Source organism: Thunnus maccoyii, chromosome 20, assembly GCF_910596095.1.
Source record: "Thunnus maccoyii chromosome 20, fThuMac1.1, whole genome shotgun sequence".
In the NCBI taxonomy this organism is placed as follows: Eukaryota; Metazoa; Chordata; class Actinopteri; order Scombriformes; family Scombridae; genus Thunnus; species Thunnus maccoyii.
The window spans coordinates 12,888,200-12,991,690 of record NC_056552.1 but is presented as its reverse complement, the minus strand read 5'-3'; the positions used below and the strand labels follow the sequence as shown (position 1 = coordinate 12,991,690).

At 39.5% G+C, this 103,491-nt stretch overlaps 7 protein-coding genes and 1 long non-coding RNA gene across 13 annotated transcripts; 2 read left to right on the top strand and 6 right to left on the bottom strand.

The window, feature by feature from the left end:
- Positions 1-11,400: 11,400 nt before the first annotated feature.
- Positions 11,401-22,803, bottom strand: med1 (mediator complex subunit 1). Its single transcript, XM_042397843.1, has 16 exons — positions 22,640-22,803; positions 20,337-20,443; positions 19,921-19,999; positions 19,691-19,745; positions 19,172-19,304; positions 18,981-19,009; positions 18,779-18,850; positions 18,428-18,502; positions 18,055-18,218; positions 17,802-17,913; positions 17,406-17,530; positions 17,020-17,147; positions 16,536-16,737; positions 16,318-16,413; positions 16,069-16,174; positions 11,401-15,980 (listed from the first exon to the last, which is right to left on the bottom strand). Exons 1-16 carry the CDS (start codon positions 22,758-22,760, stop codon positions 12,101-12,103), a joined length of 5,484 nt encoding a protein of 1,827 aa, XP_042253777.1. The 5' UTR covers positions 22,761-22,803; the 3' UTR covers positions 11,401-12,100.
- Positions 22,804-44,933: 22,130 nt separating this feature from the next.
- LOC121887218 (neurogenic differentiation factor 2-like) lies at positions 44,934-48,557 on the bottom strand. 3 transcript variants are annotated; one of them, XM_042397866.1, is made up of 2 exons: positions 48,481-48,557; positions 44,934-46,360 (listed from the first exon to the last, which is right to left on the bottom strand). In XM_042397866.1, exon 2 carries the CDS (start codon positions 46,345-46,347, stop codon positions 45,274-45,276), a length of 1,074 nt encoding a protein of 357 aa, XP_042253800.1. In that variant the 5' UTR covers positions 46,348-46,360; positions 48,481-48,557; the 3' UTR covers positions 44,934-45,273. The 3 variants fall into 3 exon arrangements, with proteins under 3 accessions (XP_042253800.1, XP_042253801.1, XP_042253802.1); XM_042397867.1 differs by lacking the exon at positions 48,481-48,557 and adding an exon at positions 47,000-47,033; XM_042397868.1 differs by lacking the exon at positions 48,481-48,557 and adding an exon at positions 46,682-46,731.
- A 2,680-nt stretch (positions 48,558-51,237) lies between these two features.
- LOC121887239 lies at positions 51,238-53,776 on the bottom strand. The gene is made up of 3 exons (XR_006092946.1): positions 53,691-53,776; positions 51,731-51,820; positions 51,238-51,620 (listed from the first exon to the last, which is right to left on the bottom strand). It is a non-coding gene; the product is annotated as an uncharacterized LOC121887239 (long non-coding RNA).
- Positions 53,777-53,780: 4 nt separating this feature from the next.
- On the top strand, positions 53,781-64,791 carry LOC121887238 (protein phosphatase 1 regulatory subunit 1B-like). Its single transcript, XM_042397908.1, has 5 exons — positions 53,781-53,909; positions 60,843-60,926; positions 61,941-62,016; positions 63,301-63,429; positions 63,559-64,791. Exons 1-5 carry the CDS (start codon positions 53,781-53,783, stop codon positions 63,669-63,671), a joined length of 531 nt encoding a protein of 176 aa, XP_042253842.1. The 3' UTR covers positions 63,672-64,791.
- A 3,155-nt stretch (positions 64,792-67,946) lies between these two features.
- LOC121887507 (phenylethanolamine N-methyltransferase) lies at positions 67,947-70,154 on the bottom strand. Its single transcript, XM_042398305.1, has 3 exons — positions 69,983-70,154; positions 68,758-68,968; positions 67,947-68,385 (listed from the first exon to the last, which is right to left on the bottom strand). The coding sequence occupies exons 1-3, from the start codon at positions 70,152-70,154 to the stop codon at positions 67,947-67,949; spliced, it is 822 nt and encodes a 273-aa protein (XP_042254239.1).
- Positions 70,155-76,952: 6,798 nt separating this feature from the next.
- aldh18a1 (aldehyde dehydrogenase 18 family, member A1) lies at positions 76,953-92,792 on the top strand. Of its 4 annotated transcripts, XM_042397241.1 has the most exons (19): positions 76,953-77,321; positions 77,742-77,851; positions 79,278-79,429; positions 80,504-80,653; positions 83,183-83,287; positions 83,429-83,587; positions 84,511-84,601; positions 85,037-85,161; positions 85,711-85,855; positions 85,976-86,049; positions 86,312-86,411; positions 86,949-87,169; positions 87,478-87,615; positions 87,776-87,971; positions 88,083-88,204; positions 88,401-88,587; positions 89,516-89,552; positions 90,262-90,357; positions 90,491-90,582. In XM_042397241.1, exons 2-18 carry the CDS (start codon positions 77,761-77,763, stop codon positions 90,335-90,337), a joined length of 2,169 nt encoding a protein of 722 aa, XP_042253175.1. In that variant the 5' UTR covers positions 76,953-77,321; positions 77,742-77,760; the 3' UTR covers positions 90,338-90,357; positions 90,491-90,582. The 4 variants fall into 4 exon arrangements, with proteins under 4 accessions (XP_042253175.1, XP_042253176.1, XP_042253174.1 ...); XM_042397240.1 differs by lacking the exon at positions 89,516-89,552 and having other exon boundaries at positions 76,955-77,321; positions 83,429-83,581; positions 90,491-92,792; XM_042397239.1 differs by lacking the exon at positions 89,516-89,552 and having other exon boundaries at positions 76,955-77,321; positions 90,491-92,792.
- Positions 92,793-94,322: 1,530 nt separating this feature from the next.
- On the bottom strand, positions 94,323-96,252 carry crygmx (crystallin, gamma MX). Its single transcript, XM_042397243.1, has 3 exons — positions 96,176-96,252; positions 95,178-95,420; positions 94,323-94,819 (listed from the first exon to the last, which is right to left on the bottom strand). Exons 1-3 carry the CDS (start codon positions 96,182-96,184, stop codon positions 94,544-94,546), a joined length of 528 nt encoding a protein of 175 aa, XP_042253177.1. The 5' UTR covers positions 96,185-96,252; the 3' UTR covers positions 94,323-94,543.
- Positions 96,253-96,763: 511 nt separating this feature from the next.
- crygmxl2 (crystallin, gamma MX, like 2) lies at positions 96,764-98,334 on the bottom strand. The gene is made up of 3 exons (XM_042398095.1): positions 98,289-98,334; positions 97,513-97,787; positions 96,764-97,039 (listed from the first exon to the last, which is right to left on the bottom strand). Exons 1-3 carry the CDS (start codon positions 98,332-98,334, stop codon positions 96,764-96,766), a joined length of 597 nt encoding a protein of 198 aa, XP_042254029.1.
- Positions 98,335-103,491: the final 5,157 nt, after the last annotated feature.

The window sequence follows — 103,491 nt, the reverse complement described above, 5'->3', positions numbered from 1 at the left end:
AACAGCCTTGTTTTTTATTTATCACTTTGAAGAGTTTTTCCACCGTAAGCCAGCTCCGCGTGGAATACATGGCCCACTTCTTTCTGCATGAGTTTGCTGTGTACTGTATGTTTGTGGTGGATCTATGATGTTTTTTTTTATGATCTAGACGTTCATGTGTGCGTTCATGTGTTTCTCTATTTCATGACAAGAGAGAATCTAATGACGTGAAAACCAAGTCCCCACTGTACAGCTGATGTAAGACCCTTTCCACTAGGTTAGCTGTGAATTATGAGGTGAGCTATCACGAAAAGAACTGCACAAGCAAGACGTTCAGGATGTCAGGAAAATAGTTTGGTGTAAGAGAAACAAGAGCAAAGAAAGAGAAAGAAAGAGCAAGCAGACATTTTGAGAAATCGAAAGTCTGTAAGATATCAAGCAGTGAAATCCTTGATACCAATAAAATTTATCACATTTTAGAGCCGACATTTAAACTTTATGAGTTAATGCGTTTTTCTAAATCAGCTGAAACCCCCAAACTGCAACAACCATATATGGAAAGCGACATCAGACTTGATTATAAACACTATGTTATGTAATATTTATACAGCAGAATTGGCATCCTAAGACCCGTGAAACAACTTACAGAATTCTGTGAACACACAGAAATGGAGGAGAAGGTGTGCGTGTTACATTTAGACAGTCACTGGAGGTTTCTGAGTGCAAGATAAGCAAAAGATTCAATATTATATTGTATTTGTGTTACAGAGAAGCCAACAGTGAGATATAGTGACTGATGGAGCAAACAAAGCCCAGGCTTTAAAGTCATTACGACCAAATAAAATGATTATAACTTAATAATACCAAGAAATGAAATTATCTGACCTTAATCTGATTATATGAAAATGATTCTGACCTGATTACAGTAAGAAAACATATTATGTGCTGCCTCACATGCTAAATAACATGGATCATTACACACTCAGTGAGCAGCCCGAGAAAGATGAATATACTGTAATTACTGGTTACAAGACCATTTGGTCACTTAATGATATGGCACTGAGATTCAGATTCACTTTCCCCGAGATGAAGAAATATTAATGTACATAAAATATGTTTGAAATTAGTCAAGCGGCTGGTTCTATCTGGAGAATCCATGTAATGCTGCTTTATTCCAGTTTAGCAATGCAAGTAACACTAAATGTTGTTCATCTTTTTTAACAGAAAAACACTCGTGAGGTGTATCTTAAAAAGAGGCAATTAACCGAAGCAGACGATGCCAGTATATTATGAACACGTGGAAAATACAGCAAGGATTTTTACTGTATGGAAAGTAAATGTTTGATATTTTGGGACATTCACTTATTATTTTATAGGGCCTGCGATTTTATACCAATTTCCTGGAAAGCTTTATGGTAATTTGCAGATATTTAACAGTTAATTTTACAGAAAGGGTGATGCAATTTGATACAAATTATATGAAAAATGGAAAAAGGTGTTAAGTTAGTGAGTTCTCATTCTATTTGGGTTCATACGTAGTTGTTAAGTGTTCAGAGATTTGTGTGTAAAACTTTATATTAACATATTAGATTATGTCTTAAAAACTCTATTATGAGCACATTTCCTGTATACTACCACATTATGTGACCCTTTCAGAGAAATGTCCTGAGAATTAACAGTTACACAGCAGCTACTATTCAGAAATTATTGAAAAAAAATTCCTGAAAATTACTGTAGTAGGAAAGTAAGGGATCCGTAAAATAAAACGTTTTTAAGAAACAACCTAATATTCTAATATTTCTGTCTGTTAAAGACATGAACCCAAATATAATGAGTGGGAATTTACCACCTAAACCAACTTAACATTTTCTTTAATAGTTTTTCTTATAAATTGTACCAAATTCCACCAACCTTTCTGTAAAATGTCCTGTAAATTTCAATGAAATTAGTATAACATTAAAGGACCTATAAAATAAAGCATTACTGAAGTCTGATACAACTTTTATGTTTGTACTGTAAGTTTGAAGCTACCACCAGCTACGAGTTAGCTTAGCTCAGCACAAAGACTGGAAACAGCTAGTCTAGCTCTGTCCTAAGGTAACAAAATCCACCTACCACCACCTCCAAAGCTAACTGATTAACACATTATATCTTGTTTGTTTAATCTGTAAAAAAAAAAAGTGTAAAAACAACACGTTACAGTGTTATGGGCGGTTATGTACTTTCTAGTCTGGGAGCAGAAACTTCCTGGATTCTTTTTTACAGTGCGTTGTTGCCAGGCAACCAGCAGATAGTTTTTATTTAACTCTGAGAATTTCGTTCCCAAAATGTCAAACTATTCCTTCAGGTACAGTTTTGGAGTACTTGTACTATACTTTACTTTTACTACCTCACAGAGAGAAATATAGTTTTTATTATTGCAGATTTTGATGCAAATGAGACAGAGAGCCAGATTTAGTAGCAGAGCCAGAGTCAAAATAATTTGCTCAGTAAATGTGAAGACTATATTTAGCTCCAGAGGCAGATCTACTGTGTCAAGTGGTGTCTACTCTGCTCACAGACTGTCAGTGTGTGACGACGCGTGGTGTTTGTCATATTTTTACTAAAACTGTGAGCTGGAGCTCTACTGCTTGCCAGTGAATACAGATGTGATGCTGTTTTTCTCTCCTTGTGAGAACTAGTTTGCGATTTAGTCCTGTAGAGGGTGGATTTGGTCGTCATTGCTTTAAGGGTTTAGGATCAGGGCCTGGGTTTAGGGTCAAGGTAATGGAATCAATGTAGTCATGAGAGGAAGCCTTTTGTGTGTGTGTGTGTCCATCCAAAATATCATCTATTCATAATATCCAACTGCACATGTGTATTTATATATTGACTACATCCACATTTACAACCTCTTTCTCTATAATGTTGGATGATACAATAGCAAACTCCATTTATAATCTGAACAGGTATCAGCAGTGAGTCATTTAGCCACAGAGGCATTCTCACACTTTGCTCCTATAGGCCTACAGTATGTATCTATATCCTGCTTCACATCAACGTCTGTGCATATGTGACAAGACTTGTGATTTGCACAGAAAAAAAAGGCTTTTATGTGTATGAGTGAGACCTCGTGTGGATTCACATTTGTTGGCAAGTGAGAAGCAGCTTGAGAAAGAAAGGACCAGATGTTACAAGACAAGCTGCGGCAACATCTTATGTATTTCCATCTTATTCCAACTGAGAAACAGAGTTTTTGTCATTATTTCTAAAGTTGATAACAGCACCAACCTGATTATTTTTTCTCACTTCCACGTACAAAACACGAGTCTTGTGGGAAGGAAATGTGTTTGCTTTGTTTATGTTCATTTGAATTTTTTCATTCAATGAAACAGTCTTAGAAGGTTTTGGAGAGTTGTATTTAAAATGAAATAACAACTAAGTCTTAAAGATTTAAGAGGTTTTATTTTCTTACTTTCATAATGCCAAGATCATTCCACCTATTACATGGTTTTGTAGCCTTAAGAATATTTACTATTACTAAGAATTGCATACATTTTACATTGCTGCCAAATTTTTTTTCAAAGTATACCATATGTTTTTTTTTACTATTTCACCATAATTTCTGGCTTTTTTAAAAAATACTTTATTGAGACATTATTTCAGTTCACCGACAATGTTCATACTGGGTTAACAGCCCCAGTTGAATCATGTTTTAAGTGTCCTGTGTGAAATAGAGATAACTAATCATCAAAAATGTTACAGAGTTTCATGAAGGAAAAAAGTAAATAAATAAATAACAATAATAATAATAGAATTTTTCAGCTAGTTTAACACTTCAACACAGCAACAAGGGACAACAAATCTCCGCTAGTTGCCTGGTAACCTCATGGTGACAACAAGAGTTCAGGAACCGACCAAGAAATAATCCGACAAAAAACTCCAATATGTCATTTTTACACTTAAGTTTTTGTATGAATATAACATGTTAATTAGTGAGCTGTAGAGATGCTGGTAGGCAGATTTTGTTACCTTTGGACAAACCCAGGCTAGTTGTTTCCCCCTGTTTACAGCCTTTATGCTAAACTACACTGACCGAATGCTGGCTGTAGCGTCATATGTAATGTACAGACACAAAAGTGGTATCAATATTCCCCTCTCACCCTCAGCAAGAATAGAAATATTTCCCAAAATGTCCCTCAAGAGGCTAAAATTCCTCTAACATATTGTAATTTAAAGCATTAACACCTAACAGAGGACTTTTTGAATTGAGAGATTATTTTGATACCAATCAAATCCAAGAAATGGGCTTAATTCACATTATGAAAAAGACCTAGATTTATAAATCAGTTTTACTTTTACCTTAATTGATTTTTAAGGTATAATACAAGTGTCAAAGCAAAACTAAAATCCTCTTAGGAGAAATATAACAGTATTTTACGAGATTTAATCCCATAAAGAACAATAAATCTCTGCAAGTGGAGCAGCACACTCACAGCACATCCCCATAAGTGTCTACAGGGGTAATAAAGTGATATTTTTTCAGAGAGACACTTGAAAAAGATGGATTACCAGCAGCAGTGATTCTGTGTGTGTGAGAGAGAGAGAGAGAAAGAGAGATTGAAAGAGAGAATGACAGAAAGAGAGAAGGATCGGCAGAGAGGATGGGAAGGTGGCCAGAATGACATTGGGGTTTGTGTTTGGCATGCCAAAAGGGGTTGGCACTGCCATTCGCTGACTCACACCCTGGCCCCACAGGGATTATAGGGACAATAGACTTCCATTTCTTTTTAATGAGCGCTACAGATTATATGCCTTACAGACATGTCATCGTGCAGAAATACAGCTACCGACAGGAGCAACGGGTGGAGGACACAGGCCAAATGGCCTTCTCTCGACAAGATAGCCCTCAGTTTGTACTACTGCCCACAAATACTTGGGAAGGTTTATGTAATGGAAGGAAACACTTTATACAGCTGAAGAAATATATCTTGTGACTTGACATGACGTGCTATGTTACTTTGGACATGAAGTCATTGTAATTTAGGTTCTGCTCTATGACTCTATGAGGTGAAAAAATGGTTTTCATTCTTAGAAATCAGTGAATTACTAAACCGACAAAACACAACAGTTTTTCCTCATGCCAATCATTTTAAGCAAGCTCTATTCACTGAAGAAAACCACAAGATGTGTCTGAAAGCTCTGGAAAAACCAAACGGACCTTGAGATTAGAATTTTTTGTCAAACTGCTGTTTCCAAGCTCAAGAATGATCCTCAAACTCATTGTTTTCTATTGGTTTATTTTATTTTTTTAATTTATTGTGAGCAACAATCTTGCATTATACAAGAAAAATGTTATAATGAATATGACTACTTAAGAGAGAAAGTTTGTCTAAATTAATTTTTATCTGGCATTTCCATATATTTTATGTGCTACTGTCATACTGTAGTAGATTAAGATAGTTGTGGTGCTGAAACCTCGCCACGGTCCTGCAAAGTAGAAGAAAAAGAATAAATTTACACCATTTTACTGTTTTATCAATAAAATATCATAACATCATAAGCAATGCATCAAAGTGTTCATCCATATTACATGTTTTGGATCTATTTTCCATTTTGGCCCAAACTTGCAGTGGCTTTATTCCAAAATATAAAATATAAGTGGGAAAGTAAATCTTTATTGTTGACACACCACAGCCATGAACTTAGATGTACCTTCTCTTCCTTCAGTTTTGCTGATATTTCACAAGCAGTACAGTTTTACAGCCACTTCCTTCAGTTTACCTCAGCATAACTCCAAAGCTTGATTCAGTTAGTAAAACTTGCCTCAGCACAGCATTTTAAAAGGATTTGCAAAGACAAACAATGCACGTAAGGCCGTGAGGAAAAAACGTGATTCCGCTTTTCTGTTTTTTTTTCCAGTTCAAACTAGAATGATTTTAATACTGTAATATCAGAATGAAAATGCAAACTGCTGATTAACTTAACAATTTCACTTAATAAATTCATACTTTTTTCATGGTATGTTGCAGGAACTTTTAAATGAAAAAGAGGGTTAAATCAAATTACAGCTGTTTCTTGTCAGAGCAATGAATATTCAGTGGTTGATGCTGATCTACATGACCACTTACACAAAAATACAAATTATTGGCACAGTGACACCATTGGATTTCTATTATTGTTGAGTCAAACCAAGAAAATATTATTAAATTTAAAACTCAATTTGCTCAGACTTCGAGATAGGACTGATAAAATGTTCCGCTGCTTTCGTGCTGTAAGCTGGTGTCTTTCTCCAGAGAGTATAAGCTGGAGTTTGTCTGTGGCTCTCTTGCTATAATAATATCCTTAGTTAAGGATGCAGCACTCTCAGGCTGAAAATACATCTACACTCTCTTTTCCTCCCTCCTTCCTTTGCCTTTATTCTTACTATCTCCTCTTTCCCCCACTCCTCCTTTGCCTCCCAAAGCTGACTGTGTGCAGCTATAAAGCTTAACTAACTGGCAAATGACTGCCTCCTCTTGCTTGCTTATCTACAGGATAAGCTGGGAGGTTATTTCCATGCTATACAGCTCATCAACAGTCATGAACTGCAGCCCTTCCTTATGTGCTGAAGGGGAGACGACAGTTTTGCTGAACTCAACTCGCCGCCCGCATATTTTGTGTCAAACATGCCTGAAATGTAATAAATCCGAACACCATAAATGCTTAATGATTGGTGAAAAGGCCAGATAGACTGTAACACACACACACACACACACTATCAAGTGAAACAGACGAGCAAGGCTGCAGCTCATGTTGCTGACTTGTACCTTTACCTCCTTCACACAAGTTAAAGGCAAAAAAAAAAGATTTCAGAACAAACCTGTGGGGCAAAACTGGACTCTGGAACCGCCAATGGAGAAAGTCAATGATATAGCTGAGCTAGAAGAAGAAGAAAAGAAACCAGAAAAGGAGGTACTGGCAGTTAGAGAAACTGGAACAGAACAATGATGGAATAAGAATTGAAATTGAATCTAACATTAGAAGATTGGAGTAATAAGAATCAGCAGGAAATGACATTTGTCAGCATATTTTGTCCGCTGCCATAGACATTTACAACAGAGGAGAGTTAACTAAAGACAACTGTGACAACTGACCAGCTAACTGCAATGATAAACCTTGGCAGGTTGTGGCTGGTTTTAATGTCAACCAATGAGTTAAAAATGGCAAAACAAAGGAAGTAACAAGCCACGCCAGCTGCTCAGTGAGGTTGGACTCAGGCACGGCGAGCTAAATGCTAACATCAACATGCTAACATGCTCTCAATGACAAAATGCTAAACACAAAGTACAGCTGGGGCTAATGGGAATTTCATTTGTTTTCCAAGTATCTGGTCATAAATCAAAGTAATGGGCAAACTGAAATTTTGATATGATGATAGAGCTAGATGAAAAGTCATTGGATTAGAGTTTAACCTCTAAGGAAAGTGAATATCTGTAGTTAATTTCAAAGCAATCCATCAGATAGTTGTTGAGACATCTCATTTGCAAAAATGTCAACCTGCTAGTGGCGCTATAGGAAAGGTCACAAGGTCACTTTTCAAAATTTCATGGTAATCCATCTGATAGTTGATATTTCAGTCTGCACTTAAGTCCAACTACAGACTGACATTGCCATCAATAATGCTATGCTAGAAAAAGCTAATTGAAAATGGGCTCAGTTACACATTTTTTATTTGTTGATTAATGAGCACTGTCTTTATCAAATAAATAAATGAAAATATATTAAAGAACTGATTGAAACTGCAAAATAAACACTGAAAGTAGAAATTTTGTATGCAGAGTACTCTGCGATGAAACCTGAAAATATTAGGACTTATTTTTGTCTACGGCACATTCAAGAAAGTGGTTACCCGTGCTGAAAATACCAGCGCTTAAAATAGAGGAAATTATTAGGAAGTTTTTTTAAAGCAGTTTTCACGTCGACCAACCACATCTGAAACTTCTCAGAAACATCACAGAGACCTGCAGTCGGCCTCAGGCTTGTGTTTGAGAAGCGATGAAAGAGTACGCACAGGATGAAAGGATGAGAATAATGTGTGAAAATGTGACTGCGAAAAAAAAAGGGAATAATGTGGATATATTCCAAGCAGTAAGATTGAGTGTAAAGCCAAGCAGAAAGTTTGAGTGGCAGGGTCGACAATAGAGAAATTAGTTGTGCTGGAGAAAAGAGCAGATCAGCAGTTTGAAAAGGTTGACAGGGAGTAGAGAGTCAAGGAGCTACAGGAGGGAGAAACGACGAGAGGAGCTTGCAGTCTCAGGCTTTCTTTTATTTTCTTGGCATTTGACAAATTGGTTGGAAGGGCCTGACAGAAATTAGTACACTGGTTGTAAATGAAGTGCATGCTTTAGTATATGAGTATGTGTAAGAGCCTAAGAGCTAAATAACCAAGTAAGGAAATGTTAGTTCATTTAAAGAAGACTTGTTATATCTTCCTTAAAAATTAAAAAAATCCATACATTATTAATAATTACAGGATCTTCAATGACAAAAGGCTACTTCCTGCTTTCATTTTAATGAATGGTAGTTGAATCAGTTTTTTCCTGTTTGTTGGTTTTTTAGCAGACTTTACATTGGTAGCAAATTGATTGAGAAATGTTGGAATCACTCTTGGATGCCGAGCACATCTACTGTATCTGTCCTTGTATACTTTTCCCTCAAGGCACATTCATCTAACATTATTCTACTGATGTGGCTGAATGAAGCTGACAAATTCAAACCCTCATGTGAATTATTGATTCTGTTTGGAATTAAGATTTGACAGTGAGTTGCTGAGTTGCATTGTTGTGGTGCATAATTTTAGGATCGGGTTTGCACACCAGCTGGAAAACTGACAAATGCTGTCCTGTGGAGAGCTTTCTGATTTTTAAAATGTATGTGAAAAAAACTAGTGATTGACAACAGGAGAAACTGCAGATGTGCAGATATGGTGGTAGGTGAAATACAGAGACTCACTGTTCAAAATTCAGCTGAACCTATTGGATTAATGTTCTGTTTGAGGTCCTGGAGACTCTGGGCCTTCTTTAACAGCTCAAACAAAACACAAAACATAATTAACATTGTTTTATCACCTCCATACTCTGACTATATATATGAGAATTGTTTATAACTGTGATTTTAAACTGATGACATGTTTCAGATAAAATGAAATATTAGCTCTGTTTGAGGTCTCACAGGATCAAGCTGTAAAACGTTCTTAAGTACAATGGATTTTTGTTGTTGACAGTATTTTTATGAACCCCCAAATAAGTAGATTTGGATTTTTGCTGTTTCTTGCAGTTTTCCATAAGAGTTAACAGGGAGTTCGACTTCTCTGCAATCTAACTGACCCAAAATGTAACATCACACTGTAGTATGATGAAAAAATGTACATTTCTTTGTTTGTAAATGACTATTTGGTAAACAAAGGATATGCCATTTTTCATCAAACTTTAAATATGTTCTTATTTGGTGTATTAACTTTTCTTCGAGGTCATTTGCATATATTGTCACCTTCAAAAGCGCAGGCCCAGAAAGTTGAAGGAAAGTTATCGCTTCAATACTTTTCTACGTTTTGGGATTTAATAAGGTCAAAAAAAGGGGAAAAAATGGTTAATTTTGCAGTTATTATTATTCCTTTTACTTATACAGCAGTGGAGTTTGTGAGACTTCAAACAATAAAGAAGTAAAGCCTATGTCAACGAAACACGAGATGAATTCATACCAATCACAAAGAAAAAGATATAAAGTAAAAATCAAATATCTTTTGTTTTAAAGCAGAGAGAGACCACAAACATTTTCCTCATGCAGTGTGTATGTGACATATTTTTACAAGGACAGATATTACTCAGTGGCAGTGATGACATTCAGGCAACCTCCTGCAGTGTTGTTGAATAGTATTTAGCTGAATATGACACTTTTCTGCATGCATCCTTACAGCGAGTTAGTACATATACAGTACAAAGAGTTAGATGACCTCCCTCGGGGGCCCTTCAACCGGGCCCTTTGGGATACTGTCAGGAAATGGGAAACCAACCAACTACTAAGCAGTCGCCCATAGCAAGCTGCTGCCTGTTAAAAGCACACTGTTGATGATACGCTTGTGCCATTTGAGCTGAGAGTCACGTTTCTTCAAAGCAGCCGACTACATCATAAGAGATTTTTTATTATTATAAAGAGACTCCATTCATTTGTGTCAGCTAAGCAATTTATTTAGCAGGGCTTGTGGGACAAAACAGTCCTGTCAGCAGAGCTGGAGAAAAGCGAGGCGATGGGTCAGAAGATCAGCTGACTGTGAGCCTCAAAGCCACGTTTGGTTTCATATGTTGTCACTTGGGACAAAAAAGGGGGCAAAGGTTAGAATGTTTTTCTTTTTTCTGTACACAGCCATATATGCTATTGATTTCCTACTATATGCTGGCATCTTATCTCTACTACAAGGCATATGTGTTTTTGTTTGCATGAAAAGGAACGGTCATTACCCTCCAAACAATATATTCTCTACTTATTCTTCTAGTTCTTTACAAGGTCAAGACAAAATATCAATCAATGATTCACTCAAATCACCATTGCTGTCTTCTACAAAGGTGTCACATTAGGTTGCTTACCACTCATCAATCCATTATACACTGTGTACATCCATCATATCTCTTGGTTAGACTCAAGTTGTGACCACAGCTACTCTGCTTCAATGCATTTTGTCTCTCTAGCATTTGCTGTCATGATTTTCCAGACGCCCATTGACAGGTCAAATAATTTTGCTGTTTTTGAAATCTTGGAAAAGATGACTTGGCTTTTGCAGCCTGTTAGTCATCTCATGTTGCTTTGAAAACTTACATATCAAAGTGCAGATTGACACACCTCTTTAATAACTAATACTGCTTACTAGCATTGGCAGCATATTTGGAACAGTGTTTGTACCTGTGCTTTAGTTACTTTTAAGTTCTTTTCAGTGAGGAAATTACTTCATCCACCCTATTATATCTTAATTTCAGAGAAGTCCTCTGGATGGTGCATTGAGATGAATGAGATTGTTAATAATTCATTTTTTCATTTTCACTGATGACATTCCTTGTAACTATCCTGACTTGTTTTGTGCAGCTTTGGCTGTTTAGTTTTTAAGTCCTTCTGCTTTGACCTCCTAGTTGCATCATAATTTCACAAATGTTTTTGTATACTACCTGTGAATAAAAGGTGTGAAAATTCATTTAACCTCTATGCATTGCCTCTGAGAGTGTGTGACTCGACACTGATGGTGACATGGTTCTGAGTACCATGTAATTTTGCCCCCGGTGATGGAGCAGCCTGATACTCTGCTGCCACCTAGTGTAGCTTTATAGCTGTGTCCAACTGCAATACAGATATAAAAACACTTGAAACTCTACACAAGTTCTCAAAAAATACAGAAAATTGACAGAATTTTTTTTCCAGAAGTGAAATGTTTATTTCAGGCTTCCAAAACTTCTACAGTTAAAAAAGTTACCAGTATGTCTCTTTTCCTCCATCATCATCATCATCATCATCAGCAGCGCCTTTTTTACCTATACTAATTTACACAATTTAAAATGTATCAAAATCTACAAATTCCCAGTTGTATCTGAAAAACAAGGCAACTGAACACTGTACCCTTCTTGCTTTACAATACTTTTTTAAACATACTTATTTTGACAACATATAGGATGGTGGCATTCTGGTGTGTTTAGCAATGATATATAAACAGTAGGACATGAAATAAGCAGCATTTCAGCAACATTTACTGACAGCAAAGAACTTCTGACATCACCAGAAAGATAAAAAATAACGTCAATTTCTGTGAAAAATATACTGTTTAAAACCAATTCCTCAATGAAGATCAAGGAAGTTGGTATTCTGAAGATGGATTTTGATGAATGTGTAATATCAGCTTTCATATAAAACTGACATCCCAATCCCCAATTATACACTGATACTCAAACAGTAAAATATGACATTAAAATACAGCTTTGACAGGTCAATGGTCACTCAGGGAGCCACAATATTCTTATATCCACTTCTAATTTGTGGCTTGAGTTAAATAAATTAAATTGTTTTCTTAAAAGGCATGTATTAAAAAGGTGTGCCAGTAAAATAATGTGGGTAAATAAAATTAAAGGTTGCCAGTGAGAGCTGAGTCCATGAGGTCATCATCTTCATTTCTCATATACATAGGGCTTGGCCGGGATGGACGCTCTGAACCCAGCATGGACAAAGATGACTCTGAGGCTGAGATGGGTGACCGTGACCAGCTGTCCGCTTTTATTGGGTGCGAGGACGGCCCAATGGACATGGATGACTTCTTTTTCTCTTTCTCCCTGTCCCGTTCTCGGTCTCTGTCTCTCTCCCGTTCCCTCTCTTTCTGCTTCTTCTTCTCCTTCTTGTGTTTCTTGTGCTTCTCGCCTGAGCTGAGGGGGATGGAGCTCATGTAGTCCTGGGGGGGAAGAGGGCGCATGGTCTGGTCGTCGTCTGAACTTGGACTGTTTTGGTGGGACTTCTCTGCCACTGAGCTGCTGCCCGACTCGCTCTCACTGTCGTGGTTGAGTGGGGTGTATCCTGGTGAGCGGCTGTGGCTCGGTGAGGAGCGGTCATGCTTGGGAGTTGAGCCACTGAAGAGGGGGGAAGCTTTGAGGCTAGAAATCTGAGGACGCATAGACTCACCAGATCCTTCCCCTGCTTTCTGAAGAGTCACTTTGGCCTTGATGCTAGGTGAGCCTCCATCAGGTTTGCTAATGATGATTTTGGCCAGACCGGTCGTGCCCACCCCTCCTGTTTTTGGGTCCATCAGCTTTTTATCCCCACTGTTTCCCACTGAAACAGACACTTTTGCTTTTCCCTCTTTATCAGACTTTTCCCGCTTATACTCCCCACTTTGGGAGGATGTGGCATGCTTGGAAGGACCCATGTTTGAAGGTCCACTGCTGGGAACACTTCCAGGAGCTGATCCAGAACCAGTTCCCCCTCCTGGTGGACCAACCTCACAACCATCCTCTCCCACTCCTCCACCACCTACGCTCTTAAGTTTGTCTATGACTGCTGTAAGAGAGGGTTTCTTGTTTCGACTGGGAGACTTCCCTTTGGCGTTGGGGTTGTTGGCATTATTTTGACCACCCCCTCCACCTCCTCCGCCTCCACCCCCTCCTCCTCCACCACTACCTCCACTTCCACTCCCTCCTCCTGCCCCCCCTCCTCCTCCACTTCCACCTCCACCACCCACATACTGAGACTGGGAGCCTCCAGAGAAGTTCATGGAACCAGATGAAGAGGAGGAGCTGGAGGATGATGAGGAAGATGTAGAACCAGAGGAGGAGCTTCCACCCATTGGTTTCTGGGAGCTGATACCTCCACCAGAAGAAGACTTTGATCCTCCAGAACTGCCACCTCCTGAGCCCATTGGCGATTTAGCCTTAGAAGAAGGAGGTGTTCCTGGAACCTGGGACTGCTGCATTTTCATCGGGGAGGACAATTTGTCACCAGAGCTACTGGAGCGGGAGTGAGAAGGGGAGATGTTGGGCTTTATGCTGGGATTCATAAGAGACCCAGAAGGCTTGCCCCCCTGAGGCTTCATTTTATTACTACTTCCAATACCACTTCCACTACCTCCTGGCCCAGACATCCCATGTTTGGTGATTGGGGATGATCCTGGTTTTCCAACACCCATTCCCTGAGAAGAGCCTTTAGACTGGGATGGCCCACCTCCAACCCCTACTCCAACACTCCCTGGCTTGGAGCTGTTGCCTTGTGTCATGGAGCCTTCCTTGGACTTGATCTTCCCAGAGGAAGAAGAGTGAGAATGGTGGCTTTTGCTGCTGCTGGTTCCACCTGCTCCTCCTGTGCTGCCTGTGGTTGAGCTGCTAGAGGTGTATCCACTATGGGATGAAGTTTTCCCCCCAGTTATGGTGCCTTTTGGAATCTGAATTGTGATTTTGGGAATTGGAGGGGTGGCACCACCAGGAGGCGTTTGCGAGCGTCCTGAACTACCAGGAGACTTGGAGCCTCCTCCACTTATGCTTCCCCCAGAGCCAGAGCCACCACTAGGAGGCGTGTATGGCCGTCCGCCTGAGCTGTGAGAGGGAGACTTCCCATCAGGGTCCAGCTTTTTGCGTTTGGGTGGCTTATCTTTAGACTTTCCTTCACTAGATGGAGTCCTGCTACGTTTGACCTGTTTGCCCTCTGTTGAAATGCTACCCATCCCAGAGCTGCTCCCTCCGCTTCCCCCATTCTCATCCTTTGGCCGCATGAGTCCTTGCTGCTGTTTCACTTTGGGTTCTGCACTTTTAAAGTCACCACATGCTGGTCCCAGGCCTATCATGAGGGGGCTCTGGGAGCCCCCACCATGTGTGTCTCCCAAATCGGGAGCTTGCCCCAGAAGTGGTTTACCACCACCGCTGTTGCCTCCAAAAACAATCCCCATATCAAAAGGGTCCTTCAATGAGGGCTCTGGGGTGCTCTGTCCATGTGGAGTGGGATTCTGAGGTGTACCTGAAGGAGTGTTCTGCTGGCTACTTCCACCAAAACCCTTGACTAGGTCCATGTCTCCATCTGCACTTGGAGAACTGTCATCAAAGTAGTTCTGAGAGAAGCCATGACCTGGAGTCAGGAGGTCAGAGTTGAAGTCAGCAGCATCAGGGAAGAAGTTAGTGGAAGAGGAATCGCTGGTGGGCGTGGCTGCAGTTGCAGCTGCCTCAGCAATCAGTTCAGCAGCATCTGTAAAAGGATTCTCATTGCTGTTGGTATTGAAAATGTCAGCCGTGTCAAACACTGCGCTGCCTTGACCTGAGCTGGAGGAGTCCCGAATAGGGGTACCTAAGGGGCCACCATCCTCCCCACCACTGCCCATGGGATGCTGACCATGGCTCCCACTGCTGCCTTTGCCTGTTTGCTCAGGCAAATCTGACAAGATTTCTGTGATATCTGGCACGATGCTATCAGAGCTAGAAAGGCGTACCATACGAGTTTGTACAGCACCTGGTGGTTGCTGTTGCTGAGACTGGACATGAGACTGTGAATAAGGCATGCTGGGGCCAGAGGGTGGGGTTCCACATTGGCTAGGAGCAGGAGTGATGCTGTGGGGAGTGTCTAAGCCATCACCAGTCAGGTTAACATCAAAGATAGAATTTTGAGATGCATCCACATCCATTGAGAGGAGCTCACGGTGGAAATCATCCTCATGTGTGACTGGATGGTGCTGGTGGTGCTGTGACATGGAAGATGGCTGTTGTGATTTCATGCCTAAGGCACCACCTCCACCACCAGCAGCAGTTCCAGGCAACACGCCACCCTTTTCTGTCCCCCGTGGACGCTTCTTCTTCCCTTTTGTGCTACTTCCAGGGCACGTTCCTCCCATGCTGTCTGTTCGTGGTGAGCCAGATGAGGAATTCTGTCTCTCTAATGGACTAGAACCATACAGTGTAGCAAAATCTTGTGTGGGGTTGTCTTTCAACAAGTTCATAAGCATAGGGTGATTCTTGGTGTTGCTGGCAGGGGATGAGGTTGGGGGTGGAGTTTGGTGCGGTTGTGGTGCATTCTGGGAGCTGGGACTAGAACCCACACTTCCAGTTATCTGTAGCAGACTAGTCAGTATTGGATTCTGGGTGACTTTGCTGTAGTCATCTGAATGGCCTTGACCCTGCTGTTGTTGCTGATGTTGTTGCTGCACCTGTTGCTGCCCAGCCACCCCACCTTGGGCTAGACACTCCCCTTGCCTCTCTGTCTGGGAAACCCCAAACAGGGAAGTGATTGGACCTGGAAAATTAGGTCCCCCTGGGGGACCACCACCAGTAGGTGTGCTTCCCCCTGTCAGCCCAGGCAGTCCCATAGGGTTATTTACATCGCCTGCTGCTATGTTGTAAGTGGGACAACCAGAAGGTGGCAGGTTATTCTTCACCATGATCTCCACTGTCTGTGCTATCAACGAGAGGGCAGGAGTGTCTGCCTGGATGGTCTCTGCTTTCCTTCGGATGGCCCGCATTGTTACAGGGATGGACATGCATCTATGAGGGGGAGGAAATAATTACCTACATTACTACTAAAAATGAAAATGCTCACATTTATGCATTAAGGAGGAAATAACAGTCTCACCTCTGGACCACTTTGGTGATGAATTCATCAGTGCAGATCAGAGCATCTGACAGTCCTTTATATAGCTTGCAGGATACCTGTCTGGAGTCAATCACCTCCATTACAACTAGAGGAAGATGTCAGGTGGGAAAGAAGACTCAGATTAGCAACAGAATGACACTGCAACTGATCACAAGTACGCAAAAAATTCTGTTCAAGTAATATCTACATATACTTGATTATTGGGATCTTTTAGAAGCAGGAACTCACCACAGACTAATGATTCATTGACAGGATGCTGGAAAGAGACACTGAAACTTGAATCGGTAAGAGGGCATACTTCGAACTGCAGCAGGCCTGCGCTGTCTGAGGGTACAAAAGCAAAGATGCAACACTTGTCAAAAGTAATTTAATATATCAGACATAAAAATCATCAAGTCCATGTCACTGACTGATCAAATATCGTAAGTCAGAAATGAGATACATACCTTCTCTGATGGAAGTTCGTTTAACACAGCTGCCAATTAAGGTGTTATAGGCCGCCTGGTGCCGTATGATATCCAGCAGGAGTGGCACCTGTGCCGGGTGGCGGAAGGGGATCTTTGTCACCAATGCTCCTTGAAGAGAATGACCATCCTGCACTGGGGCATCACCATTCAGGAAGTAACAGTGCTGCTGATCTGGCAACACCTGTAAAAGCAAGAAGATAGTGGTTTTCTTATATAAAAGCGATTTGTGCAGTTTATCAATCTGAAATTTGGTGTTTGTGTTCCATGTGTGTATCTTTTCCTTTTACTTATTCAATGTTTTCTCTTTCCCTGAATGTAACTGTTTGTCATGAAGGAAGGAAAGTGCTGAAATCTAAAACCATGAATGTCATTTTAAAAACTTTAAAAACTACCAAAAATAATTTGTTTGTTTGCAGTTCCAGTAAAAGATGTATGTGTGAAAGTGTTGTGTTTGTCTGCTCACAGAATAGAAGTGCATGTTGTGTGATGGCAACGGTGTGGTGCTGCCCTCCTCCAGGAGCTGGAGCTGGCTCTGGACAACTAACTGGTAGAGAGGAGAAAGGCTGGGAGAACTCTCAAACACTGGGATCGCTGGGGGAAGAAATGGAGAAAGGTTGAATTCCAACTAACTCAAACAAATAAAAGTCAAATGACCATTTTCACCAAAGGTGAACTTTTGTGAAATGAATGGAAAATAGGTAGAAGGTTGGAGATTAATGTATGCTATGCTTTGGAAAATGTCAGCTGTTACATTTATATGTATTTATTTTTTAAAAATAGTGTTTATGTTATGAGAAAATATAAACCATTTGAAATCATTAAATTATTTCTGAAGTCCTTGAAACTCACAAGTAGCATTGCCAAGCCTCTGAATGAAGGAAAGTGAGAAAGGCATGGGGCGGTTCATCTTGAGGAAAAAACAAGCTGGCAGGTCCACACAGTTGGAGTTGGTCACAGTAGAAAAGGAAGGTGTCCTGAAACAAACAAAATATACACTCATCAGCCACCTGTCTCTGTCTTTATCTACCTATACTCTATACTGACACTGAGACAACCCTCAGATGATTGCCTGAATATGTCAAAGCATGGCTGTGCAAGAGCACATTTGTGGTTAAAATAAGTAATATTATTGGTGCATTTATACATGTTTGATAAATCTTTAGCACTCTGGTAGTTCTTTTACACAAATTTAGAGGTTGCTGTATACAGGATTTTATAAGATCCTATATAAAGAGAGGTACTTACCCCTTGTTGTCTACTGGGTGTGATCCAGTGATGAGAGGAGCAATTGGGAGCTTGTAGACGGCAGAGGTTCCCTCAATTGTGACAGAAACACTGACACCGAGTGAGTGTGGCACTGCAAAGAAAATCAAAGTGTCCACACAGATATAAGTGACAAAGGTCACACATGAGTCAAGTCATATGCCAAATGGCTGAATCTCATCCTTATCCTTCTAATAGTCTTTTATCAGTTTGTCCACTTCCCCCATGAACTTACCATTGGTGTCTGTTAAGTTGAGGTGTGAGCCTGTTCCCTCCTCAAATATGTCGTAAGGGGACACGTAACACTGAAGAGAAACAAGATGGCCACCACTCCTGGCTGTCAGCAGGCCCACACTGCCATGAAGAATAGTCTCTACAGTATTGGCATTGGTTGCCAACCTAAAAAACACATCAATAAAAAAGTTTATAAAAGAATTACAAAGAAGGATGCTCAAATCAGGCTTCTTATTCCAACTTATTAATTGACATTACTAATAAAAGCGTATTTTACCAGGAGCAGTGACTCCTTACATCTGTTAATTCTGTTAAAATTACTCACTCTAGAAGAGAGATGGAGAAGGTGACAAAAAGATTATATGTGAACTTACCTAAACATGTGCATCATCTTGGTGAGATCAAGTTCTAGAGACTGCAGTGCTATATACATCTTGGTTTTCAATTTACTAGAGGACAGAAATAAAGTGAGATCATTAGATACAACTGACACAAAAACAATAGCAATCTAAAAGAAATGCAGCATTGTCTCTTTATCAGGGCTTCTGGGATTCACCATTAGTGTCCCTTCCAGGCAATTGATTGTATTTATAGCCTTATAATGAAGTACTAATTAAGATTTGACATTTTAATCATGTATTATTTTTCTAGAAATTCTCAGATTTTTGCATTTTACACACATTTTAGGCTAGTTTCAACCAGACACAACCATAGTTACTACTTACTTGTCTCCAGGGAGCTTGTATAGGTCAACCAGTCCTTTCAGATGTTTAGAAAACTCTTCAAAGTTCTTCTCCCTAATGATGAGCAGGAGAAAATGTGGTTTGGGCAGCTGGATCAGTCCACAAAACCGAAATAAGAAAACCTAAACTATACAGTCTATGCTGCTTATGATACTGTAGAGTGGAGTGTGCAGTTTCTACTCACCTTAGATGCTGAATCAGCTCAGGGCAGCTCTGTGACCAACAAATTAAGAAAAGAATGATGTAATACATTTTGATAACAAACTTGCATCATTACCAATGTGCATGAATGGACATAAATCAAAGGAGTGAAAAATAGTTTGCTGATTTTGTCTCAGCTTGAGCTGAGTAGTGCCGTATCAAAGTTATACTGACCGTAGGGTTTTCTCCCTGATGAGCCACTTTGACGTCCACTAAGAGCCCACCACTGTCCAGCTGCACCTCCACATAAAACATGTCTGATGTGATGTAGCACTCAGTCCCTGATGGGCTAAGGTGGGAACCCAACCTGTATAGACAAGAAAAAAAATCTCATTCATTTTCATTGTGGTTGTTATGTGGTTTAATACCAGCTGACGAGTGACCTCATTTTCATTTTATCACTTTTAAAATGGTTTCTGCACAAATTGTCAGCATATGGAATTGGCAAACGTTGCATTCTGACTCCGCTCTGGATAATTAATAAGAAATCATAAGATTTCTTATTAAAAAAAGCAGAAAGGTGTGTTTTATCCCGAATCATAGTTCAATTTAGAAAAAAAAAAAAAATCTGAACACCTTTCATCCTCCATTCTACTCTATTTCCTGTGCTCAGGGTTAACTTCTGAATCAGTTATAGTTGAGAGAGACCCAGTGAGATGATGAAAAAACCAGAACAAAAGGGTGAAAACTCACATGTTTTGTCGAGCGATGGATTCTAGACGATCTGTCATGGAGGGCAGAGATGAGACTGAAAGAGAAGGAGAACAAAACATTTAAAAATCATATAATGTGACTAGGTGCATGCATAACTCTCAAAGCAAATACAGTCAAGTTTCCCCGAAATTATCCAATGATGGAAAGAAACATGCTCTAAAAAGTGTTGCCCTTCTCTCCTTCACCTTTCTGTGATTTGACAGTCTCACCTTTCAACGCTCTCTGCAGGGTCTCTAGGCAGGTGAGCAGGAGCTGGTGACCTGCAGCATTCATCATACCGCGTTTCTCCTGGAACACAGTGTGAGGAAAAACAGAAAGTAAGAAAACTGCTAAGAAGAGAGAAAGGTGCTTTATCATCAAGATTTGATAATGTTTTTACTGGCTTAGTCAGCACGATAGGTCAGATATTTAAATGTCATTACTGTAGTTTCACTGGCCCAGCGGGTAAGTTTTGAACATACCTACTTGTCTGTGCAATTAAGTGATTAATTGCTAGATATGTAGAGTATATTGAACATGGTGGTAGTGTCTCTTTTGGGTTAATAGACAGGGAATAGAGTTTAGGATTACAGCAATGCTTTGTGCATTAAAAGTAATCATTTCTGTCACATAAAAGATGTCTCACCATCGCCTGACGCACAACTTTGCTGGTCTCCTGCCATGGCCGTGAAGCGTTGTGTTTGGCATGAAGCCTCTCCAGCAAAGCAGCCATGCGACTCTGCCTCTCTGCTTCTGAAAAGAGATGCAACAGTGTTTTTTTGAAAATATCTTATTTGTATTTAGTTATTTTTCTTAATGTTACAGATATTTACAGCCTTGCCACATCTCTACACTGATTTGTTCTCCTCTCAGTCCTTTTCGGGAAAGTCATTTAACTAAATATGGACAACATTTAAAGGAAAATACAACCCCAACAACATGTCATGAAAAGTATTAATCTCTGCATTTGCCATGCAAAAGTTTCAAACATCTTTCGAATAGAGCTGCAACAATTAACCAATTAATTGATTGACAGAAAAAATGAATGAAGAACTATTTCGCTGATCCAATTCAGTCATTTTTTTGAAACAAAAATGTTGAACATATGCTGGTTTCAGCTGCTCAAATGTGACGATTTAATGATTTTCTTTGATATACAACCAGTTATCAAAACGAGACATATGAAGACATCAACTTTGACTCTGGGAAATTATAAGAGGCATTTTTCACTTTTTTATGACATTTTAATTGATTGATTAAGAAAATAATCAGTTGATTAATCAATATAATGGTTAGTTGCAGCCCCACTTCCAAACATCTCTACATGAAAGCTAACTGGGCATGCCATTCTTTCATCATTATCAAAATATATAAAAAATGATAGTTTTGGGGCATCATTAGGACTTGCCATGATGACAATCAGCAAAAACAAAGAACTTAACCAACTGCATCACATGACATCCCCGAAACAAATTTGCAAATCAGGACTACATGTGACCGTGTCAGTCTGATCAAAAACACCTATTGTGTTTATGTTTTGTGCTCATAACATCACCACCTATTGCATGTACATATATCACTTTTTTACCTATTCAATAATTATTTCAGCACTCCTGGCACCCTTCACACCTTTGCACTATTTGTATCCAGTTTACAGAAAAGGTTTCACTTGTATAGACCTTGCTATATATTGTATAGATCCACCTGTTGTTTCTGTATTTATATATCTATTTGTCCTCCCATTTGCTTGTACATAATAGTGACATGTTTATGTTTAATTATTATAAATATGTGTGTGCATAAACATACTTGGCCAATAAAGGTCAGAATCAGAATCACCTTGAGTGGCTCTCAGCGTCCTTACAAAAAATAACAACACAATAATCTTCAGAAAGGTGGACAAGGAATGTCTATCAACAGGTGAAACCGTTTCTGACTGTAACTGTAAACAGGAGACAAATAGTGCAAAGAAGAGAGGAGTGCAAATAGTGCTGAGAAGAAAAAAAGAAGTAAAAATTGACGTTACTTTACATACATATAGTAGGTGGTTATGTACAGTATATACAGCCTGTTTACATATACAGAAATGAGTGAAATGTACTGCACATTTGGTGTTTTAGACTAAAATAAATATATGTAATTTGTAGGTCTAAGCAGATATTATGGTGTTTCAGGGTTATTACACAGTGACTGAGTTAACTGTTTATAAGTGTGACAGCTGTGTCTGGTAGCTGATACTACTGTATGTATATAAAGTAACTTATCACTTTTTTTTACCCATGCAATATTTATTCCAGCACTCTTTGCACTCTTATACACCTTCACACTATTTGTATACTTTTTACAGTTAACAGAAAAGTTTTCACCAGTACATAGACATTGTATGTTGTTGTCCGCTTGTTGTTTCTACATTTACGTATCTATTTTTGTATGCATGAACATACTTGGCCAATAAAGCTGATCCAGATTCTGATAATCTGTCACTTTGGCGTTACTACAAGTGCTATTCCATATTGGGTAGGTGGGTATCTTGTCAAACTTCCGGTCAAAACGAGCTAAAAGTGGAGATGTGGTGCAAATAGATCCCTTTTCGAAACTTTGTCACTTTTGCAGCTTATTCAGTGTTAGTGTTCATACAAAGTTGATGTTAGCCCATTGCTCGCTATAAGGAGCTAACTTAGCTATTACTTCACCACAACAACACACTGCCTACTGACACTGACTTGCCTTTACACGAGTGAAGGTCATTGAGTTCTTAAATAGCACAATGAAGTGTAAATTCTATAACTCTTGCCCCACAAAAAAAACAAAAAAACAAAACAGAAATAAGAAGCAATCGTTGACGCTAGACAGTCGGCTAACTAAATGTTAACTAACTGTTAGCCGACGTTAGCCTGAGCTGCCTTGTTCAGCAAACCAAAACAAAATAAATACGGGTCATGTTTTTACCTGTGACCTCTTCGGTTTTGGCTCGATCTACATGAGTTTGGTTCCCGGTTTGTTGAACAGAGAGAGTTAGTTCTCTCGCAGGACTACCGCCCTGCATAGTAGCACCAGGCCCGGCCGCCATTGTCCCCGCTCCCTGTTTCGGTTTCCCAGCTTCCCCCTCACAGGCTTCCGTACTGCATCGTACGCTTTTTTTCCCTCTTCTTTTTTAAATTGCAAACCTGAACAATAATAAACACCAATAAACATATATGCCAAGGGTTAAGAAATATAAAGAAATAAGGATTAAGAATTAAGAAAAAAGAGAATTAAAAGGAGCAGTTCAGACAATTATACAATTTACACATATTATGAGTTTTTAAAGGACCAGTGTGTAAGATTTAGTGGCATCTAGCGGTGAGGTTGCAGATTGCAACCAACTGAATACCCCCAAGCCCCTGGCTTTGAAGCCAATTTGACATAGGCCAAACCGTGTAATTACAACATCACTTGATGTTATTGGACCCAAAAGACTTTTTCCCATATATTTATATTGTGAAAGAGACGTCTGTAAATCAGCCGATAATTTTTTTTGAGCATCACAGCCCCTGCGAAATGACTCGTCTCACTATCAGAATTTGATCCGTTCGGTCCGATCACATTTCAAAAATCTAGAATAGCTGGACGATTGAATTGTTTTATCCCCTTTCAAGTTAGCTGGAGGGCTAGACCAGGAGTAGTGCATTAGTAGAGCGTTTGCTTTATGGGCCCCACAGATACAGAAGTAATGTGGACAACTTTTTTTTTTCACCACTTAGCAACTTTCACAGGAATGAACAGGGTCAGGCCTCCGACACTGTATCCAGTTCTCTTTATATATCTATGAATAGTTCTCCCCTCTCCCTCCCCATCCAAACATGTGGGAAAACGCCCTTTCTAGAGCCATCTGGTTTGTCCGTTGTGGGCTACTGTAGAAAGACAGCTGCCTCCGTGGAAGAGGACCTGCTCCCTATGTAGATAAAGGGCTCATTCTAAGGTAACACAACAATTCTTATTTTCAGATGATTATACACTAATAAAAACATACTTATGAATATTATATTCCATCTCTGCCAAGTCCGCTCTGCTCGATGCCACTAAATTCTAACATTGGGGTTTGTAGAGTGCTGAATGTATGTATTGTTGCATTTATATAAAAAAATCAAATGAACATTTTCTGTTACATTTACTTTTGTGACTGTGAAATTTTCATAAGATAATAAAATCATAACAAATTTTTCAAACAGCACATCTTTGTATAGTAAATTAATGAAAATATCACAACGAAAATATTAAGCAAATTCTTTCCAAAAAATTACAATGTAAGGACAGCTCCAAAACAAATGTATGGTTGTTTCACTCCCAAGTCCACAGAAAGAGCAATTAGTATCAATGTCGGTGTCAATATGTTCTTATTTTTTGCAAATAATGTTTTGCTGGATCACATCTATGGAGAAGTTTGAAACAGACATCTTAAGGTTTGTTTGTGATCAAGTATCTTGAAGATAAGGTCCAAACTTTTTTCCACCAGAAATTTGGGACAAACCTTCACCGGTGATGGATTACATATGTGATGGTGATGATGTTCCTGTTCCAGGTTGAAGGGCTGGATAAAAAACCTTTTTCCTACGATGTTGTCATTCAAATTTCAAGGAATGGCATCCATTACAATAACAAATTATTTTAGTGTGACAGGGATATTATAAATAGACAAAAATTCAGAATAACCCATCAGAAGACCTCCTCAGTTCAATAACTGTTTTACAAATAGAATATTATTGTTAAACCAGTTTGGGAAAATATAGATTTGTTTTTTAATAGTATGTCACGGTTATTCCAAATGAGATATTTATGCAGAGAGAAACAGAAAAATAAGAGGCCTAGGTAAAAGCATTTGTTTGTGGAAACTAGCTAATCTAAATGGTATTTTTCAATATTGTAGTTGGACCAAAGCAAAAAAGAAAGACCATCTAATTTAGAAAATATGTAATTTGGAATAAAGTTCTAAATGAATTCAGGGTTACAGAGAATCTTTTTGATCCAGTTGATTTTAAAGGTGTAGTTTTTGATATAATGGGCTTTGTTTTTCCAAACCAATTTAAATAGCATCTTGTCAATTGATTGACAAACAGAGGAAACAACATTTAAAGCAAGAGCAGCATATTAAGTCCATATTATATATAACTATATACAGTCAATGGTATATACCTTCAGCTCTTGTTAATAGAGTTCTACCTCTTAAAGTCAAATCTTGGATATACCATTGACTGTATATAGATATATTGTATATATCTATATATATATTATATATATCTATATACAGTATATATCTATATACAGTCAATGGTATATACCTTCAACTCTTGTTAATAGAGTTCTACCTCTTAAAGTCAAATCTCTTCGGAGCCACAGATTGAATCTTTTCTGAGTTTTATTGATAATGAGGCATAAGTTCAAATTGCATCATCCATTTTCAGTTTTAGTTAAATATAAATATGCTTCCTGGGATTTCACAGGAACATCATATAAATATGTATGCTTACACTGTGTAATGGGCAATAACTCACATTTATTCACATTTAAACAGACCCGATGCAGCAGAAAATATTTTAATGTCTAAAATTGCAACTGGAATTTGGTCTGAGTCTTTCAAAAAAATATAAGTGTTGTGTTATCAGCCACCTGCTGACTCTATCTACCAGCAAGAGAAATACCTTGAATATTACTTTCAAGAATGAATGTGGGGAGGAGCTGGGCAGCAAGTAAAAATAAATAAGGAAGGACCAGGCGGCCTTGATGAACACCCTGAGATAACTGAAAACAGGGTTAAGTACTGCACCTTACCCCCTGAAAAGGGGGTGACACCAGGTGATACCCACTGTTGTTGTTTTTGATTATTTCCAGGTTTGGATATGGTTCACTCTATCTTTTGTAGCTGCAGAATAATGTATTTTGTTGGTATTTAAGTATGTCACACATTTTAAAGACTTGACAGTTGCAGAAAACAAAAATGGGGCTACTAGACAGGTTATGGTTGCAATTTGCACAATTATTCCTGATTATTTATCAACATAATTGAATGAGAAACACGTCTTTTATTCCTTCAAAATCCAAATCCAAATCACTTGACTTGGCGTTGATGGGAATAAAAAACAATGGACTGATAAATACTCCAGATGGCGTAAGATCTCCGCAAGTAAATGATTCATGTATTGCCAAGAGCAACTAAGCGCCAAAATCCAAAAGAAGGTTGAAATAATCATGTGAATTGACTTCAAAAGCTGAAAATCCAGCGTCTATGTGTCTAAATGTATACTTTCAGTTATATAGCAGTCATATGAAGCAATAGGGAGGTAATTAAGCACTAAATAAAAATGAAAATAAAAATGTAAACAGCAAAAGCAGCCATGCGCCTGCATGGGCAACCACACACACACACACACACTCACACACACACACACACACACACACACACACACACACACACACACACACACACACACACACATGTTCATACTGCATACACACACCTGAGCCTTTGTACAGCTGAGCCTGCGGCAATGAGTGCTCTCTGGGGAGGATTTTCCCACCAACCATTATGACCTGCCTTAGAGAGGGAGCAGGAGTGTGTGCATGAATACATGTCATGTGCATTTGTGCATATGCAAAGATATATTTGGGAACATGGTTTATAACACACATTCACACACCACACACATACATACACAGGAGATAGCTTTAGACAGCAGTGGAGATGGAGAGCGACCAGATTGGCATCGTCTGAGACAGTAGACAGACCCACAGATAGAAATGAGAAAAGAGGGGAGGTGCCGCTATGTAATTGATGTGCCCACTAGGAGCTTTAGCTGGCTGCCTGGCATGGAAGAGTAGGTGGGCACTGCTGCCAAGACAGCAGTAGGAGAAAGGAAAGGGAGGCACGGGCCTTAGGGAGCACAGTAGCGGGCTGAAACCATGCCCATCAATCAGAGGCTAGTTCACCTTGCCATGCCAAGCGGGACCCCCCTCTGTGCCGAGGGAAGGGGTGGCACAGGGAGTGAGGCTGGCACAGTTGCTAAACCTTCCCTAATCCTCCTGGTGGGTGTATCAGTGCCACGTCCGAATGGCAGTACAGTGGGCAGAGCCAGACATGAGCCAAAGAAAAGAAAGTTCAGCCCCTGCACTGAAATAGGTGTCACTGCGTGTTTTGTTTTTTTGTTTTTTTACATTTTGATGTTATTTAGGGACTCAAAAATGCCACAGCTCAAAAAAATGTAGGAATTGTCACACCGAGCAGAAAGGCTTTTCCACTCTACATCTGTAGCTACATCTTTACAATTCTGTTTTCTTTAGCTTTGGAAAAGACTTGGTCATGTCAACAAATTTAGACAGATCTGTCCTTTAAATTTTGCCCCATGCACTGTAGGAGTTCTGTGATTAGGTTGATGTTTCTTTGCATGACAGGATTTTCATTTCATTTTATAAATTTATGCCTGATAAAAGAAGAAACATAACTTGTAGATGGTAGATACCACAAAACTAGAGGCCCATTAATAAGGAAGTATTGCATAATATACACATATGCAAACATATATAAATAGTCGTATATTTGCATCGTCATATACATGTGTGCATACATGTAAACATGCACCTGTAAACACACCTAAATATAAACAGTATATGGTTGATAGTGTACATACTATGCACATTATATATATAAATAGACCTTCCTTACATTTTCAAAACGTTATGGTGTTGAAGGAGATGACTGTGTTACATCCCTATAAACACACATTTGATTTCCTCTGCATGCTTCCAGTTTTAACACAGGGGATGAAGATGTGTGAACAGCTTGGCAGCCATACTGAGCGCTTTGAAGTACACAACCTCCTTTTTCACCATCTCTCTTGGTGAACTCATATTTTACCTGCTGCGAGTAAAGGTAGCCTATTTGATGCATACATGCCTCCTCTACAATTCATGGCTACAAGATAAATTAACCAGACAATGCAAACAACAGATTTGCTATATGCTATGGCGATTGGTTTACAAGCAGTTTTTATTTAAGCTGACTCTTGTACAAATGTGCCAGACAAAAGGAAGAGACTGCAGCCGTTTGCTTTTCACCTATCGCACAAGTTTGAGATGAGTGAGCCTGAAGGCTGGATGCGGTCCAGAAAACAGTGCAGCATTATCAGGACACAGTTTCTGCTTCTTTGGCACTGAGTGCCTTGAAGTGCAAGGGCAGCTGGGAAGACTAGCTGGGAGGGTGGCAGAGGGAGGGAAGAGCAAGAGACAGAGGGAGAGGGAGAGAGAAAGGAGGGGTCGGCCCTATAGGACCATTTGTGATGAGGCTCATTTGCACAACGGCACTTAATTGGCTACAACAATTAATTAATGTGTTGGAAAGTTGGCACGAAAAGTTCATTTAAAAGGGTTTTAATAAGCAATTAGGGAGAAGTAACCAGTGAGGTAGAAGCAAGCACAAAAAAATACTGAAAACTCTGAAAGTATAAACTCTAGTGAGGACTTTTTGGGAATAATGTGCCATATCTGGAAACCAGGATGTGGTTTGCCATTATGGGTAGTTACTGCGCATCCCATTGTGAACACTGATGACATTAAAATACATTATTTTTACCCCATCCTTTTACAACCCCAACTGTTCATGGCACCCACTTTCCAAAAACAGCATTGTCTCTTCTCCCCTTCACTCTCCCTCCCACTGTCTGCCTCCCTCTCTCTTTCTCACTCTGTGTATGAAATATCGCATGACTAATGAGTGGAGCAGGTTGAAATCCTGGGGAAGATGTCCTTGGAAGACGAATGCATTTTCAGCAGAATAATTAACTTAATTAACAAATTCACATGCATATTCATCAGCCTATTAATGTCTCCTCTGCGCGGCTTGATGAGCAGTGGGGTAATAACCATCTCATTTGCATAGCCTGTTCACACGACTCCCCTTTTAAAGACAAAATAAGGGAAGGAAGAGCACAGGAGGAAGAAGGAAGAGAGAAATTGGAAAAGGAGACAACAAATAGAAAACAAGGGAGAGGCTCAGCGGGGGGAATGTGCAGAGGTGAGGAAGTGACGTGGGCTGGTTGGGAATAGTTTATCTGATGGATGGGTGACACGGGGAGGGACGGCAAACATGAGCCCCAACAGATTGACTCAATCTCCCTCTTTCTCTTTCTCATCCTTCCAGTCAACCTTGTAAACCATCTTCTCCCCCCTGCTGTTCCATCATCACCGTTTCCTTGCTTCTATGCCATAATATTCTCTTTTCCTCAAAGCTAGAGTAAATCCCCTTTTGACTTTTAATGGCCCTCTTGGTGTTATATCCAAGTCAGAGTGCAGTAATATCACCCATTAGATGTTTATCTTGGTAAATTGTTTTTATATCATTCAGTGGAAAACACATGATGATATCAGTGTGTCTCTCCCTCTCTGTCTGTCTGCCTCTTTCTCTCCTTCCTACAGTCTCTCAGGGGGAATCTTCTTGGCATTGCTCCACTCCTTTCTTCTCCACTGCCAGGCTGCTGCTGCCGTCTCTACTCTGTTACCACTGTCTGCACACAACCTGGTGCTCCTAGCAACGCCACCTCTCTCACATACACTCCACATGGTGGTCTGAATAGCACACTGTGTGTGTGTGTGTGTGTGTGTGTGTGTGTGTGTGTGTGTGTGTGTGTGTGTGTGTGTGTGTGTGTGTGTTTACACTAAATACACACACCTCATGTTTACTGTAGGTTTATTGCCATTCTTGTATTTGTGTCAGTGCTAACATAAATCCTTGGTCTACATCATAAAAGCTGAATGTTTATTCAACCACTTCAAAAGGAAACAAAAGAAAAAATGTCAAATTCAATAACCATCTATTCTCCCATTTGGAATAATTGAGTCTCAATAAATAAACCTAGTTTTTTATTTTAACCACGTCAGCCAGAACAATATTATTTACTAGATTAATTCAGACAATTATATCACCTTTATTCCCTTTATTACTCTATAATCACAACAGTTTTACCTCTTTCATCCCAAAATGCACTACACGTCTGCTGAATATCGGTTTATAAATAAAACAGGCGACAGATGCATTTGAAATGCCTTTTCCTCAGTTCTTTTTAGGTCTTTATTTTGGCTTTATGTGCCATATTTTCATTTTATTCCCATTTCCAATCTTCTATTTGGACTGTGCTGAGTGTATCTATGGCCTTTCTCCAAGTGGTGTCGTAGTAGGTTGTTTCATGCACAGGTTGGTATATTTGCCAGGGAAATGTGTTTTGCCATTTTCTCTCTGTTCATCTTGGTATTTTCTGAAAATTACTTCTTTGCAAAGTGTTCAAAATGCTCCTCACAGCACCTGGCATCTGTGTACAGTACCACAGAGGACTGACAGTCTGCAGGTTCAATCTAACCAAAAACTTCAGCAGTATATTTCGCACATTAACATAGATAAATGCCCTTTTTTTTTTAGATTAAGACAATGAGAAACACACACCACAAGACATTCTACATGCCCTGCTGTAGACTCGGACACAATGTGTTGTTCCTCCAGCATATTTCGGGACTTTTTCAGCCAAGTCATGATCTGATGCTTCTCTTGGAGGCGTACAATGCTTTGGGATTTTTTCTGTCATTAGCATTCATTTGTCATGAAATTCAACATGTCATGGAAGATGCAAGAATGTGCAAGAACATAAATTGCAACAGTGTTCAGTGTCATTACAGATTGCCTTGATACACTTCAAGTTTCTCCTTCTGTTGAAATTGTGAAAGACCTCCCTGTGTGTGATGAAGGAATCTCTCAGCCATGCTATTTCCCTTTGCATATACAGAGTATATTCTTCTGTTATATTTGTTTATTCCCACACAAACCAAAAATGTTTCTATCTGTTTCTATCTTTGTTTAGACATGTCCTCTCTAAAATGAGTGAGTTTTTTGGATTTTCTAGCATTTAAACTTCAGTTTCAGAAGTGAGAAATAGAAGTTGGATCTATGGCCTCCTGTCAGAGTGAGGTGAGGTTTTGATTGGTGTGATGTTGTCCAGCAGGAGTATCATGTCCAGCAGGGATACTGTACACATAACTGCACATGGGCCCATCCAATCACAAGAATTTAACACATGTAGGGTCAAAACATGATCATCCGATAATAAATAACTTGTATGAACACTGTAAACTGTGGTGCATGTATACTATTATAGATATAGATATAGATGTTGATGGATTTCAGAGAGTTAAAAGCTAATATGGTTTTACACTGATGTTTATATGATGACCATGAAACCCAAAGATCTTTCTTAGTTTGGCCTTAGTTTTATTTTATGCCAAACTGAGAATTCCTACACATTTCTTTTCCTTACACATTTAACTAATTTAGAGTACCACCAACCTACGCCCTTAATGTTTTCATCAGTCATAACACACTGATGTGGCTTTGACACGATTTTGTTATGATGTCTGTAGATAATACAGTTATTTTGTGGTATGTTGTTTCCCCATTATTGTCCTTACTGTGACTCAATTCTTTACAACATAATCCTTCACTGAGGCAAAAGGCTATACTATAAGCATTTCCCTGAACATTAATTAACGCAAGAGTTCAATTCTGAGTTTAGTTCAGGTGATATCCTTCATTTCCTGTTCGCAGAATACAATTTTGGAATTATGTGTGAAATCATGATTTTACCGATTTTTAAAAAAATTCTTACTTTAAGACGTGTGTGATCTCTAACTCCTCTTAGGTCAGCTTAGACCGTGCTTATTGGCTGAGCGCAGGCTGAGTGCGGGATGTTGTGTAGCAGTCGCCAGAGGAAGAGCCAAAGGCGATTGAGATACAGAGCATTAGCCGGTGTCAGGAGGAAATTAAAGGCCAGATCGCTTTCTTAATCAGAGCACAAGCACTGCGTTAAGAAGGAATTAGGTCGACAGCTGCTGTGTCGCAGCTTACCTTGCTCTCTCTCTTGCTTGCTGCTTTCTCTCTCTTCCTTTCTCATAATACACAAATGTTCTTCACACAGTCTCATTGTCATTCTCCCTTTTGTGTCACTCCCGCAACCTCTAGCAGCTAAAACTTTTTCCTTTCGGTTGTACTGTCTTTCTCGTTCCCCTGGGTCATCACTCTTTGTTTCCTTGTCTCCTACTATCTCCTTGGCTCTCATCCAATAACCAATCTTTTTTTCCCCCCACATATCAGACCTGAGCTTTGGCCACTTTACAGCAGAAGCCAAACACACACACACACACACACACAAAATAAGATTAGGAACCAGATCTGTGTTTTTGACAGAGGAGAGGAGAGGAGAAGAGAAGAGAAGAGAAGAGAAGAGAAGAGAAGAGAAGAGAAGAGAAGAGAAGAGAAGAGAAGAGAAGAGAAGAGAAGAGAAGAGAAGAGAAGAGAAGAGATGCATGATGGATAGGGAATGATTTTGGTTCTGTTCCAGGAGGCTCAGTAGTACCCCTGTGGCTGATGGATGAGCTGTCATTGTTGAGCTCTTCCATGTACACCTGAGATGAATGGACAAACAGCAGTGGCCCTTTCACTGTCTATCCATCTTCCTCTGTTTAGATACATTCTGCTGTCCACATTTGTCCCACAATCACACACACAAGGGGCTCGTCAGATATGAGTTTTTGAAGACCATTATTTTTAGACTGAAGTTACCGGTTGTAAATAAAATCGGCTCAATGCCAAAGCAATATATCAGTCTAAATTTTACACACGTGCACACAATCAGTCACATTTGAATATTTGGGAATCACTGATCTTGCAAACAAAATATCGCAGTCCATATCGCCAGCTCCCATGTGTCAAAACTAGGGACGACTGGTCACTAAGGTCAAGAGTCACTCCACTTTTTAATTTGGCAAATGCGGCGTAGAAATTTTAATTTGTTGCTTTAATCAGTTGAACCAACTGGAATGACCCTGAGCCTGATTGCCAGCGTCTTTCCAGAGACGTCAGTTTTTCTGGCATATTGTTCAGGTCATGACTCTGGGGAAATTGACAGGTTTCAATATTGAGGAATGCCTCTCTGTTTTTTTTTTTTTTTGAAGTTCAACTGTGGTGGATTAGCTGCTAAAATCCTGTAAAAGTTGATGATTTTCTTTGAGTTGCAGTCTCATGTTACTTCTGTTAAGGGCAATGAATCTACTATGAAGTGATATTGTGATATAACAAATTATGAAAAAGTTTGCTCATTCAAGTTCAAGTTCATTTATTTAACATTTTGTGTTTATTTTGTGTTTTCTACATTCGTTTAAACAAAAGTACCAAAAGCTAGGCTATTATTTTTTTGTTGTAAAATGAGAATTTTAGAGTTGCATTGTCCTACAGTTTTTGATGCTTCATCCTGCAAAGAAAAAATGGAAATAGTTTATTTTGCTTCTGGTTTAAAAATGGAAAACTGCTGATAAATAGCATGTTTTGTGCATGCTGCATTAAATAAACCACTGAGGGAGTTATCAAATGGTATACACACTTACTGTGTACTGTGTACCATACACAGGCACACAAGAATACCACAAACAGCCTTTATGAAGTTGTTTAGATACATACAGTCCATATTAACCTGCCTCTCTGTGGCACAGACGCACTTTGGGGTAAAACTACTCTGTGTCCTCTCCAAGGGGAAAGGTTTAAAAACATTTAATTAGGCTTTTGGCATGGCTTCACTTTTAGCCTGGAGGTGTTGGAGGAGGTTTTACAGACTTCATCCCTATTAGAGCCTCGCAGATTAAACATTCATGAGAGCAATCAGCAGACCCTATGTGTTCTCTCCTGCTGTACAACTTCATCTGTAGTTTGCACTGCAGTGTGTGGTGTCACTTTGGTGTAGGTTTATGTTGTTGAACGATGCACTCAAGTGGTATGCACACGGTATTCTACTGTCGCTTGATGCAATAGTTAAGCGTTTGCATGTGAATCATAGTACATTGAGGTTTTATTTAAATATGCGTCATTTCATTACAATTGTAGTGTGTGTTTGTGTGTATGTGTGTGTGTTTACGTGTCTCATCCTGTTTGGTGGTGCCCAGAGTCAGCCTAAAGAGGTGTTCGTATGGGTAGGATTGCGCAGAAAGGCGGAGGAGATTTGGGGGAGAAGGGTGGGATGGTGTTGGGGGGGGGGGGGGGGGGGGGGGGGCAACAGATGGTACGCCACGCTGCGAGGGACGTCGGCTGCCACGGGTTGGGGGGGTGGAGGGGTGGGTGGAGTGGGGGCAGATAAATGGGGGTGGGAGGGGGTACTTTTCCCCAAAGTGCCAGCAGGGATGACGAGGAGGGGGACTGGATGTGTGTGTGTGTGTGTGTATGTATGTGTGTGTGTGTGTGTGTGTGTGTTTGTATGAACATGCCTACATCTCTGTGTGTGCTTGCATGTGTGAAGGAAGAGCCGTACACTCAGACTTCAGTTTCTCATCGAGTGAGGTGAGAAGCCTTTGCCTCAAAGCTTCATGCCCACTCAATGTCTGTCTGTGGACGTTGGAGAACAAGGATGACTCCCCACGCACCACTACACAGCTAGTTCAAAAGCATCAAGACTATATGAAGATGATGCTGAAATTACTCGTAACCCAGTTGTTGTGATGAACTACAAATTGTGATCCTCACGTCAGATGCCATAAATCAGCCTCCAGCAAAATGGCCATATGTGAAGGGAATTTAATAGCTCTCATTTGATTTTTTTTTTTTTTTTTTGTGCTTTTTTGACCAAGGCTGTATTTCATACACTGAAAGCTGCTGAGCCAAGGGTAGCAAAATTGAAACTTACCCTCAATATCCAGCATCCCACCCCATCATCACTCCCCCTCCCCTCCTCGTCTCCCCTCTATTACAACACCTATGCATGCACAGACGGCACACATGCTCGCACACGCACACACACCAACCCCCAATTACAGTGGCTGCCTGTAAACACACCAGCTTCAGTAGTATATATGGTGCTGCCTATTGAACAGATGTTGTGGAATTTAAGATGCAAAAGCACCCCCTCACCCCCACCCCCTTATCCAACACACATCCACACACATGCACAAACACACACACAAACCCCTCACTGTCTCCCTCCCCCCCAGCTGGCCCTGCCATGAACGTGCCATGTGGCGCTCCATTCCCCCTGGCACTCCGACTCTGGTTGTGCCAACTCTGCCGCGTCTGGCCGCCGCCAACTGGAAAGACCAAGAAAACAGCAGACTCAAAGTGGACTGTTTCTTTGTGTGTCTGGAAGTGTGCATGTACCTGCACAAGACTGCAAAACTTGAGTTGTCAGTCATTGTAACTGTGCAGGTGTACGGTGTAGGCACGTATCAGTGCAAACATGTCACACTGTTAGTCCGTACATGCAGGTTGTGAATCCACTAGGGAATGGCTGTGGGATTCCTGTTACCATGGAGATGTCCAAGCTCATTGGTAATAAAATTTCAACTTGAGAGAGATTAATTCAGGGGAAAGTGTTGATTTATTCATCCTGGTGGATATTGATGCACTTCCTCATTCGCTCTGATGTTTGACTGTGATGGCTGCCCATTCGCTCACTGGTTTTGACTTTTCATACCGTGTCACTGTTGAAACATGGCTGCTGCTGTGCTTTTTATATCTTCAGCAATGTTAAGGTTAAAGGAGAAGTCTGGTGATATTTTATATTTTTCTTATAGTCAACAAATACCATGAAAAGACCAAAACCAACAATGAATTGACCCTATTAACAAGTATTATCTGTGTATCCAAACCCTGATATATATCTTATTCTTCTGTGCCGTTGTTGTCCAAAAACTGTTAAAAACACATCAGTGAGCCACACCGTTGTACTGGGTGACATGTTCCTTCATAGCAAAGAACAGGGGCACTGTAGTTTATTTTGAGTTGCTTCCATATACACCGTCCTGCTGCCGAAAATACTGCCTAGCGTCAAATGTGTATTCATCCGCAGCTGAAAATAGTCTGTCACAAAAACACTAATAACTCCTCTTTGGATAATGTTCGCCAGGAACTACAGTGTCCAGCTATTTTAAACAATTGTTTAGACTTAAAAAAAATGAAAGTATACATTTGTGGCCCGTTTTTGTGGTGCTCAGCACAGATGCAATGTATTTATTGCCTCCTTTTGAGTTAACCTTTTTTAGTTAAGGTCAGTTCCTGAAGTTAAAATACATATAGTAATGATGTGACTCTCACATCAATTTATCCTATGTCAACATATATTACAGAACATGGATAAACATGTATTTTCATTAAGTTGATATATCACTCATAACTGAAGTGGTACCAATCCTGCGCTAGTGTTTATGTTCGTATACACATAAATGCATTCATGAGTGCATATGCATGAGCATGTGTTCAATACCAGCATGTCTCTATGTGACCCTCAAGTCTCCCTTTAATTCATTGGATGACCCCCTCCTCCCCACCCTCTCCTTCCTCCCATGAGGTGATGGGAAGTGAGAGCTCCTCTCCTCGTTCCTCTCCTGATAATCTCTTTTAATCTGAGAAAGCAGGCGTGGGCTGCTATGTCAATAATTCGTCTCAAGGCTGCCACCGGGACACACACTCCATTTTGTTTACTTCCTCTCAGCATCCAAGGAGGGGTCGAGGGAGACTGAGTGGCAGACAAAAAGAGGACGAGAGAGCGAGACGGAGCATAAGGTGGAGAGGGAGATGCAAAAGCAGAGGAGAGAGTAGAGAAAGTGGGCGCTGACACATGGGAAATGGTTGCAAGAATGAGAAAAACAGTGACATATAGGTCTGACCTCTGATAAACAGCATGGCAGTTGGGATTATGATAATAAAGGTCAACAGTAGCAACTAATTATCAGAACATGATTACCAGTTGTTAGCCAGTTGCTGCTTTACATGACTGGGTACAATACAGCTCGTTTTTATCAAGCTTTAGCAAATTCATCATAACGCACGATAACAGTCACATTACCATCAGAAGGCTCTTTATCTGTCTACACTCAGGATAACTGAGAGGCATGATAGATATGATAGAGAAGGTTGTAATTACCAAAAGTAAAAACACAAAAAACAGTGTAAATCACAAATTCAGTGCTTATTCAACTCAACATATATTCCCAGTCAGGTACTTTTTATGATATAAACAAGATAACTGCTGCAATACTTCACAAAAGTGGGATGTTGTTTGGGAGCCTGCCAGTCTTTTCCTGAGAAGAAGATGCAGAACATTAGATATATAAATTCTGACAATGCAGTGTATATATAGCTGTCTTAATAAAGTAATACATTATGTACACTTAACATGTATTTTGCTATGAAAGAGAATTTTCAGGTGTAAGTTTAGAACAGCAACTACAATAGCTAATAGTTTCATGTATTTAAGGGTCAACAAGGAGAACAAAGAGGTACAGTATGTGTGTCCTGCCATTTCATACACACACTTTTGTCTTGAGGGAACGTTAATCCACATACTGTTGTGAGCTGTGAGCTTGTAAACTTCTTGTTTATTGTTATCTTGATAGCCTAAAATATTTTACGAAAGTTCATTGCTTTACTTACTTTCTTTGTGGTAAGTAATATAGTAATTTTATGGTGTGATGTTGTTATGTCTATTTTTGAGCACAATATTTGACTTGAAAATAATTTTTCATTGTGCTTTGCACTTTAAATTGTTATTAAATTTGAGTAAAGTTGTGCAGTGATTAAATACATGTAACTATTAGACCAAAAAGTGCTCAGGTTTTTAGAAATCTCATATGAATCATGTTGTAACAGGACATCATCGCAACTAAAAATCTAGATTGATTGTAATGGGGAAAAAGAGTAGCAAATGTAGTAAATATATATAAAATATTAAATTTGCTGCAAAATAAATACAAGAGATGCAACATTTTGAACATTTTTGTTATGATGGGAGACCATATTAAGCCGGCAGACAAGTGTTACATATGCACACTAAGCTAAATACACACATGGTCAAATGCACACTTAGAGGTCAGACCCACACAAAGTCGAAACCTGTGGGTGGCTGCTAAGTCAAGGCCAGTGACTAAAGAGATGTGTGTGTGTGTGTGTGTGTGTGTGTGTGCGTGTGCGTGTGTGTGTGTGTGTGTGTGTGTGTGTGTGTCTGTGTGTCTGTGTGTGTGTGTGTCTGTGTGTGTTGTGAGCATCTGCATGTGTGAGGGACACTGGTAGTCTCTGTATGTGTGTGAGAGTGTTTAAATTCAGTGACAGCTGTTCATTAGTCCATTACAACCCCACACTGCTGATTCCTCAAAGCAGCAGACACCAGCAGAAAGAGACACTGGTGAAGGCATCAACTCTGCAGGAAGGACACGATACATTTCATAGATGCAGAAAAACAGTTTGTTTTGTTTTGTTAGTCTTTATTTTGATGGTTTTTAGTTTTATTCATAAATACCACAATTCATTCTATAATATCTTATGTTGGAAAAGGGCTGCAACCTAAAATTTACTGGCCAAATGGTAACATGCAAGATCTTGATTTTTTTGTTGTTGTTGATTTTTTTTATTGCACCACATTTTAAAATAGCAGATCATGTAGATCTAGTAAAACTATTGTTTTGATTTGGTGTTAATCAGAATGCTTTATATGGCTCCAGATTCATGTTGGTGTTTAAGTGTCTTTATGCACCTTTACACCTCAGCTTAAAAGCTGTAATTTATTATGTAGAAGATGCAGGAGGGTAAAAAAAAAAAAGCTCTTTGTTGCTAGTCAATGCATTAGGATTCCACTTCAACATATTTTTCTGGCTTGGCAGAAGATGTAAAGCCGTAGTCACTACAGAAGGTCACTTTTGTTATTTGTGCTATCACGTATCTGTGTTTCACTTAAAGCTCCGTGAAAATACTATTCTATCATTCTATCATCCATGTTCTGATTACACCACAGTTACACCATGACAGCCTGTAAATCTACAGTACAAATATAGCAAATATTTCGTATCAGTACATCAGAGAAAGAAAGGAGGATCGCTGCATCATAACATCCGTGCTAAAAAATCTCATCCTCTCCCTCCTCCAGAGTGAAGTAGCCCACTTTTTTTTAATCTGATGTCCTCTCAGTTACAATCAATCCCTGTTATTACATATTAAACATCTAAATGATAAAATTTGATCAGCTGTACCTCTAAGTTGACGTGCATCAGTATCTGGCAAGAAGTCTCTACTGTATCGTGCCGGGATAAAAAGAAGAAGAAGAATGTTTTTGGACTGAAGGGTGTCTTGGTGAATGATCAATCAAAGCTTTTACTTTAAGATGACAGACACAAAATGAGGCACAATTGCAGGGGTGGAAACTGTTCTGTGTGTCTTTGGAAAAAACCGACTGGATGAGGTGTGTTTATGTGTGTGTGGAGAGAGAGAGAGAGAGAGAGAGAGTGTGTGTGTGTGTGTGTGTGTGTGTGTGTGTGTGAGCATGTGGGTGACCGGCGATGGAGGAGCTAGGCGAGGGTGTGATGTACTTGAAGAAGTTGAACGTGTTAGATAGAAGTGACCATGTGCCATGAAGTGAGAAGAGAAGAAAGTAAAAGCGAAGAGAAAGGTGAGGAAAAAAAGTGATATGCTAGGAGGGGAAAGAGCTGTGAGTATGGAAAAAAAAATAAGTGATGAGTGTTGAGGGAGAGTTATTGTAAGTTTTCTTTTTGTGTGGGATGAAGTAGAGATAAGATGTGTTGAAAGGGCAGAGGGAGAGGAGGGGAACAAAAAGAAGCGAACATGCCAGAGAAGGAGAGGAGACAGAGGGAAAGAGAGGAGAAAGGAGCAGAGGAGCGAGGGCAATGAGCTGGATTGAATACCATCTGACAGGTCCAGCTGGGAGTTTGCCCACCCCGCAGCACCGCAAAACCCCTCAATATGGAGGCCAATTACTGCTGCCCGCGTGACCGTGGCATGGCAGCATCAGAGACGCAACCCTCCTCCTCGCCTCTCCATTCCCTTTTCCTCTGCACCCCCCCCCCCCTCAACCCTCCTACCCTCCCCTCATTTCCTCACCCCCCCCCCCCCCCCCCCAAAAAAAAATAAATAAAAAACACTCCCACCATCTGTGCAGAGTGACAACAACCTCTATACCCTACCATGCACAACACAGACTGTACACTGCACACACACACTTTGGGCAAACACACACATCAAACATGACAAATCCTCACTGATGGGCTCTGTGTGCTTTTCATACTCGACAGCAAGTCTGTGAGTGGTTTGGTTTGGTTGCGTATGAGCGTGTGTGTGTCTTTTTTGACCCAAAAAACACCACAATGGGGTCTTTCACACCTTTTTTTTCCGCTTGCAACACACAAAGACAGTTAGACACAAGCAAGGATGGGTATTCGGGGAGTATACAAACACACACACGCACACCGTTTTTCCACATGATGCAGTGGAATTTCGGCCTATGCCAGCTTCATTTCTTTTCACAGAGCTGGGCGTGTCGCTCAGGCTGGCAGGGTGGTGGTGGTGGTGGTGGTGGTGATGATGATGATGGTGGGAGGGTGCAGGCAGGGTGGGTGAGCGTGATGCAGTGGCACCCAACGCCCACTGCAGTGGAGGTGACTCCCAAATTTAGCTCCCCCTGTGCGGCCTTCTCTCTTTGTGCCCTCTCTTCAACTGGTGTGTGGGAAAAAAAGGGGAGTAAGTGACAAATAAAACATGTTGCATATACATCATAGAGCTATCTCCCACCCTCACACACACACACACACACACACACACAGTCTCACATGGGTGCCTTACAGTCAGACTTTGTCACTCATATTTTAATATCTAAATTGTTGTTTTGAGGTTGCTTTATTTCTATTGTAACTGTCCTCTGCCGCACAACCAAACTCTCTATTTTGATGATTAGTCCCGTGAAAATTAGAGATTAATCTCAAAATAATTAATCCGATAAATGTTTATCTAATCTGATAAATGGGAGTAAAACTCTCCAGATGGAGATTTATGTGCTACTTTGTGTCGTGTTTGCGGTGCTCTGCTGCGATTTTTAAAGCAGCTACACTGAGCTCTGTGCTGGATTATTTCATTACGGTAATTGCATGGTATTTATGGTATTTTATGAACAGTAATTTGAACAATTACGCTTGAATAGAATCCCAATTAATTGATTTTATGGACTTTAGTTACGTCAGTTAAGCCCTATGTTTAGGATCAGCATTATATAACAGCCCACTGTTTTTGGAAGGTGACATGCACTTCTTAAAAAAAAAAAAAAAAAAAAAGATAGATAGATAAAAAAAAACCCTAATAAGGAATTAATGAGATAATTCGTTTACCCCGAGATCCATGTGTACTTGATTTTTTTTAGGGGTTAACAAGGGTTAGTTCACCTCAATAGACGTCTTATTTTGTAAATAATAATAATAATAATAACAATAATAATAATAATAGCGTAATAATACTGGTATTTTGTAATAAATTCAGACCATTTAGGCTGTTGGATGAAACTTAAGGATCTAAATGAGGCCCACAGGTGAGTTTACCGGGTTAAAAGTCATACCTATACTTTTTAAAAGTCTGCTGCAGAAGCCAATAAGTGAAGATTTAATAAACACTTCTTTGACCCTTCAGAAATGTTTGATCACATGCATACGTCGGGCTCACCGCAAAAGTGCGTCACCACAAAAAAAAAAGGTCTCTTTTTGTCCGGGACCGCGTGTGGACATTCAGCCTCCTTTAACGGAGAATAATGAACAGATGCTGAGTGAATTAGGAAAGAAATACTGGGTCCCTCCCACAAGGGCCACTTTGGCAGGGGCCGCCTGGCTGCCACGTGGCGCAGCTGGCACCGGGGTTGGTGATGGTGGGCTTTACTGGTCTCTGGCTTTACTGGTGCTCAGACATTTAGCGACTTGGCACCGCACTCCGCCATCAAATCCTCTGCCAGCCGCCGCTCCTCCTCACTAAAAAAAAAAAAAAAAAAAATACCCCACCGTCTAACTGAGAGGTTCGGACAGAAAATACAATCACTCACCTTGCCATCAGAGGCCTGCCCTTCACCTGGGACAGGAAACTAAACCCTGACGCAGGAGGATACTGGAAATATCCCAGCACTACTCATTTCAGAATTACAGCGTTATATGATGATCTAACTCTGCCACACAGGCCTACAAAATACCTCAATATTAAAATGAGAATACTGGTTATAAGGCATCCTACCACTCATACAAGTGTCTCCAGGAACGAACGCTTTTTCTTTGCAATTACTGAATCAAACCGCAGTCAGTTTGGTGGATAATCTATTTTTTTTTAAAAAGAGGAAAATTCTGTCAATCTGAGAATGAGGAATATCAGCTTTAGCTAATTTTAAAGGCTCATATTTTACTAATCAAATGTCTATATGATGCCGTGGCCTCGATAGTCAAAATGAACATTAACCCAAAACCTCAAACCTTCTACCAGGATAAATAGATTCTTAATTGTCTCTAAATTATTCATCATTCATTATATCTAACATACTACAATATCTACAATTTCTGTGAGATGAATCCATCTAGATTAATTTACTCTTTGCATTTGACCTAATTTATTTTTTAGATAAATGGATGGAAATGCTATGAATCTGTAATATCAGTTAACTGATGTAACATATGCTATCAGGGTAATCTTGAAGAAAACCAAAAGTTTTATTTGAGAACAGTGTTTGAGATTTTAAAAATGTTTTTTAAAAAATCAAAAATATATCTTATAAATATATAAAAGCTTCACTGTTCTACCAGTCTTTTCAATTACTATATGAGACTTTCAGTTGTTTTTATTTATCTTTTGGTAGTAGTAATGAGCAGTATAACCATTTGGACTGTGTGTAAGAGGAGTGTGTGTGTGTGTGTGTGTGTGTGTGTGTGTGTGTGTGTGTGTGTGTGTGTGTGTGTGTGTGTCCATTATGCCATCCGTGGTCTTCTTCATTTGAAACCAACGGGCCATTGATTCACCTGATTTTGCACCTGCCCAACTCTTTCACTGTAATCAAGGTTCTCAGGATGAATAGATGGTGTAATTTGTGATTTTGGTCTTTATAAATAAAACTGACTTGACTTAATGTCAGATGGGCCTTTTCAGTGTAACTTAAAATCTAATTAAAAGTATAAAAAATAAATACTCTAAATGTAATAAAAGTACATTTTTGCAGTCATGTTGAATTTGCTTACACCTCTCTCAGTTCTTTTTTGCCTGGGTCAGTGTTGGACGGGCCAGTTTCCACCCTGCGGTGCTCGGTGCTGATTTCCCCTGGACATCCGCAACAACATATGGGACCAAAGGCAATGATCCAGTATGGTGCCTGCTCCCACTATTGATTTGAGAAATAACCAATAATGTGATCTGGCCACATGAACTCAAAATGTCAAACATTCAATTTGAATGTGAGAATAACAGAAATGTGACTGTCTTTAAATTATTAAACAGCTTTTTTATAATGATATTCTCAGAGCTGTTAAGCAGGATTTTTATTTTATTTTATTTTTTGTAGCTGAACAACAAGACAAGATTTATCAAGCAGTTTAGCTGTTTAGTCATTTTTTGGTTAATGCTTATATTCTAGTTTGGAAATATATGTGTTAAGACTTGTTACCAAGATAATTGTTTAACTAGCTGGACAGATAAACTCTCCTGAGAAGCCTAAAAAGTGTCTGCTGCTGGAAATCAAACTGAGCACTAAAATGGACCCCGAGCTGTACAGAATATGTCAAGTGTAGCTCTGAATGAGGCCTTTAGTAGCTCAAATGTTCAGTCTTCACTGATCCATTGCATTATTGAGTGTACTGTATGCGAAGGACTAATGTAAGGATATGGTGTACAATATAATTTGTACAAAACAAGTGAGAATGTGAAGTGTCTTTTAGGTTTTAAGTATTTGTTGGTTTCACATTCGGTCTGAAGGAGGCAGTTATTTGTTGCCATAAATGCATCAGAGTTGTGAATGTGTGACTTTCACATTTTTTTGGTTGCTGCAACATAACATCTGTTGTTTTGTTAAATGTATCAGTGCACCTTGCCTCAAACATTCATTCATACAAATGATTTCTGTTGAAATAAAAAAACATTTAGTATCTTAAATAGTTGCACCAACAGGTCTGGGATTTTAAATGACTTTATATAACTGAAGTTTACAGGTTGCTAGAAGACATGTTGATTCATTCATATACTTCAGTGTTGCTGCATGTGCATAACCCTTCTCTCAGGTGCAGTTATATAATATGTATGATAATGTGTAAAATACATCTGTGTGTTACAAAAGGTGATCCCCAAGGAAACATGCTGTATGCATTTTTGGAGGGATACACCTTATGAATAAATCCAATTAAAGCCAATTCTTTCTTTCCATTTGCCCTCAAAACCTCCTTATATTATTCGCTGTCATGTGCAAACTGGAATGACTCTGACAATAAAATAAAAAGTCTAAATTTCTTTCTTTTTAAAGGTGCAATCTGGTTATTTTTGTAACAACTTTTCAAAACACTTTTGGTGTGTACTGTGATCCTTAAAAAAACAATCAATCAATCTCTCATTTGACTTGCTTGATTAGGTTTCATGCCTTACATGTCCAATATGCAGCATTTCTATTTTCACTATTTAGACACTGTATTCACTATTTCATTGATTTATAACCAATTAATTGTTCATTATGTTAGCCTAAACCATTTAAGATTCAAGAATTGTTTAGTAGTCGTTTTGTGGCCTGTTCTTCAGATATTTTGTAGGTGATGTAAGCCAGTGATGTCACAGATCAAGTCTTATAACAGAAATTCCTTAAAAAATAGATGTAGTTCTGTAAAGGGCCTCCTATCGTTCAAGATCTTTTATTTGACAACTAAACTGGTTTTTTACCATGTTTTATTTTCTGTTTTGTGGTAAATTCCCAAACCAAAATTAAGGTCAATCTCAGAGCTTGTAATATTCATGCACTATCCACTGTGAAATTTAAATATATATGTTTTATAACATAAAAACAAGCTAAGCAAAATTGTTTTAAAATACATGTATATACTACATGTTTATATAGCCTAATTTATTGTCAATATTTGGGCTATGTGGTCACCAAAGTTAAGATTTAAGACACTATCTAAGAAATGCCTTTCTAATGTTTAAAAATTACAATTTTCAATGTATAAAGTTCAGAAATAACTTGAAATGTTTTAATTTTGAGACAAATTCACTTAAAACAAGGCAGAATATGCAGCCAAACATTTAAGATGATATTATTTCAGATGAGCATTTTTTAATTTTCCAAATTTTATTTATAGGATAATGGAATAAAAACGACAGAGCCACTGACTTCTGCCTACATACCCTCACAGTCCCAGAGTGAATGCTCCCCTGGTATTCAGAAGATTTGTTCGATCATATCAGACAATTATAAAACATTTTTTTTTATTTCTGTTGCTCGTGTCATAACATGTTTCTTGTAGGCCTATACATCGTTTATGTCATTTGCTCTCATTCTGCATACAGGATAATACTGGACACACTGTGATTGAATGTACAACAGTAGGGATGACATCAGTAAGAATACAGAAGGTTATCAGTGGACTCTTCCTGTCACTTTTATCTCCCATCCTTTCTGAAGCCCCTCTTGCTTACCAAAACAATATTACACGTTATAGGATTGTCATTATAAGGTCAATAAGCCTGATTGGACCGATGCAGGGGCTCAGTTGTGGAAAAAAGCATTGAGGTCCTCATACGGGGGCGCCCTGTCATGGTGCAAGTGCACGTCGTGGAAGGGTGGAATGTTTTCCGAGTGCGCACCACCGCTGCGCGCACCCGAGGGGCCAAAGGGTAGGCTGTGGCTGGGTCGAGACGTGGTCAGTCCGGAGTAATGCATAGAGTAATGATAGTTCCTGTCTGTCTCAGAGGACTCTTGCTGCCTCCCGGACAGCCCGCCGTTCAGGCAAACGGGCGGGCTCTGCTGGCCCTCGTAGTCCGGGCTGTTGTAGTCAGGGGACGTCCCGCCCGGCGGGTACACGCCCTCGTACCCAGAGCCGTATGAGTGGCCCCGCAAATTGATCCCACCGGTGCCGGGCTGGTAATGAGGACTGGCGATGCGAGAACACCGGTAGGAGTAAGGGTGGACGGAGAAAGGAGAACTGGGCATGTGGAACCGAGATCCGTCTGAACATGGTTCAGTCAGGAAGTTCCTGGTGTTGAGCTGCAGGCAGCCTGCCACCAGGTTAGTAGTGGGCTGGGACAGGCCTTTACACAACATCTGCACGTAGGCCACCACATCTGGACGTTTCCCGTTGCGTAAAATCTCTCCAAGCGCTAATATGTAGTTCTTGGCCAGTCTCAGAGTCTCTATCTTGGACAGTTTCTGGGTTTTGGAGTAGCACGGCACCACTTTGCGCAGATTGTCCAGCGCAGAATTCAAGTCATGCATGCGCGTGCGCTCCCGCGCGTTGGCCTTCATTCGACGGACTTTAGAGCGCTCCGCGCGCGCTGGAGTCATCTTGCGTTTCTTCGGGCCGCGCTTCTTGGGTTTGTCTCCACTGTTCTCATCCCCGCAATCCTCTTCCTCGGCCTCATCATCTTCATCATCATCGCCTGCCATTTCAGACTCTGCTCGACTGCTGCCTTCCTGCGGCTCGTCCAGGTCGTCCTCGTCGAGGTGACAGTTCTCGTGATCTCCGTCCTTGTTCTTGCAGTCCTCGCTCTCATTGTCCTTCACCCAGTCTGCCGCGAGCCTCTGGACGTCCGGCAGCACCTCGCTGAATAGACGGCTCAACATTGTAGCAAGCAACCTGCAAGAGAGACAGTCAACACTTGAGCTGGAATGTTCTGCCTGCTGCTGTTTACGCAGCCTCAGGTGAACCTGCCTCACTCAGCTCTCATTAGGTGATGTGAGGTATATGTTCCTTAAAGGGAAAAGCTGACTACAATAACTTATTCTGTAAATGTTTCACAAACTGTTTGTGGTATTCATCAGTGTGGTTGTCCACGTAATGGAAGGCCTGTACTTTTTTATCCCGTATTTTATCTCTTTATCATAGCCTGCGTAGCCCAGCTTTTCGATGATATGTTATATCCCCGTTTAATATCTCTAGTGAAGTTGCACAAGACACCTATAAGCGAACTTTCTCTCAGCTTTAGGGAAAGGCAGGTCCAATAGGCCCAAAACCCGACTCGAAAGACTAAAAACGGCTACAGACTAAAATGTCTGAAATATGTCCACAGGATATATTGAATATCGGTTAAAGGAAAAATGTTGCCACCTTAACATTGAAACCTTAGCGTGAAATAAATCCACATAAGTAATAATAAGCTAAATTGAACAATCTATATTGTATTGGTTGTGGTTTTTAGGCGTTTTTTAGCCGAAATTACATAAAGTAAAATGGCTGAGCATTCTTTAAAAATTTCGATAAAACTGATTATTTTACGGCCAAAAAGCAACAGCCTGGGCCACCCCATCGGTCTCCACATGTGCCTCGGTCTGTCCCCTCAAGCAGTCCGGCACAGGGAGCGGTGCTGGCCTGCTTCAGCAGGTCCCCAAGGGACGCATTAGGGTGCGGGTCGCCTCTCCCTCTTCTGTCCAATAAATTATCAATCTGGAGGAATTCCAGCACACTCAGGCCTCACACTGGACCACAAGATCCCAAACATTTTCATGTGTTTGAATATACAGGTTTTTATACAACCTCATTTAAAACTGAGGAGATTTATGTTATGAATAGATCCACATAATTGCAGAAAGGATTTTTCAGAAAGTGAAATAATAATAAAGACATTGAAATACATTTTCCCCCCATGAGACCACCTGCAGCGTCCTCAAGGACCCCTGTGCGGATCCATGAACCCCATTTTGGAACATACCGGCACAGCAAAATCATTATCTGACATTTAATTCTCTGAACATAAGTCTGTGGTTTTTGTCGGCTCTTAATTCAGGGGCCTACGTGTAAGAAAGCAGCAGAGTGTGTTTTAGATATTGATATTTTTTCCCTTCATTTAGATGGTTTATAGATTAATCAAAGCTGTTAGTGTAAAGGAGCAGGATTTAACGACAAAAGATTACTAATTAAATATTTGAACATCATAATTTGGCTATTAGTTTCTGGTCATAATTAGTAAGGCCATTAAAGTATCTCCCCCTCCTTAATGTATTGGTAATATATTCACCAATAAACAGAGCTACATTTAGGCTCGTTGTGTAAAGTGAACATTTAAATCAATAGCTACAAAAGCTATAATCTCTCATAAATCTATGTAGATTTCCCGAGTATCCTGAGATCAGCTGTGCTTGTGGAGTCCAAGGACGTATTTTTTTTCCTAATCTTGTAAGCACAATGTAATTAATGCCAACCAATACCTTGTCAATTAGCCTGCGTATCTCTATGGAGAATACTACCCCCACAGTGCTCTGAGGCGCGTCGTGCAGGAACACACACACACACACACACACACACACACACACACACACACACACACACACACACACACACACACACACAACCTCTTTAGGTATTCTACTAAAATATATTTCTGTTTTTTTTACTTTACACACTCAAATGCTCCTTTTATAAATTAATACAATGCAATTTATGAATACAAAAGTAGGATCTCTTGGGCATCAATGTTGATTTGTAGATTCACTGAAATAAAATCTATCATTTAAACGCAAGTGGATCAATACCCTCGATTAGACTAGCGATAAAGAGACTGAAGAAGAGATTTAAATCCTGTCAGATCACGTCGCATGTGAGAAAAAGATTTTTTTTTTAAAAGGGGGGACCGGAGAGAGACAGGTGTGATAAATAAAATAATCTGTGACAGTCTAATTCCTCCCTCCTCTCACACTACAACAGGCGTTAAAACAAAGACAGAAATAAATCTGATAGTCTAACATTGATTGGAAACCTACCTCCGCGGTGGAGCTCAGTGATGGGCAAAGCGGGTTTGTTTACACCATCTCTCTCCGGGTGGGTATCGCATCCACACGCCCTGCACGGATGCTTCTGCAGGCGAGGCGCTGTGTTCTGCTCTCACACCTCCTCTCTCTCTCTCTCTCTCTCTCTCTCTCTCTCTCTCTCTCCTCTCCTGCCACCCTGCTCTATCTTTCTCTCTCTTTCTGTCTGTCTGCTTCTGCTTCTGCTTCTGCTTTTGCTGCTGCTGCTGCTGCTGCTGCTATCCCCAGCCCAAACGCGTGGAGGGAGCCGTGTGGCACCTCAGAGGCAGGACTGGGTGGGTTACATACCAGCTCTGATGCCAGGCCCATATGGCTGGCACGTCATTGGCAAGAGCCATCACATGAGAGCCGGTGATTGACATGCGGCCGCATTCACAGAGACTGGCTTCCCCTGGGGGAGAGGGACTCGCCATCTGTCACTGAGCTGAAAGAGAAAATGGAATAAGGAGTGAATGGCACAAAAAAAAAAAAAAAAACCGCACTGGATTCAAACCGCTTCTGTTAGTCTCCATCTTTGGGAAAAAACGGGGTTAATCTCTTATAGGAGGTTTAGAAAAACAATCCCCTTACGAGAAATAATTATAGTAATCCTATAATGATAAATTTCAGAATGATATCATTCAAACATTGAAGGAGAGCACCTCAATAGGATTGTTATGGGATTACTTATAGGTTAATGATTTATAAGAATAAGCTGATGAATATAAATAATAAGCCCTATGGGAACATTTTAGTGGCACAATTAGAAAAAAGAAAAAAACAACAACATAAACACAGAAATAGGAGTAACTATAATAGAAAATTTTGCAAGGCAAGGCCAAGTTTCCAAAAAAGGAAATTCACAAGACAGATAACGTTCACACAAAGGCCTGAGATAAATAAAGCACCCGCCATAAAGATCAGAGTCAGGGTGCAATTGCCTAAACGAGTCAATTGAACTGAGCTAAGCAGAGCGTCTTGGTTTGGGTTGCCAGGCTTGGCACAGGTACTGGTGGGCAGGCTGATGCCAAAGGTGGCAGAGGCACAGATTGCAGAGAGAGGATGGGACAAGACAAGAGCGAGAGACAGAGAGAAATAAGAATGTAAAATATAGAAGAGGCAGGCTGCTCATCATCATAATGGTGGTGGGCTGCAGTTTATTGGTCACTGTTCACATTCTCCATTAAGTGGAAGGACGAATATGTTTGAATGACGACTATAGATCTCAGTATTTCATGGCTGTCCAGTCCTCTCTTCTGCTGATGAGGACCTATAGCTGAGGTCACACCCCAACATGGTGCCTCTGTGTTATTATCCTGTTGGCACAAATGTAAAGACTGCAACAAGATAACCTCACATTCAGTCCTTAGGTAAAAAAAATAAAAAAGTATATTATTAATATTATTTTAAAATGTGGATGTACTTACATGCAGGTTCTTCCTTATTCTTTAAGCCAAATGCTGCTGATGTACAAGTTATGTATTTTAGGGTTATAAAAAGCTGTGGGTTAGCATGTAATTGACATTTCATAAAACATAAAATGACATTACTCCTTACTAAACATTAAATTGACATTTAACTAAAGGATTTATTTACTTAAGATCTCTGTTTCCCTATAAAACAATAAATATTTTTTTTCTTCCTGTATGTAATGTTTTTGTCATAATTTTCTAAGATTATAAACCATCATGCAATAACTGACAGCCTATAAACTGTCTTGAACCATGGGAAGTAACATTACAGTGACAAACACTGTTTTTCCTCCTATAAATAACAATGAGATTTAACAGTTTAACATAAGAGTCTTGTTCATTTAACTGTTTTATTCATATTGGGTTTGAGTGATTTATTTAAAGATGAAAATTTAGAGATCAGGAAGAGTGAATTATAAACTTGATACCATAACATTTGTAGGTTGTTTCAAATTAACACTGTTCTTTATACACTATCAGTCAAGTGTTTGGTTGAATTCACACAAGAGCAAGATTCTCAGTTCATGTGCTATCTCCAGTTATAAGTGGGTGACATCTACTGGTAATTAAAAGTAAGTGCATGACTGTCTTTTTTCCCAACATCCAACAGGATTTAAAGGGAGGCTTTTTCTTGTATAATGTGTTGTTGATATTGTTTCTGCTAATAACAAATAACCACTTTCTAGCAATGGAGACTAGAGTGTGTGACAACAACAATCATGTGTCAATAACATCCAAGACTTCATTCCAGTTTTTGTATGTTTTATACCCTGAGGCTTTAAAAAATATTATTATAGAGTTATCTGAATGATTATTATCTTTCATTATCCTATTTGAATTTTTTATTTAATTTGAGTTCTTCTGATTGGTTTACATTTTCTGAACATTTCATACTTTCACTCACTGTTAAATGTGTTATTTGAATTATTAACCAAATGAAAGATGTGTAAATTACATATTATTCCCAGAATAACTTGCTAAATGTATGTATATTTTTGATAATGAACTTGTGCAGATAATCTGCACAATGTTTCTTATCATATTACAGCAGTTAGACATAAGGGACTGTTGGCGACTCCTGGTGGTGATATGAAAAAAGACACTGTGGCAGACAGCAGCACTCACATCATTGATAGAAACACTGGATTACACTGGATTACACTTTACAATTATCTTTTGTGGTTCTAATACTATAAACCTATAGATTATTACTCTGCAGCTCTGTGCATGTTAATGCTATCTGAGTGACTGTAATGTGGGATGTTGTGTGTTTAAACCCTCTTTTCTTTTTTTCCTCTGTTTGAAACCAACAGATACTCACTCTTCATATGACGCCTAGTTTCAGGTGTGATGTTTTATACTGAAAAAGAGCCCATATGTTCATTTTGCAAGGACACCAGCTGAACTGTACTACAGAGGTGCTGTGTTTGACTTCTTGAGGTGGAAGTTTTGCTTCTTATCTGAAGGCCTGCAGGTCTGCTGTCAGCATCAACTCTCCCTGCAGCTGGCAGAGATCCAGAGCTTCTCTCAAGTTCACTTCAGTACAGGGTGAAGCTCTTGTGGGAACAATGATCACACTTGGGATCTTCTGGTCACAGGACAGACTGCTTTTCCAATCAAACTGCATCGGATCTGAGTGAAAGCCTCGAAGAAAATGAACAATTAGCTTGATAACAAGAATTTGTGAAACTCTCAGTCCAAACACATCCACAAATGAGGGCATCCTTCTCTCTCCTCACACACAGACATCTTACCTGCAGTTCTGTGTTTCTCTCCTTTTCCTCTCTCCATCTGTTGATCTTTCCATGTTTCACCTCATCTTCCTTGCTCCCTCCTTCTCCTGGCTACACAGTAGATTTAGCAACATTATTAAGCAATTAAATGAATGAATGTAATAAAAATGATTCATTTTAGGTTGTGCAGATTTCTGTGAGGTCAAGAGTCTCCATCATATTGTTGTATTGACATTTAATGAAAGGCCAGCCGTTATTTGATATATACACAAACCATGCATTGCTCCACCCTCATCTGTTATACATTTACAGGTTGTGATCACTATCATGAACACACACACACAGACAGATGCTTACGCATTACTGTTACTCTACTGCAAACTCTCAACAATGTGAAGAGAAATCATTACCATGGCAACTTATTTCCCAAGTGACTACAGTACCACTATATTTACAGTTCATATAATAGCCACTGGAAAAAGAACAGCTAGTGTTTTGGCCCTACCCCGAGTAACACAAATAAGAAAAAATATGAAAGAACCCTTTGTTGTTGTTTGCATAAAGACATTTCACAACAACTGTGTGATAAAAAATTATCTACATCCTCATTGCCTACCATCAACCTGAGCAGTGAGATATATATCGTTTATTCTGCTATATTCTCACTTAATCCAATGCAATCTGGGTTTTAACCTCCATCCCCAGATCCAACTCACTGGTTGCAGGAATATCAACAACAGCCAAAATGTGCAATAAAATAATAAAGTAGATCCTGTCATTATTGTAACTGGTTCAGTTTGACTCATTGCTGCCTTTAATTGCTCTGTAAGTATTTTTAATATTATCTTAACTGTCGTTTTCTGTTTTACAGGCTATAACTTGTCTATAAAAATGTATTTACAAATATCATGATGATTCAAACAGTGTGTTTTGAACTTGTGTGACACTGAAGGCATCTCAACAGTTTTAGAAATGTTTTATTTCCAGCTAGTGGTGAAAAGTAACTCAGTACATTCACTCAAGTACTGTACTTAAGTACAATTTTGAGGTACCTGTGCTTTACTTGAGTATTTCCAGTTGATGCTACTTTATACTTCCACTCCACTACATTTCAGAGGGAAATATTGTACTCTCTACTCCACTACATTTATTTGACAGCTTTAGTTACTTTTCAGATGAAGATTTGACACAATGGATAATATAACAAGCTTTTAAAATACAACACATTGTTAAAGATGAAACCAGTGGTTTCCAACTTTTTTGGCTTTTGACGTTTTACAAAAAGCAGTGTGTAGTCGATTAGAGAAAAAGTCTTCTCCCATTAATCATCTCACGACCCCTCAAATTTATCTGGTGACTCCTTGGAGGAGCCCGACCGCTAGGTTGGGAACCACTGGACTAAACTAGCTAACTGTATATAAAGTAGTTCAAACTAGCTTCACCTCCAGCAGCTACAACAGTAACATGCTGCTTACACACTGATGCTTCAGTATTGATAATCTAATCATGTCATATATAATAGTGAGAATAGAGTATTTTTACTTTATTACTTTTATTTAATTAAAGAATATGAATATTTCTTCCATCACTGTTTCCAGCCCATCTCAGGGGGAAATTGCTTCCTGGTCCACTTTTAAAATGCGATGTTTCCGACAGCAACTGAAAGCGTCATAAAGCCTGAGCACGCTCTCCCCATCTTCACTCCCCTCCTCTCCTCATCACACAGCACAGGTCCGTATTATATACACAGAGGGAGCGAGAGAGATAAACACACAGTGAGAGAGAGAGAGAGAGAGAGAGAGAGAGAGAGAGAGAGAGAGAGAGAGAGAGAGAGAGAGGAAGCAAGCACAGCTGACAAACGCAACTCAAGAGTCCAAAAAGAGCAGAAGAGGACTCCTGGGACCTAAAAGATGCTCAACTAACAACTAAATTATTATTTTTTAAAATACAGTTTAGTCGTTTTGGTAGTCATACGGCTTACACAGGCAGTTACATCTGAACTGACTCCGGACTGGACATTTTAGTTGGACATCTGTGCGCTTTTGGCTGTGGAGGTGACAGGCTGGATGCCATGGATCCGCTGCTGCCCGCAGAGACGGAGGTGATGGAGCGAGAGGCAGACAAGGAGGCGAGGAGGAAGATCCAGTTCTCCGTGCCTTCCTCAGTGCCCACCCAGCTGGACCCGCGACAGGTGGAGATGGTGAGAGCGAGGGGGTGTAGTGTGGAGCATTCATGGATGATGATAGTGGTAGTGGCAGCGATGTGCGTGAGCGTGTGTGCGTGCGTGCGTGCGTGTGTGGTAAGGAGGTCAAATCTGGGTCATATCTCAAATCTGTTTGAAGAAGTGCCCTTTTTGTGCATCCTTAAACTAAAACATCTAAACACGTTGACTTTTAGACTTTTGCGAGGTTTAAATGCAGATTGTTTATATTATGAACGTTTTCAGCTGGTAAATTAACTCTTAAAACGCTGCATGTACCTGGTTTTCTTTTAAGTGTTCTTCAATATTGATAATGCAAATTATTAAACATGCTTGCCTCCAACTTTCATCATCAGTAGTGAGTAGTGTTGCCCTCCTCTGTGGCATCTGAAGCATCATGACTCCCCGCTGAGGTTGACAGACAGTTACATAATCAGTCTAGCACGACTTTGCAGAACTCTGTATTTTGATGTTGCGTATTACTCTGTGGGCAGTAGGGTATGGGCAGCATTGAGATTAAGCTGAGCTGTGCAGCCTCAGTTTTTTTTTTTTGTTTTTTTTGTTTTTTTGTTGCCCTTAAAAGTGATGAGGCATCTCTACCCATCAAAAGGAATGGAAGAGGAGGATGAGGAGGAGAGAGAGAGAGAGAGAAGAGGAGGAAGTGAGGGATAAAGCACTGGTAGTAGTATTAAAAATGAGATTATGTGCCTGAGTAATAATGCCCTTAAACCACATGTGTGAAAAAAAAATGTAGAAGATCACATTGTTAGTCATATAGTGGTAGTGGTGGTGGTGGTGTATTATGTAAATTATATAAAGTATAAGTAAGTTTTCTGTAGCTTTTGCAAAGTAAATACAGGTGAAACAGGCTGACCGGATCAGATAGAAACTATGTTAGTGAAATAGTGTAGCGTGTTCAGGAATAGTAATTGCCTGCAGACTGTATGCAAACCAACAAATGGCAGCCAAATGATATTTTACGTAGGTTGATGATCCATTTCTTCCACTTCCACAAAATACATTCTTGTCTTAATGACAGGCTGCTGGGAAAATCTCATTGGAGAGCGGGTGCAATGTCAGGAATCCTCATCTCTTCCCAGTAGAGGATTTTCAAGATTTCATGCTGGCATCTGCTTGGAGAGCTTATTTCAGCCTGGAATGTAAAAATAAACTAATAAATCAATTATATAAAAACTCAAATATTTCTCACACATCTGTTGTTTACCGCCCAACTTCCAGTCTCCAGAGTTTTGAACTAGATTCGTTCCTTCTTTTGCTTTTCTAAGCAACCCCATGGAAATACCAGCGTATTCCTTCTGAAACACTTTTGAACACTGTTTTTGCTAAAACAACTCACTGATCTGGGTACTTAATTATTTTCTTATGGTAATAAGGTACTTTACTCAAACAAATTATCCAGGGAAGTTTCACATTATTGCTAATAATAACATCTGCAGGCTGCTCATTACTGCCATAGTTTTCTATTATTAAGATCCATTCCTGTCATAAATTTCAAACCCATAAATGCTCAATGACAGCAACACATGGTAACATAAGCCGAGTCCGTTTTCACTATAAGACGCCCAGGCAATTTTCCGGCTCAGGACCAAGTAAGATTACCGTAAACCTCCGCCATGGATCTAATGAGAATAAAAGAAGCATTCCCTGGTAAAGCACGCAAAAGGTTGCAAGGTTATTACATCATAAGACGTCTTAGGATATGTCTACTTATAGTCACCAAAGCATCCCTTATGCTCTTATGTTACAATAAACGGGAAATCGGACTGCGGAGGATCATGTTTTGATGAAAATGATCGTGGAGAACAATCAGCTGGTGATGTAAGATTTCTGCAATCCTTAAAATACCAGTAAACCATTACCTGCAAAATAGTCATTACCCCTTCACCTTCCCCTTTCTTATTTTCCAACTTAAGATTGTTTTTCAGCAGCCAGACTCGATGTATAATGTCTCTGTACATGGACACATTTCTAATTTCTGCTCCTGTGTAATTGACCTCAGTATGTTGTTGTCGGTTCTGGGAAAAGATCTTTGTTCAAAGCACCTGAAGACCATTTCTTGTTCACTTACTCATTTTCCCAAACCACACAGCATATTTAACTTTCTGGTCACACATGCACTTGTCACTTGCCTTTAGGCTACCGCTGCCACCTGCCCTGTAATCTAATAGCATACATCACTGCTTAGATCCAGAAGATTTGGTAAGTGAATGATTTATTCAGGAGTGACTGCTCAAAACTCATGTTCATCAAGACCACTTTAAGTGCCGAGAAGATCATTGCCACATCACTAGTCATCTCAGAGCAGCCCTGTGAGGTTTGATCGAGGATGTCTCGTCCCTTTGTAGCCTATGTGAAAGGCTGACCCTGCTGACTGAAACTTGTGTGAATTTCAATGGGACCAGCCAACAGAAGTCTACATGGGGTGTGTGTGTGAGGGTCAGCCAAGTGCTTGTGTACAGCATTTACTAAACACAGACAGAGCATTAGCATTGAAATGGCAAACAATAGCATGGAAAACCAGACAAGTAGAGAGATAAATAGAGAGAAAGGGAAGAAAAAAACAAAGAATAGCAGAGTGAGAAGAAGGAAACAAGAGAAAGATAACTGAAGGATAACAGAAGGCATGTGAGAAAAGGAAAAGGGAGAAAAATCATCAGCCGAGGAGATGACTGATTAAAACCAAAGAGATTAGCTGTGGATGACTGAGGCCTAAATCAAGGGCAAGAACAACTCATGCCAACAATAAATTTTCGCCACAGTAGAGCCAAGAGCACTAAACTCCAGTAGAGTCTTATACAACAAACTCAGAGTATTCACTTCTTCTCTCATTAGCTCATTATTCCCATTTACAAACTGGAATGATGGCAGATTAATAATAAGCAATCTGAAACTGACCAGTGATCAAGTGCAGATGTAAAAAAAAAACACACACACATCGACGTCCCAGTTGTGCATGTGTACCAGTATGTGTGTGTGTGCAGCCCTCTGTTTCATCCCTATTCCTGTTCAAATCAGATGTGATGTTAGAATTTCTTCATTGGAGAACAAAATGTCAAATGCCAATGTGTCATGGCCAAATCAAGCTCTACAAAGGATTATTCACAGAATAAATTGAAAGCATTGAACAAAAAAAAGGGATTTATTCTTTCATTGCATATTCTTAATTGTACAGTGGATAGGTTATTTCAGTATAAATGGCTCATAGGACACTGTACCCACCCAGTACTGTCATTGTGCGATATAAACATCCAGATTAATGTATTGAAGTTGAATGTTCGGTAACCGTGAAGGTCATCCTACCTACCAAAATGAGGTGTGGGATTAATGATTTACTATGTGAGCACTAAACTGTCTTTTTCAGAGCCACAAAGACAGAGCTAATACAGTGTTGTTGTAATGTTTTTGTCTTGACATTTTGCTACATGGTTCTCAAACTGGGAGAAGGGGATGGAGAAAATCTGAATTTATAAACACGTCAGACTTGCACAGTTGGCCAAGTGTTTGGTCCAGCTGTCATCACTCACGCTGGCCATGGCATGGTGTTGTGTGACTGGTCACACCAAAATGGATTACTTATTCAAGTTTTATTTACCAGGTGGTCTTCGTTGTGTCGGCTGAATGTCAGTCAACAACAAAAATAATGGGGGTGTACTGTAAACCTTTTGAGCAATATTTCTACTTAAGCACCCAATAATGATGTAGATTTTAAAAAAAATGTTTTTAAATAAGGACTTGAGGTGATAATTGCATGTAAATTTGATGACCTTTGACAAGAGTTAATGGAGTCACATAATACCTTGTTAGCAATTTGAGCTAATAGTTGTCATTATGTCATATGTCATACGGAAAATGAATGTTTCTTTAATTATGGGTAAAAATTGTTAGTAGCTTATATAACTTTTTAAATATTGGGATTTTTTTTATCCAACAAATGTCCCAAGGGTGTGTCTTATTTTTGTTTGCTGTCATCCCAAATGAAACAAAATTATTGGTGCTCTGAACTGAAAGGAACCACCTACATCTTTCTGTGGCTGAGCATGACAAGGTGATGTGGGGGTGGATAAAAGCTTTTGTTTTACAAATCAGGGTGACATGCTCAATGATAAATCTTTAAGAACAAGCGAAACAAAGCTTCATTATGTACTGGAAGGGCTATTTGTAACATGAGCAAAAAGCAAAACAAATTCAAAACATGTCCACACTAATAACTAATTTCTGCACCCAGTAGATTATATACAGTGAGCATACACTTAGGAAGAACCACATGATACAGTTACACTCCTCAAACAATTCAGCCCATTTACAATGTCAACAACAATATGTAAAGCTAATGTTGTAAAGTAATACAATCCTTTTTACAATACCAGGGAAACCAATATGCTACCAGCTAATCAACAATATAAATTGTAAAAAATAATGTCAGACAAATGAACCCAGTCTTCCAATGCAGTTGCACTGAGCTACCAAAGACATTTACAGGCATGTTAGACATGCAAAACAGGAATCCGATGTAAGTATTATCATCCCTAGGCGCTTGACCTTCTGGCAACTGTGTGAAAAAAACACTCAGAAAAGGTCACTTTGTCTCTGAAAAGGCTCTCAGGCAGGTGCTTAACCTGCAGTTTGGTCCTTTGACTGCACCGAGATATGTATGTCTTTCTGTCTGTCTGTGTGCGGTGTTGCTCATGTTTATTAGGTTGTCACATTGAAATGTTCGTGTTGACACATTTTGAACCTCTAATTGGATGCCTTTTAATTCATATTTAAATTTCTTCTCCCACAATGGCCTGAATGATGAATATGTATGAATCCAGCATGCAGAGTGAAGCAAAAGCAGTAAGAGTTACTCCAGAGTGAACACTGCCCACACATTGCATGCCTACACTCTTAGCCCTGATTGGCTTGGCAGGCACTCGTATCTCACAACAATCGCATTACCATAACACGTTACAAAATGGGGATAGGGATGAGTCTATTGTATATTTCATAACACTTTGAGCTATTGTTCGCCAGAGGCAGGTGTTTTATTCTTGTGTTTTATGGGTGAAAATTACATTTGCCCTGTGTGTGTTTCTAAGAACAATGAAATGTCAGTTCAGAAACAATCCATCTACCATCGATAATGGCTTCCTCAGCCAATATCCACAGACTGTTCACTTGTCTTTCCTGACAACACTATCTTAAAACCGTGTTTTTCACATACTGTGTGTTAAATGCTGTTGTGTGACCATCCAACTATATTTTGTCCTGTGTACATCTCCAAATAAGCTATATTGTCTGCTAGCTGTCATCACACACAAGGGTGAGGTGGTAAACATCCTATTAATTGGCTAATTGGCTGCAAGGCAAAGTGAGACGTTTATGAACAGAACTGAAAATTAGTAATTGTAACTTCAGCTATGTTCATGATTAGCACCAAGGTTTTTCTTAAGTCTAGAGCTGCAATGATTAATTGATTAGCCAATCGACAGAAAATTAATCTGAAACTATTTCGGACTGTTGATCAGACAAGACATTTGAGGACACCACCATGAGCTATAAGAAATTATAATAGGTGTTTTTCACAATTTTCTGATATTTTACAGACAAAACAATTATCTGTTTAATTGAGAAAATAATGAGCAGATTAATCAATAATGAAAATAATCATTAGTTGCAGCCTTACTTAAGTCATATAGTTTGAAATGTCCAAGTGGCAGAAGTACGCAGATCATTGCTAAGTAAAAGTAGCAATAATACACAATAAAAACACTCCATTACAAGTGAGAATTAGTACAGAAGTATTGGCATTAAGATGTAAGGAGTACTTTCATTTTGGTTGAGATGTAACTAATTTTAACTACTTTATATGCTTTGAGGCAGTTTAATCAGTAATACTGCATTCAAAAAGTACAATATTTACCTCTGAAAAGTTGTGGAGCAGAAGTATAAGTAGCATTAAATGGAAATAAATGTACTTAATTGCAATTTGAAAAGTCTATTCAGAGTGAATGATTTTGAATTACTTCATTTACTATTCCATAAGATTGGTAAAACATCTTGTGCAATAATAATCATTTCATATCAGACTGAAATTGATTTGAGATGCTCAAGTTACATCAGTTGCATAACTGTTACTGGTGCCCATGACTCACTCTCCTTCACACATTGCATAAACATAACACATTGCACAAAAATACATAAAGATGATGTATCAACAGGAACACAGATGTAGAGTATTTCAGCCTATAGTTTGTGACCTAAATGGAGATATCAGGTTGTATCCAGCAACAGTATAATACTTTAATATTAACAATAGCTGCAATAAAACCTGCAATATATTTCTCTGTGTTCACATAAACCCTTTTTTATATTCATTTTACTTAAGCAACACGTGAAAGATTGCAAGATCAGTTGGACATAAGAATGTCCCCTATCATGAAGAAATATCAAACCCCCATTGAATTATTATTTAGCAGTAAGATGTCAGCTTGTCCAAGAGGGATTAAGTACATGTCAACATACATCTGATAGTAAAATAACACACTGGACATCACATTTGGAAAAACCTAAATGATTACGATCAAGTGATGGGAACATGCTGTAAAATAGTAAGCAAATTTCAGTAACCCAGCTGCCATCTATGACAAAATGTAATCCTGATTCAGGAACAATCTGGACAACAACCTTCTGAATGTTGTTACGTGTAATGATTTGAATCTTCTTGTACAGTTGTCACAGGAAAATCCTCTGCATGCGTAACATCAAGAACCACACAGCTGCACCATTGTATTTGATAACCATTCACACCTGGTTTTTATGAATAGGGTTGTTTGTGATCAAGCTTTCCACAGGAAAAGCACATATGCAAATATATGCACATTTTCACAGTATGGTGCGACAGCAGCTGAGTCTCTCTCTCTTTTTGTTGAGATTCGACGTCGGAGGCCAACACCTGCGACCCTCTTCAGACTGACAGACCCGCCGTCACCAGAGGAAGACAGTGGGCCTCACCAGGTAGATCACCTACAGTTGTGTGGACTATCATTCTACGCAGACACTGTTTAGAACGTGATTTAATGTCCCTCACCATTTTGCATAATAAGATTATATATTGTAGCGGAGACAGTTAATGAAGCATTATAAGGCGTGTCCGGGCCATTGTAGAAAGGTATTGTGGGAAATAATGGAAATTATTTGGCTAACAGAAGCAGAAGTGCATTAGGTCAAATGAGAGAGAGAGTTAGTGCACCAAAAACATTTCATTCTTCCTGGAGCTAATTTAGCATCTTACATTGATCATAACACAATACATGACAGTGTTTGCAATATCAGGTGGAATTTTCCTTTAAAGTGCAAAAAATTGATGAATTAAAAAATAAAACAGTAGATTTAAAGGACCAGTGTGTAAGATTTAGGGGGATCTATTGGCAGAAATGGAATATAATATTCATGTTTTAATTAGTGTATAATCACCTGAAACTAAGAATCGTTGTGTTTTTGTTACCTTAGAATGAGCCCTTTATATCTACAAAGGGAGCTGGCCCTCTTCCACGAAGGCCACCATGTTGCACTGCCATGTTTCTACAGTAGCTCAGAATGGACAAATCAAACAATGGCCTTTCACATTTTTCATGAGTTTCATGGCCACTGTAGGTTCTCCTACACGCTTGGAAGGGCGTTGGGGGTACACACTGGTCCTTTAACTCTAATGTGTTGTGTAATTAGTTGCTTTATTGTGTTTGCAAGTACAGGCAAAAAGGTTAATCTGAGATAAAATGCTTTTTTAAAATCTTAGCACTGTTTTTTTCAATGATTTTCTCTTACTTTTGCTGTTTTTCCACTATAAGACTAACAATTTGAAATTAAAAAAATAATAGCAATTAACTACATTTCATAATTTATTCGAGGGTACAACACTTTGGGGCGGTGTATGGTATTTCGACCAACTCCACTGGTATAATAGTAATCCATTGCACATACTGTACATCGTTCAGTTTAATTCATTATTTCAATGTTTGACTTCTGCAGTGGGTTCTGGGAGAAAATGGAGTCTTGAAAGCCAAACTGGTTAACACATCAACCTACCAGCCACCTTCACTCAAAGGCAAGTGCACAGTCTTGAGTGTGTTTTTGTGTGTTTCACACATGTGTTTTCATTTACGTAACTAACACAGAATTTGGGAGACCTAATTCTGCTGGGCAACTGACATGTGGTCTATATCTGCTTGGGATACGTGCATATCCAAAAACTGTAGTGAGACGTGTGTGTGAGTCTGTTTGTGAGTGTGTGTGTGTGTGTGTGTGTGTGTGTGTGTGTGTGTGTGTATGTGAATGTGTGCGTTATGTGAGATTAGGAGCAGAGACAGCTGTGAGTCTGTTCTGGATCATCCTGGATTAATAGGGCACACAGCTGCAGCATGGTCGCACATAAACATACACACACACACACCAACAGACACACATAGTCACACAAATATAAACATACACAAACTCATTACTATAAATATGTATATAATATATTATTTACTATGTTATTTACTTTTGTTTTCTGGGAACTGTGTCTCTTACCCTTGCAATCATTACTGTTGCTGCTCATCATGTCTACTGTAATATATCCTTCCTCCATATTCTTGACATGCATCCATTTATAACACATTTTACAGTAGCAAGTATTGCTCTGTTTGATGGATTCAGTTTGATATGCATCTAAAAACACATGCAGAAACTCTGTAAGCTGGGAGTTTCCCACCACAAGCATGGCCCAAATAAAAAATGACCTGTAAGAATCAATGACTTTGCCTTATTGCACAGTGGGATGGTTGGTTTATTGTAATTGCTGGGAATTACTGCACATACCTTATCTTCATGTCAACATTTTCATTTACTTTTAGAGGCTGGTATTGACTGATTGGATTTTATTTATATATTTGTTCTTCTGCCTTTCTCTATTCATCCATTTATCCACCCATCATCTATCCATTAAATGGATACTTGAGCAATTTAGTATTGCACTTCCATAAAATTGGGGGACTCATAAGAGACAGATTTTTTTTAAAAAGTTGTTCAATATTGATGCAGGAGAGACAGAGATACAGCATCTTTAAGTGTGCCTTTCATTCGACTCTACCTGCCTGGAATGTCTTTCACACTCCACATCCCTCAGTTTGTACAGTAAAGAAGGATATTCATTAAAAATGTGTAGTTTCCAAGCTCAACCTGAGATAACCTTAATGACAGCATCAGGTTCTATTCTCAGACTTTAGAAATCTTCTGCAGAGCCACTGCAGCAGTTTTAACAGGCCTCGTAGTACTCCTCTCAACAAGTGAGCTGGTTTTCACATGTAAAATTGGTGGAGTGTTCTTTTAATTTGTATATTTGTGATTTCAGCTGTGCAGAGGATGGCCCAGGCTCACCTGTCCTCCCTAGACATGAGCTCTGTGGACAAAGAGGAGCCCTCTTCTGGGGAGGAAGAGGAGGAACGTGAGAAAAAGAGCCAGCAGACAGCTTCAGGTACAGGTAGGTAGAAGATCAGTCTTGTATAAACAGACAATCTGTAACATTGTGCCATTTTTCTAACCCATATTAGCACTTGCAGAACACATAGAAGTTGCTTACACTTTCTTCCCTGATGTAATTTCTTGGCAGATCTAAGAAAAGAAAGTAAACCACACAGGGATCAGTCTGCTTCACCGGACAGTTTGACCAGAAGTGCTGATCATCACGGAGCCAAAGAAAGAGACGAAGGAAAGGGAGAATGACAAAAGAAGAAGGTGGAGACAGAGTGAGCGGATCTGCTTTGCATAAGACACGTATGGGCCATATGTGTGTGTGCATGGGTGTACATATGAGGGTGTGTTATTTGGGTCTGTGAGTGTGTGCATGCATGCGACAAGCGAGTCAAATGTGGAAAAAAGTGGGGGTGGAAAACAGACGGTCATCGAGGAAGGTCAGAATATTAATGAGCAGGTGTGAGGAAGCGTTTAACCTGAGACTTGAAGAAAATCACATCTCAGTCTGCCACAGAAGCCAGGGCCAATCAGCCAAGGACACCGCACAAAAAATATGAGAATTGCAAAGAACTATGGCACCTTCTCTTGCGATTATGTGTGTGTGTGTGTGTGGTTTTTTTTTTTAGATTCAACAGGATTCAAGATATCAACATGTATTCTGACACTTGCTCCTTTGGCAGGTTTTCCGCATGCATGTGAGAACATTTTGTGCACAGTATTTCACTACATTGGTGCTAAAACACGCATCAAGAACAACCAGACACAGCAGCAAATGCACATGGCTCAGGACAGGATCTCCATTTGATGCAAAGGGTCAAATAACATATACTTGACATTACCCTATGATAATAAATTTTACATTTTAGTCTAATCTGTAGTGTGATGGCCACAGTATTTTTGCTGAATATGTAAATGGCCATGAATGAATAAGGTATACACTATATTAAATTATATACTAAGTATACACAATAACTGGAACTTAACTCAATGCATATAGGGCTGCTTTCACATTTAAATCACAACTTTCATTTTGCTTTCCTCAACCTTGTAAATGTTTGGGTGCAAGGTCAAGGAAATCAAAGGAAGATGGATTACAGCCTATCTGAGCGCAGTTACAGTCACACCAGACCAGATTACATCATATCATACTAATCCAACTAATCACGATAATGCAGCGCAGTCTCTCTGGTTTGACATAATGAAAGGTCTTTTTGTAACATGCTGATTAGTAAGCATTATCTGTTCAGGGTGGCAGAGATGTTTGGTGGGAACTGAAAACATACCTATTTTTTTCCAAAATAATACAAATGATAAGCGTGAAGATTCATTGTCAACCTTGTATATAAGCAATGTTTTGTGTTGGTTGCTAATAAAACAATTGTAATGGGCTCCTTGTGTTTGTGTGTGTATGTCTATGGAGTTAATCTGCAGGAATGTATGATGTTCTAATTTCTAAGAAAAGAAAGACAAAACACTTTATTTGGCATTTCAGACAACACATGGGGTCAGGATGTAATTTAGACATGTGACAATATGTGTTTGCAGCAAATAACATCTGACAGAGAATTTTATTAGATTAGAGGACAATGAACAAGTTTTTGGACTGTTATCTTTGTTATTGCCCAGTCTTGAATGTACACAGACTGTTTGTTTTCTGTATTCCCAACGGTCTGAGGAGGTCACCAGAAAAATCCAACCAACGAACAACCAATGAGTAGCAGTAGATAGACCCACCATAGACAATTTTTTTTTTAGGGGGGGCAGGGGATCTTTAGGGGGAGATAGCAGGTCAACAGTATATGCCACATATAAGTGGTATATGTCACCTGAAAGTTGAGAACCTGAAGATTAATTTAAGATGCAGCTCAAGTTTTTCTAGTCATAAATCTATAATTAACATTATGTTTTGGTTTGGCGCCTGTTCAAATTTTGAAAGTTTAGAGTGTATAAGGGCTTAGAACATTATGATGGAAGTATATGATGGCCATTCCCATGCTCAATTATGTTTCATAAGTTATTTCAGCAATTTTTGGGTTGATACCAGATTTGGTGCAAGATGTAACTATTTTTGACCACTCAAGAATTGATAAAAATGGTCAAAAATTCCATCAAAATACCACATTAAGACACCAAGACCCTGAGGAACACCAAAGAAAAATTCATGCTGTGATTTGATGTCCAAGCATTTGGAAATTTCTGTAAGAATTGCATTTTTTGGGGATTGGATGGTGAGCATTTATTTTCTTTAAATTGCTCAGAAACCCACCCTTATTGTCAATATACCTAGGAAAGCCATAAATCCTCTGAATGCCCAAAGTCTCTAGTTTGTGGTTGTAAAGTTTCATGAGGATGTGATTATCCTAGAGGTCACAATAGGTCATTTTATACAGTGATTTCAAGTTTCAAAAAATGGTCTCACTATATTGAAATGGCTACTATAGGGACTAACATCATAACACATGAATACATTTGAGCTCACTGTATCCACAAGAGTCTCAGCTTTCCAGTCATAATTAATTCATGCATTTTCAAGACTGTTTAGGGACCCCTGTATGCAGAAATATTCAAATACACCATTTTTAGAATAAGCAAAAATAATACATTTACACTGCATGCAAAAAAACTGCAGGGTTTTCACCCAAAACTCCATGGGATTAGTGGGAATGTCTGTAAAGGGGAGACTCGTGGTTACCTATAGAGCCCATTTTCATTCATATATCTTGAGGTGAGTGGTCAAGGGACCCCTTTGAAAATGGCCAGGTCAGTTTTTCCCTTGTCAAAATTTGGCCTAAATTTGGAGTATTATTTAGCCCCCTTCCTGACAAGATGGATGCCTCAGGTCCTCTAGCTTCTTACTTTCATATAATCATCAGTATCCAAACCAGAGCCAGTATCAGACTAGTGTCTTCACTCTAGCTTTAAAACCGAGCCTGCCACAGCCTCTGACAAACAGTAATGTCGGCTGAGGGCACACCCCCTGCGAGTCTCTGAGGATTAATTACAGTAGTAATTTTATAATCATTCAAGATTAGCCAAGTAAGTCAAAGGTTTTTCTACTGTGATCTGTGAAGTCTGTGTTCTTCACTAATGGGTCTATGTGTGGTCTATGTTTGGAGCCAAGTACTGACACCCAGTGTTCAATACTTCTAATTACACAGTAAAACTCTCAAATTCATATCTGGCATAATCAAAGTTGGTAGCATAGCAATACCATAATCCATTGACCTGAAATGACTTGGAATGATGGATGATTTTATGAGCATTTGCCAAACAGCTGTATTACGAAATTTACTGTGCTACCACCCATCTTCTGCCTCTGTCTACCTCAATATTCACAACAGATTTACTGTGCAAAAGGTTTGGGCACCAAAATTAAAGTGAGTGTGCTTTCAAAAGTAATGCCATAAATAGTTTTTATTTATCAATTAACTTAATACAAAGTGCAATAAACAGAAAAAAAACTAAATCAAATCAATATTTGGTGTGACCACAATGCGCATTTAAAACAGCACCAATCTCCTTGGTACACTTGCACGTAGTTTTTTAAGGTACTTGTCAGGTAGGTCGTTCCAAGCATCTTGGAGAAGTTGCCACAGTTCTCTCTGGATTTAGGCGTCTCAGTTGCTTCTGTCACTTCATGTAATCCCAGACTGACTCGATGATGTTGAGATCAGGGCTCTGTGGGGGCCACACCATCTGTTGCAGGACTCCTTGTTCTTTTTGTCGTTGAAGATAGTTCTTTATGATTCTGTTTGTACGTTTGGGGTCATTGTCATGATGCAGAATACATTTGAGACCGTTCTTTCTGATATTGCGTAATGAATAAGAATCTAAACTTCAAAAGTGCCTAAAACGTTTGTGCAGCCCTGATTATCAACATGATGTCAGACAAGAAAACAACATGACATCAGCTTTTTTATAGCATCCATTGCTTCTTTATTCACATATCACAAAGTACAAAACACAACAAGCAACTCATCTAACTCTCAGCTGGATAACTGGTCATCAATAAGTATATAGTAAACTCTACCAAAATACATTGTTTATAAAATGCAATGTTGTGACATTGTATGATATGCTTATAGCAAAATTTGAAGCAATACATTCTTGATGCTGTAGTAGCTGTGTTTGAACTGCAGGAGGCAATGTGTAATTACATTTTTAACACTAATAGCTCAGTTGCCAACAGAAGGGAATCTCATATCCTCACTCACCCTCAGAAAAGACTTTTACCCATGAAACAAAAATGGAATAAAGTGAAATATTTAATTCACCTATTTGTGTCTTGACTTTTTTTTTTGAGAGTCAGTTGGAATATTGAGGATTGATGATCACAACTGTGATCAGCACTCACCCAAAAACAAATAAGATCATAATATGTGGGGATATTCTTATAATGCCATTTTTATTTGAATTACTTGCAAACCATGCATTTACCTCAGCTTCATTGGAAACATTTTATTCTGAATAATTTGTTTGCTACTTCCATGTTTAATAAGCATTATCCATCATCTTTCCCATCTTTTATTCCTTTCTTGCCTTTACAAAAAACACCCCAGATACATCATCGACCCCCACCCTCATGTCCTGAGGCAGTGTGTAAACCTCCAGCCTGATCAGTGTGTAGCCACTCTCATTCAAACTAGCACAGACCTGGGCCTCAGTCAGCGGGACCACAGGGATCTTTACCCCTGGCCCCCCGAAGTAGTAACTCTCCCCGAGGGCCCCAATGAGCAGGAGGTGACCACCTGGCCGCAAGAGCTTCCGAATGTGGCCCAGGGCCCTTGTGAAGGCAGCCAGGTCAGGGCTGACGCTCTCCAGACAGAAGCAGGACACCAGGCAGTCGGCCCCTGCTGAGGGAAGGGCATCGGGGGCCAGAGGCTGGGGGGAGTGCACGTCAATGGGGAGGATGTCTGTGATGACCTGACGTAGCTTGGCAGCTTTCTCTGTCCATGCTGAGGGTCTGATAGAAACAATACCAATGAATGATGATTTAGCTTCTAAATCTTTATATGCCTTCTCATTAACTGAATTTTCATCAAACTGAAGAACTTTGACAATAGTTATATTTGGTACAACACAAGGATGAGTTAATGAGAGGGCCAGAATAAAACATGAGATTGTATGACACTTAAAAGAAGCTGATAAATACTTAGGAGAGTAACACCAATTGAGAGGGAAAAATAAGAATGTTTCTGCAAAGTAAAAATGGAGAGAAAGAAAGTTTTGTTTCAAGAACATACTGTACATTGCAAATAGGTCCATGAATCATTTTGTGATTATGACACTGTCATGCTAAGGGGACATCTCAAGTCTGAAAAGGATCATTTCATACCGTCGTCCCTCCAGTTTGCAGACATGCTGCAGGTACGGTGTCCAGTCCAGGCCACAGCCCCCCTCATCCTGGAGCCAGCGCCTCAGCTCCTGCCGGTTGACCTCCAGGAAGTCTGTGAGGAGCACCTCCTTGAAAACTTCACAGCCACTCAGCACCTGGTACAAGGTGGGACCTGAACCAATGTCCACTAGCAGCTCACCGCTCATATCACCTGGAAAGGTGGAGGGAAAAAAAAAAATGAAACTGAGAAAATAATAAGAAAATGAAGAGTACCTATTCAAATATCTTAACATTTTCCTGATGTAAGTTAGAAGTGTTTTAGAGGATACGATCTTTGTGCTGCGGAAAAGTCAAGTGGCGAACATTTAATAGTTTTATCTTTAACTGATGTAGTTCCCGACACAGAGTTTGATCTGGATTTTCTGTATGTGATCCATATAATCTCTGAGAGAGAAAACACAGAGGGTTATTGTACAGTAACATATATGGAATATCAGCTAAATGAAAAGGATCCCTCAGAAATGAGGCACTAAAGGAAAAGATCATCAGGAAAAACATGTTGAGTTGTAAGGAAGAATCCATGGAATACAAAGAAAGGTAAAATGGACAGTGAAATAGGCCAGAAACAAGTATTTAGACAATTTAACAACTCAAGGAACAAAAAGAGACACTTAAGCCAGGCATTTCCCCCTATTTTGCCATAAATTCATCAATATTACCATAAGCAATTTCATCATTGTTAAACAGAACATTTGTTCTACACACATGGTTACACCCCGTGTCAAGAATTTGCTTTTTGCAGCTCCCTCAGAACACAAACTTTTCTGATTTTGAATGATGCAAATTCAAGTCACCATTTTTAATTATACTAAATACAAAAATTCTGAATATTTTATTTGATATTTTAATTTGGATGTTTCTTAATTCAGCCTGACATGTTTGGAAACCCTGATTTCTAGATTTCTTCTAGATTTCTATTTCTTGAATAAAATTGAACATTTGTATGTTCTTGCAGTGTTTGGACCCACCCCAGAGACCAAAGTATTGTCGTGAAATGTTGGTGGTGTTCAGTTTTTTAAGTGAAAAATACACTAGTAACAAAAAAGGAATTTAACATTGTTTTTTTTAAATCAGGCACTGACTTAAACTCAATTTTTATAGCTTTTTAATGAACGAGGAGCATTCTGAAATAAAGTTTACATGATCCGTTACCCATTCTTCTTACCTTCGGTGAAAGCTCTGTGCAGGCACGCCAGTTTCCATGGCACTATGCTGTCCTTTCTTTCAAAATCGGCCCGTGGAGGAGTGTAGTTGTACTGTAGATATGCTGCTGGATCAAATCTCTGGTAGCAGGCTGCCATGGCTGCTACTCCATTCTCTGTTTCCTTTATTTCCATCCTCTCTTTTCCTGTATGACTCTACCTAACACCTCTGTTTGGTGGTCAGTCTTTAGGTGCACTGCTGCCACCTCAGCCTTATTATATACCTGCGCATGTGGGTGCGTCTGTGTCAAAATGTGTGTGTCTGTGCTTTGGGCTAGTCTGAGTTTCATGGGCAGAGATAGTGATCCTGTTTTTGGGCCCGTGTTGCTGCCTGATAGCATTTGTTCTGTTCACTTTGTCCTACCCCGCGGCACTGATACCATCAGATTGGGGGGGTTTCTCCAACACTAGACCCACTAATGGACTCCTCATATTGCTTTCAGGTCTTCCACCCACCTCTCAGAGGCCCTCCATATCTCCACAATCATTCTAAAGGGCCTTTTACATGCAAACAGTAGACCAGGTTTATTTCTGTCAAGTCTGTTTGACAGACACAAACAGGTCTGTCTTTGCCATTTTACTGTGGTGATGTAGAGCGAGGGAGAGATGGAGGCAGGTGAGTTGTATCAAAAGAAAGGAAAAGTCTCCCATGTTGACAGGCAATATTAAATGATACGTTGGAAAATCAGAGGGTGTAGCCGTGTCTTGAATGAGGCAGTTACATAAATCTGAGGGTATTATTTGGGTAATAAATGTCAAAATATAAATGGATTCACTATAAGTCCATGAACACAGAGACGGATGAGGAAGCTGATCTGACTTGAGAAAAGCCTAAGAAAACTGGCTTTCAAAGGGAAACACACACAGAGTTTCTAACAGCATCTTTACTTTCAAGGTTCATTATTGTTATTATTATTATAATAATTATTGGTATTATTTATATATTATTAGCTGTATAATTTACACACTATATTTCCCACAACATTTTGTAAATTGATCGAAATATTGATTGAGGTTTATCGCTGATGATACTCTACATTATTCTGTCTTTTTTTGTTTGTTTTTGGTGTAACTGCATACATGCGTTTTTGCATTCAGTATTATCAATGCAAGTCATAGTTCTGGTTGTGCAGACTATTTAAATCCACAACTGTCAGCAATTTAATATTTTTAAATAGGCTGTTACATGTTCAAGGCAAACAGAGAAGAAAAAAAAATCAGCCATCACCAGTGTGTCACATGACATGTATTTCCAGTACAAGAAGGCTGAGAGTGTCTTGATGATTGCAGATGTTCAGTATTTTGATTATTTTGTGCTATAATAGGACAAATCCTATTTATTGCTGAGTTAAAATTACTCGTTAAATTTTCAAACCACTCGCCTCCCTGGCCAGCTGACAAAACAGCAAGCTTCATCCCCTGATTGAATTAATTTTCCATCTATTCCCAACGAATCCAAAAGCAGCAGCTGAACCAACGTGGAGCAGAGCCATGCAGTAATCAAACATATTCTCCCCAGGAGTCTCTTAACACCTCGCTCATCCCTGGCAGCTGAACCAGAATCCCAAACACACACACACACACACACACACATGCACACACACACTGACCCTCTTCAGACATCCAACATATTACAGTGTCCAAAAGAGACAAGGTATTTGGGATGTGGAATTCTGCCATGTGATGCTGTTAAAATTAGGATATTTGGAGATTACAACAAGAGCCAGACTGAGTAAACGGGGTCGAGAGTTTTCTTTATGCAGGAGGAGAATGCAAAGCATGCTGAATTCCCTTTCACATCACTTGGAGTCTGTAAACATTCAGTGTTTACAGTGTTTGGACAGATATGTGATTATAAAAGTTGGAAAAGTTTTCATATTTGCAAATTTACAAGGAAATAAAATAGCTTACATTTTAAAAAAATAAGCATCTCACAGTTTTATAATGTACATTCTACATTAATCAGCTTTTGCAAGAAATATTTATTTTGTTTAAGTTTAGATTAACAGAAAAGTGAATGAAAGCACATTCACATGAAATACATGAAAGACAGTTTCCATTTCAACCTCAATCCAAATTTCTATCCAAAATCAACACCTGAAATATAGTTTGTTCATGTCCTATGGTTGACACACATGATGAAAATAAATAAATATTTTCTTAAATCAATATTTTTATTATTTTTGTCATACCTTTAGCCCAAAAAAAGAACACTGTAACAAGAATCTAGAGTTTTATTACAAACAGCAGTCAAAATCAGTTAATCTGCAATCAAAAATCATTCACTTAATATTTGTTGAAATATTTTGTGTGTTTACCAATAATAAATGTTTCAGCCCAAGAACCTCTGCAACTTTGTCATCTTCACCACAGTCTTCCTCTCACTTGTCTCTAACACAACATTCTTCGGACTCATGGTCATGCAGCGTACTTCCTTCTGGATGTGAACTGGGCCTGATTGCACCTTTGACCCCATGACAGAAGCGTCTGAGGTAGGCTGAAGTTGGGGCTGTCTGGTTAAGTGCATTTTGGGCTCTGGGAGCCTCTGGCTGATGGCCCCCGAGAGGAAGCGCTGGAGGAGCCTCTTGGCCTCGCAGTATTTCCCTGAGCGCTCTGCCTCTGTCATTGTCGACCTGTAAGAGGTGTCACAAAAGCATCCTGAATTTTCATACGCCTCACTTTTTGTTTGAAACATACTTGTATCTATCAAAAATGCTATCATAATTAGTAAGGTTCTTAAATATTATCACAGTTTAAGTGCTTGCGTGTGAAACAGTCACTAACCTGTGTAGGTGTGGTTCGATGTTGAGGCTGTGCCAGTGAGCGGTGTAGCTCTGTCCTCTCTGCCAGTCCTCCTCCATGACGCTACAGTCCAGTGCGGCTCTTCCTACACCACCCAAGCTGGACATCACTGAGGCCTCCACCAATCTGATTAGATTTTTAGTCTGAATCAAAGAAGTTAGGATATTTTTAATTAAAGTGCAGTGTGCATTGTGTATTGCTTCAGTTGCTTCATCAATTTTGATGCCTTTTTGGTTTTCTAAGTTGGACCACAAATCTTTATCAATGCAATGATATTACAGCTTTTGTTCCATTTTCAGTGGAAGAACAGATTTCCTCCAGTGCTTCTGTATTTTGTGCTGCAGGGAAATCTCCCTTTCTGCCACAAAACCATCCAACAGATTTTGTGTGAACATGGTTGATGCACATGATCTAAAATCCAATGTGGAGGCAGTCAATGTTCTTGCTGATGGCTTCACTGGTTTACTGTAACCATGATAATGTAAATATTATGTAAAATTCTTTTTAAATTATGAAAGTTGATCAAATAAAAAAGCATTTAAAAAGATAATGCGATCAAAAATGGAAGTTAAAAGTTAATGGAACTTACTTTTCTTTTCGCTGACCTTTTCTTCCCACCAATTTTTCTCACCACTTGCTCTTTATGTTGCTACGATCCTGTAAATTAAATTGTAAACTTCTGTAAATTTTTCTCTTTGAAGTTTGTCTCCGTCAGATCGTACATATGAGTCTTCAGTAGAGAAGGCACAGCTCTTCTGATCTTTTCTGCTTTTCCTCAGTGGATAACTGGTCAGCCTGACTGTATGTGGGTTGAGCATTGGGGGGGGGGTTATATAGTTCTGTGTCTGAAGTTATTTCAGGGTGATGCTGATATTCGAAACTGATCCACATGCTGCCACTTTGGACTGTGAAGATAATGAGTTTGGGGACAATGAATGAAGCACACATACAGTACAGCACACACTCTCCAAGACAACCAAGTAACAGTGATAAAGTTTGAAGCCCTCTACAGAACCTTCAAACTCTATTACATGGATTTTTTACCCAAATCTACACTCAGTTTAACCTTCCCACCTCAACAGACTATTTCCTCTACACTACCTAACCCTGAGATTCTCGTTCTGGACATATCCTGATAGCCCATTATTGACCTGCTTGGAGATTTATCTATATTATTCCCAAACACCTTAACCCTGTTTTATCAATGTCACTGACATTATCATAACAAGTCAGTAGGGCAGTTTTACAAAAGCAGAAAGACTGCTGGTTAAACAGATTACTAGATCATCCAAATGTGGAGAATCTTGTCTCACTCCCTACGATACTCCCACACCGATTTCTCCCCTTCAGCTTCATCACACCATAACTACAGTTTATCTTACATGACCCTAGTACATCCAAGACAAGTAGAGAAGTTACACATGAACAGACCAGCTGGTTATCACAGTGTTTTGTTTGCCACCAGTGTTTGGTATTGTCTGTTTCTCCATTTTGCTGTGTAATTTATGTGTGTGTCCTGCTGTCATAGCTTATTAACACAGAAAGGTTAATAAGTTTTTTTAGGGAGGTACTATATTTGTATCAAAATGTTTTGTGATGTGTTTCCTCCTTTAAAAATGTTATTATGATGTTGAAATTAATAACTTGGTATTACCCTTTGTGAAATGTTCTTTTCTTTTAAAATGTATCTGCGAATTCGGTGTTCACAGTTGTTGATTTTTGATGGATTGATGGACTGTTAGGTGCAATTTTTTCTGCTAAAACATTGCCGTGAGAGTTGCTGGTGCCTAAATGACAATATTTGTTAAAGAAACAACAATTTTACAAATTTAAGGGAATCTAAATGAATGGGCGTGTAATGAGTTGTGGCTGAGGCTGTGCAGATACACAAACACACAAATACACACACACACACACACATTTATAGTTAGTGGATTAGTGGAGCCAGGAGCAAGGTAAGGGTCAGTTTCTTCCCCTGAGTCAGATGGACAGATAAAAGAGGGAAGAGGAGGAGGAACACAGGAGCACAGATAAAGCAGACAACAGAGAAAAGAACAGGCGGGAAATAATGGAATAATACACATTTAGCCGGAGCTACAGGAACCAATTTAGTTATCTAAGGTCCTTGGGGCAGTGGGAGTCCAACAGTGTAAGTCAACCCTGCTCTGGGTTACTTTTTATTTTGTTACAGCAGGATAATCCAGGTACAGAAAACTTTCAGCAATACTGCGATTCTGTGATTTTTCCACCACATGGTGTAAATGAAAGGTGCACAAGTTACTGAAAGGAATGATTTGGTATACCCTTGGTTTCCTATTAGTTTCAGAATAATTATAAATAAAGAGTGAACAATGTGTTTTAAACTGTGGAGACCATATATACAGTACATACTGTAAAATATGGGGTTGATTGTGTGAAAAGCAATTCACAATTTGTTATTGCTGTTAATAAACATTCTCCATTTATACATTAAATAAAATAAATTCACCATCATGACAATAATAAATATATACAAACTTAAAACACATAGTCAGCCCACATTTCTTCCCCTGTAAACCTAAAAGACACATTCACCTCTCCATCTGTTCCCTTGTAATCTGCTTATCAGTACAGGATATCAAAACACGGGCTGACAACATGCAAAATTCTAAAACTGCATAATCTCAGAAAAAATATGAATAATCCAGCCTTTCTGTTTTATGAATATAATAACCTTTTAATCATAGTAATTTCTTACTTATGTACAACAAGTGGCACAACTTTTTATCTCTGCCCAACCACAACTATATACTGTTTGATTATTGATTTATGAGCAACATGGACTCCATGACAGTTCTTGCTGATCATTCTGAGTCTCAGTCAGGATTAATTGAGCATCAGTTGTGTACCCCTATTATTGTTTGTTAACCTAGAGTCAAAATGCTAAATACTATACCTCATTGCTTTCTGTATGCTACGCAAGTCTCCTCTCTCTCTCTCTCTTGAACATCTAACCTCTCTGTTAAACACCACATATCTTATCTTCAGGGCCATTCTAAATCAGAGAAAAAATAGCCTTTATCTTTGCTGCAACAGAGTGTGAAACAGACACAGACACAGGATACATACAGTATTTTAATACAATGTCCATACAGTGATTTTGAAATTATATTCAAATAGCTAATTTTAGTATTATAATGCAATTTAGGAGAGATTTTACTTTTGAAGAACAAAATTAACATAATTATCATAGTTAGGAGTTGTTTTACAATATATAAAAGGAAAAACAGAATTGTTGCCAATGTACTATTTTACCCACAGTAAAGTTGGTTGTTTAGCTTAAAACTGCACTGGTTTGGTTTGGCTTTATAGGGTCATAAACAACATACATTTGTCCAAATATTCAAGAAAAAAGAAAGAAAGAAAAGAAACCAAAACAAAATACACAGGTTCAATCCAACATGGGACATCCAAAGACAGAGAAAAATGTATAATGAAATAAAATAAAACAAACAATAGACAGCACAAACATACTAATTATCCAACAATGATATAATTATATTATCAAAAATAATAATAATTGAAATTGAGTGTTAATAAATAATTCAGATTTTTGTAACTTAAAACCTCCTTCAAAAAATGAGTTTTGTTTTTGTTTTGTTTTTTTGTTGTTTTCTTTTTAAATAGAAACTTTATTAATCAGAATGCATCCCATTTCATCACAGTCCAAATGTTAACCATTGTGAATTGAAATATAACCAAGTCTTGTAACAGGAAATACAAAATAGACAGATGACAATTACAATAAAATACAATGAAATAAAATATAATGATAATGATAATAAAAGTACAGTAAATACATATATTAAAATAAAATAAACGCAACTCTATACGGTATCAAAAATGTTATCATAATAATCAATTATACTCTTTTTGTTTTGAAGAGATTTTAAACATTCCAGAAAATAATGAGAAAATAATGAGAATTTCAACATTTGTGAATAAAAAACTTACTTTTCAAAGAATGAGTTTTATTTTTAAATATGATGCTCTGACGACACTTCCGTTTTTCTTGTGGATTTTGCCGGCCGGCCTAACGTCAGATCCTGCCACTTCACCGCCAATTTACAAGGGTTGATTTGCGAAACGCTCGCGAGATCTTAACCATAACCGAACTCTAACTCTAACCTCGCGAGAGTTCGTCCCTCCAGTTTATCCAACCTAGCATTGCATTTTCTCTGCATTAAAGTAACATTTCATTATAACGTCAACCTGACCGACAGTGAGTAATTAACCGCTAGTCATTTGACTTTAGCGGGACTTAATTAACGGACACGGCGGTAACTTTGAACGGAAGGGACATTTACAGTTGTTGCAAACTGCGGTGACAGTTTCATCAGCAGGTCTTTCAGTGAAGGGAGGAGTCGTGCTGATGCAGAGCCCACCTCTGCTTCAGCTGTCTGAATGATAAATGAAGGAATAAGATGAGCAGGACTCAGTAAAAGACGTTACAGAGGGCAGGTACTCCTTAAAACCCATTTTATAGACTTGCTTTCATGTGATGTCTTTTTTAACCGTCTTTTTAAATCTTTCAACGATTTTTTTCTTCTCTCTACTGTATCTTGTCTTAACTTTACCTTATTTTTTGACTTTCTGAATGTTTTATTGCTTTCTTACTATTCTGCTATTGTTTTCTCTGTGAAAACACTTTGTAAACTCTGTTTTTAAACTTGCTATACAAGATATACTGGTACTCAAGTAAGGACAAACGTTTTTACTCCACCTTATTTACCAGTAGCATAATCTTGTGACTGTACATGTACAGATTGTACAACTTATCACTGTTTGTGTTACTAGTCAACGCTCCCACAGTCAGATCCAGCTGTTCTTTTTGCTGATGTCGTGTATTTGTCTCCATGTGTTTTTCTGTCTTTTTTCTAGTAAAGGCATTATACTGACCATGCTGCTGCAGAGGCTGACACTGTGTTCAAGGATCCCACCGGATTCCCTGAGACACGTACGCTGGTTGCTCACCAGACCACTGTTGCAAGGCAAGCAAGGCTGCAGTGCCACATTGTCACACTGTATATCCCATTTAAACACAGTCAAAATCGTGCAGTCTTTTCACATTTGTCACAGTTAATCAGCAGCCTTGATTACAGAAAACTAAACCAGAGCTTTTGATAGAAAGAGAAGATGCTGTTGTAATATGCTGCTGTTGTTTTATTAAAGTGGCTTGACAGAATTTTATTAGTAAGCTATTTTTCAAGCAAAAATGCTAAACATTTAACAGTTCTAGCCTCACAGTTTTGAAGATTTTCTGTATTTCTTTATTTTATGTGAGAATAATCTGAATATATTGTCCGACAAAATAAGCATTTTTAGGACACCACTTCAGACTTTAATTGAAAAAATAATCAACAGTCTAAGTGATAATGAAATGAATCATTAGCTGCTGCCCTAAAATCAACTGATTAAGTCTCTGGAAGTAATTTATCTGCTGCTGGCTCTAGATTTTTTGCTTTTCTCTGTTTGTCTTTTTTTTTTTTTGGCTATTGGTCAGACAAAACAAACAAGTTGAAGAGGTCACCTCAGGCTCTTGGAAACTGTGATAGGCTTTCAGTGTTTTTAAATACCTTTATTATTACTGTATGTTCATGATTATATCAACATAGTCAATAAAGTATGTGCAGACAGATGCTGTGAATTCCACAAATACACTTGATAAACTGCTGTTATAACATGCTGTGCTAACATTGACTGAGATGTTGTGCCTGCAGGGAGTTTTCTGACCTACTCCAGTCTGTACAAGACTTCATGGGCCTCTCTTTCTCCCTCTCTCCACTGTCTCTCTGCCCGTCTCTCTCATGCGCCTCATTGCTCCAGAGAGATGTGTAATGTCAGCACAGGCTTTTCTGCTTGCCCTGCTGATGTGGCAGTTTGAAGACTGTGTCTGTTTCCCAGGTTACAGATGGCAGGGACAGAGGGGGGGGGGGGGGGGGACAGACTTCACTATGTCTGCCTCAGTCATGTAATCAATGAGACAAAAACCCAGCAAAACATGCTTGTTTGCACAGTTATGTAATGTTTGCGATGTTTGGTGCATATATCAATATATTGATACATCAACTAATGTGTCATCACTTTTAAGTCACAGTTTTGAAACTGTGGAAACTGCTGCTTACTCCCCTACATTGTTTATTTCTTCTGATTACTACTTTTTACTCTGTCTTTTTTTCATTCTCAGATTTTTCTAGAAGAATTAACGGTCTGTGAAACCATAGTTTTCCTGTAATTTTCAGTGGAGTAAACGTTCACAACAAAACAGTGTGCTTCGCTTTTCTTTTTAAGCCATAATTGAACTGTTGCTCAGTGTTATTTCTTTTTAAATAGTGCAGACGAATAACATTTAAAAGAAGTGAAACACCTGCCCTGTTGATTGTTAAGGTAAAAGTTTAATCTCCTCCCTCTACACAGCTCCCCAGGGAAGGGCCCATGGCAGCTCCTTTGCCCACCGCGGTGAACTGCGCCAGGCTAAGAGGATTGTAGTCAAGCTCGGCAGTGCTGTGGTCACCCGCGGTGATGAGTGTGGTCTGGCTCTGGGGAGGCTGGCCTCCATCGTGGAGCAGGTGACCGGCACAATACAAACACAAGTTGTATTTATACAAAGCATAAAACAACATTTGGGTCCTGTAGAAAATTCTTGATAAGAAAGGATATCAGCAGCAGTTGCAAGCTTTGACAACATCAGCTACAGGGTCTATGATATGTAAATCCATCATCTACTGCACTTTATGTAGATTTGTGAACCAGCTTAAAACCATGTATATTTATATTATGAAACAGAGGCTCAAACATAACAGACCACCTTGCAAGGCAGCTGGATTTGCAAGATCTGGACATAACACGAGAATCCACGTTGTCAGGCTTCAAGTTATGCTCTTGTGTCCAATCAGTGTCCTATGAGGATTCTCATGTGATATCGTGAATCTAGCTGCCTCGTAAGGTAAGACAGTGATAGACAGATGGTTCATCCAATCACCTGCCAAGTATTTTTTGAAAGCACCCCCTGTTTTCCAAACTGTTTCCAAGGACGACGTCTCAGATGGTTTTGTGTAACAAACCGTCAGGCCCGTCAGGTTACCAACAAGCAGGAGGGAAAAGAAAATCCTTAAAGGGTCATATATTTAAAAAAAAAAATCTCACCTACCTCAAGTGGTATCTAGTTATTTAGAGTTTTGAGGTAATGCTTTTCTGAGATTTTTGCTGCTGTATTTGAAAAATTCAACAGAAACATCTCGTTCAGGATACATGTTTTGGTTACTCTAGAAATTCACAGAACATGCTGTGAACAATTTACATAGGGACTATTTCTTTGGTAGAAAGTAGTTCCAATGAAAACTGTTCAAAGTGAGGTCTGTGTATTATTAAGAGTAACCAGGACATTGTTTCTGGGACAAGTTGCTGTTTGGGGTGGAGGCAGACAACTTTGAGAGGGTTATCTCAATACCAAAATAAACATAAAAAATAAAAGACCAATGAAACAAACAAAAAAATCCTCATGACTAGCTACCACAAGGGGTAAGTGACAAGATATTCTGTCATTTGGTTGAACCGACCCTTTAAAGCACGCTCTTAAGATAGAAAGTAACAGTGGGCCCAGCTGTGATCCATGAGTCCTAATTGGTTGTCTTGTTGTCCAGGTGGCAATGCTGCAGAATCAAGGCAGGGAGATGATGATTGTCACCAGTGGAGCAGTGGCCTTTGGCAAGCAAAGGTTAAGACACGAGATCCTGCTGTCTCAGAGTGTCCGACAGGCCCTGCACTCTGGACAAAATCAACTCAAAGATATGGTAAGAAAAGTGGAGGAATGTGGTTTGAGTTGATCCTGAAGCATAAAACAACTCTTGAGTCAAATACAAAAGAAACTGTTGCTGCTGCTATCTGTGGGTTGAAACTTTTGTCATCCCCCTGTACACAAATGAGGTGGACACAGATAACTTGACTCAACCAAACATAGTTTTCTTCTTTTATGTGATATGTATATGTATATCAGTGGCGGCTGGTGACTCAAAAAATTGGGGAGGACAGGAGGAAAACCAACATGGACTCTTACAACAAACCGCATCAAACTATATCATTGTCCCACCTGATGAAATCAGAGGGGTGGGGGGCAATTTTATATGCCAATAAAACAATTTGCTTTCAAAAACAAAAACCCTTGCAAAACAAAGACCCTGTGAAAAGGCTGCTTCTTTAAAGACGTTTAGCATATACATAATGTCTCTAAACAAAGAAGTGCTCATTGCCGTGGAGTGGTTCAAATGTGTCATTTTACCAACAAAGTTAAATTCAAATTTATAGTATTGTTCTATTGTGACAACAAATTTATGTTCTCATCAAAAACAGACAACATATCACATGATTTACATGTGTTTCCTATGTATTTTCTTAGTATACAGAAATATATAAAGTACCACAAAGCTTATAATGTGATACAGGTTCAGATCAGTGCTGAATACTAGAAAGACGGAACACTAAAAACATTCACAGATCTAAAAGTGTAGGTTCACATCAGAAAGTATTAATGCATGTATCAAATACATGACTTACACACTCTTATCTATATGTACGATATACAAAATATAGTCTACAAAGCTGACATGTTAATGCTAGGGGTGTTAACATGAACACAAAACTCACGGTTCAGATCGTATCACGGATTTGAGTCACGGATCAGATCATTATTAGGATCAGTGAAAAAAAAGGGGGGGGGGGACAAATAAAACTTTGTTTTTCATATTTAAGATGTCCAATGTTTAAATAAAATAAAATAAAATATATAAAATATTCAATGCTCAGTTATTGCAATATGAGGCATGATACCTTCCTCTTTTAAACAGTAAATGAAACAGCCTCTGTCCACGTCATCAAAACTTAATGATAACAAACATTTACCGTTAACATCAGTTAGCAGCTAGATGCTAATTAGCTGCTCAGCTGCAGCACATTAAACAGCAGGTAAACAACTCAAATGTCACTTCGGACCGTTAGATGCTGGTTTGATTGTTGTTCCTCAAAATACCTGTTAGCAACATGCTGTCTGTCCATGACTTGTACTTACAGCAGTTTGTTTACTTCGTCTTAAATGAGACATTAAATTTTGCAATTAAGCCGCAGTTCATGTGCCTGCCGAACCGTGGGGGGGGGGGCGATCAGTAAGGAACACGGATCAACTTCAATCAGTTACACCACTAGTTAACACTTGTTATTCTAGTTAACTTTAAGCTTATTACTCAATATACGGCTCAGCTTAAAAACGAACTAAAGAAACTGTCAGAAGCAAGCAGCCAGACCTCCTGCACTCATTCACTAATCACACAACATCAACAGGTGACTGAACAACCACTCAATTAAAAACTGGATCAATTCTAAATGAATGAGCGAGTCCAGACATCTCACTGAAACTTCAACAAGCAAACTAACGTTACCCACAACACATTATATGATCTCTGCTGCATTCTTGTTAAGGAGATAAAAAACATAAAAAAGCCACATAGAGACATTTAACCATCAGAGATTAAATTAGCGACCAAAGAGACAGAGAGAGAGAGAAGCTTTATCTGACTCACATTATCTGATGTCTTTTTCTTTTTTTCATGGAGATGAAGTATTCATGTCATAATGTCCATTTGTGGCTGTTGGTCATCTTGTTTGTTAGTTAACAGAACTTTATGGCTGCTACTTAACCAGTCTGATATCATTAGCAACAATGACAAACAAGCTAACTCTCCTGGTTGTTTCTCCGGTTACTTCTCCTTCCGTGGATGTATAAAGAGTCCTTCAGGCTGTTACAACAAGCCAACTGTTGCATTGGCCAATGCAAGGAGCTATCTACTGCTGCTACTCTGCCTTACAGTGGAGAGAATTGAAGATGAAATCTGGAAACTATCATTGGACCAACTCGATGTCAATATTGCATTCTGGTTTTTGATTGGTAAGGGAGGACAGCCTCCCTTGGAGCGTCATTTTACATGTCATGGCCAATCACAGATTAGCATGAAAAAAAAGGAAATACATTAAGTCCAATGTAGGAGATCCCACCCTGCGGAGGTCAGCAGGCACCCGTCCTCCTCTGTCCCCCATTCCACCTCCACCAATGCCTCTATGGACCAGCCTCCACTGATATATTATTAGCATCAGTTCATACAGATTTTTGGTTATAACAGTTGTTTTCTATCATATCAAGACTACCTCCCACTCCGTTAGGTATTTCATATGTATGGGGAGTGTTGTGTCTCCGTGGTCAAGGTATACTGATAATAAGACATATAGAACCAAGGTTAGAGTGTAACCAGATGTTCTCTGAATTTATGTTGCAGTCTCTGCCAGTGCTTGAGGCCCGGGCCTGCGCTGCGGCTGGACAGAGCGGTCTGATGGCCCTATATGAGGCCATGTTCACCCAGTACAGCACCTGCACCGCACAGGTACTCACACTTCACAGCAAAATAATCATTTTGAAATGCTCCAGAGGCATCTCTAGGTATTTCATGCAGAGTATCTTTCGATCTTTTTCTCACTCACTTCCTTTTCTTAAATCTCTTCTCTCAACCCCTGTCTCCTTTCAGGTCCTTGTGACAAATCTGGATTTCCATGATGACCAAAAGAGGCAGAACCTCAACAGCACGCTGCAGGAGCTGTTGCGCATGAACATCGTGCCCATTATCAACACAAACGATGCCGTGGTGCCCCCGCCGGAGCCCAACAGCGACCTGCAGGGGGTAAATGTGGGTAAAGACAACATGGGGGCGATGCTGGTGATGGTGATGTTGGCAATGGCAGCAAAAAAAAAAAAAATCATCAGATACGGTGTTTATAGAGTGTAGAGATGCATCATTGTCATCTACACACACACTGAAACACCTCTGCCACCCTGCCTCACCTCATCAGCTCAGCCTTCAACCATTAAGGCATGTGCATGCAGGGAGGGGATGGATGGCAGTGCATGTAGTCACTGGGGAGGAGGTGCTGTCAGCAGGGAACGGGACTAACTTCTTGAGGTAGACGCCTCCTTTTTCTCTTCTCCTCCTGCAGAATTAACTAACACTTTTTCTAGGAGATAATTCCACCTCATTCTCTGTTTCAGTCTCCTTCAGGTCCTTTCAGGTATCCTTAACATTTTCATGCAAATATATTCATTACACAGTTAAAATAGTATGTGATATCACATTACCCATTGACGAAGTGGTGAAAAATAATCTTGGTTTGTAAAATTTGGGCTGATTGTACTCTTGACATCATGTCAGAAATAATTATATTGCAACCATTAATGGAAGTGTGTCTGAGGGATTCAGTTTAAAATACAAAAAAGATTTGCACTAGCATTATGACATACTAGATAAGTTTTCCTCTAAAGCATATCCTCTCAATTGAGCTAATAAAGCCAAAAGAAAGTTGGACTTGGGGGTCATGGTTAATTTAGCTTTTTCACTCTCCCAAGTTTGCCCTGATGAAGGTCCTGCAGGGTGACAGCTCGGTAGAAGTGAATGTTGTAGTTTTATAGTACATAAGAGACCATGTATTTGTTTCTATTAATCAGCTTACTGTCAGCCCTTAAGAAAGCACTCAGAAGGGTAAATGGCAGATGGCTGATTTTCTTCCACTGCTTCTGTCTTTAGGAGCTTACATCAGCAATTCTCTGCTCCTGTAGGTGATCAGCATTAAGGACAATGACAGCCTGGCGGCGCGGCTAGCTGTAGAGATGAAGGCTGACCTCCTCATCGCACTGTCTGACGTGGAAGGTATGTGTGTTACAACAACAGCAGTCTGGGTCAGCTGTTAGGTAACAACACCATCTGCCTGTGCTCTTCATAGGGGAAAAAAAAACACATCTCTCAGGGTCAACAGAGTCACAAGAGAGACAAACAAAGACCTTCTGCCTTCATGTTTGAAATTGATGCTGATGGGGTTGACACAAGGTGTTTGTGAGCACATACTTGTGTCGTGGCTGTAGGTCCAATCAGTATCAATCAAGTAGAAAACATGACTTCTTCACATTTATAATTTTGAACCACCTAAGCAGAGAAAACCAATGTCTTTAAGAGTAAATGAGAATAAATGGTTAACTCATAATGTTGATTTATTCAGTTTGATTTACATTTTGAATTAAATGTGAAATCACACTAGAAGTCTCATGTATGAACAAATAAGTGGTTTAAGACATGTTGATTTCTTAGGACTGTACAACAGCCCCCCTGGGACAGATGACGCCAAGCTCATTGACATCTTCTACCCTGGAGACCAGCAGTCCATCACCTATGGTACGAAGTCCAGAGTTGGAATTGGAGGCATGGAGGCTAAGGTATGTGGTGTTTATTTACATTCAAGTTAAAATCCTTATCTTAGTAGACATTGATCAGATGGGCAAAGTGCATGGTCATTTCTATGGATTTTCCACTACTTCAATTTTCTGCTCCCAAATTCCTAAATTGCAAGTAATAATATAACAATACCTAAATTTAGAAGTGCCTGGACATTGTGACTCAGTTGTGCTCTATAAATAAATTGACTTGACTTATGCAGAAAGATGAGAAGAGAAGTGTGGCCAGTCCTGAAAATGTTGTTTATTTGGTCATCTGGAACTTGTTACATAGTGTCTGAGATGAGCATTGTTATCCTGCTGAACCAATGTACAAAGTTAGTTGTAGCCTGTGTTCATATGTGACCATTTAATGACCGTTGCCTGTGTCTAAATTGACACAGCAAGCCAATATATAAAATATTATCATGTCTTTTATATATTGTAAGGTTCAGACATTTTAGTTAATCCATTTGCAAAGTAAAGACTTCAAGTTGAGACTCATAAGAGACCTTTAAAATTAAAATTTTACTTGTCTGTGTTTGTCTGCAGGTCAAAGCTGCCCTCTGGGCGCTGCAAGGTGGCACCTCAGTGGTCATTGCGAATGGCACTCACCCCAAAGTAACAGGTCAGGTCATCACTGACATTGTGGAGGGCAAGAAGGTGGGCACCTTCTTCTCTGAGATCAAACCTGCTGGTGAGTTCACCTGGGCTGAACGCTTCCTGTCTTAATCTGTCCCACGTTAGTATTATGGACCAAAGCTGTAGAGTCTTTAAGCTTTGACTGAAGTCTGTCCCGTACCTGCCACTTCACCAGGCCCAACTGTAGAGCAGCAGACAGAAATGGCACGCAGCACTGGAAGAACACTGGCATCTCTGCACCCAGACCAGGTGATGCATTGTTTAAGAACAATAGAAACTCTTGTGTTCAGTTAAATTACATCAGTGAACATTATCAGTATTTTGTAAGGTTTTCAGTATATTCATAAAAATGTGTGTGTGTGTGTATATGTGTATATATATGTATATGTGTGTTATAAACAAAAAGACTTAGTCCAAAGCCTACCTTTATCAGACACAGAAACACTGACCTCTTGTGGATAGATCTGCTATATGCTCAGCCTGTCTTTTATTTGCTTGTTCATGTTGTCAGAGGAGTGAGATAATCTGCCATCTAGCAGAGCTTTTGACTGAAAGGAAGGAAGAGATTCTGGCTGCCAACAAGATGGACATGGACCTGGCTGTCAATGCAGGTAACACAGTATCACAGACACAGTTTGTTTGGTGTTCTGAAATCATACAGCAGTGTAGAAACTGGCACTTTTGGGCAATGTTTGCAGCCTTATATTACCTTTTTAGGGATCCATGATATTATTTGAATTTATGAATTATTATGTTCTCAAGCACTCAACCATAAATTATATTGCTGAAAGAAAGTGTGCATATGTACCCCTGTAGTGTTTGAACTTGCTTCCAGAGAAGAATATGCTCATGTCTCCATAAACAATTTCTCATGAACAGATTTTTCCCTGGAAGGAAAAGAAATCATCAAATACATAAATATCATCGCCACATTAATATTGTGACATGAACTTACCTAAGAAGATATGATTTCGTAAAAAAAAAAAAGAAAGTCCTATTGGATTGAGTTATGATAATTAATTCAATCCATATCTCTCCACCAGAGGGCGACTATCACTTTCCCTCCCTATGTATGGCCTCAGATAATAAAAGTTTGATTCCATATTACCTGATAGCTAAGTGTAACCCTGTTCTCCTTCTCTCCACAGGCCATTTGCCACCTGCCATGCTGAAGCGTCTGAGCCTGTCACCAGCCAAACTTAACAGTTTGGCTATAGGTCTGCGTCAGATAGCTGTAGCAGCCCAGGACAGTGTGGGTCGTGTGCTGCGCAGGACCAGGGTGGCTCACAACCTGGAGCTGGAGCAGATCACTGTGCCCATTGGGGTTCTTTTGGTCATCTTTGAAGCTCGACCTGACTGCCTGCCACAGGTATACAGACAGAGCTGCCATAACACAGACCTGGCATTTTGAAATATTATATGAATTAGTTTTGTTTGTTATTTATAATGATGGTAATGCTAAAAACAAAGAATTTATTAAAATGCCATAGTTATAACATTTTCATTTGGAAAATTATACATATTCCAACGTTTTTCTATAGATGCTATTGTTGATAAAGTGGGACAGCTCTTGAGACTTTTCAGACAGTATATTCTTACACAAGAATGCCTAGGAAACAGCAGAATTAAGTCTTGAAATACCTGCAGTAATATCACAAACCCTGTATCTCTCTCCAGGTGTCAGCCTTGGCCATAGCTAGTGGCAACGCCCTCCTTCTGAAGGGAGGCAAGGAGGCGGCCAACACCAACCGTGTCCTCCACCAGCTCGCCCAGGAAGCCCTTTCCATGCACGGAGTCAAAGAGGCTATTCAACTGGTAAAACTAGTTTCCTACACATTTCTTGCAAGACAATACAAACTTAATGTAACACATTTTATTGACAGGAGAAACTCAGAAGTCTTGTCCGTCCATAATCCTTATAAGTGCAGCATATTCTTCTAGCTGATGTGTTTGCCAAACTTGTAATTGTTACTAGGTGAGCACTCGTGAGGAGGTGGAGGATCTGTGCCGACTGGACAAGATGATTGATTTGATTATCCCAAGAGGTTCATCCCAGCTGGTGCGAGACATTCAGCGGGCGACCAAGGGCATTCCAGTGCTGGGTCACAGCGAGGGAATCTGCCATGTCTACGTCGATGTAGATGCCAGTGTCGACAAAGTCATTAAGATTGGTCAGCAAAGACAAATTCATCGGCAAATAAAAAAAATCACTCATCAGTTCATTAAATGAGAAATTGTGACTATGGTACTGGTACTGACTGGGACTGGCTTTCTGTTTCTAGTCAGAGACTCAAAGTGTGATTACCCAGCTGCATGTAATGCCATGGAAACTCTGCTGATCCACCGGGACATCCTCAGGACGCCGCTGTTTGACCAGATCATTGACATGCTGCGCAATGAACGAGTAAAGAACCAAATTCATACACACTCAACATTAGTACAATAATTCACCAAAACATCTCACCATAGCTGATTTATTAGCATTGTGGCTCTCAAATTAAAATACACCAACATTTGATAGATATTAAAAAAAAAATTAAACTGCCTTGATCATTTTACAGGACTTTTTATGTTGTTTTTCTTCCGTGTGATGTCATTAGGTGAAGATCCATGCAGGCCCTCGGTTCGTGTCCTACCTGACATTTAGCCCGTCAGAGGCCAAGTCATTGCGGACAGAGTACGGTGACCTGGAGTGCTGTGTGGAGGTGGTGGACAGCATGCAGGAGGCTGTGGACCATATACACAAGTATGGCAGCTCTCACACGGACGTTATCATCACAGAAAACGGTAGGTGGCCCAGTCGGTTAGAGCCAGCATTGTCATCTTTTTTTTTTTTTTTTTTTGGTGGGCATGTCTGTGTGGAAACACTAAGGTTGTGCATTTTAAAATGGCAAAAAGCATGACTTGAAAGGCTGCTATTGCCCATAATTTTGGTCATATTCCACCTCACCATGCTAAAAGCCAGTTGAACACTCCATGCCTCTTCATGTAGGTGTCTCTGACATCCATCATTGTTTCCACTCTGCTCTCTTAAATTCCTTTCCCTGTCCATCCCGCTCTCTGCCACAGCGGGTAATGAGCAGTGACACCTTGTTGTCAGGATGAGTGCACAGCCTCCCTGTGTGACTCCAATGTAGAGGGCAGAGCGCATTTAAAATTTAAAGCAGATGATAAAACCTACTTTAAAAGACTCGTCCCTGTCGTTACTTTGGGTCGTGCTCACACACGTTTCTGTGTTTCAAGTGAGCCATCACTCTGCATCTCTCTAAGTTGTGTTGATGGAAACCATTATGTGCAGTATTGTCTATTGTCTCAAAGGATGTGGTCATATTGCACATGGACACATTGTCATCTCTATGACAGATTCATTTGTCAGGAAAGTTTTAGGAATATTATGAAATCTTGACAGAACTAAAGGTGCTCTATAAATATCTAAGGGAATATTCCCTTTTTGTTTGTAACAATTTATAATACATTAAATTGCTGTGATCACAGCAGGGATAGAAAAAGAGAATCTGGTACCTGATCCAGTACAATAAAATAAAGTCAAATAAAGACTGATGTATAAATTCCTCATGAAGTTACAAATACAGTGTGCAGAATATTTTACATGTTTCTTTAGGTGATCAGAATAAAGAAATGGTGAGCAGCATTTGAAACATACAGGAAAGTCAGCTGTTCACTTTTCTACATTGAAGAGTATTCTCACCTGCAGTGAAGGGTGTGCTGCTGCCATCTAGTGACCACAGAAGGTACCTCAATTAATTAAAATGTATTCAGTTTGTGTCAAAGTTGATTAGAGAGTGATTTGAATGATAGATACAATAGATATAAAGATACAAAACACAAATATATGGCAGATAAAATATATAGATAGATAGAAGATATATATATATTCAGGAGTTTAGAGAGCTAGATACACTGGATAACATATGGATAGAGAGATGTAAATATCAAGATAGATATAGACAGATTGAATACATAGATTTATTTGCACTATAGGTAGATGAATTAGACAGATTAGATAAAAACCTACCTTACTCCATGTGCACAAATTGCAGGTGATTTTATTTACTAATACAAAATTTAAGTATTTGCATCTATATGAGCTATATTTGGTTTTAGACCCATATAGCAACTGAAGAAGTTCTCCTGATGACATTCAAACCTATTGACTTACACTATATCTACATCTACTCATCCAAGATTATAGAAATGACCTGCAGATTGTGTTTTTGGGTTCACATGATTAAAGAGCTTACTGCACTGGGTGTGTAATATAATTGGGATTGAAGCGGCAGCAATGAATAATTGTAATTATGTTATGAATTTTCAGAATGATCTATGGTGTAACTACAATACGTGGCTGTCATTTTGTAACATTTTGTTCAATTTAATGCCTCAAATCAGAGATACAAGGTTATGAGCTAGTAGCACGAATAAGCTGTCTTTCTCTCACAGAGGACACAGCAGAGCAGTTCCTGCAGCAGCTGGACAGCGCCTGTGTTTTCCGGAACGCCAGCTCACGTTTTGCTGATGGCTACCGCTTTGGACTGGGTATGTGGTGGTCTTATCACCATATTGTCTGCCTTTTGTTATTCTCTCTCTGACAACTTTGGATTCACTCTCTTTCAACACAAGTGATACTGTTTACCATTCTCACATGCTGTCTTTCCCGATTTGTCTCTAGGAGCAGAGGTAGGTATCAGCACGGCGCGTATCCATGCCCGGGGCCCCGTGGGCCTGGAGGGGCTGCTCACAACCAAGTGGGTTCTGAGAGGTGATGGGCACACGGCAGCCGACTTCTCTGAGAACGGTACCATGAAGTACCTCCATGAAAACCTGCCTATCGGGCAGCCTCTAGCTGGGCAGAGGGACAGCAACTAGACCAGAGACACTTACCCACTCACTTGGCCTTAACAGTGGTCGAAAATTGTTTGCCCACCAGCAGTCTTGTTGCAAATAATGGCTGATGTCACTGTTTTAAACCTCTGAAGCGCACAGCATGGAGAGAGACGCTCAACACTCTAATGATCTATTCTATCAGCACAACTACACAGGTGTCTCTGTTCTACCTATACTGTTGTTCAGGGACTAAGAGTTTACAAAGGTTTAAGTTCTACCTCAGCTTGTGATACTAAGTCACCCTCATTGGCCCCGGCAGGAGGTATTTATGTGGTGATCACAACACATAATACCTCTATAGTTAGAAACTTGTGACCAAGAAGGGGGTTAACCATGATTACTTACTTTTAAGACAAACTGCACAATTGTTATTAGACATGCGTCAAAAGAAACTGAAGTTGGCAAGTTGTATCTTTTTAAATCTAAAGTATTTTTTTCTGTTCTCATAAAAACTCAAGTTGCTGCTGTAATTGAGTTATGTAACTGAAAGCTTAACTTTGTTGTAGCTGATTGCATTCACTCATTATCCACAAGGTTCATACTGATCGTACTGTAAGTGCTTTCTTTGTTCATGTAACATCATTTTTTTTCCCTTTTCTTTCTGTATTTTCTCTTACTTTCTTGATGTACAAACCTTTTACTTAAAGGCGCTGGTCTAGGTAATTTCAGACATGGACTAATACCACTATAAGTTTGCATTTAATAGATTTTTATTTTTAACTTTCTCTTAGTTTAACCAAATCCTGGTTAGTGACAGATTTTAAGACTTCCTGTAGTAAAACCTAATTACAGGATTGAAATTAGAATAAAATAGTATGTAATTATATAATATAGTAATTATCAGAAATTTATGAGATCTGTTATATAGTACTGCAAGTTAAAATACAATCCAACTTTTATGCATTGCTTTTCCTTACTTTTTTTTTTTTTATTTGATCATTGTTACAACTTGTTCTCATTTTTCCATGCTTTGCTGCTTGTTCCTTGTGGTGCCCAGAGCCTCTGTCAGAGCAGGAACAGTAATTGACAAGCTGCCTCCTTCAAGCTGGAGGGGAAAACGCGACTGCTTTTAAATTAAGCTCTGTAACATTCCAGCCTCTGAGCTCCTATCTGATGTCTTGTAATGCACACTTAAGGATTGGTTTGGATTGTTTTAATAGCACTATTGTAGAATTTTAAAAAATGTTAAAAAAGAATATTTGGAAATTGAAGTTCTTAATTTCTTTGATTTTTGCAGTTGAAATGTTGAGGGTTTTTTTTTTTTTACTCATATGTTCATCTCTGTCCTGGCACTAGTCTTTCTATTTTCACAAAGAACACAAATTAATGGGAAAAAAAAGTCTGATCTGAAAAACAGATGTCTAAAAAGGGCCTTTTTAAAGTTGCCCATAGGGGAATTCGCATTGCTGGAAGTGGGGCAAGGAAGATGGAAGACAATACTATAGAGGTTTAATTATCCAGCCATCAGAAATGAAAAGAGGGAGAAGGAGAACTGAGACTAATAATGGAATCACAGGCTTATGTTCTGGGTTTCTCTGTTTCTTTCTTTTCTTTCTCTCTTCTATCATCTAAAGAATTCATTCTCCAAAACGCACTACTTACCCTTCAATCAGCTTCCCATCACCAAGTCCAAAGGGTTCAGAGATAAAGAGGGAGACAAAACTCGGATCTCACTCTTTTGTCCTTTTTATGTGTGAAGCGATTGAAAATATCATCTAAATGACTTGAGGTAGAGAAGGAACAATCCAGGGACATTGAGTATTGCCTGTTTGGTGCATTGTGTTTTATGGAATTGTATTTTACAATATCAGATGCATCAAAGTTGTTTGCTACAGTTACAGTAGCTATTCAGGTGTACGTGTGTTTACCCAGTTGATATACAGTATTAACACCAGTTTTCTACTTAAGCATCAACAGGACACTGGAGAGTGTTTTCTTATGGAATTAGGCTTCAATTGCCAGGTTTCGAACTGGAATTCCTCTGTTTTATTCTAAGGTCTAGTAACTGCATGGTTTTGCATTGAAATATTCATATCTTTGCAATAAACTGTGACCCTGTGTGTCAGATTAAACAAAATTGTTCCCAATGTGTGTCATGCTCCACGTTTGAATCCAAGTCACCAACTGAAAAATGCTCGGTTCATAAATTCTTCTTGATTGTTTATGGAAACATCTAAAAATGTTAGACTGATGTGGAAGATGGCCATTACACTAGGAAATATATTGCCTTGTTGTCTTTGATCGCCCCAGTTTCATTCTTAGCTTATGTACACATTTTATGGCTTCTGAAAGTAATAAAAACCATCTGAACTAAGTGCAGATACCATTGTTAATTTTGCAAGGATATAATGCAAATCTGGAGATTTCACAACAAGGACGTAATGTTTTTTTTTAGCAAGGTTGTTTGCACAACTTTCAGGTTATTTGCCATCTCTTTTTATATGAACAAAGTTTGCATAGTCATAACCATATAATTTAAACTTGTTTTCTGAAGTCCTGTGTAAGTCTGAAATGCTTACTTTCTGTATTTGGTGGGTATTTGAAACCACTGCCCCTTCATGACCTTAGATCAACTTCCAGTTATGGCTGAGGCTGTGAATTTCCTCTCATCTCTTATCTAGCATTGCCCCCAGACCCCAGCTGATCAGATCCCATGTTGCACCCTGTTGATGGTGTGTTGTCTGCTGGGTATTGTTGTCCACAGATATAAAAAGGGTGATGAGGGCAAATCACTGGACTTGTACAGCAAAGCCGACAATCCTTTAATTGGACATTACTCAAGGCCAAAACTCATATTTCTTGTTGTGCTTGATCTTAAGAGACTCTCAAATGCACTCCCCACTGGGCTTCAATTTTTTTTGAATCAATAATTAATGGTCAAAGTTATTTATTCATGTGTATCTTTGCCAATTACGCAGCGTCTAATTAACAATTTCAATAATTGATATTTATTTCTGAAAGGGTTCAGTATCTTGGGCTGATAAAAAATGCATGAGCAGGGATGTGGACTGGGTTTTGTTTTTTGTTCTGAGAGAGCTTGATGCTCGGGGCTAATACCAGGCCACTTTGACTCCAACTCTTTGAGTTGGCACTGGCCCTGTGATGTGGATCTAATATGGGCATCTTTCATGGACCCAAAGCACTCACTCTGTACCATGTGATCTCATAAAGACTCCTACATGCCCATCCTCAGATACTCTTTTTTATGGTCTTTAATATCAAACTTCAAAGAATAAGCTTCTGTTTCCTTGATAATTTTTCTTTGTGTATGCGGAATGACGATATCATGGCAAACTGTAAAAAACTCTTGGTCTTACCAGGACCTTGGTGGTTACATTTCTGTATCTAACTCTGTGGCCTGATGAAACTAAAGTTCAATCACCATACTAAAGAGAGAAATATCCCTTAGATTTATGACAAGCCATATCCCCCTGATCGTTTGATAGTGACAGCTGTAGTAGTCAATAGAAAATTAACAAAGGCTCCCTTTAGTTGACTTTCATCAAGTTTTCGTTTATTGTGATTCCAGTAGGATGTGAGGTTGGGGACTGGCGAGGCAAACCATTTTGCTATAGGACAACCAAAGCAAAAAAGATCATATTTACTGTGAGCATTGCTTGAGTTGAGGAGCAACTTTTACCCAACAATGTAAAGCAAACTAACAAAACCAGAACCCAACATCAGACGCACCAAAGCCACCATCAGAATGTATGATTTCAGGTTTGGACACCACAACACAGCGTTGAGACCACACTGAAACAGTGCAGGCATTTGAAGAACAAGAGGGTGGGAAGCTTAACGATGAGGCTCGGTAAGGGTAAAAAAGGAGAGCTGGAAATCAGTTGATATCAGTGACACGTCTCAGAGATCCAATGGTGGGACTGTTGCTTCCCCACTCACTGTGTCTCCTGTACTCGCCAGGGCGCAAGAAGTACTGGCGTCCCCTGTAATGTGGGTGTTCATGTAGAATCCAGTAGCCCTCCATAACATTGACAGATGAGATGTCACGGGTGTGGAAACGCTCATGCAGATCTGGGCAGTCATCCATTAGCTCCATATTCTGGCCTGCAAAGTCAGATCGCTCAAATATCTTCATCCTGTAGTTCCCAGCATACTAGGGAAGAGAGAATAAGATGAGACATTTAAGGTAAACATTTGTTCAACTTTATATTACCACAGTCAAGAATAACTTTGCAATTAGACATAAATTTATAGACAAATTTTTGTTTTCCTGTACTTGTCCTAATCCAAAGATCCAGTCTATATTTTTCTTTTTGTCTTGACACAATTTAACTGAAGTTTTAGGTCAAGCCACAAAAATGCATTTTTAAAATAGCCACAGGTACTGGCACTGAGTGGTGAAAACAGTAGGACTAGGCTTGGGAACTAAATGATCCTAAACTGGCATTTCTACAGAAAACCTTCAGTGAGGATACTGCTGCAAACAGGCTAGGGCATCAGTTAAAACTCACAGGTGGCACCATACGGCAGGAGCGGATACAGTCATTGAAGCCTGCCCAGCGCTGGTAGTCGGGGTACTCGCCCTTGTGCAGCATGTACTGGTAGCCGCCATAATTGGGCTTCTCGTAGGCCACCCAACAACCGCTGTCCACTTTTATAGAGTTACAGCGAGTGAAGAAGTTTTGCATCTCAGGGCAGTCAGTGCTGCACTCATAGTGACGACCCTGGAAGTTCCTGTCTTCGAAGAAGGTAATCTGCATATGATGGATGGGTGGACATTGTTATTACAGGGCTATGCAAAGGACAAACTAACACATGCTTTAAATATATGACTATTTAACTGCCCTTCAGCCGTTGAGACTCTTACAAACAATAAATTTAACTGAAATATATTAGTGTGCTTGTTATTGTCAACCCTACATTTTAGTATTCTGCACCAGGTTTGCAAGTTAGCTTTATCTAACAAAGTTCTTGTACGGAATGATTGCAAGTGAAGAATTTTGGAACAGATGAGCTTAGGGGAGTATGAAAAAGTGTCCCAAATGATGTACCAGAGGCAAAGTTGAAAAAAATTCAGTATATAGCATGTGGTATATTTTAATAAAGAGGAAAATGTCTTTAAGGCTTTGTCAAAAGTTCTTGGCCCATTTTCACAAGACTTCAAGCTCAGTTGAATAATTGCAATTCTCACTACCCTCAACTGAAGACAAAGCCATAATTTAACAGATTATTTCTTGTTTTTACTTTTACTCTGCATATTTGTAATTTCAGTTATTAGATTTTTACCACAATTCTTTGCAGTTTTTAGCATTTTCATGTGTATGTTATGTAAATATGCACAAAATCGACCCATATGGTTCTACCCACAAAAGGTTGAGTTATCGCTTATTGAGTGTCTTTGTAGCATCTCTCAATTAATCTACCATTTTCAAGTTATTTGCCCCTAAGATGCACATGACTGTGCTATTTGAGTTGCTGTTACTATGTAGATATTAAATTGCTCGCTTACCTTGCCCATTGTAACTGTGTTAAGTTCAGATCAGATCAGACATCGGGCTGTACCAGACCTCTTTATAGACCTTGCTGGGATCAGGGCTTTGCAAATGTGAAACAAAGCTTTGTCGTGTCAGCACAGTACGCTCTATAGACTGCACAACACTACAGGGCTGGTGAACTGCAGCAGTCGCTTTGTCTCTATCAAAGCTCTGCCTGTCTGTGGAAAATACTGTACAGCTGCACTTTCTCAAAGTGCTACAATAAGAGTTGCAACATCTGCCTTTATTGGCATGAATGCCACAAACCTACATGCAGACTGTGAGGATAGACAGGGCAACAAAGACAAAAGGTTTGGTTTGTTTTGCTAGGCATCTGACAGTTCACTTATCACAGATACACAGATCACTTAAGCAGCAATAGGCTTTTATAGTTTAAAGATAAATGCTAAGCAGGAAGTGAATCTGCTTCTTGGCCAGAGTATTATTGTACTTCAGACTCAGTGTTTACATCTTGCATGGATTTGCTGAAATAAGCTCACAAACCACATTGTTATTTGAAAATCAAGCATTTAATGTACATTTGAATTGCGCAGGAGTGGAATTTACATGAGAGTTCTCATCCTCCTGAATGAGCCCACCATGGGGTTGTGGCAGCCCCAGTCACCACAGGCCCTATACTCTCCAGGACGCAGGAAAAACTGGCGTCCCCTGTAGTTAGGGTGCTCGTAGAAGATCCAGAAACCCTCCAGGATGTTGCAGGAGTAAATGTCATGGTGATGGAAACGGTCATACAGGTTAGGGCAGTCATCCATGAACTCCATTGTGTGTCCCATCAACTCAGGCCTGTTGAAGATCCTCATCTTGTAGGATCCTCTATACTGTGTGTGAAAGTAATTGGGACATAATTATTATGCTATTTTGGTAGGTGTGAACTCTAGAGAGCACTTTAGTAGAGCTATCTGCCCTGAGCTGATCTGTTTAACTTTGAATTCAAGTGACTACTTGATTTCTTTAAGTAAGTATAGATGAGAATGAGCAACAACTCGTTCAGAGCATGACAGGATTAGATTTTTTTCCTCCCTAAACTGCCAGAAACACTCAATGTGACTTACAGAATCAGAATGAAGGCATCAAGTCTTATGGGGGTGTATTATATTCCTTTTAAAGGCTGACTGGGTCTCCTTGTGGGCCTTGCAACAGAGACTTTTATGCTATGACCTGCCTGAGTATCTATAAATGACATCAAAAGGCCGGTGATTGACATCCATTTCTAAAGCGGCATTTGATGTACAAGGTGAGCAGTGGGGGGTGGGGGGACTACCAATCCTATCCGTCTGTTTGATTGACTTACAGGGGGGAACATCTGGCAGGAACGGATGCAGTTGTTGAAGCCCATCCAGCAGTGGTAGTCAGGGTACTCGCCAGGGGCGAGGATGTATTGGTAACCCATGTAGTGAGGCTTCTCATAGGCCACCCAGTGACCACCACTGACACGGATGGAGTTGCAGCATTTGAAGTGCCTGAAGGTATCCATGCAGTCACTGCTGCACTCCCAGTGGCGGCCCTGGAAGTTGCGGCCTTCGTAGAAGATTATCTTGAATGAAAAGGAGAGAGAGGCATGTATCACTCAAGATGGTGTTAGGTACATAGATTGACTGGTTGCGATACTCATGAATGGGCTGTAGGGGACACTGCTCTCCCTTGAACAAGCTCAATTACTTTTTCAGAGCCCTTCCACACTCTTCTGCACATTTGCTTGACTGGTGAAAATGAAGGCAAATTAAACTCGTTTTCAGCTGACTTTTATTTGAAGCACAATGTATACTTGTCCAAACTGAACACTGTTGACTTCTCAAATTTAGGGAGAGAAGCTCAAGAGACACGTTCCCTTTAAACACCTATATGTTTTTATAGGTTTTCCCCTCAAAAATAAGTCCTCAAGCATTAGCAATCCAGCATAATTTCTTGTAGCTAATATTTCTTGAATAAGTGGTTTCGCTACCTCTCTTCACTTCTGCTGCATTTACTATTCCTGTTACAATATTTAACGCTTGTTCCCAAAATCATGCCATTTTCCTCTTTCGCTACTCCATTAAAGCTGTTTCCATATTGCATGTGAGCTCATACCTTCCCCATGGTTGCAGAGCAGTGGATGTTTGCGCATCATAGCCATTGCCACACTTACAGGTCCTTTTATACTCTCCCACTGACAATGAGGCCTCTGACACGTCAGGGACTACTACTCTTTACGTTTTTAGATACCAGCTACTGTTCCCTTTGTCTGACAGCCCGTGGGTAACTTATCTCCTGTCTGCTAGAGTTTACCTATAGAATTGACACCCCCCCCTCCCAAAAACGAACCCCACACAAGTGCTATTCTGTGTATGGATGACCCTTGTTCAGCTATGACCTTGTGATGAAGCCTTTTGAAATATCAAACAAAGGCCCTTTAGGTATGTGGCCCCCCAACAACAAAGCCAATGAAGTGTACAGTGGGTTAGGTCATTTCCATCTCTGGAAAATTGTAACAGTCACTTTTTATTCAGTCTCAGTTTGGATTGGTGCGTTCCCTAAGTGGTACAGGTCACAGTATAATTGTTGTTCAATTCCTGTTAGGGTAAGTGATGCTGATACCATGGACTAAGTCAAGCTTTTGTGTTGATGTAATCTACAGTGATCTGTTGTCTTTTTTGCTTCCATAGCCTGCAGTTGTACTATGATGCCAGACGGGACTGGTCTGTTTGCAGATGTACAGACAAAACTGCTCAGTATGTGTGATATAAAAGGAGGGGTTTGGGGCATCTGTGTGTTTCTGTCTTTGTATAAAGTGATAGATGTTTGGACTTGAGTCTTTGGCTTGTAAGCATAGCCCAGAGCTGAAGGGGAAAAGGCCAGAAAGAGTTGCCGCCATGCATTGTGTTCCCAAAGCCCAGCTGTTGCCAGAAAGGTCAGTCTCATCCTTTAGCCTTTCATCAGGATAAAGAGCAAGCGCCCCCTCTCCACTTTGTGTGCTTTTTGCAGCTTCAACTCTGTAAAAAGGCAAATGTTTTCAGAAAACACAATAGCCATTATGTTCCTGGGCAAAACACTGCTACTGTGGTAGTATATCCAGAGCCATATGACACTGTCTCAGTGTTAAGGAACAGCGTTGATAAGCTTTTGCTCCTTTGATCATTCATCGACTTGAAACTCTCATAGGCTTCAATAGGTTTCATGTTTGAAGCTGCACTCTTTTTCTATGACATAAATAGATCATTGATATCCTTTCATCACACCGTGCAGCGTAATTGTGGCAGATTATCAGATGGGATGTTGTTTTGTTTTGTGAGTTTCTGGAGCAAATATTTACTCCGGGAGGAAAGGTTTTATCAGAACATATAAGAAACAAATGTTTAGATTTTTCTCATATGTTCATTCATAGATTAATGATTTCTTTCATCATGTGTATTAAATGTAACATCTTTTTACTCAGTCTTGATGCAAGAGGGCAGCAGAATGACAGGGAAACCATACTTTGGCTGGAAATCACTTGTTCAAGCTGTGTGTGATACAGTGGTGACTATTTGCTCTGTTGAAGTGTCTTAAAGCAGGAATCTGGCAGCTCCAAGGCTGCTGCTCTGTAGCTCAGCTTGACCTTTGACCTTTGTACTGAGGGGGGCATGTAACTGAGGTGCAATACAATGTTTGAACCAAGCCATATTAAAAAAAAAATCTGATTGCCACTGCCATCATTGAGATTGTTCTCGTTTTCATCACTGAGGAACATCAGCTAACCCAAACTCATTAGTCGGGACCTTGGCTCTCTCCATGTCTCTGTGGCTTCCAGAGGGAACCATGTTTCCCAGGCTCTCAAATGATCATCTTTAGCTGTGCTACAAGACATCTCCTCCCCACCCTGAAGGGAAAGTAACATCACAGAGGCCCTTGCCTGCTTTCTCAGTTCCCCCTGGAGGAGAAGAAAGCTACCCGCTGTGGAGCATTCCACTCTTCATCTCAGAATGATGGAAGAAAAGGAAAGGAGAAGGGAACAGAGTGGGGGGCTAGATTTGCAGCTCCATTGTGTCCGAGGATCTCATTGTGCAATCTGTGTAATCGTGTGGGAGATGACGACACTATTAGCCCGCAGAATGACTGTCAGTTGGGGACCTCTGTGATTGATGTGCACCCCACAGAGATAGGAGAAACTTTGACAGATAGCAACCCCAGCACTAGTTAACTTGCAACCTTTTTTCATCTATCCAGCTTCCAAAAGAAAAACCCATTCGTGTAGTTGATACCTAATTAGAATTTGAATGTGCAATTCACTCAGTAAAACACATTTCAGGTCAGAGGAGACTTACTTCAATTCAAAACAAACCTTATTCCAAACCGTGGTCTCCCTGACCCTGGTATATACAATAACTCTCACCCCTAAAATGTTGTAGGGAGAGATAGGAGAGCAGCCGTGCTTGCAGTGCCTCCAATGTGCTCTTTTACTGAACAGTCATTACAAAAACACTATGGGTGTAAACAAGGGGTCTATGTGAGTTTTGCTCCTGAGAGCTAGCTAATCTGGTGCTGAAAGTGTGGTATGATCGGAAAGCGCTCGCCAAAAAGCCTCCCACGCCGGGAGTAGAATGAGGACCTCTCTTTTGCTGAGAGATCATCCTCTCCATTCTTTCTGTCAGAAAATCTCCAGGCATCCTCCCTCTCTTGTCACTGCCAGCGCACAGGCTCTATCGGGATTGCCAGACGCAGGAGCCACTATGAGCCTGTGCCAGGGCCAGGATTTACCGCGATGCGTCTGATGTGCTCCATCTTTTTGCTGGGGGATAATTAAAAGAGGAAATGGTGTTGGAAGAACAGAGTGGAAAAGCAGGAGGAGGGGGCTTGGACTGAGCAAATGGATGCAGCTGTCAATTATGTTGGGTTGTTGATATGTTGTTTGTTTTCCCTTCTCTGAGATTTTTGTGTTGAACTGTTCCCCATCAGGATTTAGTTTTAAAGTTTGTGGTAAATCTCCAATCCGTACATGTAATTAAAAATCATTTAGGCTAATTAAGAAGTACTCTTAGCAATGAAATCACTGTGAATTTTTTTTTTTAAATTTTGATTCTGATGACCTGCAGGTGAACACTTCCCCAACGAAGAACTCATAAACATCTCACATTCACAATACATTTAATATTCTGTATGTTTTAAACCCTCCTATATGTACAATTAATGCAATTTAGGTTTTTAAACTTTATTGAGCTTTTTATTTAATATATTTAACTCTGATGTTTCAGAAATGATGCTCATATCTAGAAGAAGAACTAGAAGATTTACACACCAGTGCCACACATGGCACTGGAATCGTGTTACTTTAAATATCACAGATTTAAATAGCAGTTCTTCCTTTTCGTCAAGTATTGTCAAATTAAAGTTGAGCTATCAAGTATGTTGGACTAACCACCACATTCTTGTGTATGGTGGATTTTTCCTCAACATGCAGCAGTTAGAACAAGCTGTCTTTCAGGAAACCTTAACTGTTCAAATCATTCAATGATCTTGCTTTATTTGACTAAATCGATTTGAGATGCTCCACCATACAGCATGACCCAAACTCTGTGAAAAGCAGGACAACTCCTTCGTCTCTCAGCAGACACACTGGGGGGAGTGATGGCTTTTAGTTGCTCTCACTCCTCATCTCCACGCTCTGTTTTGACGTGGCGTGTCTCCCATGCCCCAAAGCTTTAAAGGTTTAAAGAGCAACTTTTCATCCTGTAATCCAGGTGCCTTTCAAACAAGTCATGCTGTTTACTGACACATGACAAAAAAGTTCAACCCCCTCTCATCTCTCTGCTTACAAGACTGTAACTCACCTCAGAGCCTGGTAGTCATTCCTCCAGAGCGCCCTGAACAAACAGTCTCAGCGAGAAAGGGGCTCCTGCCTTTCACCACTCACTAAATTTGTAATCAGATGTGATACTGTTGTTCACTTCTTCAAATTTGTCATCAAAGCAAATGTGTTCTGACAACAGCTAGTGACAAGTGCACCAGAGGAGAGGCAGCAAATCAGCTTTTTCATACTGCATATCAATTATTGATCATGTTGCCCCCCCACCCTACCCCTCCTCCCCTCCCCTCCCTCGCTACCCCAGCAAGTAGACACCTTGTGATAATGAAATACATCAATTTAAAAAATAAATAATAAACTGGGGTCGGCTCCATTGTTGCAAAGCTTTAAGAGCTTGATTGACTGCCTGCACATTTTCCTCGTTGGCAGTCAGGCAGATCAAAGGAGGGTTCCTCTTATTGCCCAAGGCCACTTGCAATTTATTTAGAGGAGCTGTGCTGCTGTCCCAGCAGGTAACATTATTGGGCAGAGACACTCAGGATAATCATAGCTTTGAGGTGCCTCTCAAATCCCACCTCTGCTGGCTCTATCATGCATGCGAAAAAATACACGCATATGATTTACAAAAACCCTTCCTTATTATACTAAATTAAGCAGTAGATAAGACTACATTAATATCCTCACATGGAATATCCACTTGCTCAAAGGCAGTGACCTTAGTTGCCCTAAATATGTTAGGTTATAATGGCTTTGGCTATATATGTCAAGATGTATTGGATTGGATATTTTTCACTTTAGAAGCGATTACTATTTAATTTTTATGTTATGTATTATATTATATTTCTCGAACAAAATAAGTCTTCAGATATATAACAATCTACAGTATCAGTTTACAGTATTTTCACAGGGGAAAATGTTCCTTGATGTGACGAGACATAAAAACATTTTTGTGCCAAATTATGTATGAAAGACTTAAGTCATTTGAGGGGATAAACACGTGGAAGACAAAAAGTGCAAGGTTGCATCAGTTACATGAACAAGTCACATTTTTATGGGAAAATATTGTTTGTAGTGCATGGCACCTTGATAATGTTACTTGGATTTCCAGTTTTTCAAAGGCCTTTTCTGTGCACCACATTAATAATACACAACAGAGCATAATGACGGGATGTTTTTTTTTTTTTTGTCCAGACGCACGCGATTGCTTATGAGCTCATAATTTAAAATAATAAAGGTCTTAGATCACTTTCTCACATGACACACTTAAAACAACATATTGTAGTTATTAAACAGGTTTATGTGTGAGGTATTTTTTATATCACACATTTACAAATAGGCTCCCAGAAAAAAATCTGGACTCTTAAATTCCACAAGAGATTCAGTTTGATCAGATTAAGATATATTATTGTCAGCCTGACAAACAAAATCTTACAAAGAAAGTGAAAGTGTATTTGAATTGTTTTGATTACAAAGAAGTTTGTGCATTGCAGCTGTTTAGTCCTTAAGAATAAA

Excerpts from the sequence above, each read along its gene's own strand:
- LOC121887507 (XM_042398305.1), bottom strand. The coding sequence starts at position 70,154 with ATGGAAATAAAGGAAACAGAGAATGGAGTAGCAGCCATGGCAGCCTGC. Across the intron at positions 68,969-69,982 it reads GCACAGAGCTTTCACCGAAG|GTGATATGAGCGGTGAGCTG; the intron begins GTAAGAAGAATG and ends CCACCTTTCCAG. Across the intron at positions 68,386-68,757 it reads TGCAAACTGGAGGGACGACG|ACCCTCAGCATGGACAGAGA; the intron begins GTATGAAATGAT and ends TGTTTCTATCAG.
- crygmx (XM_042397243.1), bottom strand. Across the intron at positions 94,820-95,177 it reads CCTGCCGTATGGTGCCACCT|TATGCTGGGAACTACAGGAT; the intron begins GTGAGTTTTAAC and ends TCTCTTCCCTAG.
- aldh18a1 (XM_042397239.1), top strand. The coding sequence starts at position 77,761 with ATGCTGCTGCAGAGGCTGACACTGTGTTCAAGGATCCCACCGGATTCC. Across the intron at positions 87,170-87,477 it reads GACCTGACTGCCTGCCACAG|GTGTCAGCCTTGGCCATAGC; the intron begins GTATACAGACAG and ends ATCTCTCTCCAG. Across the intron at positions 90,358-90,490 it reads TGGCTACCGCTTTGGACTGG|GAGCAGAGGTAGGTATCAGC; the intron begins GTATGTGGTGGT and ends ATTTGTCTCTAG.
- med1 (XM_042397843.1), bottom strand. The coding sequence starts at position 22,760 with ATGGCGGCCGGGCCTGGTGCTACTATGCAGGGCGGTAGTCCTGCGAGA. Across the intron at positions 20,000-20,336 it reads AAGTTGTGCGTCAGGCGATG|GAGAAACGCGGTATGATGAA; the intron begins GTGAGACATCTT and ends ACTGTGTTCCAG. Across the intron at positions 16,738-17,019 it reads ACAACATGCACTTCTATTCT|GTGTTGCCAGATCAGCAGCA; the intron begins GTGAGCAGACAA and ends TTGCTTTTACAG.
- LOC121887238 (XM_042397908.1), top strand. The coding sequence starts at position 53,781 with ATGGATCCGCTGCTGCCCGCAGAGACGGAGGTGATGGAGCGAGAGGCA. Across the intron at positions 60,927-61,940 it reads AAGACAGTGGGCCTCACCAG|TGGGTTCTGGGAGAAAATGG; the intron begins GTAGATCACCTA and ends TGACTTCTGCAG. Across the intron at positions 62,017-63,300 it reads CCAGCCACCTTCACTCAAAG|CTGTGCAGAGGATGGCCCAG; the intron begins GCAAGTGCACAG and ends TTGTGATTTCAG.
- crygmxl2 (XM_042398095.1), bottom strand. The coding sequence starts at position 98,334 with ATGGCTATGATGCGCAAACATCCACTGCTCTGCAACCATGGGGAAG. Across the intron at positions 97,788-98,288 it reads GCTCTGCAACCATGGGGAAG|TGATACATGCCTCTCTCTCC; the intron begins GTATGAGCTCAC and ends CACCATCTTGAG. Across the intron at positions 97,040-97,512 it reads CCTGCCAGATGTTCCCCCCT|TATAGAGGATCCTACAAGAT; the intron begins GTAAGTCAATCA and ends TTTCACACACAG.
- LOC121887218 (XM_042397866.1), bottom strand. The coding sequence starts at position 46,347 with ATGTTGAGCCGTCTATTCAGCGAGGTGCTGCCGGACGTCCAGAGGCTC.